At 36.6% G+C, this 131,061-nt stretch overlaps 2 protein-coding genes across 2 annotated transcripts; one reads left to right on the top strand and one right to left on the bottom strand.

The window, feature by feature from the left end:
* Positions 1 to 14,172: 14,172 nt before the first annotated feature.
* Positions 14,173 to 85,240, top strand: LOC135072678 (kin of IRRE-like protein 3). Its single transcript, XM_063966686.1, has 7 exons — positions 14,173 to 14,561; positions 61,037 to 61,122; positions 65,793 to 66,001; positions 74,407 to 74,617; positions 77,776 to 77,903; positions 82,393 to 82,561; positions 84,609 to 85,240. The coding sequence occupies exons 2-7, from the start codon at positions 61,068 to 61,070 to the stop codon at positions 84,698 to 84,700; spliced, it is 864 nt and encodes a 287-aa protein (XP_063822756.1). The 5' UTR covers positions 14,173 to 14,561; positions 61,037 to 61,067; the 3' UTR covers positions 84,701 to 85,240.
* LOC135072980 (lysozyme-like) lies at positions 37,739 to 39,572 on the bottom strand. The gene is made up of 3 exons (XM_063966980.1): positions 39,402 to 39,572; positions 38,751 to 38,909; positions 37,739 to 38,260 (listed from the first exon to the last, which is right to left on the bottom strand). Exons 1-3 carry the CDS (start codon positions 39,526 to 39,528, stop codon positions 38,124 to 38,126), a joined length of 423 nt encoding a protein of 140 aa, XP_063823050.1. The 5' UTR covers positions 39,529 to 39,572; the 3' UTR covers positions 37,739 to 38,123.
* Positions 85,241 to 131,061: the final 45,821 nt, after the last annotated feature.

The raw sequence follows: 131,061 nt of genomic DNA, 5'->3' as shown, positions 1-131,061 counted from the left end.
AGCAGAGCTTAAGAATTGGGGTAAAAATTAGAGATGAAACGGATAGTTGTTTGGTCGGATACCGGATACCGGATATCCGGCCAGCTGCTAGGCCAGATAGCCGGATATCCGGCGGCCGGATAGTTGGCCCATTGTCTCGTTGCATGTCGTCGTGAAGAGTTTAGCGCCGCACAGGTGCTTCGAACGCGATTAGTAGACTAATACTAGTCATACTTTTCGAAAATCGAATCCGTCCGAATAGAATGTCAGATTTTGCCACTTGTCTAGGGGGCAGATCAATTCGGCCGATTTCGGTTGCTATCGTGTGTGATTGAATAGCTAACATTAAATTAGTTTACTTGTTGCGTAATCTGACTGAACTGCATGCATCATGTCATCAGACCATCAGTAAAAAAAGATCGCCTTTTTTATTTGGCAATATTTCGTTCGACATCAACAGATATTAACTAATTTATGTATTCGTCATTAGAGTGAATAGCCCAGAAAAAGAAATTAGTTTTTTGAAAGGCCTTAATATGGCTTTTTTGTAACTTTTTGGACTTTAAAAAAAGTATCATTATTATAAGCCATTTTATTGATATAAATTTACCACAAAGATTAATGTATTTCATTTTATTAATAGGAAATTGTCGTAGTTATTTAATATCCGGTATCCGGCCGGATAGTAAATTTAGGCTGGATATCCGGCCTACCGGATAGTTACCGGATATCCGTTTCATCTCTAGTAAAAATCTTCAGAACTAGATATCGATTTAATTTTTAATCGATATGGATTTTTGATCGATGTTTTAACTCAAGAGTTGTATTTTATTCCCTTCTAGTAACTTAAATCTACAGGCTACGGTTTTCGATTATAAAAATAGAAGGACCTACTTCGCATATTTATTTTATTTTTTAATCAAAATGCTGGTCTGAAAACACTATTCAGCGTATATGATATTATTATTATTATATTTTAATTAATTTATTTTTCTTAAAATTCTGATAACACATACGACAGAAGACCTGGTAAAAAAAATTATTGCTTGGAACTTTCGGAGTAGCTATAAAGAGTTTTAATGGTTTGTTGAAAACATTGTTAGAACTACCAGTTTCAGTTGCAACAAAGATGGTTTGTTAAAAAAACATTGTTAGAACTACCAGTTTCAGTTGCAACAACGAGGTATGGTATGTATAAGCTGTACAAAAATAAAACCCCAGTTTCATGTATCGAAAAAATCGTAATCATAACTTGAAATTATTAAAACTCAACGTGTTCATATTAAATTCATAAAGCGTATTATACACCGGTGTATCTCATAAACAACGCTGCTTAATAACCGATTTAATCTGGTTCTAAAGCGTGGCCACTTACAAAGGCAGATTGGAAAAGTTTTTTCTTGTGGTAGTCCAATTAAACTTGTTAGAAGCAATTTCCTGCGCAGTGTGTGCGGCTGGACGCGACGTTTATATCTCGGCGTCGACTCATTTGGCGATTTTCGACTGGATTTAGTGTTTTGGGGTGTCTTTAGAGTCGTAATTAATATGGCATACAACTAGCTTGAAGGATTGTTTTTTTATTTTTTGGAATATGGCGTCGTAAGGTTTGTCTTTCAGCCAGTGTCAAGTAAATTGAAGGTTAGTTACTGTGTAAGGAAGGGACGTCACTGTTGATTTACTTTCAATTGTTTTTTTCGTAGAAAAGAGTTTTATTTTTATTGTGACTTCGTATGGATTGTACTCTATCCAGTGTCAAATAAAATAAGATTCGTAACTAATTGTTGCAAAAAATTGTTACAGTTTTTGAACTTTCAATTGTTCTTCCGTGGAAAAAAATTTTAGACACAAAAGTTTGAAGAAAAGGGTTATGAAACCTTCGCTTCGTATGGTTTAAACATTCAGCCAGTGTCAATTGAATTGGAGTTTTATCAATGCTACTAGGAAGAATCACGGTTTTTGAACGGTTCTAGTTTTTTCGTAGAAAAAAAAAACCTAATTACGTAACGAATTTAACGCTCTTTACGGTCGTTAAATTCTTACGTCATTGTTTACTTAAATTTAATTAGTATGGAAGTAATTATAACTGACTGAGCTAACATTATTAATGCTCAATTCCCGTTTCTCAGAAATTACGAGACAAGTCTACAGGAACTAGCTAAAGGTGTGACAAATTAATTAAATTATTGTGATTATCCAAATTAGAGAGCTTTAGTACACCACAATGCTTAAGACAAAATGAGTATCCCATCAAAAACAATACTTGTCAAAAAAACCAAGTCTCGCAACTCAGTTGTTCTACGGTAAAAAGATTTTGAGATCCATGTAATACCAAGTCCAGGCCAGGAAATCTTTAACGTTTTACATAAATATATTGACTTGGCCATCGCACTAAATAATTTAATTTACACGTGTTTTCATGCGATGGCCAAGTCAATATATTTATGTAAAACGTTAAAGATTTCCTGGCCTGGACTTGGTATTACATGGATCTCACAACTTTTTACCGTAGAACAACTGAGTTGCGAGACTTGGTTTTTTTGACAAGTATTGTTTTTGATGGGATCTCATTTCTTTTTGTATTTTGTAGACAGCAGTTATGTATCTAGAAAACTGGACCGAAATTGAAAAATTTTACTCGACTTGGCGGTTGCACTACCGTGCCCCCAAATCTCATTTCTTTTTGTATTTTGTAGACAGCAGTTATGTATCTAGAAAACTGGACCGAAATTGAAAAATTTTACTCGACTTGGCAGTTGCACTACCGTGCCCCCAAATATTTTAGTTTTTCCTTGATTCATACACCAAACACTACTTATATTCCAAATTTGAAGCTTCTAGGTCTGCTAGAAGTGCCTTAGAATTTTGATGATCGGTGAGTCAGTCAGTGAGTCAGTGAGTCAGTGAGTGACAAAATTAAGTAACTTTGACCCGTTATAATTCTTAAACTACTGGTTCAAATTGAATGAAATTTTAAATATATCGTGTCTTTACAATGCCTGCATAGCTAATGAAAATTCAGCCTTCTAGTTTTATCCACAACGAAGTTACAGGCAGTCGAAAATGGCCTGAATTGCTTCGAGAAAAGGATGGTACGGCCGTGCCGCTTTTTTGCTCGACTGCCGTGCCCCCAGATAATCAATAGTTATTATTTAGTTATCAAAATAGAGGTACAGTCAGCTTCAAATAGTTAGTGACAACCAAATGTAGCCAATAAGTTCGCAACACGTCTTTATACAGGGTGTTAGGTAAATGGGTATATGAGCCGACACTAGCCCATGTTAACATGGTTATATAAATGGTATGGTGAAGTCAGAAAATTGATATCTTCATTTTAATTATTTTATTTTTCATACAAATCGGATTTAATAAAATTTATTTTGTATGAAAATAAAAATAAAAAAATGATGATATCAAATTTCTGACTTCACCATACCATTTATATGCCCATGTTAACATGGGCTAGTGTCGGCTCATATACCCATTTACCTAACACCCTGTATATAAAACGTTTGTTTTGTCAACTTTTTGGCCAGTTTGGGTGTCACGCACGAATTAATTGACGCTAACTGTACTTACTTAAACAACACCAAGGAAATGTTTAAAATTACGGTTTGATAATTATTTCCGTTTACGGGCGTTTAAACAAAGGTCTGGTTAATTATTCTGCGTCTTTGAACCCAGAGCAAAATCAATTGTAACTCAAGGACGAGTTTAAAGTTTAGGTTCGACTCCTTTTCAGTATAGAGGATGATAGGTGACCAATACTCAAGTATAATCTGTATCAAACTAGGGCAAAGATTGAAACTATACTTGAGATAGTTTACGGTTCTTCAGAGAAAAATACTTTTTTAATTAATTAGTGTCACCAACCTAGAAGTTTTTAGTTACTGGCAGTGTGTAAAAAAATGTTTTGAAACTCCTTGGCCGCGACGAGCCAATAAATTATTTTATTCCTTTTTCAAATAGTTTGGATTGTCTTATGTTTTTGGTTAAAATTGAGCGCTTTTTTATTGACAACAGTGTTGACAGTTTTATTTTTAAAATTTAAATACATTTTGATATGGAACTTCTTGGCCACGCTGTTCGCTTAATTTTCTTCTTATATTTTTAAATCGTTTTGATTCATTTGTTTTGATATCATAGTCTGAGTTTCATCACCTAACTTCGACGGTAACTATGACAACTGTGGGTCTAGACAAAGTGCAAATTATAATCGCAAACCAGTCGCAAAGTGGTCGAAAAGCCCCTTTTTTGTATGGAGTTTTGACGGATTCGATTTTCGATTCGATCAAAAAGTGCGTTTTGTCTAGGGGGGCTGGTGCTTTTTGTATGGAGTTTGACAGATTTTTGACGTTTGTCCAAGTTAAAGTAAGATGGTGCAACTCATCCTAACACGCGTATTTTCATTTATTGGAATCACAACAATTTATTTTACGTTTCGCACTGTTAGATTCTGTTTACCTGACTCTTACGTTACCCTAGCGTAGTATGTAGATCGCAAACGACTTCCAAGTCCGATACATCACCCGCCCTGACATCGACTTTCGAAGTTAATTCTTTGCTTACTTTATACGACTATTCCAAGTTTGATTCATGTTTAAAGTAGAAGGATTGAGGATAATATGCATTGATATAAACATTTTTAAAAGGTAAAAAATCATTTTTACGTAGTAAAGGTACGAAACTAACCTGTGCAGTTTCAATTATAAGACAGAGCACTACGCAACGTCTATCTACCTACTAGAAACTCAAAAACTACTGAACGGATTTTAATGTTGTTTTCACCAGTAGATAGTGATTCATATGGGGAAGGATTAAGTTTATTTGACTAGGAGAAGACAGTCATAATATAATAGTTTTTAACCCTCTACGATAGGACAAACACGCAATAGTCTTTCTGTGACAGATTGATATATTCACTCAGGAGAAACCGCAAGCAGAATCTAGTAATAAAACAAATAAAAGCCATCTTTTCGTGGCAATAAAGCTGGTAAAACAAAAGAGACAATAGCAAGTTTAGCATGCACTTTGCATTCTTAACATTCCCAGCATGAACCGTAAAATATGCCTGCGGACGTATTTATTGTATCAGTGAAATTCGGTTTTTCATTTTTATACCGGTTTTATTGCACCCATAAATCGCGGGTGCAGTAATGACTTACTTGAATTTTATCCGCAGTGTGTGAATTTACATCGAATGAATTAAAAAATAAATTAATTCCACTGCTGGAAAAAAAACCGCTTTTTGATTCGAAATCCTATTAACGTACCGATGATTAAGCTGTGTGGTTTTGTTTTTGTGGTGCGATTAAAATGTATAAACATTTTAGTGAAGCTGTTAGAGGTGAAACAAATATAAAAGTTAATACAAACACATCTGCTGGTGTATCAGCTGAGCGGATTAGTAATTTAAAAATGTATGTATTGTACAGTGTGTTTATTGAGTTCTCGTTCTCATCATCATCAGCTTATGTAGTAGGTATTATCTGCAGAAGTAAATCCCTCTCGAGGTTCGTTCGTTCGTTTCAGCCAAATGACGTCCACTTCTGGATAAAGGGGCCTCCCCCAAGGATTTCTATAACGACTGGTACTGCGCTGCCCGCATCCAGGCTCTTCCCGCGACCTTCACCAGACCCTCGGTCCACCTAGTGTGAGGCCTGCCCATGCTACGTCTTCCGGCTCGCGGTCGTCACTGGAGAACTTCTCTCGAGGTAAATGTTTTTGCTTACAATACCCACGCTGGTCAGACCGATCTAAGAGAAGTTGACTCGTTCGTTTCAGCTAAATGACGTCCACTGCTGGACAAAGGCCAGACCAAATATTTTACAAGCATTCAGTGCTTCCCGCGACCTTTACCAGATCGTCAGTCCACCTAGCGGTTGTTGCTTTTTCCAAATTGATAGCACAGTGAAACATTATTGTATTCAAAATAACATGACATTTCACTTACCTAATTTTATTCTGTTTATTAATTTAAAGTGTGCTAAATACCGTTTTTATCCGAATCTTAATTTTATTTTATTTACTTCGCATCGTTGCCAAGTGACCCAAAGTGCCTTTTAATTGTCTTGGCAAGGGTTAGTTTTGGAAAGAGAAAAAAAGAGAAAAATAATATTAACGGACGCTGTTTAAAAGTTGAAGCATTCAAAAACATTCTTCAAGTGTACAAACAAAGAATAACTTTGTGATCATTCTTATATTATAAAATGATACGAAACAAAACCTGGTTATTAGAGGAACAAATACTCTTGATACTAATTACTATAAATTATAACGATGGCAACGAAATTGAGTTTTTTAGGTCTAAACGTTTCAAATAAATCTAGGGCACAAAACCAAACTTTCCAGTCAATTCTATTCAAACCAAAAAATATTATCGCATTAAAGATAAACTGCCACCGCATTTATTACCATTAACATTCGAAAAACATCGTCGAAAGAAACTTCAAATGAAGCGAAACAAACTGAACGCTCAGCCATTAGGTGCTAAATGAAGTACGCCAATCCAATTGTCGAGTTCTAATTTCGGAAACCTAAGCAGCCTGAACTTACACAACGAAAAGCGAAGTTTCAAATATCCCATCTCTTTCACTCAAAGCGAAATGCCAATATGTGCGACAGGGACAAACAGACTTGGAACTACGTCAGCGGCGTGGAAGAGCCCTGTATACGCTTCGACTCCTGTAACTGTTAAGCCTCTTTAGTACTTAACTTTTTAGGTTGGAACAATTAGCGAATTGTATTCAGAGTAACGTACAGGTATTAACTAAATATACACCTTTTTGAATAGGCGGAGAAAAGGTACAGGCCGCGTTTTATTGAGTTACGACACAAAAGTCAATCAAATGTGGATTATGTTATTCAAATAATTCAAGTTCTTAGTCGTAATAATAATAAATGACGGACTATATAGTTATTAAATTTTTAGCGTTAAGAGTCGCATCTCAAACTAATTTGAAAATTATAAATAACTTGAAAAAATCGAACTGCCTAAGGCGGGAATTGAACCCACGACCTTCCGCTTGCCGGGCGACTGCTCTTCCGTGGGTTTAATTCCCGCCTTAGGCAGTTCGGTTTTTTCAAGTTATTTATAATTTTCAAAAAGACGGATTCATTGAAAAAAATCTCTGATATCGTATGCACAGTCAACAGCACATAGGGCATTTATAGGGCTATACATTTTTGTTGCTTAGCACCTACATTAATATGCAATAATTAGCACAATATAAGATCCTACACATACAGAGTTTAGCTTGAGGTGCCTTCGTCTCTACAAATTGAAACTTTATCGTATGAACACATAAAACACATTCGAAAAGTATGCAAGCGCCATAAGCAAAAGTTACAAAATCGTTTTTCACGCGCGACATTCTCTTTTGTAAAAACTTTTATTAACTGTACAGCCTACAAAAGTGGGTAGTCGAGCACGAAATCTGAAAGGAAACTTCTATTTTTGAATTATAGGAGTTGTCACACTGGACGCGGTCTGTGGGCTGCGGTCAGGTCAAAGTGAACGCAACCCGCATTATGTATGATGAACAACTTTGTCGGTCTCTATAAGAGATGTAAATTGACTGAATCTGACCGGTCACGATGGTCAAATACCATAAATGACCGCTCAAAAACGGTCAAAATCAGTGAATTACTGTACTACCACAGATAATTTATTTAGGGTGCTCAATTTATATGCAATTTTAAATGAAGGAACGTTAATTTGCAATAAATTAAGAAAAAATAAGACATGATCCATGCATGTAAGCGGAGTGCGGGGCAATTGCGTAGGGAAAGAAAGAGAGCACAATAAATCATTACAAAACACTTATTGTTTCAATTTAGAAGTTGTAGACTCACTGTAAAATGTTTAAATATAATAAATCATTACAAGTCACTTGTTTATTTCAATTAAGGCCCAGAACACACGGTGAAACGCAATTGCAACGAAACTGCAACTTCTAGTTACTTTTGAGTTGCATCTATGTTTCTGCCATAGATTCCGTTGAGAGACCACAAATGACGCGACCATTTCAAACTGGTTTCAAACTGGTCGCGTCATGTCTATGGCAGAAACTTAGATGCAACTCAAAAGTAACTAGAAGTTGCAGTTTCGTTGCGATTGCGTTTCACCGTGTGTTCTGGGCCTAAGATGTTGTAGACTTTTATCAATCACAAAATCTAAGAAAAAGCTAAAAAAGTTCTAAACTATTACCTATTACTGAAATCAAATTGACCGAATTTGACCGTAAATGACAGTCAAATTCAGCTGTTTTAGTCATTTTCAACACTAGTCTCTATACATAGCGATCTGACCGTGCAGGCACGAGCAAAGAACGCAAACCACATCGCTGACAGATTGAATTGTCACGACCGCTGACAGATTTTTTTGACTGACGCTGACTGATTGCCATGAACGACAATGTTAATACACTTTGACCTGACCGCGTGACCGCAGAATGCACCCAGTGTGGCCAATCCTTGATACAACGATTATTATTCAATAACCGTCCATTGTTAGAAATAAAACGTGAAATAAAAAGTTTTAACGAGATGTTTACCGGTGCTTACACCGACACGATTATTTCACTTGAAATACTGTTTATTGATAAATTGCTTTATTTCAATCGACTTATGGAATTTATATTTTTTCTCGGTAAACGTGATGATTGTTTTAGTCAATTTATTGTGTTGCTATACTGAGTTCTGTGATGCTATCTTTCTACAAAAATGAGATTCCCGTGGCCAAAATTAAATTACCAAATCATGCTGTATTTTGACTATTTCTATTTCTAAAATTATCTTAATACCATTGAAATGCAGATGTCAATAATGTACCTAGGTTATAACGGCGTTAGAGTTTCGAAAAACCGATATTGATTTGGACTTGCCACAATTTATTTTTCTTTTCCTTTTCAACATTACATTGAAATAGGTAGATTTTTTTAATATTTTTTCGTGCAAGCCAAAAGCGATCAAATGTCGCAACTGTATATATTATTTTCATGACTGTACCACACCATCACAAGTCCCATCGGTCAACTTGGGGTGTAGCACAAACATTGGCCGTCTCCCAGTCTGACTGGGCCAGTCATAACTTCAGTTTGGACTTGACAGATCTACATTATTCCACACGTATTTGTTCTCATTTGATTAATTTGTATGTGTGTTGCCATACAACCATGAATGGTAGAGCAAACGTCATGTGAAATATTATTATTACTTATTTTGATTTCGGATTTTCTGTCTTTGTAAAGAAAGTTTCTGTGACCAATTCATTTCTGCATAATACACGCGACGATATTAACATTTTGAAGTATTAAAAAAAAAATCCTTATGCCCTTAACATCTCTTAAACAATTAACCTGAAGTAATACTTAATAATTTAATCTTATAATCCCGATAGCAAAGATACCTTTATTGACTCAATTATTATAGGTATTCCTTAGTTAATCTGATCGAGCTGAAGCGGAGCGAGCAAACTGGACATAATTGAATCCATTGATCTTTCTAACCCAACTTTCGGTTGTAAATCAAATCTTGGCTTTGAGTAACAAGAACTTGGAAAACCAATGAACTGAACTATTGCGTTAGTGTAGAATTAAGCACGAGGAGTATCGAATGTTGGAGTGAAGTAGATAATAGATAGAAACGAAATAGAAACGATGTAGTGTCTCATTGCTAAGAAATAATAATGTCCGCTTTGCAATGGAGGGAAGTCGAACCTTAATTTCGAACTTCTCCTATGTTCTTCTGATTAATTTCGTTTCGGGTTCAATGACAGTTTAACTTTCCCCCGGGACAAACTTGACCTTCACTGGTTGGGTTTTTATTAGCGATCAAGCTGTAGATCCTGGCTACACAGGAGTTGCAACGGTGGGAACGAGAGTTGAGCATAGTCTCTTGCTAAGAAATATGGTTATAAGTGATGGAACATTAAGCTACAAACTGAAGCATTACTAACCTAGATTTTAAGTATAATATTGTTACTAACACAACTCTGTATGGATCATAATGGTCTGAAAATAAACGTATTATTATTATTATGTTTGTACGCTTTGGAGCTCACGGGTCAAAAGTGGCCCGGTCCTTTAAAGGCTTGCGTGGGGATACAGATCCAACACGTAGAGGCCGTTTTAAGCGCAAAATAATCGACAAAAGTGAAAGTGGTGCACATGCTGGATCTAGTCTCTGACTATATCATGGGATGTAGCCAGAGACCATCCCCAGCCTGTGCACAGGAGCTACTGCAGTTATTGGAGAATGGACTAGGGTTATGGATGAAGGATGGAGGGACTGGTTACTGGGCTATGGATGGAGACTACGGGACACCTGCCTGGTTCATAGTCTCGGACTGAAAAAATGGCAGGCGGTGACTAGCCAGCGACTAAATGGGCCCCCCCTGGCGTCATGGGTCGTATAGACCGGACTGAGGGGCAACATTGGCGTCAGCCAGCTCAGGGGTGTAGAGAGGTGTGCTTATTATTATTACGTATACAATGCACCTATTCTTCATTCGTTTTAACTAAATGACGTTCACTGCTGCACAAAGGTTTCCTCCAGAGGATTTCCACAACGATTGGCCCTGCGCTGCCCGCATCCAGGTGCACCAGATTATCGGCCCACCTAAAGAGAAGCCTACACTGCGGCTATTATTATTATTTTGCAATGAAGATCAGAAGAAAGATAAATAGAAAGAAGAAAAAAGTGAAAGAAAGAAGTGATAACACGGAAATGTTTGTAAAGGTTCTTAGTAAGACTATAATCACCCAAAAAGATTATACAGGAAACTCTATCAAAAACGAAATCCATTGAAATTACATCCGCAATTTTAAGCCGCTCAATCGCAGGATTCTTGGAAAAAATACTTAACTCGATAACTTCAATAAATCCCTGAGCGTTTCCATTAGGGTTTGGTAAACTAAAGTTAATTTTAATATAATGGAATTTGCATTTATTATAGAAAAAGAAAATGAAATGCTATGCTTACCAACAGACATTTTGAAATATTAAAATAGAAGATTATTTGAAACATTAACACCCCTGGGTTCTTAAACTATTTTATAGTAAACTAGCGGCCGCCCACGACTTCGTACGCGTGGATCTGGTTTTAGCCCCTTAGGGGTGGAGTTTCGTAAAATCCTTTCTTAGCGGATGCCTACGTCATAACATCTACCTGCATGCCAAATTTCAGCCCGAACAATCCAGTGGTTTGGGCTGTGCGTTGATAGATCACTATGTCAGTCAGTCAGTCAGTCAGTCACCTATGAATTTTGAACAAATCTAGGCCAAGTTTATAACAAAACACAATAATTATTCTAACAGTTAATACAATTATTTCCGCGATATAACTGATCAATCTGGAGGAAGTAGCGGACTAAACTTGTTTCTCTAAGTACATATCAATGCTAAAAGAAAAACAAGATGCGGCTCACCCTTAAGCCGTGCGTGACCCACGTCTGCGAGTCTGAATTTTAAATTTTCTTTGTCGAGTCACGCACAGGCGCTGAGGGATTTCGCGCAAGTACCTCTGTCATTTGTAGATTATCTAAAAGTGGAGCTGGAGTGTGCTTTTGTATAGAAATAAGCTCTTCTTTAGATTTTCGTCAAACATCTACCTGATTATAGAGAGGTAAACAAGCTTTACCTTTAGTTATTACACAATAGGCAACCGATTTATTCTTCGTAGCATTGAACACGTGTTCCGAACTATTTGATATTTTCACAACAATGGAAAACAGATATGATATTGTATAGTTACTAATTTTATCTTTAAGTAAATGATATTACGAAATCATGTTATCTAGGTAGGTACCTACATAAAAAGTACTTAATATTTATTTATTTACTCGTAAGTAGATTAAGTTTCCACTACGTCACCGATTTAAATAAGCCAATATCTTGTTAAATTTTCAAATGTTGAAAAATTTAAAATTGTTCAGACAAGTATTACTTAGTACTTCCTTTAAATTAGAAATTCTAACTTTGTCTTCAAAATTAAACTGATTGGAGAAAAATCTAAATTCTTCGTTTTTGCTCATCTTTTTTTTTCTGGTCACACTTTTCATAGGAGCATTTTTAGGTATTCGAATTCTTTAGCTTCGAAAAGATTCAGCATTTCTTTTTTATGATTTACTACGTGTTCAACCCCTGGAAAATGGCTTGATGGACTGAATTTCAGGGTCTATTTCCCTGGATGACGTCGTACAATTGATTATATCAGATTTTTAAGTGACGTTACAACTTTCCCGTGGTTTTCTACTGTGAAAAGTCACTCTGGATTCATTGCAGTTTGAAATTTCTGGTAAGTAGAGCTCATCTCTAAAATGGTGCCCATATTATTATAGTTTTACATCTCTTGATAAAATTATACTACTTCGTAAAGAAACGGCTTTGTAAATACTTTAATATGAGTTAAAAAATTGATAGTTTTGTGAAAAGGATCGTTTAGGAGTAAATATTTATGTCTAATACTATGAGAAGATACAGTAAGCTTGCGTTTTTTTTAAGAACTTACTGTTGTTTCGTTCGTTCGTTTCAGCCGAAAGATGTCCACTAGATACCCACGCTACGTCTTCCGGCTCGTGGTCGCCACTCAAGAACTTTCCTGCCCCAGCGGCCATCAGCTCTACGAGCTATGTGCCCCGCCCACTGCCACTTGATTTTAGCGATTCTGCGGTTCTTTACTTGAAATTAACTTTAAGAAGTTACTGTCTGGTCAACTGGTGATACTGAATGATTTAGAGATTTGCCAATTTAAGATTGGAACAGGTAAGCAAAAAACATAATCCTCCTTCAGGCACAGTCCGGTAAAAAGTAAGGTAGGTACTATGTTTTTCAAAACGTGAGTGCATTTACACCATCATATGATCATCATCATCATCATCATCATCTTCAGCCATAGGACGTCGACTGCTGAACACAGGCCTCCCCTATTGATTTCCACAATGGCCAGTTGGTGGCGATAGATAGGTACAAAATGTAAGATATTAAATACCAACATATTTGGCTTTACGCTTAATGCTAATACATACTCAATTCTATTGCACATAAAAGTGAACCAACTGCATCTAACTGCATTACGTACAGCCATCATGGTCGAACGATCGCGCTCAGTTCACGCACCGTTTGCGATCGCGTTACACGAAAGTCTTCCAGCCCTATTATGAACTTTGCCTAGGCTTTATGGAGAGCTGTGGAAAGGAGATAAGTTAGTTCCAATGCCAGACATAATGCGAAGATTCTTATTTTACTACCGAAAAAAAGTTTGCAGAATCTAAAGAATATTACAGTATAAAGGGTTATTTTTCAAAAAATGTGGCAAAAACTTGTCCAGATATAGACAGTTCATAATTCTGTATTAACCGTATAATTATTATACTTATAGATATGATATTTTATGCTTAAATAAAACACTTGTTACCCAGCCTCTACACAGTAAACATAATACAAATATTTCTAAGACAAAAACTTTCATAAAGAACACTTCAATCTGGCCCTGAAACTCAATTAGTTTTCGATTTTCTCTAAAATGATTGCTTTTAAATAATTAATTGAGTTTGCAAGCAAATTGTAATGTCTTACTAGACTAGGCGCAGACCATCGATTTTTAGTTGTCCGATAGTTGTGCCTGATTTTAAATTGTATGAAGAATCAGCCAAATCGAATCGGTGTAATGTGCGCACTTCCATGCACGCCCGTACTGATCAACTGCCCGACTAAACTATCGGCCGAAAAAAGTATGCTTACAAAATCTATCCATACATGTATTTAATTCCTTTGTTAATTTTGGCAAGTGTCAATTATCCAATTGTTTGTAAGCCAAGTACCTACCTACAGCTTAAAAGTTAGCCAACTACCTATCTTGTTTATAAATATTTAATATCAGAACTAATAACATTACTTAGGTACATTTACAAAAACAATAGACTTCTTCGGTAGTTGAGGATAAATTTAAAACCTCTAGCGAGACGAAAAGGCTATCCGAATGTATTGAAATTTTTTAAAATGCTTGTCCAAATATTTTAAAAGTGTTGTCAGGGAAACGATTCTCGTAGGTGTAATTGAGCACAGAGCTAGGATTAATTGAAGCAGAAATGTATCAAGAGTGCAGAACCAACGGTGGCGCAAACCAACGCAGGCGCGTTGCGATTCTCTAATAGCAGTAGCGGTCTTACCCACGATAGGGACACCCGTAGCGCCCGCCCATCGCTCGCCGACTTTCGTATCCGTACGCATTTAAAAAGTGACATGACATTCCATATTCAAGTTTTCCGCTGTTTTTCGCGCGCGAAAAAATTCAAATAACAAATTTTCGAACTACAAACAAAAGACACAGTGACTGGCCGCTTCTGTTTTGTTTTTATTTTCGTCTTGCCCATTGTTAGCGATGTGCATTGTTCTTTCTTAAAAGTGTTGCTCGATGTTGACGGTTGAAAAGAACAAAAAAGTTTGAATCGGACCTTTTTGTTGGATATGAAATGACAATTAAGCAATTAACATTAATTAATTGTGACTTATCACGTCGGAAAGTGGTTTGAGACTTTATTGTTAAATTGTGGCAATGGTTTCGAGTGGATTACAGTTAGTAGGTAAGAATTGTTTGAATTTAACTTCCATTAGTGTTGTGACGCTGGTATATTTACTGTTTATGTTCATCTTAAAGCTATTACGACTGTTTTACGGGAGTTTAAATTATATAGCTTAGATTTAATGGGTTCGGCGATAAAGATGTCAATCGTAAAGTGATATACTATAGCATCAATTCACAACAGGCGACATTTAACCGGTTCTGGGTTAGATGCTTTTATGACTAAAGGCTGATAATATTGACGATTGTGACTAACTGTAAATTTTTTATTGACCAAATAAATAAGTAGTAGGTAGTTATTTTGGCTTAAAATAAGATAATACCTACCTACTATAAGTGTCAGTAATTTAATTTTAAGTGATATTTAGAATGGGTCAAAAGTTTGAAATAAGGTTTGGTTAGGCAATACTAAACTTTCTGTGGGATACGTCATTTTTGAAGTGATTTAGATTTTCTTAAATAGTAGGTATTGTATATTGATATCGTTAATTTTTTGTAACTGAATGATTTAAAAATTTACCTAACATAAAAGATTTAATTTTGTAGAAAATATTAAACAACTTTATGTTTCTAAATAAATAAACATTGTAATATTCGTTTAAAATAACATTTTAATAATTTAACAACCTAAAGGTTAATAAAATTCATTCTGTAAGCGTAACTTTTAATTTAAATTGGTAATAAAATAACGTTATTACCAATTTAAATTAAAAGTGTAATTTTGAATATTCCATAGCTCTACTATTTCATTTCTAAAAAATATGAACATCCCTTGGTCGATATTATTCAACAAACTCCAACGCACTTGCTTGCTGACGTTCAGGGCCCATACTTCCCGGATACAGCAAGCCCGCATGTCAAACGCAAGCGAGCTAGCTTGTACGCGGCATGCTCGCGCTGTACTATAAATAGAACATGGAGTTCTCTTGCATAACATCATCCACCAACGGGGTGGATGCAGTGTTTTTTTTTTTTAGAAAAATATGTGCATTTTATTTGGTATGATGAGATTTTTTTCTTTTGAGCAACTGCTTTCATTCATTCATTCATTATTAGAACATTTTGAACTGGGTACTTCCATTTTATTATTCTTCAAAAATAACTCAACTCTAATTTAAGGCAAATAAAAATTGCACTTACCTGTAAAGCTATCTCTATTACTAGTTTTGTTAACACCCAAATCACAAGACACTTTTAGTATGACCAGTTACGAGTTAAGTTAATAAGCACTACATGTGTTTCCTTTGCGGTCTTAAAATACTCGTCTCAGCAGTTAGCAGTTCCAAATTAAATACTGTAAATTAGAGAGTTTATTATTAATTCTAACCATTTAATAATATCCGTAAGTCACAATCACTTTCTTAGGAAATCTCCACACTGCATGCATCATTCCTTATTACAAAATAACTTATTGCAAAAATTACATTCTGGGTTATTACGAAATTAAATATGTAATAAGTTTAATAATTATTTTCCTACGTCTAACCCTTATAAACAGAATAATCTGGGGGCACGGCAGTGCCCCCACCAAGTCGAGCAAAAAAGCGGCACGGCCGTACCATCCTTTTCTCGAAGCAATTCAGGCCATTTTCGACCCCCTGTAACTTCGTTGTGGATAAAACTAGAAGACTGAATTTTCAGTAACCATGCAGGCATTGTAAAGACACGGTATATTTCAAATTTCATTCAATTTGAACCAGTAGTTTAAGAATTATAACGGGTCAAAGTTTCTTAATTTTGTCACTCACTGACTCACCGATCATCAAAACTCTAAGGCACTTCTAGCAGACCTAGAAGCTTCAAATTTGGAATATAAGTAGTGTTTGGTGTATGAATCAAGGAAAAACTAAAATATTTGGGGGCACGGTAGTGCAACCGCCAAGTCGAGTAAAATTTTTCAATTTCGGTCCAGTGTACCTACCATGAGTTTACGTTAGGTGTGCTCGCTAGCGATTACGTCAAAAATCTCTATGAAGATTTTGTTTCATGAAAGTAGCCGCTAGGGGCGCTGCACAATATGTCATACTAATTAATGTCATTTTTTTACGCAGTCGCTAGCGAGCACACCTAACGTAAACTCATGGTAAGCACACAGTTTTCTAGATACATAACTGCTGTCTACAAAATACAAAAAGAAATGAGATCCCATCAAAAACAATACTTGTCAAAAAAACCAAGTCTCGCAACTCAGTTGTTCTACGGTAAAAAGTTGTGAGATCCATGTAATACCAAGTCCAGGCCAGGAAATCTTTAACGTTTTACAAAAATTATTGACTTGGCCAGCGCATGAAAACACGTGTGAATTAAATTATTTAGTGCGATGGCCAAGTCAATAATTTATGTAAAACGTTAAAGATTTCCTGGCCTGGACTTGGTATTACATGGATCTCACAACTTTTTACCGTAGAACAACTGAGTTGCGAGACTTGGTTTTTTTGACAAGTATTGTTTTTGATGGGATTAAGTCTGTCTGTGAGTGATTGAAACAATGTTTGAAATTTTTATTAAATTGTTTCTTAGACTGAACCTAAGGTCTCTAGTATAAAACTATAAAAGGTGTATACTAGAGTGAGGTGGGTTGGATTCACTGTAAATTAATCCATCTCTTTACCAAAAAATGAAGCATTATTGCATGATACCATCCCTGCAAAGTCTACAAGACAGCTTTGATTTAACCCCAACTGATAGGGGAGAGTTCGGTATATTGTACCGCCGGGTAAATTGTACCACCCTCATATTTCGTAAAGTATTTATTGAATGTCTGTAATTGCAACACTCAGCGATACACAACTAAATTCAATTAATATCGGCCATTTGGTTTTTGCCGTGACAACGAACACGTGTGTTTTATTTTGAAAAGTATTTTTTCATTGTTTTCAAGTAACTTTTGACAATGCATGTTTAGTTTGAAATTTTGTTAAATTTACTCACAGGGTGTTTCTAATATATTATTTAGAAGCGTAAATTAGTGTGGATTACAATTATTTGAAACATTTTTCGGTATTTATAAGCTATATTTTTTACCGATTTTTTAAAAGCACTATCACCTAGTCGGCTAAATTGTACCACATCAAGTTGTATGGAACTTTACCAAAGGATTTTGAATTTTTTTTTAGTTAATCATATTTTGAAGTTATAATAGCGTAGTTATGTTTGACTAACAATAAATGAAAGCAAAAGACTGGCAAAATAGATTAGGTACAAGTGTGCGTTACGATAATTGGAATTACAAAACTTTTACTCAAAATCGTCATAACGTGTAAAACAATATCGACTGTCAATGTTATTAACTACTGTTCCTTTTCGTTACCTAATTTGTTAAGAATGTATCGTATAATATTTTGCCATAGTTTTTTTATAGGCTTGAAATTTATTGAAATCCAATTTAGTAACCCTGTGGTACAAATTATCGAACCGGTTGGCTAAATTGGACCGGAGCTCTGAACTCGTATTTTGTTGATTTGTGCTAAATATACAAAAATTATGTTGATTAATACCTATGAAATAGTAAGTTGAATAATTTCTCTTTGATTATATACCATGAACATTAGCAAAAACATAAGAAAACTATGTGTAAAATGGGATTGAAAAAAACTGGTCCAAATTACCGGACTCTCCCTTATTCTCGTACAAGGCAGTTTGTGCATAGCTCCGACACCTGTAAACAGGTTAAGTTGTCGTGTTAGAAACTCTGTAGTTCCCGATACAAGTTTGATAGACATATCAGGCTTCTATACGAGGAGAGCATATTTTATGAACGCTTCGTCGTGATGTAATATCTGGGAATTGTCTAAGAAAGAAAGAAAGATAGAAATAAAGAAAGAAAGGAAGAAAGAAAGAAAGAAAGAAAGAAAGAAAAAAGAAAGAAAGAAAGAAAGAAAGAAAGAAAGAAAGAAAGAAAGAAAGAAAGAAAGAAAGAAAGAAAGAAAGAAAGAAAGAAAGAAAGAAAGAAAGAAAGATAGAAAAAATGTTTATACAGTATCATCGACAATACACTTACAACAATACTTAAAAATATTTAACGAGTAGGTAATTACAATGATACTGAAAAGGTCATCATCTCAGTAGAAAATGCCACGACACTGGTCTTCCGTGGACACCCAGTCTACAGTAAAGAACGTTTTTATCGAGAAATTAATGTTTTTTCAGCACTTGTGAATCATTTTTCCATTAATATACATACTTATTTAAATGATACATCACTATAAAATCTTATTTATGTGAACCAAAATTTTAAAGACTAATGTGGCCATTTTTTTATGAAAAACTTATTTTCAGTCATTGAAATAAAATACAGTTGGAATTTATGAAGTTTTCAGATACTTCATTAATACAAATATAAATACTATTTTGCTCAAATAGGGTAAGTACCTACCTACATACAATATGATATTATTCTTCCCCAAAAATAGCCTTCCTAATTAAATATAAGTACGCCTCCCAAAATAGACGGACAAATAAATATACTTCTAAACAATCTTAATTAAGTAGGTTACAACAAATTAATATACTAACAATTTAGTGTATAGTTCTTAGAAATAATCACTTTAATCCTGTGATATCCATCCCACGGGCTTCTCCCACAGGATGTCCGGATTAATTTGATATGTTCCTAGAAATAGACCCGAATCAGCGAGACCGACACTTCATTAACATCATCCAGGCTGTATTATCTCAAATCCCATTGCAGATAGGGCTTAAGTCCCAAAATAGCATTTTTCGGGCGTCAGCAAGTTCAAGTTTTTTAGCTTTTTGTTATCTTAAGCCAAGAGAATAAGATCCAAAATATCGTGGTTATCAGGAAATGTTTGAAGTCATCCTGCTGGACGTTATTTTGTATCTTATTACCATCTCTTAAGATCAAAAAGTGATTTTAATTTTTAATTTTCTGACGCTTAAAAATCGCTAGTGGAGCGGGATCCTCTAAGGGAGTCAATCCAAACTCTCAGTCCCACTACTACGAATTTGTACAACTTTGTTCAACTTATTTACTTATTAAATTTTCAAGTCACGAATCAATCTTAGACCAAGCAGAGTTTGTGCGTGTAGTTTAGTTTGAATGATCATCATCATCACCAGGTCATTTAGTCAGGTTTTGGCCTAAACTTCCCACGCTGGCCAAACGGTTTGGGGAGGCTAGTTTGAGTATTAAATTTTAAAAAATCTAGTGATTGAAATTGTGACTAGTTGACATAAATAATATGATTATGAATTCCACTTTCTATCCTGCACTAGCCTGGAATTTATTGAGGATATTGACAAACTTTTTCAATAAACTCGTTCCCAAAATCGTCGACATAGGCATATAAATGGAGGTTTTTAAAAGCTTTATTCTGAACTCTTTGTTATGGTTTTGGATGTCATGCCATACCTTACCTAAATATTATAAAAGGAGAAACTGATTGACTTAGTGACAGATCAACGCACAGCCTAAACGGCTAAACGTAGGCACTTGAAATTTGGAAGAGGCGTAGCTTAAGTACCGTAGAGGTGCAATAAGCAAGGAATTCCCGAAATTCCCACGGGAACGGGAAATATCGGGAAAATTCTTTTGTATGAAAAATCTAAACCGCTTAAGTTAGACGCTTGAAATTTGGCATGAAGGTACCTTAGTAACCTTTAAGCTTAGTTACAACAGAATATTGCAAAATTCCCACGGGAACGGGAGTTAGCGGGAAAAAACATTTGTATGAAAAAATCTAAACCGCGTAAGATAGATGAAGGGGGTAAAACGGGATCCACGCGTACGTAGTTACGGGCGGCCGCTAGTCTATTATAATATCGTTGACTGTGTTCGAGTGTTAATAAAGTTTTGTTACATTTCGACTTTTATACCTGATAATAATAATAATGTATTTCAAGCTGGCGACTCTATCTAGTTAATAGAAGTGAAGTATCAAAAATACTAAATAATTGTATTTGTGAATCTTTTGTGTTTGACAACTAAAGTTAATTGAGTTTTCAAACCAAAACAAAGGATTCTTAGAAAGACTGCTTCAGAAATTTTATTTATGGTGTCAACTATCTGACTCGAAAAACTGAAAGATAAATAGTTAAGTAGGTAATTGAAAATGACAGACAAAATTTACTTCAACATCACAGCATGCATCTGATCAAACTTTTAAATAAATATAAAAATATTCAAAAGCTGAAATAATCTAAACTTAACACAACAAAACGAATTAGTACCTAGTTCATTAAGATAACAAACGCTAATCCTGTCTCAGCTCCGCAACGATGTCAAGATTTTAACGTTAACGCCATTTTACTGTCGCTTTAGCTTACAAAGTTATGATTAGGTCTGAAGCTTTATGAAACTTGATAGTTATGAAGTTACATAATACGGCACAAAAGATCCCTCTGGGATCGGAGTGCACTGAGAACTCTCGTGACGACCCTTACAAGTTTAATAGTAGCCGTATTAATTAATGTCCCATTGAAAGGTAGTAACACAATGGAGGAAGAGACAGTGGTACCTACGTTTCTTTACACGCTCCAAGTCAGTCAAGCTATAATCTATCTATCTATCTATATAAATAAAAATGAATTGTTGTTCGTTAGTCTGATTAAAACTCGAGAACGGCTAGGCCGATTGAGCTGATTTTGGTTTTAAAATGTTTGTCGTAGTCCACGGTAGGTCTAAACGGTGAGCAAATAAGGAAAAATTGCGATGGCTTATTTATTGCCTTTAAGGCAGAACAGAGTTCGCGGGGTCAGCTAGTATTAATAAAATTTAGAACAAAACAAATTTGGTGATGTTAACAGGAGTGCCTAGACACGGGAAGCCCAGGACTGATGGCTGAGTGTGAGTTTACATCAAAAGTCCTCACTAGTGAGCGTGTTAAAAAAAATGAAAATTTTAGTTCTCGAAAGTTTCCGCTAGGGGCGCTGTACAATCCGTCATACATTTAATGTCACTTTTTACACGGTTAACATCAAATGCGTTTGACGTGAACTCACACTACGCCCCCTGATCATTGTAGAAATCTTTGGGGCAGACATTTGATTCAACTGCTGTGCTGGCGCCACACAATTTGATATATTGGCTCCATGTTATAGTCTTGGGTCTAATACATCAATGTGTAGATCGGTTTTGGTATCACCTTTATGTCCAAAACACGATCTACACAATGGTGTATTTGGATCCATGATTAAATATAACTAGCTTACTTATTTTAATAGAATCCTAGGACTTTAATGCCACTTTTGCAACTGGTTTTATTTGCTGGCTTTCTTAAACTTCTGCTTGTTAAATATTGAGAAGTAAACTTACTGTGATTGTGTTAACTGTGATTTGAGGGAAGCTTATGAATAGGTATTTTATTGCCTCGTAAAATGGCGTATGAGAATCACTGACGTTAATAGGGATAATAGGTTCTACAATGAAGATCTTGTCGCGTTGTTTTTGAAAGTTACAAAGATTACTTTTAGGGTACACTAGCTAGGGTACATAAGAATATCTCTGAAACTTAATAATGATATAGTGTAAGTGATAGAGATATTTGCCCATCAACATCCGATATAGTATGTAGCTGACGTACAGACTCCTCACTATTTATGTAAAGAGACAACTAACAAAGCGCCTTTGGAAGTGAGACTAAAGGTTAAAAGGAATGTATGTAAAGTCAGGAAAGATGTTACATTTACATGTAAATACAGATCTGTTTTATTGAGACTAGTTAATTGGGACAAGCGTTTAAAGTTGCGCCAGTTAGTAACTGTGATGTAAGAAAATGTTACTGACTTTCCCATCTCCTCTAAACATGGTGACACTTAAAACATTAGCGCTTTACTTGAACTACCAGCACCCACCATTTAAACCTTTTTAGGCCTAAATCGCAAAGTACTTGAAAAGGTACAAAGAAGTAACTCGATTAAAGGCCTTCCAGTAGCACATCTTAGCAAACTCGATGGGAGGGATTAGCGGTCGCGGCCGTTAGGGGATCAAGAAGCAGCTATTAAAGGCTCGTTTAAGAAACAGTAACCGGCCTATTTTTCACCGGTCACGCTGAAGAGGGTATTTTGGACACTGTAGACGTATAAATACAGTAAAAGCGCTTTCACTTTAGGGTGTTAGTAGCGCGACTGCAGCGCGGCAGCGGCGTTTTTAGAATGTGAAGGCATGCATCCGCTGTCACATAGTATGAAATTTTCGGCAGCGCGTCTGTCGCGCGTTTGTCGCGCTAATCGCTGCTAAATCGCCTAAATGTGAAAGCGCTCGAACTTCGCAAAAATTAACGTTCACACACTTTGATAGTAATTATTCTGCTTCTTCACTACATTGAGGCCGGAGCTGCATGTCCTGGCTATAGGTACTACAGTAGTGGAAACAAGAGGGGCATTAGTTTAATTATCATCATCATCATCATCATAATTTTAGCCATAGAACGTCCACTGCTGAACATAGGCCTCCCCCAATGCTTTCCATGTTGATCGATTGACAGCGGCCTGCGTCCAGCGTTTCCCTGCTACTTTTATGATGTCGTCGGTCTACCTTGTGGGTGGACGTCTCACGCTGCGTTTTCGTTGCGTCCATTAGTTTCATTAGCCTTCAGATGATAAGAAAAAAGTCTAACAGAAGTACCATGTTTGTGGACTCTCTTTTACTCAACTCTCGCCCTTGTTGACTGAGATGCTTGGTAAATCGTTTAAATTCAACTGTCATTCTTTATAAGTTCTTTTTCAGTTGGCAATTACCTCTAGACAAGCATAGTTTTTACCATCAGGTAAAAACTATGCTTGTCTAGAGTTAAAATGATTTTTAGCCTAGTCTTATTCAGACAATAGATTACTCAATTATGTCTTTTGTGTAACATTTTCGTTTAAAAGGATATTTCGATTCCCAATAAATTGTAATTAAGCCTTTATAGCGCCTTTTTTGGTAAACAAGACCGTAATTGGGTGACCCGGTTTTTGTTTCAGCGGTTTTAGAGCGTGTATTTATTGATGAAATTATTAAGTTAGTTTGTGGACCGCTGCACGCTGGAAAATAACAAGCTAGCCTTTTGGCGAGCTGAAAAATAAATTAAAAATTTCAAAATGAGGTTTTGCTCGAAGCGCAGCCATTTTGAAGCGCACCTAACGAAGCGCACTTAAACTATGTTCAACGCACATTTTATGTTGCCCTGGTAAGTTCGTTTCAGCCGAATGACGTCCACTGCTGAACAAAGGCCAAGGATTTCCACATCGCGCGGTTGGTAGAGCAGCCTGCATCCATTCATCTTAGTAATCATAAAGTTTAAAATCTTTATTGTAGTAAACATAGGTGCGCTTCGAGTAATACTTTAGGTGCGCCTCAAAATGGGTGCACTTCCAGGAATACCTTTTTCAAATTTATTTTCGCATCTAGTATCTGGCTCTCATTGTCTTTTCAGTAGAAGTGACAATAAGTAAACTCTCAACTACAAACCTAAAACAGAATTAGGAATTTCCCGAATGAATGAGTCTTGGATACCTATAGACTCAATAATACTTGAGTTTCGTTTCAGACTCATATTACTTGAGTTTCGTTTCATCTACCTACTTAATGTAAGCTATGTATACTTAATTTGTAACAAAACTGAAATGCGGTATGAAGTTTCTCTTTACTATTTATCGTGAATTCCATAATTCCAATGTATGTGGAGCATCCTTTATAAATTCGTGACCAAGGCACGTCCATGCATGATTCATAAATTAATATTCGCGGGAATTATTAATATTTCACTGGAAATTCCTTGCGTTCGACATTTGATTGATTAATGTTGGAATAATGTTTAATTTGTTGAGTAACCATTGTCGGATTGTTTATTTCCACTTAACGTAATAATATGATTTTGGCTTAAAGATTTGTACATAATATTTCAGTTTAAAATATTTGGGTGATTTTCCATAACATAATTATAACTTTCTTGGTAGTCCAACCTAACTTTACCTACAATAGACATAAAACTTCGTATTTTATGTAGATAGTACTTCATGAAAGTATAGTTTGACTTGTCGGTATTAGTATTACTTTTACCCAGTTAATACATATCAATCACGTCACTCCTTGACGTCACTGACAGGTAGGTACGAGTATTTTCATAACCTTTTTTTGCGCAAGGCCTTTTCAAGTTGTTATGTACAGTCGACAGCACATAATTGTTGCAATACATCGCCTATTACAACTACATAATATAATAATAATAAAAGTTTATTCATGAAAATAAGAGCATTATAAGAACTTATTATGCCAGTTTACATACAGGTTCATAGTCTTTTTATAAACATGTATTTCAGGCGAAAAAAAAATAATTTCCTCAGTACGTTTATTAATGTGCTCATAAAACAGAGAGAGATACTTAGAGTGGCAGAAGAAAATCAGTCGCGTTTGTTTATTGTGCTTATCGTGAGTTTACGTTAAGCGTGCTCGCTAGGACTGCGTAAAAAATGACAATAAATGTATGACAGATTGTACAGCGCCCCTAGCGGCTACTTTCAAGAACTAAAATCTTCATAGATTTTTTGACGCACTCGCTAGCGAGCACAGTAACGTAAACTCATGGTAAGCACACAGAATCCAATTACCAAAGTTTAATCAAGAATTGTCTTGACGGTTCATCAAAGGGCTCCTTGATTTTCTGTTGCCTATTGTAACTGCTTACTCGTGCGGTAAAAATCGGATCAAAGTATTCAATACTAACTTTCACGTATTGATGTAATTAATTCTTGTGTAGGAAATGCTAGCAATATATCAATGAAAAAGCCTCTCACATTAAGCTTTCTTCGACTTCACTTTCCTGACATAGGTCATCATGAGTTAGGGCGGTTACTCAACGCGGCGTTTTAGAATGCCTTTGCAGCAGCAGTTAACGAATCTTATTACCTACTTATTATTTTACATACCAATGCTTCCAGGCAATCAACTGAGTGTCAGATTCATTTTTGGAGATTTCTATTCGTTGTCCTAAATATTGTGTTGTCATTATATCTTCAAATCTGACAATTGAAGTGGTTAATAAACGATTGCATAGATCTGATTGAAAAAGTGAATATTTAATGGTAATTGATATAAAAAATATTGTCAACTAATGCAAACAACCTACGTGCTTATTTACGAAAAAGATTCCAAATCTTTCAGAAGCAGCGATCGCATTAAGAGCCATTTCACAAAAATATTCCGCGCGAATTTAGCTGAAAACTGTCAACGCAACGTCAAAAGAGTAAAAAGAACGCCGAAATGGACAAAAAAATCTTGAACCGTGATAAGTAATTAATTTTCGAAATATTCGTAAGATTATCTCTACGTCTTTACAATTCAAAGAACAGCTCTCCATTCAAGTTGTCCACCAATTCCTCAATTCCAAATTGCATAATGGCCCTCGTCAAAAATGCTAATACCCTGCAGTCAACTCCTCCCACTCACCTTTGCCACCGAAGGACCGAAGTGTCCAGTTAATTTAGTGTCAATTACTTATCAATTACTTAGGCTGGGTTGCACCATCTTACTTTAACTTTAACAAACGTCAAAAATTTGTCAAACTCCATACAAAATACACCGGTTATTGTTAAAGTAAGTTGGTGCAACTCAGACTTAATCCGTAATCAACTCGACAAAATTCATACGTAGTTAATACCAAAAAATCATATTATAAAAACTATAAGATCAATCTCTATGTTTTTGCAATTGAGAGAACTGTAACAACTCTCCATTCAATAGTGACTGAGTTTCTTGCGCTGCTACTTCTCAGCACTGGCCATTTATTGTTCCGAAGCAGTGGTGGAGTTGTTACTGGGATGTGTAAAAGTGCTTTATAAAAGCCTATTTGCAAAAATAAATGAGTTTTATGAGCTTTTTTTTAATCTGTCCACTATTCCTGAATTCCAAACTGCATAATGGCCGTCGTCAAAAATGCTAATACTCTGCAGTCAACTCCTCCCACTCACCTTTGCCACCGAAGGACCGAAGTGTCCAGTTAATTGGTGTCAATTACTTATCAATTACTTAGGCTGGGTTGCACCATCTTACTTTAACTTTAACAAACGTCAAAAATTTGTCAAACTTCATACAAAATAAAGTTAAAGTTAGTAGTGCAACAACGGCCTTAATCCGTAATCAACTCGACCAAGTTCATACGTGCAGTTAATACCAAAAAAATCATATTAAAAAAACTATAAGATCAATCTCTATGTTTTTGCAATTGAGAGAACAACTCTCCATTCAATAGTGACTGAGTTTCTAAGCTCAGCACTGGCCAACTTATTGTCCCGAAGCAGTGGTAGGGTTAATACTGGGACGTGTGAAAGTGCTTTGAAAAGCCTATTTGCAAAAATAAATGAGTTTTATGAGCTTTTTTTAATCTGTCCACTATTCCTGAATTCCAAACTGCATAATGGCCGTGGTCAAAAATGCTAATACCCTGCAGTCAACTCCTCACTCACCTTTGCCTCTGAAGTGGTGTCCAGCTGTCCAGTTAATTGGAGTCAATTTGCAAGTGATTAACCCGAGCTAGCTCTTCTGGGTAAAAACGCCAAGTGTCATTTAGCCAGGATGATTGCTGCTTTGGAAAAGCAATTGGTTTGGAAATGCGTGTAAAAGTTTACAGCTGTTTATGCCTTGTGTATGCAGCGAGTTGGTAGCTAAATTGTTATCGTTGTTTCTGTCGTTGTTGTTGTTGTTGTTTGAGGAAACTTATTACTGAAAACTACTTAAATTATTATTTATAACTTATGTTACCAATAATATAATTTATGTTACCGATTTTGATAAAAATCCACTTTATCAATCACCTAAAATATTGTAATGCAGATGCCTTAATTGTTATGTTCTTGTAAGAAACTATAGTTGACTCTAATATCGCTATTTTACACTACAATATTTCTACCATAAAGAAAGCTCCTATCTAATAGATACGTTGATAAGTGCGAAAAATCTGCACTTTTAAGAATTGTAAAATGATGGTTCAGCTAAATAGGTTTCTTGCGAGCGTTTATGTAGATTACTAGCTTTTGCCTGCGGCTTCACCCGCGTGAAATTTCGTTTGTCACAGATCGTCATAAATTAAAGCCTATAAACAATAATACTGTAAAGTTTCATCAAAATCCGTTCAGTAGTTTTTGCGTGAAAGAGTAACAAACATCCAGACATCCAAACTTTTGCATTTATAATATTAGTAGGATAGTAGGAAGTAGGATTGTCATAAGAAACTTACACTTTACAAACAAACGTATCATCCTATACTAAATACATTTATGGGTATTGATCAGTCTGTGATACAACCATAAAGCAAAACGAACACAGATTATGTCGTCGCAGTGAATGGCTCCATCCATTATGAATACAATCACGCATAGAGGAAATGATGGTGGTTCGGCCCTATATAGGGGAACAAAATTCCCTGTATCTTGCTAGTTAATGTTATTTTTCATCCGACAAACAAGTTTATATTAGAAATCAATGATAGACAAAGAAAGAGAGTTTAGTATGGATGATTAAATTGAGTTTATGTACAGTCGCGGAATGAAAAGGTTCGTCACCTTAGTGTCGGTTTTCGCTTGCACTAGGTACTGTAAGAGTCAAACCTGCCAACATAACAGTGCAAGAAACAGTGCTGCTAACATTTAAATAAATATGACGTTTGCTAACGAATAAGGTTTTGCTTGTTTATTTTTCTATCCCATCAGTGCAATGCAATGATGACATTGACCAATTGACAATAGTTTTTTTTATTTAATAGAAATAATAATGGCAGGTTGAACCAACAAGAAGGTTTTAGTTTATCAATCATCCCCTTCCTCCCGGACCGCCGTCAAGTAAACACGTCTCGAAATTAGTGTAATTTTAATAGAAAAATCAATATTTTTAACATTTAAATCACAACTTAAAAAATAGGAGTGCATAACAAGTCAGGAGGTATCACCACCGAGCAAGCATCCACCAGAAAGTGACTACTCCGCGCCGTAGCATTACTCACCGCTGACTCCGCCCACCTCGTAGCAAGTGCTACGAAGCGATCTACGGCACGCTACAGGTACGACTGCTTATACTTTCCTGTTATCCTGGTACTTCGATCTCACATCGCAAGTTCGCAACATGCCCCTTAAACGCACACCGCCGAAAGGGGCTCACTCTGACGCAGGGGACGCATTTGACAAGACTTTGAGTATTGAGTCGCTTCCGGCCTCAGGCTCGGCTCCTGATTTGAGTACAATAGGACAAGATAATATACGGAAACGAAAACATGACGATATATCATGCATAAAAAGTTTTATGGAAGAGATCCGCAATATGCTTGACAAATCAGCGGAGCAGAATAATAAGAAATTTCTCTCGATTGAATCTAAAATGACTGAAATCATTAGCCAAAATAATAATATTGTGACATCGATCGAATTCGTCTCTAAAAAATACGATGAACTCCAATCTCAAATGCAGGAGGCCGCGAATGAGAGAAAAACTGACCGCTTGTATATCAGGCAACTGGAGTCAAGGATTGAGACTCTGGAGCGCACTCTTTATTCGACAAGGTTGGAGCTGAAAAATGTTCCTAAGAAAGAGAACGAAGTTAAGGACGATTTATGCGATATCATAATAAAAACGGGAAATGTTTTGGGCGTTCAGGTTCAGCAGCAGGAGATAAAAGAAGTTTTTCGCACCAGAAGTAAGTCAGATAAGCCAGGCACAGTGGTGGTGGATTTTGTTAGTGCTGTAAAGAGAGACAAAATTATAAAAAAAACCCGCGAATATAATCGCAAAAACAGCTCAAACAAATTCAATACTAAACTTCTCTCATTTGATGGACCTGAGAAACCGATTTTCATTTCTGAAAGCCTGTCGCCGAGAGGACATCAGCTGTTTCGTCTGGCTCGTGACTTTGCTGCTGAAAATTCTTATAAATTTTGCTGGATATCATACGGGAAAATTTACCTTCGACGGGATTCGAATGAACGGTTTATACTTGTGGACTCCGAGGATGCTCTTTCTAAATTACGTCTAGAAAAGTGACTAGTTCCTTCACTTCAACCGCTACTTTCATACCAACCTATCTTATATTTGGAAACATTTATTGTTTTTGATTCAAGTATTTTTTTAAGTACACGCATGAAAACACTAATCCCACACATAAAAACCAACACTTTACACATCCAAACACAAATTTACCACATTATTACACACTTAGTAAATAACAAGATACAATTTTTACACACCAAAACACTTATTTACACAAACACTAATGAGCTATATTTAAAAAAATTAATAACAAATAACCTTGTAACTTTGGACATATTTTTGCACACATTCTGGTCTATAACTTATTCAAAATCAAATCATGCTTTTATACCAGTTGCATTCAAGCTGATCTTAGGTATAGCCTTGGTTTTTTGCGGATCGATAAAAATATTTATAATCTGCTGGGTCATCTTGCATCTCAGTTTCCACCACATTTCTTCTTTGATATTTAATGTATGTGATGAAAGTTCTATTAATCGTAACAGGCCTTGAACAAATGACGAACAATATATCTGAGGATATTGATAATATTACTGTGGCGACAGCTCATCTTTGTGACACTGACTCATGCAGTAAAATAATTAAGGCAAGAGGTAATCATTCTTTAAACATTATCACTCAAAATATTCGTAGTATTTACAGGAATTTCGGTGACTTTTGTGCTCACCTTGCCAGGCTTGATTTTGAAAATGATGTCATTGTTTTGACGGAATGCTGGCTTAGTGAACACAAATTGCCACCGACTCTTGATAACTATAAATGTTACTATTCTAAAAAATATTTGAACCAAAATGATGGAATTGTTATATACATAAAGGAAGATCTCAGATGTACTGTTGAAGAACCAGACCCGATTGGTGCTAACTTCATGGTGTTAAATATTGTCCCAGATATTGTTATAGTTTGTACTTATAGGTCACCATCTATCTATAACACTGATGGTTTTCTTCAATCGCTAGAAAACATAATTATGCCAATACGTGCAGATAATATTGTCTTGGTAGGCGATGTTAACATTGATATAAAGATAGGTAGCAGCGATAGAAATAGCTCCTCATATCTTAATCTTTCCGCTGAGCTTGGTCTACTTCCGGGACATTCCTTTCCAACAAGATTAAATAACTGCCTAGATCACATATTGATAAAATCCCGTATGTCAGCAACAGTAATTGTAATTAATTCCACAATAACTGATCACGCCTCAATTATACTCAATTTAGATAGGGAAAAATCTAAAATGTCTTGTAATCCTTACTCCATTAAATGTAACCTCGTGGATGCCTTAGATCATCTTAAACAGGTGGATTTCTCATTTGTAACATCATTCTCAAGTGTTGAAGAGATTGCACAATCATTTGTCGATAAGCTTTCTTTTGCTGTAACTAGTAATACGAGGGAAATTAGAATCCCTAGAAGAAAAAGAACTATAAAGCCCTGGATCACCCCGGGTTTGCTTAGATGCATCAAACATCGTGATAAACTACATGAAAGGGCCAGGGCCCATCCTAGTAGCACCGAAGCGGAAACCTGCTATAAGCGATACAGAAATTTCTGTAACTCGCTCATTAAGAAAGTCAAAACCCAATACGACAGATCTTTGATCTATACCGCTAAGAATAATAAACAAACCTGGTCTGCTATCAAATCAATTATTGACGCACCTAACAAAAAATCAAATCCTGACGAACTTTTACGCCTGTCAGATGACCCCGATAAATCTGTTAGTTGTGTCAATGGTTTCTTTGCAAGCATTGGTAAGGATTTGGCTGATAAAATTGCACGCCCGAAGGATACTGAAGATTTAACTTCTTTTAGAGCTTCATTTTTGGCCAATTCTATGGGAATGTTACCACCTGATGAAGCTGAAACTGAATCAATCATTTTAAATCTAAAGACTGACTGTGCGGTGGGGTATGATTCAATTCCTAATAAATTCCTAAAAATGGCAAAGGATATTATTGTTCCACCACTTACTATTGTTCTGAGATTGTGCTTCGATCATGGTGTCTTCCCCAGAGCCTTTAAGAAAGCGCTTATTACACCAGTCCACAAGGGTGGGAGTCGAGACAGTGTTACGAATTATAGGCCAATATCAGTACTTACCTCATTGTCTAAAATTCTTGAAACTATGTTAAATAGGAGATTAATGTCGTTTTTGGAAAATAACAGAATTTTATCAGATTGTCAATTTGGATTCAGGCCTAAAAAAAGTACGGAAGATGCTGTGCGTACACTTGTAGATTTTGTTTCTCATAATTTGGATTGCAAACGTAAGTGTATTGGTATATTCCTGGACCTCGCCAAGGCTTTCGACACTGTTTCGATTCCTGGGCTTGTGGACAAGCTAGAGCGGATTGGAATAAGAGGTAACGCGCTTTCTATTTACTCTAGTTTCCTTCGTGACCGTGTCCAGCAGGTCAAGATAGGAAGATATATCAGCAGGGAAGAGTATGTGTCCTATGGAGTCCCGCAAGGTAGTATCCTGGGTCCGAGTCTATTCTTGATATACATCAATGATCTATGCCAAATGTCGCTTGATTCTGGCAAAGTCATCACATACGCTGATGACACGGCACTTGTGTTTCATGGATTGACTTGGGACGAGGTGCGGGGTAGGGCTGAGGTTGGGTTGCGCAAGGTGATTGAATGGCTTAATCGAAACTTGCTAACACTAAATCTTTCCAAAACTACCTTCTTACAATTTTCAGCCTCTAAGGTGCAACCAAGTGATTTTGTCATCAAAGCTCATTCTTGTGACGTTAAATTTGAGAATTCGTGCACATGCCTTTCTATTGTAAAGTCCTCTTCCATTAAATACCTCGGTGTTTTACTAGATTACCGACTTAACTGGCAACAACATATTGAGCTACTTACATCACGTACTCGAAAACTCATTTGGGTTTTCAAGAGGCTGAGGTATGCGGCCAATTTAGACCTTTTGCGAAAAGTGTATTTTGCATTAGCACAATCAGTTCTTGGCTATTGTATTGTCGTTTGGGGAGGCGCCTGCAAATCTCACATGATCCAAATTGAAAGAGCACAGAGATCCTTGCTAAAAACAATGACTTTTAGCCCCTTCAGATTTTCGACTGTTGCCTTGTATCAAAAGTGTTCTGTCCTAACTGTAAGGCAACTATTCTTTTTGCGGACTATTACCAGACAACATCGTTTCACTCCATACATCGCTGAGAGAACTAGTGGGAGGCGTGTAATCAAGAATGTGATTGAAGTGCCCAAGTGTTGAACTGCATTGGCCAGTCGACAAAGTTACTTTCTATCCATTTATTTATATAATCAAGCCAACAAACTTCTGAACTTTTATCCTGGTACTGTATATGAATGCAAAATTAAAGTAACAAACTGGCTGCTTACGCTTGACTACCAGAAGACTGAGGAACTTTTAAAAGTACGTTTTTAGCTCACACAGAATTAATTTGCTCTTACACACACACACACACACACACACACACACACACACACACACACACACACACGCACACACACACCACACACGCACACACACACCGATACACCTCACAATGTACTATTTTATCAGTTTTTTGTTTGTGAACATTGTTTAAGATTCAATCTTTATTAACACTTTTAATTTTTCTTTGTTTATGATCTGTGGAAGAGGGCGCTGATCTTCTGAGATACAGGTATTCTATACCTAGTTCGGAAATCAGAGTTCTTTTAAAGTCTCTGTATTATGTTACAATTAATAAAGAAATTTATTATTATTATTAATCATAATAATCTTCTTGACAAGATATAGCGTCACAACTTTGATCTGAATAATTTTGAACTTTACTGACGAACAGTTAAAGATTATTATCTCTAACTCGAGATTATTCTGTAACATAGTTTTAAAAGGTAATATGTGCTCGCGATTCGTTGAAGGAATCAATTTGAAAACTGACGAACCTTTTCATTCCGTGACTGTACTGACTTCAGCCCGCGGTTTCGTCCGATATGAATTCGAACGGTCACTGTTTTTCTCCCTTTTGGGTAAACGTCCCAAAGAGATAATTTAAATCACAATAAAATTAAAAATCATTCTGAAAACTGATCCAACTGTGATTGAGTTTCTCCTACTTTTCAGCACTGGCTGATATGATTGTTATGCCTATTTGTTTTTTTATTGTTGTTATTCACAAACGATGCTTGCTTAAGTGAAGCAGCCAATCGAACGCACAGCGTTAAATAGAGCTCTGTGATCGGTTTACGTGTCACCCTGTGCGTCCACTCCACGCGCACTGTGATATCTTATAGTAATGTTTGTGAATACGGCCGTTACTTATCTAGATAATTGATCTCACCTCTCGTTCCTATCTCTATTTACTACGAGTAAATCATACAGAAATTAAACTATGTTTTGCTTAATAATTTAGCGGCTCGGTAGGTAAACAAGTATATTATAGGATAGATATGAATATCTTAAATTTTTTTAACATCTTATTATTAAACACGTCCAAAACTCTCACGCTCTAGTTAAAATACAATAAAGCGTGCTCATCCAGAACAAAACAATATAAAATGTTACTACCGCGAGAGCACGACTTTGCATCTTAATACAGAAGATGATCCACTTAATAAAACAGAACAGTTTGAGCTTAAACCTTTGCTGTTAAAATAGAACCTAGAAAATAACATTTGTGAGATTAAAAGAAGAAAAAATAGGTAGATATTTATCAAACTAAAATTCTTGCAAATCACTGCTGAACAAAAATATTATTTCAACCTTTTGACTTATAAGATAAGATAAACGTGTTTAGAATTAGTAAATGCTCATTGTTTTTATATCGTTACTAGTTTTTGTATCTTTTATGTGTTATTTTAATCTAATTTAGTAGAAATCTGGGATATGAAAGAGGGCAGTGCTCATAGTTTAATTAATGATGATTATTTCGAAGACAGCTCTCATACTATAAACGTACTTACGACTTAATCGAAACTCTAACTTTGGAACAAAGTAGTAATAATACACCGTACTACACTACAAATAGCTGATAAATTCAATACAAAAGTATATTTCGAACAAATTAACAACAACAACTCTTATCCATCTCTCTAAGTCCGAACTAAAAACAGTCCTTCTAAGTTTTCACCCCTGTGTTTGCATAAAAGACGTGCAAAATTGCACCTGCACCAGCAAGACAAATGGTTCAGAATGCAGGCAATGTAAATAAACGGTATGCGAGTCACAAGATAAAGATAAATGCGTCTACTTTGCACCTCCTTGGCGTAATCTGAACCCTGAAGAGATGCTGGATATAAATGCGGCGAAACAGAAACTTGGCTTGCAGTTTTTCAAAACTATTTTGTTGTTTTTGCCGTCTTTTGTTGCGGACTTTTTTTGTGAGAAACGTTAGTGGGTTAGCTTAACAATACTTTTGTTTTGAACAGACGGACTATTAGATGAGTAGGAAAGGGACAGCGTTTTGGATCGACTTAGCGTGTTCCTTGTGTACTTTTCATTCATTTATTCATTAGGTACATTATGAAGAAACTTTAGACACAGATTAAGTTAATGGCTCATGCATAAATGATGTTTCTTTTCATGGTTGCTTGTTTCACTGCGATAGTAGTTTGTATTTTTTACCAATAATAATAATAATTAAGAAAAAACAGAGTACCTAACGTTATTTTGATTAAATTGTTATTTTTTGTACTTATCATACGTCAACTATCAAACTTTACTTGTACCTTTTACTTCAAAATAAATGTTAACATTTCATTTTGTCTCTTAAAGACTAAGTAAATAACTAAATTGAAACTAAATTTTCCAGAATATTTCAGCCAGTATAAAGCGTAATGAACCTATACAGAAAATACGAATTCCAAAACGTCTCCGTCGACGACAGAACGACTTGGCTCGTGCTAAATGTGCTTTTACTTTGTATTTTCTGTAATGAAAACTATTACTGCTACTTTAGAGCTGTATATCCCTTTGAAGTAACACTCGCTCTATAAACCTTATACATATTTAAGGCTGGAACGATTCCCAAAATGGCGGATTCTTTTTGTAAGATGCCAAGACCCAACAAAGCAAACATAGAGGTCCACTCCGCGAGTCATTACTTGGCTCGATAGAACGTTATAAAACCCTTTGTGAGAAGTGCTTGGAAACCGTTCATTTCAGTTTTATGCTTGACGTGTTTCAGATGTGGACTTTTATAATCAATTTTCAAGCGTTTCTGGTATAGAATGTACGTAGGTACACTAACTTTGCATGGATAAAGACGGGTTTTAAATAGTTGAAGTAATAGTTTTTAGTAGGTACATGTCTAGCTTTAAAATATCGCTTTCTCATTCAGTCTTTAAATACTCTATATGAGATGATTTCCTATAATTCCATATCTCATTATTATTTGTTACTTTATTGTTTTTCTATTCTGAAACAATTTAAAATAATGTACTTCCAGATTTCTAAAAATCATGAGATTCCCATAAAAAAGGTTTTTTGTCGAAAAAACGTGGCATACTTACTTAGTACCTACCTACTCATGCCTCTTTCTATACGACACTCAATTCAAAATGGTAGAATAATTTAAACCGATATAATTCATTACTTATCGTAAAAATAGTATACCATTACGTGACTACTTCTAGTAAATCTTTCAATCAACAAGTACAATTGGATAAAAAAGACCTTAATTATCAATATCAATTTAATCTGTCTAATTCAATTGCTTAGCCCGAAGGATAAAATTTAACAGCAATTTAATTACAGTTAGTCCGATCTGAAAATGAAAGGCTGATAAAAATATATTTAAAATTGTTATTACTGCCATTGTAATTTCTATATTTTCAATTATCGTGCTGTTATTAATTGATATTAATGATCTTTATGTATGGAATTCAATTGAAATAGCAATAAAACCAAGCATTAACTGAGATAATAACCAGAACCATGTTAATACAACATTGTTTTAATAAACGAATCGGTATTCAATTTGCACTGACCCTCCTTTTGTGTGGTTAGTGGTAATAGTTAAATGTACATCCGTGTAAATACTCTGTAGTTTGTCCAAAACTACATTGTAATGTATGTGAATACGAGCGTAAGGCTATGTGACTTAACCCTTATGTTTAAGCCTATCGCTTTAGCTTTTTTGTTAGGATTGTTGTGTTTCGGCAGTTGCAGGTTATATGTATAGCCAGTTTCTCTTCGATTGAAAATTGCGGGTGAAGCTCGCTTCCACCCTTAGCTCGTGATTACATTTTTATAAATATAGGATTATTTTTGAAATTTTTATTTAGTACTTCCTTATTGTATACTCCATTTGACGACATCGAACGCAATATCCTCTGATCCCTTATTGAACGTTAGCTTCCATTGCAGATGCGTTATATGGAGCCATTTGGTAGTCCTCAGTGCACTTTAGATATGGAATCGTCGGTGTTATTGGTTGTATAAATTTCGCGTATTTGGCACGTCCCGCTGCACAAATGGGAGTTAAATTGTTTATTAATGGTTGCACATTGAATAAAATATTTATCGTTTGTGATATTAGTACTTATACACTCGGCTGCGGTGGCTTAGAAAAACTATAATAGTCAAGCCGTAAAGTCTACGGCTTGAAGTCATTAGGTACGTAAAGACGAATTTCTTAAATTATTTTTTATGGGATATTCAGAATTTTAATTAATTTTTCAGTGGTCAGAGCCGTCACCCAGCAAACGAAAGGTCACGGGTTCTATTCCATATTAAGACAGCAGATTTTTCAAGTCAAAAGTGTTGAAGTCCATGCTGCATTATAATTTGAAGTATGAACACGCGTTTTCACAGACAAATAATTAAAATAATGGATTTAGCAAATTGGCTATTGGAGATATAAAAGTTAATTTTATTAGAAAATCATACTGATAGATTTTGATAGTATTTACCAAGCGTCATATTAGAGTTTGTTTGAGTATTTTTGCATCTGCGACATTTCCCAGACAGCTACAAAATATCTCTCGAGATGCGTTAAAGGGAGACTTTCTCGGCGATTTCAAATATCCTCTGGGATCACTTACTCGAACATCTTGTTACTTCGAGCGCCCTTGCAACACTCGTATCATGTCACATAGCTGATAACTTCGTTTATTATTTATAGAAAATATAGAATATTTCCTGCACCTTCTAGCTTCTATTTACCTAGATAACTCCTTTCATTTACTTGATTTTAAATAAAAATCTCATCCTAGAATCTAAATACAGATTGAATTTACATAAAACTTTAATAATGGGTTGTCCTAGCCCTACTAGCTCCACTCCCCAGGCTTTATTTTAAATTTTATTCTACAGCAAACTTTTATTTAGGAGTATATTATTGAGTTTTATAAACACAAAACAAATTAATCAATTACGAAGTTTGTAACTGATTTTCAGTTAGTAAGCTGTTTGTTTTCTGAATAAAACAAAATAAATAAAATAAAATTACAAAGAAGTGTCACTTTGTACAGAGAGATAAATTTAAGTGAAGTACACTTAGAATACACGTGTACCTACAGGATACTTGAGACATAGCCTACTTCAGGGTCCTTAAAGCCTACTTCAATATGAATTTTTAATAGGTACATTTATACCTCATTTACATATTCTCTTTAGCACATACTGATGTCGGGTAGATCGCTCGGGTGCGTGCAATGGTTTCGCCAGCCGTACCAGGCTAGGAAGCCTTGGATCCTGAAGATCTTCTTCGCACATGTGCAAGCCTTTGTAATGTCGTCTGTGATGAGGTCTGAAATGATAAATAATTCTAATGAGCAAAGAATATTCTTAGAACAAAATCTGATATAATGTGGTAGTAGAATATTCATTTTTAACACAGTAAACAAGTATTAGAAATTAGAAACGAATGTCAAAAGCGAATTCAAGATCTAACATAGATGAGAGAGTTAAGTAGTCTGAAATTGGTTGAATTTCAGTAGTTAAACCAATCGCATGTTTTATGTACAGTTTGTACAGATTAATATTTTGGAGTCGTTTTGGAATGGGGACCTTGTTTTTAAGATATAGTACTAATGTAGCATAATAAAAAACTATGGAGAGTTTTCGACATTATTGTAGGTAAAGTGTTTAATAATTCTCAGTAGGATGTTGGTAAAAGACTAGACTGGTGAACGTTCGATCAGCGCTTTCAATTAATTGGTTTCGATAGCATTGGAGGAATCTTAAAGGAAACTGTAACGGGATTATGATGATTGTAAATTTCTCGTAAAGACACTGACCTGAGCACTTTACATTACAATCCTTTCCAGGCGTGTTGGAATTGCTACACCAGATTCCATCGTTAATCTGGAATAGTCCGTAATCGTAGGAACCGTTCTTGTTTCTCGGTCCTACAACATTGGTACGCCGTCCACTCTCGTGCTCTATGAGGCAGACCCCTGTAACGAATAAACATGATTTTATCTAATCTAGAACAAAAATTTGTTTTCTTAAAGTTGTTTTTTTTGGGTGTAAGTTTTTTGTCGGCTATTTACGTTAAGCTCTCAACCTAATAATTTATAAAGCACACCCAATTAAATGCAGTGTTTATTTATTTACTTATTAGTCAACTAAAGAATATTAGCTAAAGGTAGCAGGAAGGTGCTGGATGCAGGCCGCTACCAACCGGGCGATGTGGAAATCATTGGTGGAGGCCTATGTTCAGCAGTGGACGTCCTGTGGCTGAAATGATGATGATGATGAAAGAGCAGTAGTAATCGTCTAATGCTATGAAGTAAATCAGGTTGAATGCCAAAGTCATGAGCTTATAATATTTCCTCCTCTGCTATTCACTAACTTAAATCAGGTGAAGGCCAAGTGTCATCAGGCGAATCATGACATAACTAAAAATGTACACTTCACTTAGAATAAACGTTTAAGACTGTACTCACAGTCCCTCATTTTGTCCTCAGGAAACCCTTGCCTCCTCAATTCCCGAACCAATCCGCATCTCGTAAACTTGAACGCTTGAGAATGCGCTACAAAAACCGCTAAAAATAACACCCAAACGTACTTCATGTTCTCAAATTATTTCAACGTCAGTATTTGATAATGACGGAAGTCACAATAAAGCTGTATCTTAGGCAACACGTTTTATATAAAATTTAGTTTCGATATAAACAAAAAATGTTTTTGTGTGTTTGTCTCGGGAACTGCTGAATCGATTCTAACAAATTTTTCACCAATCGTTACAGCCGAAATTCAAACAATGCTGGATAAAGTCCTAGTTCTGTTCTACCTGCAGACGCTACCATACCAGAGAAGGTCAAACCTTCACTAGATTGTGAGTCTACTGAGAAGGCTTGCCTACACTAATCACTAATGGTACTTAGTATGAGAACAGTGGAAATTTTCTAATATTTCATCTTTTCAATATTCAAGCGAGTAGAGCCGCGGGTAAAAACTAGCTAATATTGATGATAAGTTTGTGTACAAATGGAAACAGTAACTGATTAATTACAAGCGCTGGGATTTTTTTTTATCTTTAGTTCAAGTCAGAGGTTAAACTATAATAATAATAATAATAAATAATAAATAGTTTATTTCCAAACCATCACTAATACAGCTTAAAATCTTAATCACGTTAATTGACAAACTTCGTGTTTAAGCAAATATGTTGTTCCCCTGACCTTCAAAATAGGAGAAACCTGAGCTTTGAAGGGTCAGTGGTTCGGCTCGCGATATGGGTATGAGAATTCTTACAATTTTCTAAGTTTAAACATTACTGTGAAAAGATATGTGAATTTAACAAAAGAAATATAAAGTAGATAATAAGACGACAGAGAACTGTGAGTGTTGCTTGTTGTATAAGCGTGTGTGTGTGTGTGTGTGTGTGTGTGTGTGTGTGTGTAAGTGTATGTGTAGGTATGTGTAAGTGTAATGTATATACGTGTAAGTGTATGTGTGTGTTGTTGTCTAGGACAACAAATCCTCAGTGTCAGTGTAGCCAAGATTTTGCAGGTACAATCTTAACTTCTTTTTAAGCTCAAACTTGTTTAATTTATGTATTTGTAATATTTTGTCTAGTTTATTATACAATTTTGTGCTTAAGTTATGCAGCTGTTTATCAGCGAAGACAGTATTAGTGGTGGTTGCAGGACAAGGTGGTTTGGGACGACGTCTAGACTCTGATGGACAGTTTATTGGTATAGTCGGGTGTAGCCACAGGGTGGTCCGAAGGATATGTAATTGTCTAACCGTGAGTAGATTACATTCCTCATACAGTTGTGCGGTTGGATATCTCCAGGGCCTTCTATACATAACCTTAAGTACTGCTCTTTGTGCACGTTCAATTTTAATGAAGGTTGTCTTGGAGGTGCCACCCCACACTGGGATGCAGTAGGAAAGGATTGACTCACAAAGCGCTGAGTAGACTGTTGACAGGATATCTCTATCTGCGGAATTGCGAAAAGTCTTGAAGATGAAGATCATCTTACGCAATCGACATGCTACGGATTCCACCTGACTATGCCAGTTTAAGCAGTGATCTACCTGTATACCCAGGTATTTCATTATGGTTGTATTTTGTAACTGGGGGCAGTCGCAGTTTATTGACCCACTGGAGCATTTATGGGCACGTATCTGAAGGCCTTCATGCGGAGGTTGTGTAGAAGAGCGAATTGAAAAAGTCAAAACTTTAGTTTTGTCTGCGTTCAGCGTAAGAAGGTTAAGCCTTAGCCAATTCATGATAATTTTAAAATTATTTTCAGCCAAAGCGAAAGCCTCAGCCCAATCATTTCCTGAGACAGCCAGAACCGTGTCGTCTGCATAGGCTATTATTCGAGAGTGGGGTAACTGTAAGTCACAGAGCTGGTTAACGTATATTAAGAATAACGTGGGACCCAGTATACTCCCTTGGGGAACTCCGAAGTCAAGAGCCTCTTGGTGGCTGACAAATTCTCCTATCCTTGTACATTGCGTCCTTCCCGATAGATAATCGGAAAAAACGCTTAACGCACACCCTCTTACACCCAGTGCATCCAACTTCTTCAAGAGTAAGGGGACAGAGACAGTGTCAAAAGCCTTGGAGAGATCCAGGAAAATGCCTAGACATTTTCTATTACCGTCAACCTCACTGACTACGTATTCTACAAGTGAGGCCACAGCGTCCTCGGTAGACCTTCCTCTCCTGAAACCGAATTGATTATTTGAGATTAGGTTATTTGCTTCGAGGAAGGAAACCAGACGGCGATTCAGAAAACGTTCAAAAATCTTGGACAAGGTAGGCAACACCGAGATTGGACGGTAATTATTGACACTGGCTCTGTCCCCACTCTTATATATGGGGTGGACAACTGCCTTTTTCAAGGCAACTGGAAACCTCCCAGTTTTCACTGCTAGGTTACATAAGTGGGTAATGACGGGTATAAGAACTAGACAGGACTTGAAGATTCTGGCTGACAATCCGTCCCATCCCACTGCACAGTCATTCCTGAGGCTCATAACAATGTCTTGTACCTCCCTTTCATCGATCTCTAGAATAGCCATCGAATGAGGAGGAGAGTACTGATGCTCGGGGGGTAGTTCGTGAGCCTCAGAGTTTGGATTAGGCTTAATTTTGCTTGCCAAGTCTTTCCCTATATGTGCAAAAAATGAGTTTACAATGTTAACACATTCCGTCGGATCATTATTTAAATTTAGAAGTTCTGTAGGTGGTTCAGCTACTTTCTTAGTATTAGTGACGTTTTTAATGATCTCCCAAGTTTTCTTAGGGTTATTTCTTGCATTAGCAAATTCAGCTTTTTCATAATCTCTCTTTAGGTGTTTTAAAAGATTATTACAGAAGTTCCTATAACGTTTGTATGTAATTTGAAGTGTCATATTAAATGGATTTAATTTAGCCTTTTTATGCATACGATCTCTATTTCGTATGCATCTCAGCAAGCCCGTGGTAATCCACGGTTTTAGGATTCGCTGCCTGCAAGGAACTGTGTGCGAGATGGTATTGTTTTTTAATGTAGATATTAATATGTCAAGGAACTGATCAGTCGCCTCATCAACATTGTCAAAGCTTAAAATACTAGAGAAGTCTGTTCTTTCTAAATCAAGTGCAATTTGTGTAAAGTTGGTTTTATTGATATGTCGGTTTGCTTGGCTAGAGATAGACTTGGCAAGATTCAGGTTAAGAAGGACTGGAAAGTGGTCAGTTAAAGATGTTTCTATAACTAGAGTCCTAGATTGTAGTTTTGTCTTTAAAATAACATGATCCAAGCAGTTACCCAATCTGGTTGGAATTTGGTGTGCTGGTAGCATGCCATGGGACGCTATAAGATTTAAGTAGTCGTGAGAATTTGGATCAGTGCTGTTTGCCTTAATGTCTATGTTGATGTCGCCCATCAACACAATATTGTTAACTGTTGAAAGATCACTTAATGTAGCATTTATGCTATTTAGAAATTTTTCAGAATTCCTATATGAGGGAGATCTATAGAGGCCGACTATCGCAAAGTTATTATTTATAGTACAGATTACGCAATTTGCATCTTCAAAAAATGGCTGATAAACTTTATGTGAGATCGAGTTTTTAATGTAGATGACTACGCCATCATTCTGGTGCATCATCAACTGCTTACATGTTTTTTTTTTCATAATGTGTTTTTTGTATGGGGTTTGACAGATTTTTGACGTTTGTTACAGTCAAAGTAAGATGTGCAACCCAGCCTGAGTTTCAATCTGAGAGTGGACAAAGAACCAAGGCCGCAGCATTGGTTCTTATAATCAGATATACATATTTGGTGCCCAGTCCGGGTCTTAATAGAGGGATAGTAATTTATTTTTATTGGGCCATAATAATAAAAGTGCCCATAACATTGATTTATTCTGACAGTAATTAGCCAAGAGGACAAGATGACCATTTAGTAATGACATGGTGTTATTATATCCTTAATAATTAGTACTTAATCAAGCAATCTCAAGCACTTAATTACGGCATGTATTTAAATGATCTTTTTAAATTAGCAAAAACGGCAAATAAAAAAATCTAAATGGTCATCTATTTTAATGATTGATCCTCTTTCTTTGAGACATAAAATAAATGAAATCGATCGATATTTTAATCTCTTTTGAACTACGCAAAAAATTATTGAGATGTAAAAATTATATCTGATCGTTACTTGTTGGTCCTCAAAAATAAAAGAAATGAGCACCAAATATTCAATATTGTGATACTTTTTTAAATAATTCGATTTGTATAAATTATTTTTTGTCTATATCAAATAATCTTCAAAATAATTATGTTATGGTACTTATTTTTATTAAGTTGTAGTCAAAGGATGGAAACTATTTAAAGGCACTTGATGTTCAAAGATTTATTTTTTATTAAAAAAGCATACTTAACACGTTTACACTGCGTTATCGGGTCGAATTGACCTTAGGTGCTGGATGCGTTGGTGCGGGATGGATATATTCGGTCTTTTCAGTAGTACGAAAGATAAATATTGTTTTGCAATTGTTTCGTCACAGTAAATATTTGGAAAAAAAAACTTATCAGGTCCTTGCGACCCGAGATGTCGCACTAAAAGTAAACAAATATCGTTTAGTGCTTTTATCGTGTCTAATCGACCCGTTGACAGATGACTTTATGGTCACTGATCACGGTCGAGATCGGTAGGTATACTAAGAGAAAATCAACCTTGCGATTTGAAAAAAAAATAAAGAGGTAAAAATTATGATGTCGGGTTCAGGGATGACAGAAGTAAGAAATTATTTTACATAGCGCCTCTAGTCCCAAACTAAGCAAAGCTTGTAATTTAAACAAACATGGCAATGTACCATTCTGCTTGCTTATTGGCCGCTAAGCCCTTGGCCAACTCAGTAAACGACCAATGACGGACGATTGTCACTCAACCACAAAGTACCGCGTAAATTAAAAGATATTTTTTAATTAAAAATATTAACCAATAATATTTTTAATTAGATCAAATATATTTTAAAGTTTAGTTATACATAGATCCAAATGTATTTATTAGGTGATCAATATTAAAAGGCAAACTTGGTATAAAAATCATCAAATTAACAAAATTAAAGATCAATAACTAAAAAAGAGGATCAAATATTATTTTTGTTTACCAAATATTAAAAGAGTATGTTAAACATAAATATTATGTTACCTTAAATGAAGATCATTCATAATTTATCCGTAGATCAACTAATATAGACCCAATAATTAATATAAAGATAAAATATAATAAAAAACATCATTTATTTTTAAAAGTGCACATACAAAAAAGATCAATTAGTTTTTAGAGGATCAAATAATATTGTCCCCTTAATTACTACTTATAGCGTGACCGCTTTATACTTTTTCCGTTACTACGAGTAATTATCACCCCGTTAATGATGTAGAAAAAACGTTAATTATTTTTACTTTTACATAAAAATACTCTGACCTTACTTATCACCATGGTCATCATTTTTATCAATATGAGTTTTCAAATCATAATTCTTCATATCATTGTTGTCTTAGCAAATACTTTTAAATCGACTAGGTACGTCCAGCCAGATTGTTTCAAAATTTTTCATGTAAACTTTTTATGGGCTTATCCCTACGGCTGCCTGGTTTAGTCGCAGGCAGTTGCAGCTGCGGATTCTGATCCCGCTGGGATCAAACGTCTCTGATTATTGGGCGTTATAGTATAGTCGTAGTTATCGTACCCAAAATAAGTAATCTTTTGTCAGTGTGATTATTTGAACTAGGTATGTTCTCGAGTGGCGACCACGGGCCGGAAGGCCGGTATGGAAATCCTTGGGAAGCCTTTGTCCAGCAGTGGTTGTCATTTGGCTGAAACGAGAACGAGTGTGTTTAGTAACGCTGTATATTGCATTACTAATGTAGATTTAATTAGATTTAATATAAGTACAGCGACCCTTCTAAATAAGTTTAATTGTATTGTTTATTAACCTGACGTGTAGGCTGGGTTGCACCATCTTACTTTAACTTTGACAAACGTCAAAAATCTGTCAAACTCGATACAAAAAACACCGGTTATCGTCATAGTTACCGTCAAAGTTAGGTGGTGCAACTCAGCCTTACAGTTTTAATGCAATTACGTCAAGTTAAGTAAATCTCTGTAATCGCATCTGTGTACACTTGGCTTAACTTAATAATTACAATGTTAGGCCAAGAAACTTAAGGTCGTATGTGCGAAGTTTGGAACTGATTTTCAGTTAGTTTTTGAGACTTTCAACAGAAGCTAATTGTGTTTACTGCTATAGGGTGGAAAGCAAACTACGACTTAATTCAAGCTATGAGAGAAGAAGAAGAAGAAGCTTATAGCCTGAACACAGACCACCTCGGTCTAGGTTCTTTTCTCCTTAGGCTAGAAATAAATAAATACTAATTCTGCCATTATGTATTTGCCACTCACTATTTAATATGTTGTATGTTGTATCATTTTATTGAAGACTAGCGGCCGCCCGCGACTTTGTACGAGTGGATCCCGTTTTACCCCCTTAGGGGTGGAGTTTCGTAAACTTTCTTAGCGGATGCCTTCGTCATAACATCTACCTGCATGCCAAATTTCAGCCAGTGGTTCCAGTGGTTTGGGCTGTGCGTTGATAGATCACTATGTCAGTCATTCAGTCAGTCAGTCACCTTTGAGTTATAATAATATGTATTTAGATATACGAGTATATTCAGATTTTAGGCTTAAACTTGTTTTGTTTAGCCTACGTCTTATGACAGACTACTGCAAAATAGCACTTATTCTAACCATTAAGATGACACAATTCACCTTGATATTGTCGTGTTCGTACAAACAAGCAGCTCGGGACTTTTTTGTTTATCTGTAGTTCAAGTTTCAGGTCACCGCCAAACTGTTTATTGTATTTTAATTTTAAAGTAGACATAAAAATATTTACCAAAAGATGTAGTTATCTCAATGTTATTGGCCTTTCGAAAGTTCGTTGTTTTATTTTAAGAGTCCTAATCCACTTTTAATTGAATACCTAAAATATTTAAGGGTAGATTACATCTACTTTTCTTTCCAAGTGTTTTAAACTAATCCTAAAATAATAGTTCTATAGGGATTGTGATAGAGTGTGTATGACCAATTTAAAATAAATTATAAGGCCCTTTATATTGGGCCGTTCACGCTATTTTTTCACAAATCCAAGATGTTATTATGTATTGATCCGTTTCTCATACAAACGTCGCACTCCCAACGTACCTACGATAGAATAGCTGTGTGGATGAATCTAAATAGTGTCTACTCCACCGCGAAGTTATATGATCAAAGCCTGGTTTGATCATGTTAATTTCCATCCTTTACTTGACACAACTTGTATATTATTATTCATTCGTGTGTACGTCAATTACAGATGAGACTAATTCCCTTCCATTTCATGCTCCAATTAAAATAAATTAAGTATCATTTACTTTCAAAACAAAAACGAAAACAATTGACTCCCAATTTATTTCAAGAAATTGCTTTCCATTCACAAAAATATTCTAAACAGCTTCTTTAATACCAAGAAACACTAAATGGTAATGAAATGAGAATCAAAGGAAAGCCCGAGATATAACGAAATTGAATCGTATTACACAACGAATAATAAATTAAATCGATCCATTGGCGTGATTCGATACTCAAGAATTGCCTCCCAGTTTCCGGCGGACCAGTCGAAATATGAAAAGGTAACCGGTATTCGGTATACGCACCGAAAATCTTTTCAAATCCACGAATGAATTGAATTTCTCAACGGAACGGGTAAGGTCAGCTCGGAAGCTCCATTTGAACGTCTTGACCTAAATTTTTTAGATTGAATTTATTGACCTTTTTGCCTTAAAATGTGCTAAGTGACCTCTAAAGGCTGATTCCCTGAAAACTTTTGTTTGACTTTAAGAATCTTGCTAATTTTATTTTAGATGACACTCATTAGAGTTGACTGAAACAAACTGAAAGCAATTTTCAAAGTGCTCCTTTGACTCATCAAATTGAATTTTATAATAAGTGGAAAAAGTTCATATCAGTACAAAACACACTTTCTATTAAGCCCTACCGAATCGCTAGGGCCTTAGGCCGGGGCAGCTGTGATTGTTCTCAAATAACATAATTACAAGTAGTTTTCCAATGCCCTTTTACATAATACAAAAACTATGCCGCTAACCATACTCCGTATAAGAAAAGCGGAAAATTGTAGATAATTGATAAATCGGTACCATTCTTCCGGACCGGGCCCGGTACCGCAACGATGATATATCGTGTCGGTATACGTCTTGTTCGCGCATTACGGCTATTTTGTTTTATTCTGAAGGAAATTCTATAACTATGAGTAATTAATAGATCAAAAATCGTTTGCTGTTTTAGATAAATAATAAAAATTCTTTATTTTTCTTCGCAATCTAAAATGTTACAACATAAAAATAACTTTCAAATGTGGTAAACAAAGAGACTTACGCCCGTATTCACAAACGATGCTTGCATAAGTGAAGCAGCAAATCGAACGCACAGCGTTGAATAGAGCTCTATGATTGGTTCGTATATCACCCTGTGCGTTCACGCGCACTGTGAGACCTCATAGTAATGTTTGTGAATACGGGCGTATGGCTGGATTGCACCATCATACTTTACCTGTGACAAACGTAAACAATCTGTCAAACTCCATACAAAAACACCGGTTATCGTTAAAGTTACCGTTAAAATTATGTGATGCAACTCAGCCTTAGTTTAGGCCTGTATTATAGAGCACCAGAATTCTCCAATCTAAATTCAATCGATCTGAATCTAATATAACGTAGGTATGTGCAAGTATTTATGTGTAATTTGTAACATCTTCTGGAGAAACTCGTTTTATAGAGTCTTAATTTTTATTTTTTTCATCATTATTTTCAGCCATTAGACGTCCACTGCTGAACATAGGCCTCCCCCAATGATTTCCATGTTAATCGATTGGTAGCGGCCTGCGTCCAGCGCCTTCCTGCTACCTTTATATCGTCGGTCCACCTTTATTTTTTTAATTGATCTCATTTCTTGTTTCATTCTTATTCTAACTAATTAGTTCACCGCTAAACATCACCTGTGACGTAACCCTAATAAATTAACAGAGCGAATGATAATAACCGCATGATGGATGCGGTAACCGGACCACAGAAAAACCTTACTCACTCATCTGGGTCACACATGTTACCCTCCATTAAACAATGGGCCCATTAGAGCGGCTTCAGACTAGCGTTTAAGGCCTCAGCCTCGAACTTAGCGGGCAGCGGGGCGGCGGCGGCGGCGGCGCGGGAGCGGCAGGATCTTATGCGTAAAATCAAATAGACCGGTTCTCGAAAACAGCGGCGCGGCAGCGGGGCGGCAGCGGGCAACGAGCGGGCAGCGGCGAGGGAGCGGGCAACGAGCGGGCAGCGCACTCCTTCTTTTGCCCACAATAAATCGAGCGTTAGGAATAAATTTGAATCGAAATAAAATTGTCGCCGTTGTTCAGACATTTCGTTTGCGAATAAAAACAAATATCTCGACAACACAACCCCGAACACAACACTTCGCCGCTAAAGCGCCGCGCGAGCTGCCCGCTTGTTTCGAGAACGGGTCTGCGTTGCCCGCCCCGCTCCAGCGCCGCCGCCGCTCCCGCCCCGCTGCCCGCTAAGTTCGAGGCTGAGGCCTTAAACGCGCGTGTATAATTTTTGGAAGCGCATGTAGGTGCGTATAGGCACCTTTCAGAGCGCTTTCACGTTTAGGCGACTTTAGCAGCGCGAGAATCGCGCGACATACGCACGACAGACGCGCTGCCGATAATTTCATACTATGTGACAGCGGATGCCTGCCTTCACATTATAAAAACGCCGCTGCCACGCTGCTGTCGCGCTTCTCACGCCCTAATGTGAAAGCGGCTTTAGGCTGTGGTCTCCTATATTCGCTGTATGTCGCGTACAACGTCACGTCGTATGCCATGTCACAATGCTTACAATAGAAATGTACTGTTGTGTTGTGGTCTCTTTGAGACGTTGACGTCGGCGTAAGGACTTCCTAGGAACGTTGACGCTGACGTAGAACGACGCGTATAGCGTTAAATAGGAGACCGTAGCTTTAGCACCCGCGCAAATCGTATGAGCGTTACTTGTAAGCTCGTTTAAGCGCGAGCAGCGAGAGACACCACTAAGGCTGGGTTGCACCATCTTACTTAATCTTCTTTTTATATTTTGGCAACGAACTTTAACTTTGACAAACGTCAAAAATCTGTCAATTTCCATACAAAAAACACCGGTTATCGTTAAAGTTACGTCAAAGTTAGGTGGTGCAACTCAAAGTTTGAGCGAACACGCCGAAATATTTTATTTTGCCCGTGTACGCGAGTTTAGTTTTTTGAAGCCCGCGTGGAAGCACGTATGGCGAAACGAACGCGCAAAAAACGCTAGTCTGTAACCGCTCTTACGGGTCTCGCGGAACGAAACAATTTTCCGGCACTAACGAGTGGGCAAGACAGATCATACTACGATACATCTTTCTGGCAACACTCAAAGCCGGTCGGTAAGAACGACCCAATTTATCAGTTGGGAAAATAATGGAAATATATTTGTTTTTTTCTGTCAAAGAAATCTGTAAAAGGATTTTGGGGACCCGTGCATGTTACAAAAATATTGATAATTTTATGAAAGAACGAGAAAACTATATTATTATTTGGGACATGTACAATATACCTACTAGTGCCCAGCGAGCATTATCTTATATTTATTAAAATATGAACAGGAACGGGTGCACGACATATTATAAAGTACCTGATACACTGTCAAACGACCATTATAACCTCTATTTAAAATGCTGCAGACGTTATTTAGCAAGACGTATTAGTTACTATCGTGTGTATTTACCACAGCACATTGATGCTTCAACCACACCAATGCGTGCCAATCGCCATCGGCGCGCGCGATCATACGGCAATGACAGGTCGCGCAGGCAGACTGTCATGGGTCGCGAAACCTGTCATTGGCCTACGATCGCGCTGGCTTAAGTTTAACTTTGTGGTATCTTAGGTAATTGTAACATGTACTATTTTACAACAAAAATGTGTAGTCTGTGTCTATACATCCACGACATCAAAAGAGTTGACGATGCGTTGCTTGCCTTTTCACTTTGCTCTTTGGGGCTTTGAACCTGATCCTTTTGATACGATTTGCGGTAAACGACATGAATTGAGAAAATATGCCGTTTAAGTTATTCAATTTGCTTCTGATTTTACCTAAACAAATAAAACAACAATTAACACGAAAGTAATGTTAAAGTGGCGTGTTTAATTCCAAGAAGCGCTCTATTAAAGTGATAAGAAAAAGTTCTGATGGTGCACCACAGATTACCAACTTCTATAACTCGAGTTCGTTCGTTCGTTCGTTCGTTTCAGCCAAATGACGTCCACTGTTGGACAAGGGCCTCCCCCAAGGTTATCCACAATGAACGGTCCGCATCCAGGCTCTTCCCGCGACCTTTACCAGATCGTCGGTCCACCTAGTAGGAGGCCTGCCCACGCTACGTCTTCCAGCCCGTGGTCGCCACTCGAGAACTTTCCTGCCCCAACGGCCATCGTCTCTACGAGCTATGTGCCCCGCCCACTGCCACTTGATTTTAGCAATTCTGCGAGCTATGTCGGTTACTTTGGTTCTCCTGCGAATCTCCACATTTCTGATTCGATCCAGATTAACAAAAAAAATAAGTTTTAGTTGAATTTATTGGAAAAACTAAATTATTGTAGTCCACTTCTTTAAATTTCAATCCTGGGATTGGTGCCACTGGTGGCGCTGCTAACTTTACTTAAAATAGAATTCACTATATCCACTATATCTAATTTTAAATTAAACTTAAAATAACTTGCACAGGAATTTTAGCGGTACAACTCAAAAATTCCTTGCCAGAATTGTTGTAAAGTTCGGATTGTCTTAACTCGTACAAGTTCCGGGTGGTATGTTTCAATGTTCTTATTTCATTGTAACACAAAGTTTTGTGGATAAACTTTGGAGAAAAACGGAATGCCTCTCGACACACCGATCGGTGCTTTTGTTTCATTTGTCGCAGTCTTTGTAAGCCGTTTTTGGGGAATTTAGTGTAGGCGCACACGGGGCGACACGCGACAGCGACAGCTCGGCGACTAAACGCCTAGATTTTTGTCAATTTCATGTTTAGCTTGTAGTCGCGACTCTGCTTCTCTGAGGCCAAATGTGCGAAGATTTGAACAAAATGTATGAAACTATCGTCCCGCTCCGGCTTTGCACGGGTGCTTAGTATGCCTAAACCTTCCTCTTGAATCCCTCTATCTATTAAAAAAACCGCATCAAAATCCGTGGCGTAGTTTAAAAGATCTAAGCATACATAGCGACAGACAGCGGAAAGCGACTTTGTTTTGTACTATGTAGTGATAGTGATGGTCGGCCGCAGCCTGTCGTTGCGTCTAGTTTCGTCTGCCGCTGTCACGACCGTGTCATTTATAATATTAGTAGGAAGGTGGCTTCTAGACATAAGCCAGTTCATACATTGTATGATTTGATACATTTTTAAAATATGTGACTTATAAAATTTTGAAGATTAAACGTGCATACTTTCATTGTAATTGGTAAAAAACTTCATTGTTTGTGTACAGATAACAGAAAAATAACCTTACCTATAGAAATTCCTAAACACATAGTACACCAGAGAGACAAAAAACCATACAAAAAAACTTTGTGCAAAATGTGCACTATTATTTGTAAGATATTTATTTTTTCTTTAAAAATAATAATGACTAGTTAAAGTTGTAATTGAATTATTTTAATACAGTATAACACCACGTAATATTATGTGACTATTTTTAAATGAAACCAAAAATATCTGACTTTTAATAATTTAAAATTAAAATTGAATACATTTCAATTTTTAAAGAAATAAGTACATATTGATTTAACTAAATAGATAAACCTTTTTTTAAGGATACTATAATGAAACGAGGCTTAACTTGCTCAACAAACGACTGACTTTATTTTTCTTAAGTTGCCACACACAATAAAAACACAGTAGTGCCATAGACATTAATAAAGAAACAAAACTAGTTACATGGTGTTGCCGCTAGATGGCAGCACAGAACATTAGTTTACTTTGATACATCATAACACTACCCCTTATCAAAATAAACTAATAATAACTTATTAAATCCAGACATTAATGTATCTACCCCTTAATGAAATAAACTATTAATTACTCATCAAGTACAGACATTAATATCTAAGTACCTATCACAAAAAAAAATCAATGAAAAGCTTGTAGACCTAAACTTTTCATAAAAGAGTAATGTTTTACACTATTTAAACTTTTGGTAAATAAGTCAGCAGGCATTTTTGCTGTCTCTAAATAATGTAACATAACAACATTATTACTAACACACTCACGACAGAAATGATAGCGTACATCTATGTGTTTTGTTCTATTATGAAATGCATTATTTCCTGATAATTTGAGAGCCCCTTGGTTATCATTAAATATATCTATAATGTCGATAGTGGAAGTATCAATTAATGTAAGGGACATTTTGGCCAAAATGAGTTATATATACCAACGCATTCAGAATTTTCGGCTCTATCGATTGGTATACTTGAAATGTTGATATCTTTAAAAAAATGTCCCTTACCTTAAACATTTTTAGTCGTCTGAATACGACTTTTGGGGAAACAAATGATTTAAAGGACGTAAATTCCTTTTAATAATACAATTCAGCCCTTACCCTAAACTGTTGGTTTTAACTTTTGAACTCATTGAACCTTACTTCATTTAAAACTTTTTGATTTATTATAATTAGGCCCTTACGTTAATATGCATATAGGATATCAATTACTTTTTTTGGTGGTGATATGCATTTAATGCCTCCCACTCCTACTACACTTATGAACACTAAGTTGTCTTGTTTCTATCTTTTTTCTGTTCATTTTTACGCAGTTGGGTTTTTGACCGAGGGGCTGAAGGCTCTTCAGAAGCTGTTCAATTCCGTCATCCTCGAAGGAAAAACGCCTACGGTATGGCACAGAAGTGTGGTGACACTCTTCTTCAAAAAAGGCGACAAAACCTTGTTGAAGAATTATAGACCCATCTCACTTCCGAGCCATGTCTACAAGCTGTTTTCGAGAGTCATTACGAATCATCTCGCTCGTAAGCTCGATGACTTCCAGCCTCTCAATCTCTCAATCGCTTTAGTACACCACATACATACGCCACGGCAGATTATACAGAAGACCGAGGAGTATAGTCAGTCACTTTGCCTGGCGTTTGTGGACTATGAGAAAGCTTCGATCGAGACCTGGGCAGTACCTACTACAGTTTCTCCAACGGTGTCAAATTGACTACCTATATCGATACATCGAAATGTTGAAAGGCTTGTACGAAAACGCCACGATGTCGTTCCGTCTCCAGGATCAAGACTCGAAACCAGTTGCAGCAGCAGACAGGGGGAACTGAAAACTCCGAAACTGTTTCTGGACTGGAACGGATTCGGCATAAATATCAACGGTGAGTAAATAACCCACCTTCGATTCGCAAACGATATCATAGCCATGGCTGAGACCGTGGAAGATCTAGGCACAATGCACAATGGCCTGAGTCGAGCCTCTCAACAAGGGGGTCTTAAAATGAAACATGGACAAGACAAAATCATGTCAAATGTCCGTGTTGCACCCACTCCTCTAAAGGTTGGATACTCTACACTCGGCAGTTGTTGACACTTATATGTACCTAGTACAAACAGTCCAGTTAGGCTGGTTATAGTGTCACGCGGACCGTCCAGTGCGGATCCGCTTCACACAGCCGATCTGTAAACTTCGAGGAAGCGTTTTAGAGTAATGCGGTCCGCAGGAATCGCTCGCTCCCTATCAGTTCATACAGATTGGCTGTGCGGAGCGATCCGCACTGACGGTCTGCGTGACACTAAAACCAGCCTTAGGTAGGTCTAACTTCGAGGAAGAGGTCAATCGTCGAATCCAACTCGGCTGGCAACGTTCAGGAAGCTTCGTGATATTCTCACGTCTGAAATATCGCACTGTCTCAAGACAAAAGTCTTTGATAACTTATGGATCTGAGACGTGGTCGCTTACTGTGGGCCTCATAAGAAGACTCAAGGTCAAAGGCGATGGAGCGTGCTATGCTCGTAGTGATTGAACCAGAAATGACGTGATCCGCAGGAGAACCAAAGTGACTGACATAGTCCGCAGAATCGCTAAAATCAAGTGGCAGTGGATGGAGCTCGTAGCTTGCAAAGCTGATGGCCGCTGGGGCAGAAAAATTCTTGAGTGGCGACCACGAGCTGGAAGACGTAATGTGCTGCAGACCCCCACTAGGTCGACCGACGATCTGGTGAAGGTTGTAGGAGGTGCCTGGATGCGGGCGGCGCAGGACCGGTTGTTGTGGAAATCCTTGGGGGAAGACCTTTGTCCAGCAGTGGACGTCATTCGGCTAAAACGAACGAACGATGATTGAAAAAAAAAACCTATCTGCGTAAAAATGAACAGAAAAAGATAGAAACAAGACAACTTGTTCACAAATGCAGATGTAGGCATCATCAGTGACTAAATGTTTTGTTGGTGATGTGTATTTGATGCCTCCAACTGCATTTGTGAACACTAAGTTGTCTTGTTTCTATCTCTTCTCTTCGTTTTGTTAATGAATACTCGAATGCAACCTCTACTTACATCAGGTTTCAATGTTAAAATTGTCAAGTTACAATAATATTACTGTCGTGTTTATTCTTAAATGTACCTTACAACATACATGACATTCCATACTGTGAAATTTCAACATTGTAAGGTACAGTCAAGCTCGTTTTTTTAATGTAAGGGACATGCTATCTTTTAAACTACCCATTTTTCGAAAATTTGGCGTTTATATTATGAAAGAACAGAAAATTCTAAGAAACTTTGCCATAGAAACTATTTAAATCGTAACATCACATAAAAAGATATTGAGGTATAAAGAAAAAAAAAAAACGTTTTTTGGCTCTCCTGAAAAGTCGTGTTTTGTCCCTTACAGTAATTGATATTTCCACTATCGATGTACAAAACACCTGTTATTTCATTTAGTAATTGGCGTAAGTAGATTGCCTCTGTACAGGCCTCTGTAATACCCATGTATTCCGCCTCAGTACTTGAAAGCGCTACTGTTTTCTGTTTCTTTGAGGCCCATGAGACTGCACCACCAGACAGAGTAAAACACAGGCCTGTATATGACTTCCTATCCACAACACTGTTTCCCCAATCTGCATCAACGAATCCTGTTAATTTAGAGTTGCCATTACTAGAGTATGTTAAACAATAATCCTTTGTCTTACTTAAATATCTTAACACTCGTTTTGCATACAACCAATGTTCAGAATTAAAGCAGTTATTAAACTGGCTTAAATATCCAACAGAAAAAGCTATATCTGGCCTTGTCAGCACAGCCAAGTACATAAGACTACCAATCAGCTGTTGGTAAGGAAGCTGTCTTTCACATTTCACACTTTTGTTTACATTTAATTTGGTTTCCATAGGGGTGTCAGCTGACTTACATTCCATCATATTAAATTTCTTCAACAATTGGTTTACATATTTTTCTTGACACAACTTTATAGTTCCATTAGTTTTATCAATATACACATCCATACCTAGACATTGCTTCACTTCTCCTAAATCTTTAAGTTCAAAGTTTGAAGCTAAAACACTTTTTAAGTTTTCTGTTTCAGAAATGTCATTGGAAAATACAAAGAAATCGTCTACATATAAAGTAACAATTGTTATACAATCTTTTCCAGACTTTGTATATAAACATGGCTCAAGCAAAGACACTTTATAACCCATATTAACAAGACAATCATGAACTTTTTGATACCAGGCCCTTGAGGCCTGTTTTAGACCGTATATGGCCCTTTTCAATTTTAAAACTTTGGTATTATTAACATTGTCATCATAACATTCTGGCATCTGCATAAAGATCAACTCCTCCAAATTGCCATTCAAAAATGCCGTTTTCACATCTAAATGTGTTACTTTAAGTTTTAACTGAACTGCAAGAGCAAATAATAATCTGAGGGTTGTATGACGTACAACAGGTGAGAAAGTCTCAGTATAATCGATACCTTGCTTTTGGGAGTATCCTTTCGCCACAAGCCTCGCACGATACCTCACCTTATTGTCACTATCGAGTTTCTTTTTTAACACCCACTTGCACTGCACTATTGTTCCACTTTCTGGAGCGTCTACCAGCTCCCACGCTTTATTGTCATTAAAACACTTTAATTCATCACGCACTGCCTCTAACCACTGCTCTCTCTCAGGTCCTTTTAGAGCATCCTCTAATGTAAGTTCACTAGAATCACTTATAATGTTATCACTAACACACACGTTCGAGAAACCATACTTATTTGGAGGTTTCCTTTGCCTTTGAGAACGGCGCACTTGAATGTTGTCTTGAACTAGTTCTTCAACATCTTCAACGCATGGCACATATGATTCATCACTGTCAGTAAAGATCATGCTTTCCTCAGCCTCTGATGTAGTAACCTCACCATCCTCCACTGGGTATCCAACTAAAATGCATTGTTCTGACTTCTTGTCCCATTTTAGTCTTCTTTCTTTCGGCACGTGGACCATGACTTTGCTCCCAAAGATTCTCAAATGACTGACATCTGGCTTACTGCCTGTCCACAGCTCGAAAGGTGTTAATCCATTCAGTGTTGATGAGACTGTTCTATTTTGTAAATACACAGCTGTATTACTGGCTTCAGCCCAGAAACGTTTTTCTATTCCGGCATCAAAAAGAAGACATTTCGCTTTCTCAATAATTGTCCTATTGAAGCGTTCAACTAATCCATTCTGCTCGGGTGTATAAGAGTTTGATCTCTGGTGAACAATACCTTCTCGGTTCAAATAATTATCAAACTCTTTGTTGCAGAACTCTCTCCCGTTGTCACTGCGCAGAATCTTGATTTTCTGGTTTAGTTGATTTTCTACTTTTGCCTTGTATTCCCGAAAGCAGTCAAATGCTTCACTTTTTTCTTTCAAAAAATATATATGAGTCATGTGAGTGTAGTCATCCACTATCAACATAAAATATCTTGATCTTCCTATCGACGGGGTCTCCATAGGGCCACATATGTCAGTGTGCACAATCTGAAGAGGTTTGTCACTTCTACTGTTACTCTTGGGAAATGGTAACCGGCTCTGTTTCGCCTCACAGCATGTCACACACGAAGCCTTCGATATGTCTGTCTTACTGTCAAGTTGCAAGCCTTCTACAGCATTCTGCATCTGGTTCAGGTAATTGCTATTTACGTGACCTAGCCGCCGATGCCAAATATCGCATGACACCATGGCCGCTGCTGCTGCTGACACAGACATATTCAATTTGTATACTCCATTCACCAAGCACGCTGTAGCCACTATATCGCCTTCCTTGTTGCGGATCTGGCAACCATCTGTTGTGAATTCCACTCTATTGCCTTTCGCAATTAACTGGCTGACCGATAGGAGGTTTGTTGTTAAACTCGGCACATACAAAACGTTTTTGACGTTTATATCATAGTCACAAGTATCTGTTCTTGTCGTTATCAACACATCGCCTGAACATTCCACTGGCACTTTTTGTCTATTTGCAACCATGATTTCTTTGATGTCGAGATCGTAACAAGTATTCATAATCCAGTGTTTGTTTGTTGTCAAGTGAACACTAGCGCCAGAGTCGAGATACCAATCAGACTTGCAGAAATTCCCGTGCAGAAAAACGGCACTAAACGCGTTGTTTTGTTTACTCTTGCCCTGTTTTTCATCTGACGTATTTTTATCTGAATTTGTGCACTGATTTCGATAGTGGCCGACTTGTTTACATCTGTAGCATCTAATTTGGGGTTTTGAACTTGACTTCAAAGTTGCATTACTTCCTTTAGACATTCCAGTACTGCCAACCTTGTTCCTGTTGTTGTTGGATTTGTAACTGGCAAATGCTCCGCTGGTGGCGCCACTGTCTTCCTCTACAAAATCTAGAAGTTTCGTTTTAATGGCGTCCGTCGTGATCTGTATGCCTGAATGCTCAATAGCCATGATCATTGGCATATATTTTTCTGTCAATCCAGCGAGCAATAAACAGCCAATCCATTCGTCGCTAATGTCGAATCCGGTCCCACACAATTTCTGCCCTGTCTCGACTATCTGCGTTACATACGACTGCATGGAACTGCTATTCTCCAGACGTATTGAGATTAGATTGCGTAATAAAGATATCCGACGCGTGAATCCCGAATCGTCGAATAATGCTTTCAGCTTATTCCACAGCTCCAGCGTAGTAGATACGTTTTTTATATGAACGTATAACGCACTATCTATAGTCATAATCAGTTTAGCTTTCGTTCTGGCATCGTCTGCGGCTTCTAGTTTTCTCCCAGGTTCTGGCTTTATGGAGTGCAGCATGTCCTCCAATACTAAAAAATTATCCGCAGCGAAGACCCACTCAGTATAGTTCTCCCGCCCCTTTAGCTTCGGCACATTTACCAAATAGTTCGATGACATTCTTGATATTTGTGTTATTCACTTTGGTAATGATGTTACACGACTCAAACATACAGGAAAACTAGTACTTTTCGCAATAAACTCAGTTAAAAGACACCGGGACTGGGCCCATAACCTATAATGAAACGAGGCTTAACTTGCTCAACAAACGACTGACTTTATTTTTCTTAAGTTGCCACACACAATAAAAACACAGTAGTGCCATAGACATTAATAAAGAAACAAAACTAGTTACATGGTGTTGCCGCTAGATGGCAGCACAGAACATTAGTTTACTTTGATACATCATAACAGATACTACAAATAGTTTGAACCATAATATTCATGCCTGAAACTAAAAAATGTTACAAAATACATGCTGGGACAAAATTGACCCAGCGGCGCTTTTAGGGGGGTCGTAATCTTCGGCACTTCTAGTGTTAAATGATCAGTGTCTGGGGTATTGGCGCGGCCCGAGAGGGGTGACATATCATATTGTGACGGTTCAAACAAATCAAAGCACATTTGAAGTCTCGCTGACGTTTGATATCACAAAAACATCCTCTCGTGTCGCTCCCATACCTTAAGCAATCACTCAGAATTTCGTTATTGTTATAAGTAAATGTATTTTACAAGATCAATCCTGAAAATTAAAATACTATTTCAATAACCTTAAGCTAGATAGAAGATTTTTTTAATATCGTTGTAATATAAAACAAAGGTACATCACTTTACGATCGTGCAAAGCTCGCATAACTTCAAGTAAATAAAATACTGAACCTGAAACTGAGCTGAAACGCCGTGAAACGTAAGGTGCTAAGTGAACTGTGCAGTATTAAAGGTACGAGTATCACCGTCAGCAATGAGCTGAATTTCAGTGGGAATTTCATTTCGAAAAGCCGAAAATATGAGCGTTCAGATTTAGAAATAGAAACAAAAATACCACTCGTTCTTCGCTCTTGAACAACGGCGAATTATTACGTACGCTCTAGCGATTCTTTTGACTACGAATACACGAATTTTACTGATATTTCGATGTGCGAAAAAAGTTCGTACAAAGTCGAATGCTCGCGGGACGATGTGGAACGGCGTAATTATGCTAATTGGAGTATTGGAATCTTGGACTAGTAATTGAAACTTGGTTGAAAATGGTTTCGAATTATTATGACCAAAAAGTTTTAAAGCTGCTTAACATAATATTTATACTGACCTAAATAACAACAAAGGCTGTTTATAGCATGCTCTTAATGAGTTTTCGTATATTTAATAGTAAAATGAAAAACAGAAACCAATAGACCTTGTATAGCACGCGAATCATTAATGAACCTTTTGATTACGATGCGACTGCTCTATAAATTGAGCTACGAAGATATTAATTAACCTATTGATTATTTTTCAGGTTAAAAACCTTCTAGATTAAACTATTGTATAAAATTATTATGAAATAACTTCAAAAAATCGAACTGCCTAAGGTGGGAATTGAACCCACGAAATTCGATTTAGGCAATTCGATTTTTTCAAGTTATTTATAATTTTCAAATTAGTTTGAGATGCGACTCTTAACGCTAAAAATAAAATAACAAAATGTTATGTTTGATCGTGTGAAAAGTATCTTTTATATCCCACCTGATACTCAGAAACAAAACATAGTGACGTCATAGCATTGTCGGCCGTTTGGTGTAGTGGTTCGAAACGGACTACTATTCCGGAGGTTGCGGGTTCGATTCCCGCACATTACAAACATTTGTGTGCATGAACATATTTGTTTGTATTGGACTGGGTGTTTTCTATGTATATTAAGTATGTATTTACAAAAAAAAAGTATTTAAGTATGTTTATATCCGTTGTCTAGTACCCATAGTACAAGCTTTGCTTAGTTTGGGACTAGAAGCGCAGTGTAAAATGTCCAAGTATATTTATTTATTTATTTATAGCAAAAGAGCCATACAGCCTACATATTAAAAAACGCCCGCCGTACACTACCCACTGATTAGTTTCTTTTATTCCCTCTCGCCCGGGGCCCAAAAGGGTTCCTTTGAAGGGTTATTAACAAGGCTTTTGTTTCAGGCGCGACGACTGCCCGGGGCCGGTGAGAAGCATGGCGGGAAGAGGAGTGTGCCTCTTCACAGTACATTTTCTTTCGTGCATTATTGGTGAGTCAGCTCTTTGTAGAATAGGCTTTAGTATTCTAGGTAGTGATTATTATGACATTGTGGGTTGAAAATAACGCCCGTATTCACAAACGTTATGAGGTCTCAGAGTGCGCGTGGACGCACAGGGTGACACACGAACCAATCACAGAGCTCTATTCAACGCTGTGCGTTCGATTCGCTACTTCACTTAAGCAAGCATCGTTTGTGAATACGGGCGTAAGACAGCCAGCGCGGGAAAGATGCTTGTTGAAAAATGTTTTCTTTGATTTGAGGCTGACATTCCAAAACATAGAAGCACAAGGTGTCAAAAATCATTTAAAATACAAAAAAAAACATAAAAAAAAATTAAAAAAAGATTGATCCACCTATAGATTTCCAACATGACTAGGTACTTATTTGAAAAGCTATCGGTAAAAGGGTCATGGTATATTGCTTAAAGATGGCATCAGCTTTTGGATAATTTTTTTTTAGTTTCTATGAAGATGGTTGCTATTATGTCTCAATAAAATCTAAATCTACTTACCTTAATGAACAGACAATGGCATATTGGAATTTTGTTTCTAAATATTAAGAGAGAATATTGATTGTTTTTTCATGACTAAATTAATTTCATTGAAACTCAATCATGTTTATATCACAGAACCTACTTTAGGAACAAATTCCGGAAAAATAATTTCGCCTCCTCAAAGAAAAATGTCTTACATTTTCCATTGAAATATAGACAAAATTGTAGGTCACTAGAGCCACTGTATCTCACCACCGGCTCAATTTAACTTTGCGTTTTGCTTTCATTAAAGAAATTAAATCTACGCGGGTAAAATTTGGGGCAAAATTAATTACCAATCTAACATTAACTTAGAAGGTCGAGATACAATGGCCACAGATTTGTGCCGAAAACTTTCAGCTAGAAACTTTCGACCTAGTTCCCTGTATTCAACACTGTGGTTTATTAATAAATCATTTGAACATACCTAGTAACTGTACTAATATTGAAAAGACATTGGAATTTCTAAGAAAAATGTTCCATTTAATGTAAAGTCGACAGCACGTCAACGTAAACACTGTGGTATCTTACGTAGTTGCGATAAGGGCGACTTTGCAACGAAAATTTATAGCCTGATGTGCTGTCGTCTGTACTTATAAAAAACGCACGACTACTCACAGATGTTTTCATTGATAGGCCAAGGTTTTGCCATTGGCTGCAAACATTGGATCTAATACTTTTTACACCAATGCCAATTTACTTCAATGCCGAATGAAAATCTTTGAGTATAATGCTGTTTACATTAGTGTGTAAACCCGTATTTACTCAAAAGTCATAAAAAGTTCAAGTCGTCGACTATTCTTTTGAAATAAAGCCGCCGGGCTGTCGACAGGCTTGGTGATATAGTATTTGAATCCCACTTGCGTATTTTGTTTATTGATTAATTACTTACCTCATAAAATATGACTGAATTTCAAAGTTTTGTCAAAGCTAACTTTCGACTTGATTTCATTTCACAAAGACCGTCGGAACATCCGAAGATTTGCCGTGGGTGTTTGACTTTCTTACTTACACAAACCGTAACTCAATTTGTTTGGGAAGGTCGTAGCCCTGTTAACTCTTTAATCAGTAAGTCCAAGCCATACAAATTCACACAATTTCTAACTTTCTTCCATATCAATATCCTGAAGCCACAATGAATGCATAGAGATTCTGTATGAGCTTGGCAACAGCCATGGTCCAAAGTTATTTTTTGCCTAGTCTAAAACTTAGACGAATGTATTGGGTCTGTCTCAAAATAAGTAAGCGTTTTGAGTCGGTTGTGCGTTGTACTGCACAATAATTGTTGGTAGTTGACGTTTTTATTCCAAAAGCATCATATTAAGTCAACTTAATATCAATCTTTGGAGCGGGTCTTATAAAATGGGCGATGGAAACTTAATTTCAAGCAAGTGCTCAACATCTCTAGTAGTCTAGTTGATTTGATTTGAGTAGGTATATGTTTCACTAAGCGAAGTTCTAACATCGTAATTGGAACGTTTCTCCATTAAGTATAATTTGGTAGTCACTTTGTTACCCTTAATAATATTATCACAAATATTATTCTCTACTTTTTGCACGTATCAGTTCTTGTTACTGTTTGGCAGTCGTTTTCGTTTTATTTATTTTTTCTTATTAGCTCTCAACATCTGTTATTAAAGAATTATGCCAAAAAAACTAAAAAAGAAATTCTACCAGGCTAAATCTTTTTACGCGACGAGACATGGTGTCAGACCAACATACATCGACCAAAAAGTGCTTTATCTTTTTAATATATGATTTCGGTAATTATTGGCAGTATAATGAATCTGAGCCTATAGTGTTTAGGTATTGAATGTCCCATTAGTGCTGGCAAACATCTGATATCAAAACACTGTTTTATGTGAACGCCTATAAATCAATTTGACACCTTTTCCGAATAATATTATATTAGCTACCACGCACTTGACACGACATGCTTGTTATTAGCTTGTTTATTAGTCATCGATCTCTACTCTTTCTACCCATCAACATCTCTCGTTTGTGAGAAGCGTAAAGAAAGTTTACGAAGTCGTTAAATTCCAGAGTTCCTCATTAAATTCCTCACTATCCCAACCCAAACACTAAGACCATCAATTCGAAGAGACGTCCTGATTAATGATCCACGATCGATTTAAAAATTAATCGTGTTATCGTGGACCAGAGAAAGAAATGGACTGGAAAATGAAACGTCCCTGAGGAGGCGTAAATCTTGATTGTCAACCCGACTTGATTAAGCGTTAAATTTTAAATTATGAACGGCTGTCAATTTTATAACGGTCTGTTTGTTAGTGTAAAGATTAGGGGCCGATATGTCCTTGGGAATGAAAGGAGGATTATGTTCGACGTAATCAAGATTAACGCGTTTAAAATTGAAACTGATGCTTTCATCGGTTTGATTGATTTATGGAGAAAAATCCACCTACAAGGTGGACCGACGACATCGTAAAGGTAGCGGGGAAGCGCTGGACGCAGGCCGCTACCAATCGATCAACATGGAAAGCATTGGGGGAGGCCTATGTTCAGCAGTGGACGTCCTATGGCTGAAATGATGATGATGGTGATGGAGAAGAAAGTGTTAAAGCGACGAATGAAAAATCCTGTTTTTGGGATATCATCATAAGATTTGAAAGAAGTAGATAGAGCTATCCAGAGTATACAGTAAATTAATATTCAATTGTTTCTCCGGGTTTTTGTCCTTCCAAAATACTGGTCATAATTATTCTGTACTATATGATTTAAAGTCCAATTTTCCAATCACAATTTCCATAACAGTGTACGTACCTGTCATCACAAATAACACGTGCAAAATAACCAGTCTTGGCTGTAAGCCTTCACAAATGAACGCCATAACTTCACATTGCCAATCTAGCATCTGGCAGGTAGCCATATAAGATGTAGATTGTAGCCAAATCTAAACCGAATGCCGCTTATTGCGTCTACTTATCATTACCATCAAATACATTTGTGATTTCTTCGGTCAAATAATATTTTATTTGATTCCTTTGGTTGCGGGGAGCAAAAAACTAAGCCAATTTTTGGGTAAGATTCTATGACGGTTAGTGTATTTTTGTGTACATACAAACTTTTGTGTAAGTATCTGTAGGTGTACTACCTACTAGCATTGTGTACGAGTATAGTGACTTTAGTTACCTGCGTCCAAATCTACACCATGGGAAACGGTACTTTAACGGGTTCAGTAAGATTCAATAAGCATTATTGATACACATTGTTTTTCAAAATAACTTGAACTAAATAAATGTCACTTAGGTATAAGGTAAAAGTTAATAACTATCAATATCAAAAACAAATATTTTCAGTTACTTACTTTTTAGCACTTTCAATTGCTATACTTTACTGTCTTATTCTAAACAGTAATTTGAAATGTTTAAAACTTACAGCTTTATATAAATCGCGTTATTTTTAAAGCACTACGGTTAAAAACTTGCCTTCAACCACTAAGCTTACTAAATCATATTAAATCTACAGCTTGGATGAAAGAAGTAGCGGAATCCATAAATGGGTCAATCGTGTCGTGAATTTAAATTTGGCACAAAATTACAAATCGTCGAGCAGCTTAATCAAATTGAAATTTGTACGAAAAACATAAGTATTTTATATTTTATTGCTTGCTAAAAATAGGCCATACCTAGTTGTTTTGAAGAAAATGTAGCTCCAGACATACTCTGGGCAGGCCTTATACTAATTTGACAGAAAATCTAGCAAAGGTCAGCACAGGACCGGTCCACGTGGAAATCCCTGGGGGAGGTCTTTTTCCACCAGTAGACATCATATTCTCATTATCATTCTTCTAGTCGTGTTGACAGCAAACCTACACAGTTTCTGCCCAGAACTCTGCTACAAGAGTGGTGTTGTCAGTAGCATTCATTAAATCTTCCTGCGTGCAGTTGTTTAGGTACGCAGGGCACGACATTATGTGCTTCATTGATCTGAAAATTATAAACATCTTGAAAAAATCCAACTGTTTAAGACGGGAATTGAACCCACGACCTTTCGCTTGACTGCTCTTTCATCTGAGCTACTTAGACACTGGATGAACCCGTCGTTTTTCAAGTGTAATAAGCTGTTTCAAACATCGATGATCATTAACCATGTTTCTTTTCTACAGTCTGCCGACAAGAAAGCGGGAGCACCCGGTCGAGGGACCAAAGCACAGTGTCAGAGTCTTCCAGAAGATTCCGGGCTGAGTTTCTAGAAGATGTGCCACAGACAGCTGGATCTCCGTACTTCGATCCAAGCACGCCGGAGAACGTGACAGGACTGGTCGGCCACCCAGTCACGCTGCTTTGTAAAGTGAAGAATTTACAGAATAGAACTGTGAGTATCAGTTATAATTTCTGTCAAAAAATCTAGTAGAGTAGATCAGGGTTTCCCAATTTTTTTTGCCAAGGAACCCTAACTGATTATACTTTTCCTAGCGGAACCCCCGTACTACTCCGCCCGCACGCCCTGCCCCTCCCTCGTGCGTAAATAAGTCGGTGCGAGCGAACAACGTCGGTCACGAAACGTGGGATAATATTTTTCACGGAACCCTTGCGGCATTTCCACGGAACCCCAGGGTTCCGCGAACTACCATTCGGGAACCGCTGGAGTAGATTGTTGTTTTCTAAAAATAAGTAGATAGGTAGGTATCTCAACATTGTAATATTATTAAGATGCAATGTTGTTGGGACTATTGTGTTATGAAGTGCATTATTATTAGCTATAATATGAGCTACACAACATACTATTTATTTTTATCGAGTTTCACGAAAGCTCTTTACTTTGATGTCTATCCTTTCCTCGAAAGGACTTCGAATGGGTCTGTGTAATACTAGAAAACCATTCTTACTAGGAACCCCTATCGTTGATAACGTTGTTTGGTGATCCAGTGGTTAAACGCTTAGATCTTAATTCCACGGTCTTGGAAAAATCACTTCGTGAATTTCTAATTTGAACAAGACGGCCTGAATAAACATTGTCTAAACATGTTTTATGTATTTTGGAAAGCAAGTAAAATTGTGTCGGTTCAATTGTCTTGAAGAATACAGCCTGTACAAGTGATTAGATAGACAAAGAATAGATGATAGTTAACATTTTTTGGCATTGAGATGCACGCAAGAATAACATCTGAAGAATTGAGAATGTTACTAGGTATGCAAAATCACTTGAAACCTATGTTACAGTTAAGCTTTTACATAAACAAATACATTTGTTTTTATTTCATTCAAAAATACCCAGTAGTTATGATTTTATAGGCATTCAAAGTTCGCTTAAATATCGAGTCCCGCCGACGGTCACGTGACCCCGCGTGACGTACATTCACAGTGTCCGCTCACTAGACAACGGATATAAACATACTTAAATACATTTTTTTTTGTAAATACATACTTATTATACATATTAACACCCAGACCCATCACAGAAATTAAAATTGAACCAAACCCAAACTTGATGCGATTGTGTCGTTTTATTGCGAATTACCTTCCAGCTCCATCATCAGACCCTGATTACTATATAGAATTAAAGTACTCATCAATACAAAACGAACGAGCCCAAACTCGATGGATTTAAGTCGTTTTATTTAGAGTTCCTATGGCCACCTTCCAGCTCCATCATCAGATCAGCTCCATGTCATCATAATATTGCATGGTCATCCAAATCACATGTGTATGCGAAATTTCAGCTAAATCGGTTGCCCGGAAGTGGGTCTTAATGCAGCTTGCAAGATTCCACCCATACAAATATGAGCCAGTCACTGTAATATGACGTCACGCGCATAAAATGGCGGGTCGGCCGCCGCCCGCACTTTTAAAATTCAATATCTTGGAAACTAATTGACGTATCGAAATAATTCTTTCACGTGTATTTTTTATTTTTAACAGAGAATACAGAAAGCTAAAAAACAAAATTAGTGAACATTCTTCATTGAAGAATCTCAATACGATAAAATGACCTGTTCAATTGAAAATCACATTTTTGTTGTTTTAAATAAATAATCAATTAATGATCACAGTCAATTGCATTTCATGAATCAATTATTATCAGGTGTTGACCATCATCCAACTAAAATGCAAACGTGTGCTTTGCGGTTTAATGCGATGACGTCATTGTTCATTGACGATTGATGGCTTTAATATTCAATTGGAATGATTTGCGTATTGTTTGACAGTCAGTTTAACTAGAACTTTAGTGGCTCTTCATTTAGGTTTTTTTTTTCAATTGTTTGCGGTTAACCTATAAATATTATAAGAAATATCAAAAAAGCTGAAAGAAGTCAACAGATTCTAGCAAAATTCATAAGATTTTGAAAAACCCACAGAATTAAAATTAGAATAATTCGTTTTCTATTATAAAATTATGCAAAGTAATATTTAAAAAACTGAGGTACAGAAAATTTAAGCTGAATTTGCAGTTTTGAACGCAAAATATTACAGTCAATATCCTTATTATACTCGTGTTCTTTTACTTAATCAGACTAAGTGGGCGTAAAGGTTAAGATCTCCTAAAACAAAAATAAAAGTTACGTAGCGTCCTAATAAAATACAAAAATATCCCCCGAAGAAGTTTTATAGAGCCAAAACTCCTAGATGCTTCCCGAATAGCAAAATATTCAACATTTTACGCATCACTCGGTCTCGGGTCATATACATCACCTATTCGGTAGCTGACACTTATATTTCCCAACTCTATTTCATATTTTAGCCTTGCAAACCAAATTCGTTGAAACCGTAGCAGTAGGTAACATAAAATTTTCAGCAGCTATGAATTCATTAAACAGTAAAAAAATTTGAAGAAAATGACGTGATGTTATTACTTCCGACTTTACAAATAATTGGCGTTTTGACAGACAACGGGACTATTCTCACCTCTCGTTCCCACCGCTGCAACTCCTGTGTAGCCAGTGGGGTAATTCAAATGCATTTGTCGACAGTAGAAATCGTCTGTCAAATAATTTTCTAGTAATCAATTTTGAACTGATTGTCAAGGTAATACAGTTGAAAATTGAATGTCAAAGCCAGACGACGCCTAATGTCATTCTGCCGAGAGTAGATGCCAAATTTCCAATATCGCGTCCGAAGACGGTGAACTTTGTCAATATAGTGGTCTATAAGGGTCATAATTAGTGGATACCGACGATTTTCGCGCTGTCATCTCAACGACTGCCCACCCAGGATCTACAGCTTGACCTCCAATAAAAACCCAACCAGTGATGGTCAAGTTTGTCCCGGGTCAAAGTTAAACTGTCATTGGACCGGCAGCGACATTAGTCAGAAGAATATTTAGGAGGAGTTAAGTTAAGCTAAGGTTTAAGTAAAGGAGTAAGCATTTATAATGGGGACCTATCTTGTGAGCTAATAACAGCAGCTACCTGCCAATAATATTTTTCACAAAATAGCTTACATTTTGGCTCACGTTTTGGCATGTAATAAAACGGTACTGGTGTTAACTACCAAAATGAGGGTTAATTAAACAACTTTGTACAGAACTCGTAACTGGATTAGTTATAGCTGACACGCCATAAAACATCCGTAAAACCATCCAGTTTCCATCTTTGTTGCTTAGATAAAGTATTTGGCACACTGGATGCGATCAGCGGTTTGCGTCTAGCGGCCGCCCGCGACTTCGTACGCGTGGACCTCGTTTTACCCTCTTAGTTCGTAAAATCTGTTGCTAGATGGCGTTTCACGGTTTCCTCCTCATGAATATTTACGAATGTCAAAAAAGTAGTTTGTCCAGCGCTGTAGACTTTAATCAATGACGATAGATGGCGCTTTTGACACGTCTTATTTATTTATTGAAATATATTTGTCACATATCGTCATAAATTATAGCCCATATATGCTAATCTGGGCTATAAACAATAATACTGGAAAGTTTCAACAAAATCCGTTCAGTAGTTTTTGCGTGAAAGAGTGACAAACATCCAAACGTCCACAAAACTTTCGCATTTATAATATTAGTAGGATTAACAACTTTGTCGGTCTCTACATTTTGTTTTGATACGATCTGACCATGCAGGCACGAGCAAAAATGCAAACAGCACCGCTGACAGATTGCCTTGTCACGACCGCCGACCGATTGCCTTGACCAACAATGTTGTTCATACATGGATTGCTTTCTTTTTGACCTGACCGCAGACCGCAGAACCCATCCAGTGCTGCAGTGTGGCAAACCCTAAAATCTCAAAGGCAACACAGTGGGTTGACACCGTAAACCAGTTACTAAGTTGGACTTTCTCCAATTTCATTAGCAGAGTCCAGTTGTAACTTAACAAACTTGTAGCATAATAAGTTAGAACAAAAACATCGTAGAACAAAGTCCTATTGTGAATACTAGTGGTGTTGAATCGTAGCATAATAAAGGTTCTTAGAACACTTCTTTACTGAACAACTAATATGAATAGCAGAAAGAACTGTTTATGTTGAGTCATTGTGGAAATCCTTGGAGAAGGCCTTTGTGCAGTAGTGGACGTACCTTGGCTAAAATTATTACGTTAAGTCTAGAAATGAAAAAAAAAACCCTTTTTTAAATCTTTATTGTTTAAAGAGGTTTTTTTCAAAATAACCCTGACAAAAGTGTGCTGTACTGTGCCACTTTTTACCTGAAAACCCCAGTTCAGATTTTAAACTTTCGCGTTCCATTACAACTAAAATAGAACATCAAGGATCAAGCCGTGAGTACATAATGTAACTCAGCAATAAATATCATGTTAAGACCCGTGTCTTTCTATCCCAGTTCTATGTTAGTTACAGACATAAAGATAGAGTAGAATGTAAATCATTGATAAAGCGTTTGATTATCATATCAATAGTGGTAAATATTCACAAGTGTATGTACTCGTATATGAGACCAAAAGTAGTAATAATGTCCTTCCCATAAGCACTGCTTTAAGGCGTAACCTATCCAGTAAGTCTCCCTTAACACAAGATTAGTTTTAAACTTAGGCACTTCACGCTGATTAAGACAGCTTGTCTCGTGGACTACAACCATTACAACTAGATTGTGGCTTAATACAAGCATAACGTCATAATTTAAGACCCAGTGTAATAACGGATTTGTAATTAATAGGCGCACAATATAGTTGTAGAAACTCAAACAAATAAGACCTGAGAAATTTGGTAGGAGTTTGTAGAATGCACGGGACTATTCCCACCTCTCGTTCTCACTGCTGCAACTCCTATGTAGCCAGGATCTACAGCTTGACCGCCAATAAAAACCCAACCAGTGATGGTCAAGTTCGTCCCTGGGGAAAGTTAAACTGTCATTGGACCTGCAACGAAATTAATCAGAAGAATATAGGGGGAGTACGAAGTTAAGAATGCAAGCGACTTGCGGCTGGTTACGTTAAATATTTAAGGAATTTGTGTTTAGAATGTCTTCTCTTATGACTTAAAAAGATGACAGGTGGCTACTCCTACTACCAAAAATACATTAGGTATCGTCATTATAATATGTATAAGGATTTACCATCTCGAAAAATATTGTCATCAATTGGCTATAGTCACTACTAAATGTTGTCTAAGATTATTTAAATTTTAATATAGAAATGTAATTTAGACGAACTTCAGTATGTTATTCGTGTCTCATGCTTGATCACAATCCTCCTTGAGCTCCAAACTATTCTCTCACATGTACGAACGGGAGCTAAATGCACGACAACATAGTAAAAATTAAGATTCAAACTACTACGAGACCAAAATGGCTAAGTCGTGGTATCCGCGTTTGTAGTAAACGGAAAAGGGATCTACTTTGGCAATATAGACGCGCTCCGAACATCAAAAATAAAACAGCCTTCCAAACCTATGCAAAGCGATACAAATCTGTAGTAAAACTGACTCAAAAGTCTCAGAATGACTACTATGTAAAGAATTCTTTAAATAAGTGCAAAGCGACCTGGGAAGTAATAAAAAAAGTAAAAGCGAAATACCCCAAACAAAGCATAGATAAAATCAATCTAAAAGACAAACTTATTACTGACCCTCAAGAAATCGCTAACGAATTTAATGATTATTTTGTTGACGAAGTTAAGACTGATATTAATATTCACAATGTAAATAATATCCAGGTTAATCATAATTTTAATACAATTTTCTTAAATCCTACAATACCTATTGACATTCAAAATATTATATTATCTTTAAAAAATACTAATAGTGCTGGCTATGATGATATCATCACGTCTACAGTTAAAGATACATGTGCCATTATTTCACCAGTATTGAGCTTCATTTTGAATTTGTGCTTTGAACATAGCACTTATCCAAAGGCTCTTAAAACATCAATTGTTAAACCTTTATTTAAAAAAGAAGATAGGACTGACATGCGTTTTTATAGACCAATAGCCTTAATTCCAGTTTTTTCAAAGGTATTTGAAAAAGTTATATATAAAAAACTTAATTCATTTCTAGAAACTAAAAATATTTTTGCACCCCAACAATATGGTTTCAGAAAGAACAAAAGTATAAATCAAGCTGTATTTAGTTTTTTGTTTAATGTTACACAAGGAGTAGACCAACGCACACCTACAGCTGCTTTATTTATGGACATGACCAAAGCATTTGATTATGTCGATCACAAAATATTGTTGAATAAGCTATATTGTTATGGTATTAGGGGTAATATGCATGGCTTAATAAAGTCTTATTTAAGTGATCGACAACAAGCAACGAGGGTCGAGAGAATTAACACGAAAACCAAAACTGAAGTTGTATACCAGTCAGAGCTTAGGTATATAAAGCACGGTGTGCCGCAAGGTAGTGTGCTTGGCCCCTTACTATTCTTAATATATATTAACGACTTACCTTCCGTAACGAAACACAACATGACATTATTTGCAGATGACAGTACTATTCTTTTGAGTAATAATAATTGGACATATTTAGAGAATGACATAAATGAAACCTTGACATCTATTATTGAATGGCTGAGGAATAATAATCTTCGAATAAATTTAGATAAAACTGTAATTATGAATTTTAGACAACATGATAACGATGCAGATAATCTCAATGTAACATATTGTGGTAAACGACTTGACGTAATACATTCGACAAAGTTCTTGGGCTTGTATATTGATAGTACCTTAAAATGGAAAAGTCACATTGCACACGTTAGGAAGAAACTAAGTCAATTTTCATACGCATTATACAATCTCAGGAAAATTTCTAACAAATCGGCTTTACTAACGGCCTATAATGGTTATGTCGTGTCCACACTACGATACGGCATAATATTCTGGGGAAATTCTGTCGATAAAGATCTTGCTTTCAAAGCTCAAAAGCGGTGCATCAGAGCAATGCATAACATGAAACAGACAGACTCATGTAAGCCATTATTTGTGGGATTGAAATTGTTGACTGTTCCATGTCTGTACATTTATGAGGTTGCAATTTTTGTCAAAACTAATAATAATTTATTTCAATTTAAGACTCGAGATCGTCATAGAAACAAACTGTGTGTCGTAGCTTGTAAGACAACGCTAATGAATCAGAGCATTTATTGTAACGCTGCTCGTATTTTTAACAAAATTCGCGATGAAATTCGCAATATTGACGATCTCATTATATTTAAAAATAAATTCCAAGAATTTCTGGTTAAAAAATGCTACTATTCGGTCCAGGAATATTTATCTGACAATGGTAAAATAAGTAATGAATAATTTATCGTATGAATCTAATGTAATCATTCTTTTATTCAATTCAATTTAATTTAATTTACTATTGTATTGTATGCCTAAAAGGCGGAACACAGTGAAACTAATTGTGATATGTGACCTGTATGTACCTATATAACCTGTGATTCACAATAAAGACATTATTATTATTATTATTATTATTATTATTACATCGTTGCCACAGTTTTTGTCCCATTTCCACTTGCTCGAGGAACCCTAAGTATATTAAAGTTTGTAACAAAACGTCGTCGGAAGAATCGTGGAGGACAATAACGACAGTTCTTGTTCAATCTGATTCAAAACCACGCTTTTGAATCGTACTTTAGTTTCCTCTTGAGCAGAAATAATGTTTCCTGGAAGTTTTATTTATAATTTTGTAGCATATTCGGTTTGTAAGTGTCATTATATTCGTGCCATATAGTATCAATGTGAAGAAAAATCAACATAAAGGCCTAGTATGTTTATCTAAAATTCTGGATAGATAGTACATTATTAATTTATCTACCTAAAGTATTTTTATCTCATTTTGTTTTTTATTTTACTTAATACCTTTTCTGACAAAACCCTTAATGTTAATTACTTTCATAATTAAATTCGGAAGCTATTAGTAACACTGTTGAGTTAGTATTATTATAATAGGTTTCGACTTTATTTGCGAACTTTCTTTAAATTAAAGTAGGTATTAATAAAAAATCCTGTTTTCTCAATTAATAAAAATGCTGGAAATAAAAATACTATGTGTAATCGTTGCCTTACATGTCTACATGTCTTGCGGCCTCACCCTGAAAATGTTCTTATCGCCCCATGTTAAAACAAACTAAGAAGTCATGCTCAAGTTTTGTTTGAGTAGGCCACAACAACATTCGCAAAAGTTGCCCTTTCGGGTCAGCTGGGTTTCCCTTCGTTATGTTTTGTTTACAGAAACAATGAACGATGACCAAACGAAGCCCGCACCACAATTATTATTCTCCATCTTAGTTACATACAAAAATAAGTGACTGACGTTGATATCAATGTCAGATGCTAACTTGAATTCTTTGAAACTAACAATAGTTTATTCCATCAGGTATCATGGGTCCGGCACCGGGACATTCACCTGCTGACGGTGGGGCGCTACACGTACACGTCGGACCAGCGCTTCGAGGCGCAGCACAAGCCGCGCTCCGAGGAGTGGGCGCTGCGCATCCGCAGCCCGCAGCGGCGCGACTCCGGCCAGTACGAGTGCCAGATCTCCACCACGCTGCCCATCGGCCACGCCGTGTTCCTCAACATAGTAGGTACGGCACACACAGAGCGACTAGCGAGCGTCACTCACTACACCTCAGCAGCGCGCGACTCCGGCCAGTACGAGTGCCAGATCTCCACCACGCCGCCCATCGGCCACGCCGTGTTCCTCAACATAGTAGGTACGGCACACGACGAGTGACTAGCGAGCGTCACTCACTACACTTCAGCAGCGTAACACTAGGCCGTGTCCCTTTTACTTGATAGTAATGTTTTTCGATTGTGATCGAATTAGAAATGAGGAGATCAGCAGGAGAACCAAATTGACTGACATAGAACGCAGAATTGCTAAAATGAAGTGGCAGTGGGTGGCGCACATGCTCGCAGAGCTGATGGTCGCTGGGGCAGAAAATTTCTCGAGTGGCGACCATGATCCGGAAGACGTATTGTGGGCAGACCTTCCACTAGGTGAACCGACGATCTGGTGAAGGTCGCGGGAGGTGCCTGGATGCGGGCGACGCAGGACCGATCGCTGTGGAAATCCTTGGGGAAGGCCTTTGTCCATGTCATTCGGTTGAAACGAACGAACGTTATTGTAGTACACAATAAGATTTATTAGACACATACGAGCAGGTGATCATAATAGGGTAATTGGTCATGAATTTATTCATTTACCTACTTTACCAATTGCGGAAAAACTAGCGCGCTATATTATGCTGCAGACTGAAACCTTCCTCGAGATAGGAATTCCTTGTTAAAGTGATATTAGGTACCTCGAGCGGAGCTCCTGCTCAAATTACCTACCTTATTATGATAATAACTTTTAAAGCACTTCCTTTCTCATAACTGGCAATATCAACATAGTTTCTTAATAAGACACTTTTCCAATAATGCAATGATGTCAAGATCAGTTCAGCGAAGAATCTGTAGTCATCTTTGACTCTTCAAGCAGTAAAATTGAAAAATTAACTTTAAGCTACAAGTTTTTTGTTAATGTATGTAAATACCTGCCTAGTAAAATTACAGATTCCCTCAGAACCTTTTAATATTTGTCCAAAACTTGACCGATCTTTGACAATTTTATTACATTATGTTGAGCTCTTAAAAGTTTCCGCCAAAACTCGTAAAACATTTTCATGAAATTCTTACAAACCTGGCGTATAAAATCGGATTTTGGTTGACATTATCACTGAACAGAATGGCCCATGGGCAAAACAAAACGTAGTACTCAGTAAGCAATTAAGACCAAATGAAATAAATATTTATGCAATCGCCTGAATCAGTAGTTACTGATATAGTATGATGGAGGACCAGTTCGCGTGCAGATTTATCGATAAAAACTTTTAGCAACATAGTATTGTATTAGATTTCCTTCTTCGTCTAATAATAAAGATCTAAGATACATTTTGATAAGCGCTTATTCACCTTTCGTTAACGTCATTGCGATTAAAATGGACCGACATACTTGTACTAGGTGTACCTAGCTCGGTGGACCGACAATCTGGTGCGGGAAGTACTTGGATGGGGACCCTGTTGTTATTGAAATCCTTGACTGAGGCCTTTGTCCAGCAATGGTCGTCGTTTGGCTGAACCTAACTTGTTCAATAAAACATTAATTATGTTAGTGCCTAATTAGTGACAATTATTTTTGTAAAACTTCAAAGCCATTTGAATTAATTCTCGTATTATTTTGTTGCTTTTTTGTAGGAATAATAAAACGCAATATACTAAGGAGAAAACACTGCTTATTGCAAGCAAACCGTGCGTGTTGTAATTGGAATCTCATCTATAACAGCTTCCAAGTGAAAAACCATGTTATGTTCATTAAATTTCCGACATTACAAACGCCATAACTGTCAATTATCGCATACACAAGCCTGTAACCTACCAAATGCCGTATCAGCGTAGTTACTCCGAAAAACGTTATCCGAAGTTTCGAATGTTACCATCTCTCTCACGCAAATCGATATGCCAGTATGAGCGACGGTGATAGATAGACCCGAAACTACGTAAACAGCGTTTCGTAGTAGCCCTGCTGAATTACCATGTTCGCGCGGTGCCGGACCGGATCATTTGATTTCGCAAGCAAATCATCGAATTCAAATCATGAGTACATTAATTTGTCCAGCGAATTTGCATAATGAACGCGTGATTAGTAAACTGCAGCTGGATTTCGATGATGAAGCATAAGAGGATTCTAGATGGTAAATGGATGTTGCAGTCGTTTGTTCGTTCGTTCGTTTCAGCCGAAAGACGTCCACTGCTGGACAAAGGCCTCGCCCAAGGATTTCCAAAAAGACCGGTCCGGCGCCGCTCGCATCCAGGCACCTCCCGCTCGCATCCAGGCACCTCCCGCGACCCTCACCAGATCGTCGGTTTACCTAGTGGGAGGCCTGCCCACGCGGCCATCAGCTCTACGAGCTAGTCATTTGTAAATTGTATAAGTAATTCACATTTATAATCTCTTTAAAGAGGCTGATAAAGGTCGCATCGTAAGATGATCCCACAAGGACGGACGCCAACGGCCAATCTGGAAATCATTGGGGGATGTCCTGTTCAGCGTGGACGTCCTGTGGCTGAAATGATGATGATGATGATGATGATGAAAAATGGTGACTAAGTGACAGATGGAAGTAAAATAGCCCATAAAAGGTTTTAAACCTTTGTTTGTCACCTGTCATCCGCTTTGCAATGGAGGGAAGTCGAACCTTAATTTCGAACTCCTCCTATGTTCTTCTGATTAATTTCGTTGCGGGTCCAATGACAGTTTAACTTTCCCCCGGGATAAACTTGAACTTCATTGGTTGGGTTTTTATGGCGGTCAAGCTGTAGATCCTGGCTACACAGGAGTTGCAGTGGTGGGAACGAGAGGTGGGAATAGTCCCGTAGCCAGTTCATTTGTGGTTGAGGATTCTGGGTGAATCTCGCTTCAACCGTCGGCTTGATCACTTAAGAGCCTGTCCAGGAGGGCAATTCGCCGCCAATTCGCGCGAACACGAGCGTATTGTATGACGAGATTTACGCGCGAATTTTCAACTCGCGCGTGTCTTGTGGACGCAATGTATTGACTCCTAGTATCTCGCCAACGTGCGTATGGATTCTACGCGTATAGAATCTCGCTCTCCTGGAGAGGCCCTAAATATCAGGTCAAAAAAACTTCCTAGTTAAAAAAAAATCTTTTCCCATTTCTCATACTGTCATTTTCTTTCAGAGCCAGAGACGGAGATCCTCGGAGGTCCAGACCTGTTCATCTACGCCGGCTCCACCATAAACTTGACCTGCATAGTGCGGCACACGCCGGAGCCACCTAACACTATCAATTGGACGCATAGAGGCAAGGTAAGTGGATTAACTAACTACTATTTCTATTATAGTTGTTGCAATTCACGAAGGCGAGTGAACTTTACATGTGTGGTGGCTACAATATCGTTATGTGCAAGTACACGTACACACACAAGTAAAGCTCACTTGCCGTAGTGAGTTGCAAGAACTATACTCAAAACTAACTTCATGAATGAAATATGAACTACGAGTATAACTTGTGGTTCAGGCAGAGTAGAGTAGGAACCCCCTATTCTTCTCGTAAATGTCATAAGTGTTATAAAACCATTTCCTCCATTTTTTCACTGGTAAATTAGAGAGGCACATACTCCCGCAGTTGTGACAAATAATAAATGACCTGATAAAGAATCCGCTCTAGTTTGTCCGCAACTACTCGTAATTACTTTATCAACTGTTTAATGCAAATTTTTTTTCTGTAGTTCATCAGTTTGACCAAATCAATGAACTGTGCAGTGCACCCTATTTCCCAATATTTTAAACAAATTAAGTATTTGCCTGATGTTATTAGAAATTATGTTAGTAATTATATTCAAACGAAAATGTTACTGCATGAGTAGAACGTACGACTTTTAAACGAGTATACTATTGTTTCAATATTAAAATAATTATATTGATTGAATAGCGGATGCCACGAGAGATAATGTTCACTCAACCACACAGAATAATAGTCGCGATTTGAAATGATTTAATTTTGAAATACAAAACAATATCTAGCCGTTCAAACAGATTGTTGGATAAATATCGTGTGATAATAGAAGGTATATTTTGTATTGGGAACACCGGTACGAGTACAAATAGGTGATAGGTATTTCATTCGTTGTGTAAATAATTTAGTGTAGTTTGTTCGCTGTATTAATCCATAAATCAACAGGGCAAGATTCGATGTCAATGATTTTAGACTTGGTGTTGAGAGCTACAAATGTCTTCTTATACTTTATCCCGGTTTCTGGAAGGAGGACACGCACACGATAAATATTTTTTGTGACAGACGCGGGCGAAACCGCGGGCAAAAGCTAGTTTGTTTATAAATTGAATTAACCTATAGTTGTTAACATTGGTAACATTGATTTTACTTAAAACAGATTTGAGCTGCAGCTTATGAAACCAGCCAGTAGCGTCAGAAATTATTCATACTTTGGTTGTAGCTTCGACGCGCTCGAACGCTCCAACAATACCATACTAAATGTATGAAATATTTCATACGTCGACGTCGACGGTGAATTACGAATACCTCCTTTGTTTTAGGTACTCGTAGAACATGTTTCAACAAACTTGAACATTTTATATGTATAATAAAACACGTTATTATAGTAGGTGAAGTAGTATTAGGATTCTCACTATGTACCTACTTTCCAAAGTTTTCACACTGCTCTTTTTCTCATTTAGTACCTACATAAAGAACCAGTTTCACCAATTCAAAGTAAGTTTCGGATCTGATATGAAAAAAAGCTAATAAAGTTATGTGTTTAGTGATTTTTCTGCCAGACCTATAACTGATACCTGTAAAACTAAAAGTTACAGTTTATTGAACAAATAAGTAAGTTCATAATAGACTATCAAGGAATTTAGCGGCAAAACAGACTCTCATTAAACTAAGATTACATGTATAACCCGTTACAATCCTGTTTATTCCACCAACAATTACACAGCAGATTGCTGGAGCGATTCCATACTAACCGCCCACGAAATGGAATGGCATTCCAATTCCAGAGTCTGCAATTAGACCGTAAACTCCGCGAAACAGCCCATACCTAAAGACTGCGGAGCTGTGGCAAGCTAATGAAAAGTTATTATACTGAATACTTGCAGTAGAGTTGTCCGAGTCGCTATTTTAAAGGTTAGTCTGTGTTTTACCCGACAATTTGGTTGAGTGCGAAATCTTGAGTTTTTTTTTCAATTGCTTTATTGTCATTTTGTAAATTAACGGTATTTTAAAGATCATGTTTTGCTGTCCATACTCACGCTGTTTATCATTCTTCAACTCTTCATTGAAGGTGCACGGTCTTCTCTAATTTACCAGAGCAAATGTAGGATTTGGCGAGTGAATCTCCATTCTCCACAAACTGCTCAGATTGGTTGGGATGTCATCACTAATTCTGAATTATAATATGAAGGTGTTTCTCCCTCATCCTTTATTTTTAACTAAGTATTTTAGACAACATCATGAGCACTTAAAGATTTAGGTGTTGAACCGACTGTTTATCGTTTTCCTACGAAACTTCTGATTTTAATCAATTTAAAATCGTTAATAAGAGTATTCCTGTATTTATTTTTGCAGCGCACCATTAGTATGTCAATTCCTGTAATTTGGCTTGTATCCTACTCCATATAATATCTTTAAAATGTTTGTATGCTGTTTCCGGAGATGTATGTTATGTCTTTACTTGCGAGTATAACCTGGAGCAAAGGTTATTATCATTTCTGGGATTCTCTTCCATTTGTCTAGTAATTTAAATGTACATTAGTAGTATTATCTTTAACTGTACCAATTACAGTTGAACTGAGGATAGAGCAAACAATAATGGTTGTTAGTTTTACATAATGTACAAGAATACCGTATTTTTGTGGTTCTTGGATTTGTAGGTATAGACATAACTGATGGTTTATTATGGGTTTATTATGTCGATCATTGCTTTGATAGTGAAATATGTTTGTTTTCCTCTAGAAAAATCAAAGTTAAAAATCTGTTTAAAGGGAGACTTATTTGTGAATGAATTGGGGCATTAAATATGCAACTGCCCAGTTGTAGAGAGCTTTTTCCAAAAAGTTCAAGAATCAGTCCCGATTGCAAGAAAGTTTGCGATTTAGAAGTTGATGCAGTCCAGTCCTTAAGTCAGTCGACAGTCCCGACTTGAACTACTTTCCTCAGCAAAGTTGTCGACGTTCCAATACTAGAGGGCGGAATGGAATATGTAATGTTGCCCAGGGAACCGGCGTGGATCCACTATCAACTCTACGTCAAAGACCGATGGTTAGTTATCGCGCACACAACACATCACTTTCTATTCTGGCTTGTATTATGGTGAGAAATGTTTGTCTATTCGTACTTCAGGTGTAAAGAGATATTCCGTATTGATTCTGAATCAGTAAGTGAGTTGTAATCAAGGCCATATAGGTACATCACCGTAACGTATGGTAATCTTTAGGTGATGGAAAATACAGCAATATTTTACGAGATAGATTTAAAACATTTTTCTCCCATTCTAGACAAATCAAGGTCTAAACTATGTTACTATGCCCGAAATGCGACACAACTAGCTAATCATCAGTACGATATAGCCGTAAATTGACTTCTTGTTAACTGATATGATTACTCTATTAAAATCGTGAACGCACTGTTGACATAAACTTTCCTTGGCTCGCTCCTTTATCGCAACGCACTCGTAATTTTAAGAATTAAATCGTTAACAAATGTTTTAATATGCAGTAAAAACTCGTGGCACTTTTTTTTTGTTAATGGGACCATCCGGACCATGCTACATTGTATTTCAAGTAATTTGTATCCAGTTAAGTGGTATAACAGCTTACCTATAAGCCAACATTTGTCTGTGAGATCCAAATGGAATGTACTAGAAACTCACGCGAAACTCTTGACAGCTTTCAGAACTTCCCTTGGCTGCCTAATTTATCGTAACCACACGTTATTGAGTTACGTAGAAGACATATTGCCGTCACATGTTATTCTACTGAAAATAATATAAACTGTGTGCTCCAGGACTTATAAGTAAAGCTATTACTTTGTTAGTTTTAATTTAATTTTAACATGGGTAAAACAATAATCAATCTTTTGAAAAAATCGGATTATTCACTATCTGTTGGCATGTATGAACTGTTAATTTATTAATTAAGGACACTTTTAATCTGTGTATTAGTTTTCCTTTATAAAATTTTATCCCGTATCTACCTCTATCCGTCGAAAGTAAAATAAAAGCTTTCTGTCTGTACTGTAAAATATTCGAACACAAAAATGAATAAGGCCCAGGACGAGCTACGATGTTGTGTAACGAGACCTTGTCATCGTCAACAAAAGAACACGTTTCATACCACGAGACGTTGCTATTGCTACGTTGATGACACGAGAATCCAATATAATTGCGTTATACTCGTAGTAAGAAATATAATCTAGCTTCGTTCTTCACAAGCTTTTGGACTTTTCCACATATTTTGAAGACTTTGCAGACAGCTTATACTAAATATGTTGTAGCGACAACATGTTTAGTAGGCAAAGTAGTGGTTATGGATATGGATCCATGCACGACGATTTCACCGAAGCAATAATCTTACTTCCAATGTCTAAACTGTTAAACTTTGACTAACCTGTTGTTGTAGTTAGACTCCCAATTTCATCTTTTCAAATCCCAATTAGACTATCCAATACACGTTGTAGCAACAGTAAGACAAATACAGACTATAAATGGATAGTTAGCAATGACACGACAATCCACATCCACAAAGTAAAAAAATAATCCAACTTCCTTGTCCACAGACTATAAACTTCGACTCGACGCGCGGTGGTATATCGCTAGTAACAGAGAAGGATATACACAGTAGCAGTAGGCTACTGGTGCAGGCAGCGCGGACGTCTGACGCGGGCGCATACCAGTGTGCGCCAGACAACGCACAGATGGCCACAGCACGAGTTCATGTACTTACTGGTGAGTTCTAGTTTTCCTCAGTAACAGAAAAGGGTATACACAGTAACAGTAGGCTACTGGTGCAGGCAGCGCGGACGTCTGACGCGGGCGCATACCAGTGCGCGCCAGACAACGCACAGATGGCCACAGCGCGAGTTCATGTACTTACTGGTAAGTTCTAAAGTTACTTTTCCTTAGGAACAGAGAAGCAGCGTGGACATCTGACGCGGGCGCATACCAGTGTGCGCCAGACAACGCACAGATGGCCACAGCACGAGTTCATGTACTTACTGGTAACTTACTGGTAAGTTCTAAAGTTACTTTTCCTTAGGAACAGAGAAGCAGCGCGGACATCTGACGCGGGCGCATATCAGTGTGCGCCAGACAACGCACAGATGGCCACAGCACGAGTTCATGTACTTACTGGTGAGTTCTAGTTTTCCTCAGTAACAGAGAAGGGTATACACAGAAGCAGTAGGCTACTGGTGCAGGCGGCGCGGACGTCTGACGCGGGCGCATACCAATGTGCGCCAGACAACGCACAGTTGGCCACAGCCAGAGTTCATGTGCTTACTGGTAAGTTTTAAAGTTACTATTCCTTAGTAATAGAGAAGGGAATACACACGCAGTAGCCAGTAGGCTACTGGTTCAGGCAGCGCTCAGATGGCTACAGCACGAGTGCATGTACTTACTGGTGAGTTCTAAAGTTATTTTTCCTTAGGAACAGAGAAGGGTACAAGGGTACTGGTGCAGGCAGCGCGGACATCTGATGCAGGCGCATACCAGTGTGCGCCAGACAATGCTCAGATGGCCACAGCACGAGTTCATGTACTTACTGGTGAGTTCTAGTTTTCCTCAGTAATAGAGAAGGGTATACACAGTAGCAGTAGGCTACTGGTGCAGGCAGCGCGGACATCTGACGCAGGCGCATACCAGTGTGCGCCAGACAATGCTCAGATGGCCACAGCACGAGTTCATGTACTTACTGGTAAGTTTTAACTTATGCAAGTGCTAACGTTCTGTCAATACTTCTAAAGATTGCCGTAGATGATTTTAAAGGTATAATATATGACTTTAAATTTTCTTAACAGTCCATCTTATCTTACAGATTTAACTAAATAAATAATCACACCTTAATGTCTGTCATTTACGGCTGAAATTAATTGCTAAAATTTTTCCTTGAATTAACGTGGCGTTTTTAGATGCATGCACGAGCATGAGTGCTTGGCATGACCGTGACACAATGCAGGTCATCGTGACAAAACGTCACGCCACGTTCACTCTCGTTGCTGAGCGGAGAATTTATAGTATCAATTTTAGCTAGGTGTAAACTCAGTGTCCATTTAAAGTTTGGCAAAGGTAATAATACCCACCTTTGCGTGTCCAAAGCTCGTAAAATAAACAAATTTCACGGGTGCTGACGTTAATTATGCCTATTCTAATTACTCATTTGGGTCGTTCATGTCTAAATCCATTGCTGTTACCGCTGGGCCTTTTCTCTTTTGATAATTTATTGCGTTTAATAATTTTGAACTATAATTACGTAATTTTCAAATTAACGAATTAAGATTTTGTTATTTTTTCAACAACTGTAAATGATTCTAGGATGGAAATAAAACTATAGGTTAACTCAATCAGTGCCTGAAGTATGAGAGCGACACGGGAGGGGTGATTTTTAATTATTATTGCACTAGCTTTCCGCCCGCGTCTTCGCGCGCGTGTCGCACATTATCTACATATTTTATGGAACCCTATTTTTTTCCAAAATAAAATTTAGCCTATGTTACTCGTGGATAATGTAGCTTTCGAATAGTGAAAGAATTTTTATAAACGGTCCAGTAGTTTTTGAGCCTATTCATTACAACCAAACAAACAAACGAAGTTTTCCTCTTTAATATTAGTGTAGATGACAGAACATACAAGTCTGAAGTGTCACTGACATTTGACGTAACAAAATACTCCCTCCCGTTCCGCTCCCATAACCCAGGCGCTAACTGAGTTATGAGCTATTATAACAAAATTATTTAGTAAGTAACAATTTTCACTATAATAATATTTTTGTCTTCAGGAGAGACCCCAGCAGCGATGCAAGGCAGCGCACAGTGGGCCAGCAGTCTCAGTTTACCCGCACTTTTTGTCGTCGCCAGTGCGGTCATATAAAATGTAAACAGTGACAATGTCATTAATATAGAGTGTAAACAATGAAGTGAACTTCAGTGAATATTGACTTGTAAAAATATCAAGGAATGTGAAATTGAAATTGTGCTATCGTGGATAGTAATTTGAGGACTGGGTGTAGATGTTAAGTTCGTATAAAATGTAAATATTAAATATAAAATAATGTGAAAATCGACGCGGTAAAATTGATAATGTGCAAAATGTGAAATAAAATTGTAAAATAGTTACCAAAATATCCGAAAGGTCAAGTTATTTACGATTAAAGTCATGAACTTCATAGCTAGATATTGATGTTAATACAATTTGAAAAACTGCCAGGGGAAATCAGATTGTTATTTACGATATTGAAATTTTTAGGTCTGGAGGTGAATTACTACTACAAAGAAATATACATTTAAATTCAGTAAATAACTTTTCGTAACCCAATGGACGTCAATAAGCTTATTGGCAGGGCTTCAAAATTTTCTAGGTTTATTTATTTTTCAGAGAAAAATCTTTATTTATCTGTACGCAAGGATTTACAATGTACGAGTATACGTAAGTAAATGTAAATTATCAACTTATCAATGAGTTTGTTAACAAACGTTATTATCAAATCTCCATTTAAGACGTGTAAATAGTAAAATGTATTAGTGAGAAGACTCCATGAGTTATGTTGTTAGATGGGACAAAATTAAAATTTGTGGTTGCCAAGCCCGCGAGGTTATCAGCGCCACCATACATTGGACTACGAGTGACAGCGTTGAAGTGGTCTACAACTTGTAGTAACAACTTGGAGTGACCACTTGTAGTGACCACTTGTGGTGATCTCTTGTGTCGATCACTTGAAGTGACCATCTAAAGCTTTAGCGACCGATGATAGGACGCGCGTCCTGTCATTGTCCTATGCACGCGCAGTGACAGCCATCGCCGACGCGATCTGCACGCGTTGGTTTGGCTGAGGCTTTAAGTGACAATTATGGTGACCATTTGTGGTGACCACTTATGGCGATCACTTATGGAGACTAATGTATGTTGGCGCTAAATATCCTGATCAGGGTTATTGTTAAGATTTTATTGGTGCATTGTATCATACTTATAACTTGTTTTTTGTTGATGATATAAGATAAAGATTATTTATGTTACATTTTGGCAATTGTTAAAAATGTTTAGAATCGCAGTTCGCAGTACTTTTTTCAATACAACAATGAAATACCTAATACTTTTTTAAAATCAATTTCGTTTAAGTTGAACCTTCTGAGAAACTCTTTAAATATTTGTTTCACTAAAAGCTGTTCTATTGTTCAGTTTTGTAAGAGTTTATAAATCAAATATCAAACGATTGTATCAAAGGGTTTCAATAGAAAACACAACTACAATGTCACACGTTAACGAAACTTTAGAAATAAAACAAAGTTGTAAAGCTGGGAAACGGAATAACGGTAGCAAACCAAATAGTCTAGGCAAAATTGTATTTTCAATTCCAAGTTGATTTCAATAAAAGACATTTTTAAAACAAAAGCATTTGATTTCGTTCATTTGTCAACACTAAAGTGGAGCAGGAACAAAGCATTTACGACAAAGAGTGAAATAAGACAAAAATGTAAGACGTGAACGTCAACTCCAGATGGCTTAAATAACACTACTGCTTTCTTCGCTCTCTCTCTCTCTATTTCCGCAGTTCTCGTTGAATATTCAAATGTTTACCGAGGAAGCCAATCTACGGTTTCGAATTTCGAAATAATTCGGAAATCGAAAATCATTGCGATGAATATACCTCCTGCCTTTAGTTCAATAGTGGAGATTGCTCAAGGTGTTATAAGTAACAAAAGTGATGGGAAAATCTAAACACAAAACGCGTTTTTCCCAAAAGCGAGGATTTGCTTTTAAGCAAATCAATTTGACTTTAAGTCAATATCAAAAACAAAAAAGTGTAGTTACCATTAACATACAGGTAGCCAGCGGCAAATTTAAGTAAATGGATCACTTGATGGTAAGCAGTTAAGTACCACGGCCCACTGTCGTCCGCAGCACAAAAAGAGTTTCATTTAAAAAACGAGTAAGTAAAGGGAAGTAATTATTTTTGAAAAGAGGTCAAATTGTTCTAAATAGGTATAATAGTACGCTACTGTTGACCAATTTTGAAGGTGCCTCTATGTAGTCCTGATAAGACTTAACATACTTTTTGGATTCCCATTCAATTGCTTACAAAAACTATTTGGAACATTTTTAGGAAATAAGACATAGAAACATTTGAATGGAACACGATTTAGGAGCGTGTATAATAATTTCGTATTTCTTTACGCAAGTGACATGCTATAGAAAAGCTTGACACAAGTCAACCCTTTCACTCTATCGTAACTCACATCTGAGGTCCTACCCTGAAAAACGAAACGTTTTTGAATTATATCTGCCTCATTCTCACCCTGTAATATTCGCATGGATAAGCGAGACGACTATAGATCAAACGGTGTTATTTTGTAACATCTCGTAATTTTTCGTGTGTATTTGACCCATCCTATTTCCCGTAAACGCCTCTCACCTGTCGTATTAAGAAGCTTTGAATGTGACTGATATGGTTATTCGATTGCTGGAAAAGCTGTGGCATCCGCTATTAATAAGAACTGATTCAGTCATTTTAAGTAAGTACTTACGCGAAAATACAGGAAAATATAGGTGGGCCGACGATCGCGGGAAGTGCCTGGGCACAGTGGGTACAGTGCGGGCAGCGCAGGACCGGTCGTTATGGAAATCCTTGGGGGAATAAGAATAAGATATCATCGTTTCAGCCGAAAGACGTCCACTGCTGGACAAAGGCCTCCCCCAAGGATTTCCACAAAGACCGGTCCTGCGCCGCTTGCATCCAGGTACCTCCCGCGACCTTCACCAGATCGTCGGTCCACCTAGTGGGAGGCCTGCCCACGCTACGTCTTCCAGCTCGTGGTCGCCACTCAAGAACTTTCCTGCCCCAGCGGCCATCAGCTCTTCGAGCTATGTGCCCCGCCCACTGCCACTTGATTTTAGCGATTCTGCGGGCTATGTCAGTCACTCTGGTTCTCCTACGGATCTCCTCATTTCTGATTCGATCACGCAGGGAAACTCCGAGCATAGCACACTCCATCGCTCTTTGGGTGACCTGGAGCCTTCTTATGAGGCCCATAGTAAGCGACCACGTCTCAGATCCGTACACCATCACTGGCAACACACACTGGTCAAATACTTTTGACTTGAGACACTGCGGTATTTCGGACGTGAGAATTTCGCGAAGCTTCCCGAACGCTGCCCAGCCGAGTTGGATTCGACGATCAAGAATAAGATATAATGAACATTATTAATAAATAAGTTTATTTATAATGTTCATTACATGTTAATTTTGCAATACACTTCTTATTCAGACTTTGTCCAGTAGTGGACATTAATCGGCTTAAACGTACGAAAAAAGGAACGATGCGAAAAAGCGTTAGACTTTTTAGAGTGCAGGCAGACTACAAATTTTTGGGCGGCTCAGTGAGCACAAGTATGAAAGTGGCACATTACGAGTATACCGATTTAGATCGATCGATTCCTCATACAAATTAGAAGGCAATCACAATACTGGCTGATAAAAAGTATGTGGAAGCCTAATCACCGCTGTGGTCTAGTGGTAAGACCACCTGCTTCGGACGCAGAGGTCCCGGGATCGATTCCCAGTTGGGGCAGATTTTTCTGTTCAGTTTGGTTGGTGGTAGGGCTTGTTCTAAGTCCGCCTGGCTAGCTACTTACCACCATCTTATCTAAGTCTGTCGCCATAACAACAATGTTAACAGCATTATTGTGTTCCGGCAGTTAGAGGTAAGATAGCCAGTTCCTCTGTGGCTGAGGATTCCGGGTGAAGCTCGCTTCCACCTTCGGCCTGATCGTCACTTACCATCAGGTGAGATACAGGTCAAGAGCTTCCTCGTTGTGGATAAAAAAAAGGAGTTGGCGTAACTATAAACATAAGTATTAATTAAGTTTGTATATTAATGTTGGCTCATCTGCCAGGAACATTTAAAAGCAGCTATTTGACTCTACACAGCTACTCGTAATAAAAAGAGCTGAACGGTCTATGGAACGTGAAATATTCATGAGGGTACTGAAATATTTTATGGGTAAAATTTAAATTTATATAAGAAGTATTTAAAAACTTACTCAACTCAGACTCAGGTAGGTGTTTTGTTATTTACCTATCTAAAAGAAAATATGCACTTCATGGGTTATGTATGGTAGTTTGTGAAAAAAACCGGATACCTACCATTAGTACAAGACTCCCGGGTTTGCCTAATATACTTATACAATCTCGTAATTCCGGGATCAGAAAAAAGGTCCGGGATCGAATCTATACTAATATTATAAATGCGAAAGTAACTCTTGTCTGTCTGTCTGTCTGTCTTGCTTTGACGCCTAAACCACTAAACCGATTTTGATGGAATTTGGCATAGAGATGGTTTGAGTCCCGGGAAAGGATATAGGATAGTTTTTATCCCGGTTTTTAAAACAGGGACGCGCTCGATAAAGGCTTTCTGTGACAGACAAAAATCCACGCGGGCGGAAAACTGGTCCTCTATACAAGAGTAACTATAATATTAAGCACTATTTATATGGTCACTACGCAGCTTATCTAATTTCATTTGTTATTTTATAATCTACGTATCTGTGGTACACAATAAAGATATCCCAAGGTTTTACCAAGCATACAATCGTTCCCGAAAATATCTTTAGAAACATCAAGTGCTATTCAACGAATTCCGTCACTGACATTAAAACTCGCTTCTATTAGCACTAATACATACGTATTCCGTACTCGTGCACGTTTCTACAAAATAGGGGACCGACCCCATGAAAAGAGCCAATCGCGGTGTATAGGAAAGCGCCCTATTTACCAGGGATGTTATGGATATCCGTAACCGTAACCGAAACTTTCGGATATCCGAAATAAAGAGGCAGTTTAAATTGTTTATTGTATAGCATTATAAAGGCATAACAGCCTGATTTACCTTTATAATGCCATCTAGTATCAATTTTTATTTTTTTATTTGATGTAAAGTTTAGTGTGCGGCCATGAATAAAGCGCGTTGGACAACTATTGCAAATTGCATTCTAAAGCACAGATATCCGTGACTATAACCGAAACCTTCGGATATCTGAAATAAAACAATATCCGTAACCGTAACCGAAACCGGTATAATATTATTTCTATATCCGTAACCTTATCCATAACCGAAACTACATATTATCCATAACATCCCTACTATTTACTGTGGGTAAGCCGGTCGCTGCATCGGTGGGCGATTGAGCTCTTTCAAGCGGTATTCAGTGACACTTTAGAAGTTTTCAATGGAACCTTTTTGGACTTGACGATTTGAGTCATTAGTTTACTTAAGTGTGAAGTAGATAAATGTGAATATCGTGCATGTATGCATGTGCTAGCCAATTAAAGAGTCATTTTCACCACAATCAAAAGCTCTTGGGCTTAGCCTGCAAGAGTTAATTATTAAATTGCTACTACTATTATTATTAAATAATATTGTGTTACTTAATACGTCTAAAAGCAACACACTAAGAAATAATTCAGCTGAAACCACAGGGCACCTTATTTACATAAGAGGGTTTGCTACAGCAAACAAACCCAAAAAAAAAACCGTGAAAAATATGGTCCCTACGAGTATGTGTATATTTTTTCTACTCATATTAAATTAGCTGTATTCAGGCAATAACCAACTTGGAAAATTAACAAAATAAAATTAATAACGTAGGTTTAATTTATTTCTTTTTTCTTTTACAAAAAATGTCTTTCATTGACAAAATTGAATTATTATTGAAATACATAGAAAAACCTACGAAAATAGGGAATAGGAAAAAGAATTTATATTTTAGAAAAAAGAAATTGGTGATTCAAATTAATAACCGAAATTGAACATCGCATTTTTTCCCGAGAATAAAATATAAACTTTTTTTCATGTCAAATTAAAGGACAAAGTTATTAATATTTATTTTACACTTTATTCTTTTAAATGCTTTGTTCATAAACAATAATCAGTCTGCTTCTAACCCAGCAGAGTATCTACATACCAATTTATTAAAGGCAATAATGGCCCCATGATACTCAACCCTGTAATGCCATAGATTCAATATCAAATTACCTTGCCCAATCTTAACTCGACAATTTATGACTCAAAAGAGGCATTTAGCACCTCATTCTCACCCTTTGAGGGGAAATCTAATATTTCACCTGGCTGATACTTTAGCGACTTGTTAAAGGAAATTTTGGGGGAGGTTTGTGTAAGGAGTAGGCAATACTTCTTGTAGTCTAACGAACGATGCTTTTTTAAGTGAAGCATCAAACCGAACGCACAGCGTTGAATAGAGCTCTGTGATTGGTTCGTGTGCGTCGACTGTGAGACCTCATAGTAATGTTTGTGAATACGTTAATATAGGTAACATTATCGTGTTTAGGTATTTACTTGAACTTTTCTTTAGGAATACGATAATGAGTTTGTGTGTGTTGCTAGAGATCATTTTTGGTGTTTCTGGTAAAGAAATAGCAACGTAGCGATTTAAAAAAAATATTATTGGAAACTATTGGTAAACCAAATAAACAAACTACTAGGGTGGGAAATAGGAATAAAATATTTTACAATAATTCTTTCTGAAAGGTAACAATTCAAAAAAATTAGACTAATGTTTATGGTGATGGTGTTTTCTGATTTATCGTTTCCTACAGTATTCTATCATTTTCATAGTTTTTTAGTGAGAATTGGAGCTTCAACATTTTTAATTGGAACAAATAAATCAATTAAGTTCCGCATTGATTTATGACCATAATTTATAAAATTAACTGTAACAGGAGAGCTTATTAAACAAAATGATAAAGTTTGTTTCACTCCATGAAAAGACATCTGAATATTCAGCAGAACAGAATTTTTAAAACATTTTTGTCAAATATTCCCGTCGTTATTTTTTAGGCGCAAACTGTTATGCAAAACCCGTGATAATGAAGTGTGAAGTCCAAAAAGTTGGGTCTAACTCAGAAAACATTTTTAAAAAAAAACCCCTTTTCCGTCACTTTCACTCCTTTTGACTTATTGGCGAGAGTGAGAGAGACAGTTGGATAAGTAGCTGTAGAGATCTATTCGTAAATAAGACCCTATCTCATTCTACGGGGTACTTACTAATGAAACCGTCACTCAAAATTATGGGCCATAGCCACTCTTCCCGTTGTGCTTTTTCCCAAGTTTCCCATTTTGTATAATATTCGTATAATGTTTCATGGAAAAATGTTATACTTCAAAAGGTTTTGAATAAAAATATTATGTATCAGAAAGTATTTTTAATAAACAACCATTATTTTCGAAACTCACTACCGACTTTTAAAAAAGCGTTTTGTATTTTAAAATACAAAATGTTGGTTCAAAGAGAAACCGTGATATTAACGAGTAAATAGCATGATTTTTATAAATGATCGTTAAATTAAAAGGATCTTTTGGGCTCGTAAAAAAGCCGACACACAACTCAGCTATCAATATTTGGAGCAATCACTGCTTTGATTACCTTTTTGAGAATCATTCCCTGATTCCACCTACCTAATAGTCTCACTCATTTAACTCCAATTACACACGAGTGCTAAAACTAAATTGGGCCATACAAGCCCGGTGTCCATCGCCTAGTAGACCAAGTATTAAATTACTTACGGACTGAAAGCCGAAATTGGGATCAGATCATTAAATTTAATCTATATTCTAAACCATTTAGGGCTGCCTACGAGCGTTTGCTCGTGGATAATCCCGGATTAAAGTTAAGTGCTGCTAATTTACTGGGAGCCCTTTTGGAGTCGGTTTACATTGACGACGTCACTGCCCTCCTATAACCGCCAGTTCCTTTGAAGCTAACAAACCTTAAGTGTCACTTAGTCGTGTTACTCGTTAGGAATTGCTTTATAGCCTCTTTTGTTCTTGTTTTAAAAAAAGTAGTTTCTTAACCTTTTCCGTACGGGAGGCGTCTATTGATGCCCAGTGAATTCACTTCTTAATGCAGGTGGGATCTATTGTTGTTTTGGCAAATTCACGAACAAAATGTTCGCGAAAAAAATGTATGACTAACCTTTAACCAGTGACATGACTATTTTATGACACTATAAGGGACATGACGTCTCACAGGCTACTACTTCGAAATCAAAAAATTTTCAAAATTGCATGTGGATTACTTTAAAATTGTATTTGTATTTAACTATTGGTATGTCAATAAAGCAAATGTAAATGAATTCAATCATTTTTTTTATAATTACATAGAAAAAAACTATAATTACCAATTAGTGGTAATTTTCAGCCTCAATTGATATGAGGTCCTTTTTTAGCATTTTAATAGACTTTATATAAATTCTATGTCAAATTTAATACTTTTTACTAAAAATCTAATAATACAGAAACCGAAAAAACATAAAAGCCACTTCTGAAAACTAAAAATAAAACTTCTGACACCCGCTCAATTTCTTCGAATCTTTCGAATGGTATACGTAAAAAAATTCTAGCTTTAAAAAAATTACAATTACACGGACATTTTCAGGTGTGAACTTTTCAGATTTCCTTCACAATTTTGGTGTAACTGACATTGTTATAATTTTACCAGGTTGAATTGGTGTATCTGTAATAATGTAAAAATTTTGCTACAAAACTTTGCAATTACACTGATTTGCTAAGGTTTATAACATGAAATAAAATAGGAATTTAGTAAGTTTTAAGGCATATTACATTATTATTATACCAGCAGTATCAGTTAAAGAAGTTAAAATTAGCTCAACAAAAAAAAAATTGAAATTGAGCAACTATCCAGCCAACTAGGCGTCACTGCGTGTTGCTAACATTAACCTGTTGTTACTCTGTTACTTTTACTGTTGTAGTACTCATGACCTTAATTTAACATTGCTATAAAGAGGTGAGAAATTAAATCCATTTTGTTTTCAGTTTAAGTTGCCCTGTAGAGCTAAATACGGTATTGGTAAGTCAAAGCTTAAAAAAATATTGAAATTACTTAGTTTCACAGTAATACTTTAGTTATTTCAATATTTATGTCTTAAAAAATTAAATACACATATTTTCTTGATTTTCATGGCTTTTTTAACATTCTTTAATGAACAAAATAAAAGTTACTTCTAATAAAATTTTAAAAAAATAAAGAAAACGACAAAATGTTATTTTTTTAATGAATTCTCTTATTTTTTAATACTTTTATATAAATTATACAGCAACTAAGTAAACAAAACCCAGCAAATTCATCAAATTATTTTAATTTGGGCAGTACTTACACCAATTTGACCTATGTTTTTTCCAAAAGTATGGTGTAAAATTAGTGTAACTGTCAAAAGTACAAAAATACATTGGTGTAACTGCAATTTATTTCCTTAACTAAGACATATTCGATAATTCTTTTTATTTAATCTAAAACCGCGTAGAATTCTAAGCATTTCTGTAAAAACAGATCCAAAAAAGGTTAAATAGGAAAAAAGTTATGTCCGATTTAAGACGAAAAAAAACTTTAAACGGCTCTACTGAAAAACTGTATTTTGTCAGTTACCCCAAGTGAACCTGCAACTGACGATATATGGGATTGCAACACCCCAACACAAGTGTACTGTGGCGGCGTAGCATGGCTTGGCACCCGGGGCGACCCCTTCCCCCCTCCTCACCCCTCATAAGACCATAAGTTGGATGTTCATATTGCGGGGGGCTAAGGCACCCCAGAATGGTCTGGTGTCCCCCAGAATTTTCGGGTTACCGATTTGAAGCCGAAAGATTTTAGTACTAAGTCATGAGCTATATTATTATGATGAGATGATACCAATCGCATGCACCCCCTTATCATGACATATCAGATGCGCGACGTCCTTGTCATGCAGATGCACCTGTGGGCACTAATCTTCGCGACTGAGTTGCCACTCCGTTGTCACCCCCTGATGCTTGGCACCCTGGGCGGACTTGCACCTTGGCGGGCTTTGCTTGGCTTGACTTGTTTCAGGATGGAACAGACGGTCCATCGTTTGAACCTTGACGAGGTTCAAAAGGTTCAAACGATTGACTGACCGTTCGTAATATTTTATTCTTTGATGAATTCGTGGGCTGGAGTTATCATTTCCTAGTCTTTTCTGCCATTTTGCACTTAAAATAAAAAGTAGAGTGTAAAAGTTTTTGTATGAAAACTAGGGACATGTAGCCTCACAGGCTACGATCGATTTTCTAGTTCGTATAACTTACGTGCAAAACAACCGATAACACGTCTGCCTTCTTCTGTGGTCGTTTTAGCACTAAAACAAAAGCTACTAAGACGCTGGGTCGCTGCAAGCGAGGGGAAGTGGACAATTCTAAGAATTGGAAAAACATGAGACGCCTGTGAGACTACGTGTCACTGGTTAAAGGCTAATATCCTAAGTTGTGCCGATTCGATTAGCCATTTTTTTAAATACCTGTGTCTGTGTTGGTGTAGATACAATAAAGTATCAATCTATCGTATTTTGTGAAATAAATCCTCCAGGTAATACAAATTTTATAAATTTTGTATAATCCGAAATTGCTTGTAGCCTACGCCACAAAATATTCCTGAAATTTCAAACCATTAACTGCTTAGTTTACAGGTTGCTCTTGTTACGTTCTCACCAATGATATAAGCATATTGGATGGCTGTGTATGAAATTCTCTGAAACGAGCTTCAAGTTTCACAGCCATTCAATCGTTTTCATTAAGCTGGAAATCACTTTGAAAGACTTTAACGAACCGAGCCTGTATGATATGACGTGGTTTTAATAAAGAGTGTTTTAAAGCATGAATATTTTATAATATATTGTGGTATATAATTTCAATGTTTATTATTCTACTTAACATGCTCAATAAATTAATTAGTAAAGTCTTTTATTCAAATCTAACAATATTCTACACATACATACTACTAAATATTAACAAATAACTACTTAACTAAACTATTACTAAATAAAAAAGGGAAAAATTAAAATTTATAATTTATGCGTTTTAATTTAATCGAGTGAATCGCACCAGATGGACTCACAGACGAAAATTTTATCGTGCAATTTTTTTTTAATCCATAACGCGGAATCTCTTGGCCTGTATCTCACCTGATGGTAAGTGACGATCAGGCCAACCTTATACAGCCATAGTTAAAATAAAATCTTTACATTATACATAATAATATAAAAAAGTCGCTCCTGTTTTCGCTTAGGTAGATCTTTCAAACTACGCTCTATTAGGTCGCGTAGCCGCACCACGAAGGGTTAGAGAGAAAACATACCAATTTAAACGTGCAAGAATGCTTCTGAAAAGAGACCTTATATGTTTTGTATGTAGTAATAAGATATAAATAACAATGTGTATTATCTTATGATGAAGAATATACCTAGGTTTCGATTCGGTAAATCCGCATACATCTGTATGCCTTTTATGCTACTTTTGGGGTGTAGTGAGGCGATCACGAAACGGAATTGTTTTTAAATGGTTCCATTATTTTTCTCGTACTTTGAGCAACTTTATGATTGAAAAGAGTCATGTTAAACAATCAGTAGACAGATATCCACCTACTCTGTATTTTGCCTAACAGAAATCTCTTTCGCAAGTCAGTAAAATATCAATAGATTGACGGCCGATGGGGCAGCAAGGTTCTGGAATGGAGGCCGCGTACCGGAAAACGCAGCGTGGGACGTCCACCCACAAGGTGGACCGACGACCTGATAAAGGTAGCAGGAAGGCGCTGGATGCAGGCCGCTACCAACCGTGCGATGTGGAAGTCATTGGGGGAGTTCAGTAGTGGACGTCCTGTGGCTGAAATGATGATGATGATGACAGAAAAATGAACCAAAAAAAGCTTTTCAATAATATAGAAAAACTTTACTACTTTACTAGGTTTCCCTATAGTAAGTACTTGTTAGTTTAACTATGCTACCGATTTTATTTATGTAGATGCGCTAGCCATTTTTTTGACAGTCTAGTCTAGTTCTATGTAAACTATGTATATACCTACATAGTTGTTCAATGTCTAACATCCCTACGAATAATTAAAACACAATCGCCGTTAATGTATTCCCCGTTTAACAAACTCAATGTGTATCTTCAGTTTGTATTACCAAACCTAACTAAGCGTTCCCTCAGGACGTACGGTCCCAAATTTGCTAACAATCTCGAACATCTCAAAATTCAAATGATAGAATCAATGCTATCCCGAAGGTTGATTATGTATGCGATACGAGAAACCCCAGGGAGTTGTAACAGACTAACAATGGTACTGGTTTTGTATCTAATCAGCCGATATAGTTCCCAATAGTGCCACTTGTGTTAATATATTCATTGGGAGTCACATTGTTTGTTGGATGTCTGAGGTGTGACAATTATCATTTATTTTTGCGGGAGAAAATTTGTCAATCGATTTGTTTGTAACGTTGTTACGCCTAAACTACTGCTCAGTTTTAATGATTTCTTTGTATTGACTACTCATCGAAATTCCATCCATTATCCACTTCTAAACGACAACTGTAACAATAGTGACGGAGTTTCTTGCGCAGCTTATTCTCAGTTCTGGCCCATTTATTGGCCCAGTGGTAGGGTAAAGGTGTTTTTTAAAAGCCTATTTGCAAAATAAATGTGTTTTATAAGTTATAAAAAAAAACACTAATGTCCCAACACTAGAAATGTTGGACAAAACATGTTCTGAGAGTTGATAAAAATCGTCACTGACAAGCTAAGAGTAGAAACTGGTCAAGAGAGAGAAAACTCGTAAAATGGTGCTACGAATGTGATCAATACGTTTTAGAAATTAATAACATCATTAGCTCCCAATATTATCTCTGAACAGATTAGGGGAAGGCTTTTAGAAGCCTTTCGGAACAATGGGATAAAAAACTTAGGGGAAAGTAGTACGAGTTGATCCCCTGGGGTAAGATGATCTTTTGCGATTGTGCTGAAACCACTAACGTCATTTAGTTTCTTTCACTGGTAAAACATAGCTCTGGACACATCCCCGCCTCAGTCAAATCGTAATGGTGGTGTGAGCGATACATCGAATTTGACGAGAAAAAAGAAAAATTGTGTACTTCTGATCTAAAATAGGCATGACTTTGAGCTTATGTTACTTTTATTCAAACAATGTTAAATGTAATTACTGTTGTTGTTAGGCTTTCTATTATGTTTAATTTTAATATTTTGGCCATAAAAACGTAGCCGCGTACTTGTAGATTATTTTAGCAAATATTTAACAAAAAGTGGGACTTGGGTCAAGATGATCCCTTCCTATATGTACGAGATGATCCCTTGGAATTAAAACAAAAAAGTCAATGGAGTAGGTAAAGGGAAGTGAAATAAAAGAAAGAGAACTTCATATAACTCACCTGAGTCTGAAGGAGATGATACTGAGTGGCTGTACTGAACAGAAAAGTTTTCAAGCGATACCAAGGCTGAAGGATGCATAAAATGTTATGCATGTGGAAAATGGGGCCATAAAGCATGTGCTGGGGTAGAGGGTGATGAAGCAGGTGAATTTATTTGTGATATATTCAACACAGCTCCAGCCAAAAAGCGTTTCAATTATTTAAACGCTTTTTAGCAGGTACTAAGAAAGAATCAGTTATTTTCGTTATTTAATTCATAAATGTTTTTCTTTTCTAACTTTTTAACGATTTTTTCGCATAATTAGGTACTCCGAAAGGAATATAACCAGAAAAGAATAGATCATAGAACAGAATCATGGGGATCATCTTACCCCTACCTGGGGGATCATCTTACCCACAGGGGTGTACAAGATGATCACTTTGTAAGGTTTTGCAAAAAATGAAATATTTTAATGAAACCTCAATTAATTTCTGGTTTTGAGTATAAGGAAAGTTGGATAGATAAATTTACTAGTAGTAATCGTCTTTATTTTTGGTTTACCTTGAAAAATATGTATTTTACAGCGATTCCCGCTTAAAGGGATCATCTCGTACTACTTTCCCCTATTTAGAATTAAAAAGTTCAACAAAAACCTTCATCGTAGCTCTCAAATTTTACAAAATAAAAGTCCTTATAAATTCACAAATACTCAAAGTTCATTTATTATTCAAACTGGCTATTATTGACTTAATGTATTGTAAATAATGGTTCTTACTTGATTTGGGTAATTTATTATGTACGAATAACGGATCCATTAATTACTTCTTCAAGTTTGTTGTTGGCGGATCAAGAATTTATTTCTACCTCACGAAAGTTGGAATTTACAGAAATAAGTGGCAAAACTTCTTCATTACAATGCGTGTATTCTCCAAGTTCCCACTCGGTGAACCGATGATCTGGTGAAGGTTGCGGAAAACAACCAGGATGCGGAAAGCTCAGAACCAGTCGCTATGGCAATCTTTAGGGAAGGTCCAGCAGTGAGCGTTTTTTGACTGACCTGATGATGGAGACTCATCATTATATTAAATCATCATATTTTAAAGTTAAATCAGAGCAAAAGTAGAATTAGCTGCATATTTCTTAAGATTTCTTTTTCATCTAAAAACTAAGTTAGTTCTAATTAAACTATCAAAATGAGATTACAACTTCAAACTCAACTGAATCGAACCATATTAAGCATTCCGTTTCTTTACAAGCGAGACTATTCTGATCTACGCGTAAAGGATTTTCGTTTTCTTGGTCTTGTCTATCTCCCTCCATAAAGTTATAACCCGCATATAAGTAAGAGAGATAGTCAATCTCGATATACGAATTAGTCTTGCAGAATAGGACTCCAAGAATCCTGAGTCCGTTTGATTCGGAGCAAAATCGAAAAAGTTTTAATTCGATCGGGCCTCGATAGAAGTCGTGTGCAAATTAAACCTCCTATCGCAAAAAACAACTTTACACAGAAAGTAAAATACTATTTGAAGCTAATGAAGAACTTTAATGAAAAGCTCTTTGAAACCACCTCTGAAGCATTTTTTAAAGGTTGATTGCAGGAAATTCATCATATTAATTTGGATGGCAAGAGGTATTAGTAGAACAAGTTAAACAATAGTAAAAGAAAAGTTATGACATTATTACTTACAGTACAGCGTAGCATCAAATCTGCCCAATCATAATCACTTAATGTCATTGTATTGAATTTTCTGTTTCAGTCGCTGTCAACAAACATGCTCTGTCTGTAGGAAGGCTACAGAAGACCTTGGAGCGGAGTTTGAGCTGACACTATGTGAGTTTGTTGTCGACACGACAAGAAGAAGAAGTAGACCTTAAACTTGATCGCATTTTATCATTACCTACATCAAAGTGTAACGTGGCATTTATAATTTCTAAAAAAACTAGTGTTGAAATCGGACTAAAAAAAGTTAAAAATGTTTAAACTTTGTATGAAAATATCTGAGCGTGACGTCAAATGTCAACCGCCCATAGTAACTTGTATGGGACTCTGAGTGTCGTTCTAACATGACCAATGACATCATGAGATCTCTACCGTCTATATCTTAGATATCTTTTGAAAGTTAAAGAAAAGCACTGATTGATTTTTAAGGCTACTGAAATGTAAGAAATAAGAAATCCTTGCATATTCCCTATTACACTATGTACTTACTACTCTTATTAATATACTAAATGTCGCGATTGCGTCCCGCGGCTCTAGTTTTAAGTGGCCTTTACACCTTTATAGATATGGGTCAAATAGACCTTTGAACGTTTCGAAAACTGATAGAGTGGTTATGATTCCCAAGTGCCATTAAAAACCGTAGCTCCCAAACAAGATGTGATAACTTTACCCCGTAATAATATTTATTGTAAAGTTGCGTACAGACGACAGCATAAGCTACACTTTGGTGTTTCTTCTGCCGTTGTAAAAGGTGCTAATTTGCGACAGAAATGTATAGTTTGATGTGCTGTCGACTGTAGGGGAGACCGGGGTGAGTTGTAACAGATGAGAGTTGTGACATTGTCAATTTTTGGAACTTATTAACACTAGCGAGCTCGTGACGTTTCAAAAATGGACAATGTCACAACACTCCTATTTTTTTTTCTATTTTTTTTCTCCTCTATTACAACCATAAAGTTAATTAATATACCAAGCGGAATAGAGCAACAAAGAACTGAGCGACCGCGATGTCACTAGCAGCAACACTGTGTGATAAAAAGAGATGCGCGATGCCGTCGTCGTCACGTCCAACAGAAGCGGTTTTTTTGCAACTATTTGACAGTTCGTAAGCACTCATTGGCACCGGAAAAGATGAGCTCTGAGATTTTTTCAGATTTTTATGAGAAATAAGTAGGGCATCAGAAACGTGGTGACTGGTTCAGTGATTGATATTGGTACAAAACATTGATAATAATCCTGACCACTGACACACAAATGACATCCAGTGTCATCCAACACCACAGATCGTGGTTATTGCTCTATTCCGAAGGAATATTAACTTTATGATTACAACTCGCCTCGGTCTCCCTTACATGTCTACGGATACGGTTTAATATCTTTTCCCCATTACAACCGTCCATCGTGACGTTTATTTTATTACACGACACCTCGCAAGTGTACTTTATTCCATCCCGACGGGTAAAATAGGCTTTTATTCCGGCATTATGCCCTGAACAGAATATTGTCGGCCATTTTATGAATAAAAATTCAGGTGACATAATAATTTAGGGGAACTGCAGGGTTTTAATTCCGCGTTCGTTGAAGGAATGACTTTTCGATGGCCAGAATTTATTTTGCTCTATTGTTAAAATTATCAATTTGAAAGCAGACGAAGTTGTTAACTAACGTGACATTATTTATTATCTGATACCACTGACAATATTATTATTTATCAGCATTACATAATAAATAATATAAAGCACTTGTGGCCATAGTGACATAAAACCGCAGTCAAAATCCGTTGAATTCTAATTATTATTACATGCAAAAATTAAAAAATTATTACGTTCACATTGCTTGATTATACCGTCCACAATGTTCATGGGTGTATTTGTACTAATATTATAAATGCGAAAGTAACCCTGTCTGTCTGTCTTGCTTTCACGCCTAAACCACTGAACCGATTTCGATGAAATTTGGCATAGAGATAGTTTGAGTCCCGGGAAAGGACATGTGATAGTTTTTATCCCGGTTTTTGAAAGAGGGATGCGCGCGATAAAATTTTTCTGTGACAGAAAAAATTCCACGCGGGCGAAGCCGCGGGCGGAAAGCTAGTAGTGCATACGCTTATTTGTTCGATTCTCATTATTATGTAATCTAGTATTGTGTGATTCAGTGGAATACGTTTAATTAATTAAGTTATGATGTTCCACGTTACATAATTTATTACCCTAAATTATTCCCAGATTTATTCATAATATAGACGGCTTAATTCATTTATAAGTTTATAATTTTATTAAAAAACTAGATGATTATTTTAATGATTACCTTTACTCTTTTAAGTACTAAGACCTTTTCATATTCCTCATTAAAATAAAAAATTATAACACAAAATCATATTAACACAAACTTTATTGTTCTGGAACACGCATTACCGTAATAACTGAAGAAGAAAGAGATGTCCAGGGTTCACACGCAATAGCCTAATTAGCGATTGTTCGCTAGCTTAAGGCCGGGTAGCAGAGAAAATGGCGAAAATGAGGTTTTCATTTTTCATTTTTGAGGTACTAAACAGTAAAATTAAAGGCTAAGATTTTTATTGGGCGTAGTTGAGGATATTTTCTAGGGCTATTAACGGATGGAAACACGATTTGATGAAGTTGACTCGATAGAATATATTCCCAAAGTTACCTCTATTCGTTTTCTATTTATGGTTTTATTTTTAAAATAAGCGATTTGAGATTCTAAATCTTTTACTAAACTAAAGTTCAGAAATAACTTGAGGGCTTTTAACGGATGAAATTTTTATATTGCGTCTTATTTAGTTACTATGTTAAAAAATGTGGAAAAAATCGTCCATGACGGCTTGGACAATCTCAATCAGTCGCGCGGTGGCGCTTACGGAGGACGGACGCGTGTCAGTTTTATGGCCGTGACAGTTCGCGATTTGTCAATATTTTTGACAATGATGACTTTGATGAGTCACAGTATAATAATATCAGTGTTACTGGAGAAAGCTTAAATTTTTGATAATTAAGAATTTTATCAATTTTGTCTACCTATTGAAATTTAAATCGTTCGCATCCTTTTAAACGAAGACTCTACTCATGATACATAGTACATTCCTCAAATATGAGACAAAACCAATGAGTTAAAATTACATTTTAATAGTACCTACATACAATCGTCTTACACTCTTTAGAAGAGCACACTGACACAAATAAATAATAAAAAATGCTGTCTAAGGTCTGTAGCTAAAGGTCTAAGCTGTAAGATAGAAGAATCTTCTAGCCAAAAAGATGGCAGATGCAGCAGATGTTAACGGATTTAAAACTGGAGTTCATATGACTCCTTGTAGACTTGAGTCTCTAGAGCGTCCCTTCCTCCACCATGCGTAAGAATGTTTCAAAAATACTGTCTAAGGTCTGTAGCTAAAGGTCTAAGCTGCAAGATGGAAGAATCTTCTACCCAAAAAGATGGCAGATGCAGCAGATGTCAACGGATTTAAAACTGGAGTTGATGTGACTCCTTGTAGACTTGAGTGTCTAGAGCGTCCCTTCCTCCACCATGCGTAAGAATTTTCACAAAAATACTGTCTAAGGTCTGTAGCTAAAGGTCTAAGCCGTAAGATAGAAGAATCTTATAGCCAAAAACATGGCAGATGCAGCAGATATCAACGGATTTAAAACTGGAGTTCATGTGTATCCTTGTAGTTTTGAGTCTCTAGAGCAGTGGTTCTTAACCTTTAAGTCATGAGGGACCATTTTACCTAATTTCTGTCTTGTCAGGGACCACCTCATAATCGGTCAAAACCAGTTTGACTGCAAAAATCAGTTAAAAGTGGTTTTGACCAAGGTGTGCAAGTGCACATCGTGGACCACTTGGAATGACTCCAGGGACCACCAGTGGTCCGCGGACCACCTGTTAAGAACCACTGCTCTAGAGCGTCCCTTCCTCCACCATGCGTAAGAATGTTTCAAAAATACTGTCTAAGGTCTGTAGCTAAAGGTATAAGCTGCAAGATAAAATAATCTTCTAGCCAATAACTTTAAAACTATAATTTGAACGAATTTTGCTATTAGTGGACAAATTTCTGTTCACGATGGACTAATTATCTGCTATACTCTCGACTCTCTAAAGCACAACATTTATAAAAATTTTGCTGCGGTAATGCACTCCAGGTAACAGTGTGTGATGCTCATTGCTCATAGTGATTTTCGATACAGAGGTATGTACGGGGTACATACGTTATACATAAATTATGGAAAGAAAACACCCAGACCAATACAAACAAATATGTATGCAATTTTAGTATGATATTTTTATTTATTAATAAACAAAAAGACTGAACAAAATTGATGCGTGTACTGATTAATGTAATTAACCACATGCAAAGCTTTGTGAATTGCAACAACTATAATTTATTATCCAAGCTCTAAATAATCGCTACTACGAGTAACTGATCATAAAATGTTTTTCCAATCGCTCAAGCTCCCGAGGATCTACCGATAGGTCGGGTGACGTAATCTTGAAATTCTTTTAGCCGGCGCGGAACTTCCGGAAGGTCGGGTGACGCCACGCCTCTTTGAACCGTGTTTACTTTGGCAGTTATATTCTATATTTATTCGATTCTAAAATATATTCCCAAAAATTTTGAAAGTTGTTTTAATTTGTATCACTTGGATATGATTTGTATTAGAAAGTGCTGTGAGTGTGACGCTTGAACGGAAGGAAGTCAACCTAACCTAACCAACTGCGTATTTCTAAACTGCGTATTTCTATACTGTGTAGCCGCGAGAGCTCTTTGGCGCGCTGTCTTCGGCGAAGTATTGCGCGCGCAGATTTTGACAGCGTGAAATACCTACTTTAGCAGAAATACCAAGCCTTAATTATTTGTAATGGCTACATTATTTTTAACACTTGTGACAGCCTTATAAATGGGTTTGACGATATGAATAATAATTTGCGGTTATAATGAAAAAGGTTGAATGAATAACACGCAGAATTAGAAAAGTAACAAGTAGTGCCAGTTCATTATTTAGATTTATTCCTTAGCAAAAAAATTAAGAAAACAATTCCAAATGAAAGAATTAAAAAATAGACAACATTTATTCCTTAAAAAAAAATCTAAGTTTTATTAGTTTTAGAAACTGCCAAAAATGTTGTTTCGATTACTTAACTTCATTAATGAACACTAAATAATATGATGGCTCAATTTAATTAGGAATAATAAGTCGGGCAGCGCAGGACCGTTCATTATGGAAAACCTTGGGGGAGGCCTTTGTCCAGCAGTGGACGTCATTTGGCTGAAACGAACGAATAAGTCGGTAAGTATGTACGTACATACGTTTAATTCGTAATCAAATCATTGAGATGTACCGTGGCAAAATTTATCAAAAGAGATTACACAAAAAAGCATAACATAAAATATCTACCAAAACTACTTTTTTAAAGCCTCAATGTAACCTTGTTGGTGATCAAATAAATAAATAAACGGTTTATTAAAAGACTAGCAGCCGCCCGCGACTTCGTGTAGTTCGCGTAGATCCCGCCGATGGGGGTAGCAAGGTTCTGAAGTGGATGCCGCGTAACGGAAAACGCAGCGTGGAACGTCCACCAAGGTGGACCGAAGACATCATAAAGGTAGCAGGAAGGCGCTGGACGCAAGCCGCTACCAATCGAACAACATGGAAATCATTGGGGGAGACCTATGTTCAGCAGTGGACGTCCTATGGCTGAAATGATGATGATGGACTATTAATAGGAGTATACAAAGAAACTATAAGTTTCAGTTAAGTTCAAGTTTCCATCCAAACACTCCGCAAGAATCTCACGAGTTCTCATACAAATGTAGTTTGGTTTTGTTTGTGTTCTTGGGAGGAGACCGCGACTTGGCAAACGCAAAAACGCCTCCGGCGGGGCTGCAACAAACATACATGAAGCACGTCAAACTATCTGGACCTTATGGGGGTTGTAATAGAGACGAGTTTTCTATGAAAATGTATGAAAATGTACTTACATACCGGTTAATAAGGAACGACCGTAGATTAGCGGTTAATGACATATCTTTGTTCTGTTAAGGATTTGATTTAGAAACGCCTTTGAAAATGTTGTGAGGCGTTTTGCGTAATATGTTCGGTATAATTTCAGAAAATAGACATATTATTATTTATACATAATACTTTAGGCCAATAAAATTAAACGGAATCACAATTTAAATTCAATTCTGAACATAGCATAGAATTCTTTCAGTTTTCAGCCTGAACATTAAAATAATACGTTAAAAAAACCTTTTTACGTGAAATATTTTTAATATTTACCTGATTTCCGCCCAAAAATTTCAAAAGCAATAATAACTGAATGAAATACGACTGGCAAAATAAATTCGGACGATACACAGGATTTAGTGGCATCTAAATAATGGCTTATCAGATGAATGCTTTATCGCCGCCCGCCCTACGCCGCTAATTCACTGGATTATCGCCCTACGGGTAATGAGAGCTCGGGGACCGGTTTGTGAATTTGTGCTTTACTTGGAATTTGACGGGATACCCGTATAGGCGATAGTTGTTGCTGGCAGTTTTGCCAGCAATCCTTTTCGATATTTTGTTTATGTTTTTTTTTTTTACTTTTTATTGACATTGTTTTTTTTTCCTTTTGAAGTATAGATCGTTGCATCCACGAAGACGCGCCCCACCAATTTTTGGTTGAGAGAATCACGGGGTGCGAGGAGTTTGATCCGAGCAATCCGAGCGTTATTATTATAGTGTGCGTGTGCACTCATGGATAATTTAACGTGTACCGATAACACTGAAACATTAGCGGAAGAAAGGTGTTCCTTTTAAAACGTAGGTGCTCACTAAGACGGGATTTTGCAAAATTCAATCCCCAAGGGGGTTAAACGGGATCAACGCGTACGAAGTCGCGGGTGGCCTCTAGTTCAATATACCTAGCGACCGGTAGGTATATAATACTTACGTTAATGCTTACTTTACATAGAACTTGAGAGGGTACCCGTATGGTTTGAGAGTAGTTTCCTCTTTACAGTATTGAAGGATGTTAAGTTTATTTCTTAAGTTTGTGAGATTAAATAAGATTTGAACGAATGAAATGTGCCTGTAATAAATATTCATTTATAAGTCAAGATTATTTTGATAAATTGGTAAAACATTCGCAAAATTAATACAAATTAATACTTTAAAAAAAAGTAAAGTTTTTTTTTTAATTTAGAGGCAACGTCACGCAATGCAATAACTGCAATTTTATTATTTTTCATAACTACCCACTTTTTGCCTAATATTCTCCTGCTATCATTCGCTGAATTCTAAAATAGTTTACAAATTGCCATGGCTCATTCCGGACGTCGTCGCGCCGCGTCGGTATCACTGCCCTTCTTTAGCCGACTTCAACAAAAAAGGAGGTTCTCATTTCGGTTGTTCTAAAACGTTCTGTCATAGCAGTTTCCACGACGCGATATCGAGGCCTGACCAACGCTAACTTGTGCTTTAGAAAAAAATAATTTGATTGTGGAATGTTTTTGTGAAGTGCGCTTATAAAATCCCGTTGACCTAATCGAGGCAAGTGCTTTATCAACTTCTTCAATCTTCGAAGGCAGAGAGGAGAAAGTGGAACTGCGGATCACGCTCTGGAATTATTGGAGCTGGTAAACTGTAGAACAGATGAGTGTGCTAATTATTTATTGTGCATTTAAACATTTGTACCTATTTAATATCTGCCCATCGTGAATTTATTGAGGCACTTCACTTAAGCGTTACCCCATGATTATCTTAATTGACAAGTCCTGGCACTTTCAGCTTGATTAATTTAATAATTATGGATAGTATCAAAACAAATACAATGTCAAAGTAAGGTACCGACATGAAGTAGGGAATTGCTTATTTCAACATAACAATTGCATTCCAAATTCGAATAATCAAAACAAAACACAAACGTGAAAAACAATCGAAAAATTTACGAATCGCTAAAGGTTTACTTATACGGTGTATCTTTGTTTGTTTTCGCCTACATTTCATGCGGGTTCCAAACGTTCCAAAAATGAAACAAAAATATTGGAAACGCACTGAAATGCACATGACGCCATGTGGGAATAATAATTGAATATGTATTTCGACTTAGGTATATCGACAGGCCTTTGGGTAGTCCCTGTAGGCAGACATGACATGACACTTTGTAATCTATTAACGATACTTTAAATTAGCGACTTTAATCAGGGCGCAAGGTTTGGATCTCCATCGGGTCAATTTAGATTATTTTTATAAATTGGCAATTTAAAAATCGCTCTTTTTTTAATTGTCTCCTGCTGAATTACCGGCAAAATCTGGTGTCCATAATGATTAAAATATGGTTGGGCGCATTTCTAATTATTTATTTATCGATGACAGGAAGGAAATTAAGATGAGAATCTGTCCACGCCACGCTTTTTTTACAAACGTCTTTCTTTGGGTCCGACTTTTGTGACAACTAAGGCACGACAACGGCACACTTAAAAACTTTATGTGCACGCCCTTAGAGTTTTGGAACAAAAGTATGTTTTATTTAGGGTTTTCATATTGTACAGTCGCGGAATGAAAAGGTTCTTCACCTTAGTGTCGGTTTTCGCTTGCACTAGGTACTGTAAGAGTCAAACCTGCCAACATAACCGTGCGAGAAACAGTGCTGCTAACATTTAAATAAATGTGACGTTTGCTAACGAATAGGTTTTGCTTGTTTATTTTTCTATCCCATCAGTGCAATGTTACAAAATGTAGTTTTTTTTATTTAATAGATAATGGCAGGTTGAACCAACAAGAAGGTTGTAGTTTATCAATCATAATAATCTTCTTGTCAAGTTAAATCGTCAAACAACTTTGATCTGAATAATTTTGAACTTTACTGACGAACAGTTAAAGATTATTTTCTCTAATTCGAGATTATTCTGTAACATAGTTTCAAAAGGTAATATGTGCTCGCGATTCGTTGAAGGAATCAATTTGAAAACTGACGAACCTTTTCATTCCGTGACTGTGCAACAATCTATTTTCCTTTGCAGGCATAATCCTTTAACAGTGATTTATGTTACTGGTATAAACCAAAAAAGAGAGACAAAGACAAGCCATTCTCGAACATGTATTGGGTTTAAAATTTTGCGGCAGAGATCGGCTCTACAGACGCTAAAGGAGTTCAACGTATCTCCGTCCTTCTCTACACATTACGAGTATAGGATGAGTGAAAGAGACAGGGATGACACATTAAATCGTATTGTAAAGTAGACCCCTAAACTTAATGGAATAGATAACGTTGGCAGATATCAGATAAATCAGCGGGACCCGACTCGTGACGTATCGACCTTTTTCACATAATTTACTCAAGGACTTCAGCTTTAAGCCTTTTGGTGTGTGAAAAGCAAAAAACCTTTACGCAAAATTGAACCGATTTGTGGTTGATATATTTTTTATTTTACAGAGAATACATTAAATCTATTAAGAGTTTTTTGTTAAATACTTTTGACTTTTTAAATAAGAGTAAGTGATGGCACTTACTCTTATTTAAAAATTAGAGATTTTGATGGCAAAACCCGTTCAGTGATTTTTGCTTGAAAGAGTAACAAACATTGTGGCTTTTCACATATTAGTAGGATTAGTAGGATAGGAATTGTTTTTGAATTTACCGCCCGTATTCACAAACGATGCTTGCTTAAGTGAAGCAGCAATTCGAACGCACAGCTTGAGACCTCATAGAATGTGAATATGGGGTTTAAACGCTTAGAACGACCCCAATCTACTCTTTGAAGTTATGCCAGTTAGCGAATGAATGAATGAACTGGATGTCATTTCGTTCAGGTCATCGCAAACAAGTGGACTGAAAATACCACACAATACATTTGAATACAGTAGGCACAGAATATATTTTTGTTGCAAAATTCACCTTCCACTCTCGGTCAGTAAAACTCCAGAAGATTTCCAAACGTACATGCCTTTGCCTGTTAAAAAAGTAAATGTATTAAAACGTAAATAATACTACAAAAACTATAAACAGCCAAGTGCAAGAAGATAATTTAGATAAAATTTATAAAAATAGTGTCTTTACAAGACTTGAGATGATGTACATTATGTTTTCAGTCATTGCAATAAAGCTAGTTCGGGTACTTTTGAAGATGTTGAAGATTTTCTAACCGATCTTTTTTCTTTGCGGTCCAGTGTAGATAAGATAATATAACGGTTTACTTCAAACAGTTTTTGGATACAGTTTTATAGTGAACCTATTGAACCTACCTGTTTTGTGACTAAAAACACAAAGTCAGCATTTTCTGGCTCCTGCAAGTGAAATAATGAAAACGTAGACGATCAATGCGAGAGTCCAAGCAAATCTCCAGGGACATTCCTTTTGGACTGTAGAGGCGATAAACTGAGTGCCTAGAGCTGATTTTTCTCAGCATTGGCCCATATTACTGACCCAAATTATTGAAAAGTAGTGGAAAAATACAGGATGTCTCAAAATTAGCACGTCACACAGACACCAGAGGTTGCTGACTCTAAGGCGCATCGAACAAGTTTATTAGGATTTTTTTTTAAATAACGAATGTCAGTCATACATTATTTCATAACTCAAACTTTTCTATGGACATTATGAATTAAAAATTGGTCATAATCTCAAAACTTATGAACATTTTCTATAGACATATTAGCCTTGTTCGATGCGTCTTAATCCCAGCTACCTCCAGTGTCAGCATGACGACGTGCAAATTTTAGGACACCCTGTATTGGAACGTCTAAAAACTTGGACTTCAAAACCTTTAGCAACCAATAACATCGTTTTATTTTAGAACTGAAAATAATTTTAAATTCTGAACATTTTCAAATGTTCCGAATTTCCTGTTTATAAATGAATCTCGGGATTACTCAAAAGATGAATTTACCAAATCGTTTCAAAAAGACATAATTTGATCCCAGAAATCGCGCATCTCTTGGGAGTTGTACAGGACAAAAAAGGTCTCATTTATTTGCGAAAAAAATCATGCAAATCAGTAGCAAGATTGGGTGAAGTTCATAAAATATTTCGTATTTTTGCAGTACGGTTTAAAATACGGTTTAAATCAAAAATATCTTTATTTATATAAGTTAATTAAATTACTTCATGCATATAAAGAGCCTTTACTTACATGTCTTATTAATTTTTGCCCTACCAGAGGTGGAATTGTGTAAAGCAATCGTAATCATTTGACAGTTCATAATGTACGATAAAGTCAGTTAAACAAGAAATAGAAATAGAAATAGAAATAGAAATAGAAATAGAAATAGAAATAGAAATAGAAATAGAAATAGAAATAGAAATAGAAATAGAAATAGAAATAGAAATAGAAATAGAAATAGAAATAGAAATAGAAATAGAAATAGAAATAGAAATAGAAATAGAAATAGAAATAGAAATAGAAATAGAAATAGAAATAGAAATAGAAATAGAAATAGAAATAGAAATAGAAATAGAAATAGAAATAGAAATAGAAATAGAAATAGAAATAGAAATAGAAATAGAAATAGAAATAGAAATAGAAATAGAAATAGAAATAGAAATAGAAATAGAAATAGAAATAGAAATAGAAATAGAAATAGAAACAGAAACAGAAACAGAAACAGAAACAGAAACAGAAACAGAAACAGAAACAGAAACAGAAACAGAAACAGAAACAGAAACAGAAACAGAAACAGAAACAGAAACAGAAACAGAAACAGAAACAGAAACAGAAACAGAAACAGAAACAGAAACAGAAACAGAAACAGAAACAGAAACAGAAACAGAAACAGAAACAGAAACAGAAACAGAAACAGAAACAGAAACAGAAACAGAAACAGAAACAGAAACAGAAACAGAAACAGAAACAGAAACAGAAACAGAAACAGAAACAGAAACAGAAACAGAAACAGAAACAGAAACAGAAACAGAAACAGAAACAGAAACAGAAACAGAAACAGAAACAGAAACAGAAACAGAAACAGAAACAGAAACAGAAACAGAAACAGAAACAGAAACAGAAACAGAAACAGAAACAGAAACAGAAACAGAAACAGAAACAGAAACAGAAACAGAAACAGAAACAGAAACAGAAACAGAAACAGAAACAGAAACAGAAACAGAAACAGAAACAGAAACAGAAACAGAAACAGAAACAGAAACAGAAACAGAAACAGAAACAGAAACAGAAACAGAAACAGAAACAGAAACAGAAACAGAAACAGAAACAGAAACAGAAACAGAAACAGAAACAGAAACAGAAACAGAAACAGAAATAGAAATAGAAATATTTATTTGTCTTTGAATAGGGTGTACAGAAGGTCGAAAATAACAAAATATGATCACCTATCCAGCCATCAATAATAGCATGCAAATATATCGAAGAAATATTGATATTACATAATATAATTATTACGGTATTACTTTTTGCTGATTATTCCCTATAGCTTAAAAATTCTTGGAGAGAGTAGAATAATCGCGCGACAAGCCACTTTTGCAATGTGGTCTTAAACTGATTAAAGGACAGTTCTTTAATATCTTGAGGAAGTTTATTATAGATTTGGACACACATGCAGAAACAGTTTTTTTGAATACGACAAAGCGTTTGACAGAATAATCGTACGTTATGAACTATCAAATAATTACGATTGCTTTACACAATTCCACCTCAGCTCTTCGAGACAAAAATTAGACAAGTGCTGAGAAGAAACGCCGCAACAAACTCAGTCACCACTGTCTGTTGGCTTGGTTCAGTAGCATTAACCACTGTTTTAATTTATCACCAAACATGATAGTAGTGTTAATTTTTAATTTATTATTTTAACACAAACCACGCGGAGTTTATGAGAGCAGTTATTTCGTTAACCGATTTAATTTTCGCACCCACAGTAAAAACAGATGAGTTTGTTAAATTAAAGTAATAAAGTATGCATTGAAATGTTGGCTTAAGCCAATATGATATGAACATATTGTCATAATCATATGGCGACGTTCGGAACGTAATGGATGGCTTTAGGCTTGGTTTCCACTAAAGCGGATAGAAGACGAGAGGAGATGTGTTATGATTAACCATTCAGATTTCCGTAAAGCTGAGCGAATAGATAATGTAAAAATAACGAAATCTTCTCCTCTCCGATTAGGTGGAATCTGGGCCTTAACGACGCCACTATATTTTCCAATTCGTGGTCTCCTTTCGAGTACCCTAACTTTACTAACTTTACTCTAACTTTCGTCAGTTCTCAGATAAATATGACCGCTTAATTTGGTTGAATATGACACTAACTTGTAGGTACTCTTCGAGCAATTCGGGCAGTGAAGGACCGTTAATTGTGGAAAACCTTGGGGGAGCCCTTTGTCCAGCAGTGGACGTCATTTGGCTGACGAACGAACGAACTCTTCGAGTATGAGAAAACAAAGGAGAGCATTTAGATACTTGACTTACGAAGAAGTAATTTAGAGAATTCAAATTTCGGAGCAAATTCAAAACTGTAAAATCACATTAACTGAATTTAGTATTGCGATTAAAAAATAACACCGAAAGTAGCATTTTTCGTTTTGCAGTCAAAATCTGTTACTAGATTTAGGTAGCACCAGTTTGCGAGTAACTTTTAGTACTGAAACCGAAAAGTTTAGTTAATAAACGCCAAAAATATTTTTCAGTATAAATGTAGCTGTCTTTTTGTGTTTTACTGTGACACTGCTCAGGAAGTTAATTAAAAACACGACTCGATGCATTCCAGTTGAAACGGGCAATGAAAGAATTATGGAATTATTCCATATCGTCATCGCGATGTAATGGAGGGAAACGAGTTCTTTGTTTGAAATATTTCAATGGAATAAATACTTAACGTGTTTGCCTCGTTTATTTTTTTGTTTGTGTTGATAGGTTGATTACACATATTTTGGCGAAGTTCGGGGCTTTTGTTGGTAAAAGTCTATTCATTATTTTTTTTGTACAGATTATATGTACCGTATGAAGTTACAAAAAAATAATGATTTTGCAATTGAAATTGACCTGCAAAAGAAGTAAAAAGTGTCAGTATAAATGCGGTGCCAAAAATCAGTGCGTAGACGACTAAAACTTCACGATATAGAAATATTACGAGTCTAGATAAACTTTCGTTCGTTTGCTCGTTTCAGCCAAATGATGTCCACTGCTGGACAAAAAGGCCTCCTCCAAGGTTTTATAAATGCACGGTCCTGCGCTGCCCGCATCCAGGCTCTTCCCGCGACCTTTACCAGATCGTCGGTCTAGATAAACTTTACAGTCCAAATATATCCTACTAATAACTAAAGCCTACAATGACGGCAGCCCGTTTTGACAGCCTCTAAACCGAACTTACACTTATCTTCAACGGACAAATTGAGAACTGTCAAACTAAAATTAGTGCTTTGCTTTATCTTGCTGCCATAACTTCAGTGGTGTTGTTCTCACACAAACACTATGAGTTCTAATCTAATTGCGATTGGAGCGATTTTGCAACATAGAGTATGATGAGACGTTGTCTCTTGTACAGGCTGAAAACTTAGACAATGTGAACCTCTTTTAAAACAACTAATATTTGATCTATACTAACGTCTGATAATCCCAATAATAAGTATAGCAGAAGAGCCTATATTTTAGGCCGCTTGTATACTCTAAGAAAAGTCACCGGGCCTATGCAAGAATTCTACATACGAACCGTGTACGTACATTTTTCCGGCGCTGACCAAGAAATAATTCTTAACTGCGACATACGACACGTCACACGCGCACTGTGTGGACATTTTTCGTAGTTATGTCCGACGAAATTCTTATCTTGTCTGCGGCAGATACGGTATTTTTTTTGCGTGTACAAGAAGCCTTGGTCCCAACCAAATTGATTACAAAGTGATTTTTCAATTTATTTTTCAATTAATCAAGTTGAGGTAAAACGAAATATTCCATACATTTATCGAGCAAGCAAAAAACAGGGCATCACAATGGGCAAGAGAAAACAAAGGCAGATAATCATCCAACGAATGAAGATTGCAAAAAAGCGTATCCGACTTCCAACAATGGCGAAGAAACACTTGCATTTTTACTTATTTATGAGTCCAAGATAAAGTATGAACGGTGTAAGATGAGTGATGAAATCCATGGCAGTTTACCAGGCTACAGATAGGGCTGTTGCTGGAAAGAAGACAACTTTTAAATTTAGAAATACCTAGTTATTTAACTTTTTAGCGTTAACCCTCGCTGTACGAGGTGGGGTGTGACACACCCCAGTCCTTTAAAAATAGCCACAATTTTAAAAATTTGCAAGTGCTGAATTTGAAATTCTCAGTAGCTGGAATTATGACACTGCTGCTTCGATCAGCGTTGCAAAATCAGTCCAGCGGTAACTACCAACTGAATTACATGCCTTTAAAGTGCGTGTGGGTGTCACACACCCCACCTGGTACGGGACGTTGTTAAAAAGTTTTTAAAAAAATCTAACAGTTTTGATGCAGTTTATATATTTTTAGCTTTGTCAATTGAATAAAATTCAATACAAATATTATTTTTCGTGATTTTTACGGTATCTGAAATTTTCAAGCACTTTTAGTCAAATGAGATGACTTTTAGTGCGAATCTGGAAGTTTAGTACTGAGATCCGAAGATGTATGTGAACATACACTTATGGGCTACAATTTATACTTGGTGATACAATTTATGGGCTACTGAAATGGAATAACATATTTTATAAATAAATAAAATTGTTACGCTCCCATTTTATGCATTGAGCATACTCATTTTCTTTCATCAGAATTGTGGTAAATTGAAAACCTATGATCAAAACAAATTTATACCCTTCCAGATCAAAAGTGCCGGCCAACAAAAAAAAGTGCTGTATTCTGACAGAATACGTCTGCCTTAGCATTTGTTACTATGGCACCAAAGCCGTAGCTCCACTGTGCGTCGAGTATTTGAGATCTAAAAGTCATCGACTATTCATACATTTTTTGTTCAAAATCAAAAGTGTCCGCCAATAAAAAAAAATGTGCTGTATTCTGACAGAATACGTCCGCCTTAGCATTTGTTACTATGACACCAAAGCTGTAGCACCACTCTGCGGCGTAGTATTTGAGATCAAAGTCAGTCGTTTCATATATTTTTAGAACTCAAATACTACGATGCACAGTGGTGCTACAGCTTTGGTGCCATAGCAATAAATGCTAAGGCGGACGTATTCTATCAGAATACAGCACTTTTATTTTTTGGCCGGCACTTTTGATTTTGGACCAAAATGGATGATGTCCTTTTTAAATAACTTGAAAAAATCGAACTGCGACTGCCATTCCATCGACACTGGATGAACCAGTCGAAATCTTGTCGATCGTGTCGGTCGTGGGTTCGATTCCCCCTTAGGCAATTCGATTTTTTTTAGGTTATTTAATTTACAATATAGAAATGTCTACTAGCTTTTGCTCGCAGCTTTACCCGCGTGGTCTTATAATATCGTTATCAGCTACATTAATTTAATCTGATGCATCAAAGCCCGTTGCGTAGTTTTTGCGCAAAAGATTAACATCCAACTATTCTCAGAAACTTCTATCCCATCAAAAACAATACTTGTCAAAAAAAACCAAGTCTCGCAACTCAGTTGTTCTACGGTAAAAAGTTGTGAGATCCATGTAATACCAACTCCAGGCCAGGAAATCTTTAACGTTTTACATAAACTATTGACTTGGCCATCGCACTAAATAATTTAATTTACACGTGTTTTCATGCGATGGCCAAGTCAATATATTTATGTAAAACGTTAAAGATTTCCTGGCCTGGACCTGGACTTTTTGTATTTTGTAGACAGCAGTTATGTATCTAGAAAACTGGACCGAAATTGAAAAAAATTACTCGACTTGGCGGTTGCACTACCGTGCCCCCAAATATTTTAGTTTTTCCTTGATTCATACACCAAACACTACTTATATTCCAAATTTGAAGCTTCTAGGTCTGCTAGAAGTGCCTTAGAATTTTGATGATCGGTGAGTCAGTCAGTGAGTGACAAAATTAGGAAACTTTGACCCGTTATAATTCTTAAACTACTGGTTCAAATTGAATGAAATTTGAAATATACCGTGTCTTTACAATGCCTGCATAGCTAATGAAAATTAATCCTTCTAGTTTTATCCACAACGAAGTTACAGGCGGTCGAAAATGGCCTGAATTGCTTCGAGAAAAGGATGGTACGGCCGTGCCGCTTTTTTGCTCGACTTGGTGGGGGCACTGCCGTGCCCCCAGATTCCCATTTATAATTTTAGTAGGATTTAACACTACGCATAAAAAAATAATCCATAAGCTACTTACTTAATTTAATTTGTATTTAAACAGTATTTATTAATTAGGCCAGTAGAATTAAACACAAAAATTGATTAAATCGGAAATAATTCCTACAAAAGATTTTTTTGCTTTAATGGCTTCATTGGTTACCCATTAAGACTCTTCTAAGTTTTCGACTTCGACGGAGTTGTGCTTAAGTGGTGGGGGCCCCCGAAAGCGGCGTTTTTTCGGTTTTCCGGTTATACCGCGTAAAGGACTTACCCTATCGAAAAGTGGTCTTCATGACGGTTAAAGGGCACTTAATCCTGCATTGAATAAGACTAAATTCATATGTTTTGGACAAACCGTTCTCGCGCTAAAGTTCGGCAAAGTAGAAAATATACGTATAATTAATGACCCTCTCCACGTCCAATGGCTTGTTACCCACATGCTTCCAAGCCTTGTAAAGGGTCGCCTTAATCAGTGTAACCCTAACAAGGCTCATGAGTTTGATTCGCTTATCCTTGTTCGTCCCAGCCGTTCCTGAACTGCGGTTGCTGCACCTCTTCTTGACACTCTCCTGAACGACTCTGTGTTACCTAATGTGGCTGCCTCTCTTCCTTGTACCCTCCTGTACGATTGCATTGCTTAGCTATATGCCTGGTCCAAGGTTCGACGCCACAAAATCAACTTTGTACGCGTGAAAATAGTTTAAATACTATTTTCCGTGCTTGCAACATTTTTCTTTACTGCTTCGCCTCTATTAGTCGTAGAGTGATTGTATATATCCTATAGCCTTCCTCAATGTATGAGCTATTCAACACAAAAATAATGATTTCAATCAAACTAGTAATTCTTAAGATTAGCGCGTTCAAACAAACAAACAAAAAACTCTTCAGCGTTTTAATATGAACTTGTTGTTGTTGATTTTTGGCGTCGAACCTTAGACCAGGCATACGGCTAGGCAACGTAGTCATGCAGGAGGATACAAGGAAGAGGGGCAGCCACAGTAGGTAACACAGAGTCGTTCAGGTGAGTGCCAGGAAGAGGTGCAGCAACCGCAGTTAAGGAACGGCTGGGACGAACAAGGATAGGCGCATCAAGCTCGTAAGCCTTGATAGGGTTACACTGGTTGAGGTGGCCCTTTTCTGACTTGGAAGCCTGTGGGTAACAAACCATTGGACGTGGAGAGGGTCATTAATTATACGTATATTTTCTACTTTGCCGAACATTAGCTCGAGAATGGTTTGTCCAAAACATATGAATTTGGTCTTATTCAATGCAGGATTAAGTGCCCTTCAACCGTCATGAAGACCACTTTTTGATAGGGTAAGTCCTTTACGCGGTATAACCGGAAAAAAATGCCTCTTTCGGGGGCCCCCACCACTTAAGCACAACTCCGTCGAAGTCGAAAACTTAGGAGAGTCTTAATGGGCAACCAATGAAGCCATTAAAACAATAAAATCTTTTGTAGGAATTATTTCCGATTTAAAAGCTAATTCTACTGGACTAAATGTCCATTAATGATTACGTCCCATTATAAAGTTGGTACCTTATAAGTACCTTTTCCATGGCTTGTTTTGGTTTCCTTTGTTGTCTTTTCCGAGTACAGAACTACAGACATAATCAGTCGGCCATTTTTATTTTTATTCTCGAGGGTCTTCTTCGGTAGGAAGTGATTCGAGCACTTTTCGATAAGATCAAAAAAAATAAAAGGATTGCGATATATTTTATACAGGATGACTTTGAAATCGTTGGCATCCTTTTAATATAAGACTCTACTCATGATACATAGTGTGTTCCCCAAATATAAGACAAATTTCAAAGTCACCCTGTATAATACGATGGATATTTTCAATCTGCAGAATTTAATGCAATGTTCAATTGTAGTACTTTATTATTATTACTTTTGTTGCCAACCCTTTTAAAAGAACAGCATAACAGCACTACCATTTTTATGGGTGGTCAAAATGTACTGCTTTTATCAGATAATTTTTAGCAATAGTGATAAATAACTAAATTAAATACACTCAACATCAAATAAACCGCACCTTCCGCGACGCGAACTTTAAAGAATTTCTTCTGACACAATCATGGTGCCCCAACAATATTGGTGTTATTTGAAAGCCCAATAAATATCCTTACAGAAAAACACATTTAATTTCTTAATAAATGATTAACATATATCTGAAATGTGACTTGAAAACAGACCTCACTTTGGGCTCACCTCTGGGATCAATTAGACCAATTTTTATGGTTATAAAATCAAATAATGATCTCACGTGTCCTCTTTTACAGGTGGATAACGATTAATCCCAACTTAACAGTTTTATAGCCATAAAAGTTGGCTCAAGCGTAACTACCTATTTTTTGAAGAAGTGACTCTGGATCCTTCTACAGACACATTTTTGGGGTAAAAACCTTTCCTTTTATGAAATGAAGTTTAGAACTACGCTTTTAAATGGTGCCAATATTGTTGGGAAGTGGGGATGCATACGTTTGAGAAGTGCTTGTTGTGGAAGGTGCGATTTATTTGATGCCGAGTGTATTTCTAATAGAGTCCTCTTTACGTTAATAGGTTTTTATTTATTAAACCTGAGTTCTACAAAGCTGTGCAATCCTAACAATACAAAATCAAACTAATACAAAAGTTGACCATTAAATTGAAAGTTTACCGTTATTGTATTAACTGACTTACTAACTATCAATTGTTGGTAAACTTCGGCGTCTAGAGATTTCCAGCTTTTAGCAGTTTTAATGCTGAATATTGTGTTGTTGGCAGCACTAATTTATAGTGTCTGTATCAACACTTCCTAGGGCAAACTGAAGTTTAAATTAAGAACAAATAAGCAGGAAAATGAAAAAGTCATAATAAATGTTGAAAAGGACACTTTGTTGAAGATGTACGTTCTAAATTAATTCATCTTTGTGGCCTAAATAGTGGCCCGGTCGTAGATTCCATTAGATCTTTATTTTGATTTGTACTCTCGTATTTTGTTACTTTCATATGGTAGGTAGGTTGTTCTTTAAATAATTTTAAAGTTTGGCATACTCGTTCACTATAAAGATGAATAAGGTACTTGTGTATTATGACAGAAAACCGTTTTAAACCGAATCAATGACTCAATTAAATCGATACCCAAACTATGCAATCCAGAAATGGAAAATAATCAGCTGGCAGTGCTTGTATGCGAATCCGATGAATATGGATGAAGCGCAAGAAAGTTTCGGGTGGAAAATTAAATGGTGCTTCGTTCTGACAACTTGCAGGAACTTTGTACAACGAGCTGTTATTGGTTTATAGAAGTTTGGTAGTTTGTTTTCGAAATTCGGGCATTGTTAATTTGCTGATGACTTATTTCAATAATTGTTGAATTAGATCAACCGTATGTTTATTTATGTCAGCAGATATACTTTGTAGATAAACAGGAAACCGCTGAGAGCCATTATACAGGGTGTCCCGTAATGTAACGTCAAGCCGGCACTGGGTGTTGAGGCAAGTTGTGCTGGTTATCAGAAAAATATAAAAAAAAATCTATGTGGCATATTTTAAAAATATCAGGCATTTAAAAAAAATCAAAAAATTCTACTCCAGGTGACGGTCCTTTTACTCGTGTTGCCATAAATCTTCACTTTTTCCAAATTTTTTTTTTGTTATGTAACCCTGAATAATGCTTCTCTAAATTGTTATCAAAATTACAAAACAAGCTGCTCCAACTTGGATGAAAAAAATACATTAATCCCAAAAAAAAAAATCAAAATAAAAATTTTGCTTAGTTTAAACTGACTGTACTGAAAAAAAATTGTAGTACGCGAGTGTGGCAAGTGACGTCATAATTTGGCGCATTTAGTAAGGATTCCAAAATGGTATTTAACACTTTGTAAAAAATTGCTGTAATTGTCGACAATTTTTGTTTATTGGAAATAATCCCGTTTTTAACTTTATCTACCTTGGTTAAAAATATTATTCTAATGTGCCCAAAATTCAAGTTTCTGGCTTAAGTGAGGTGAAGAAGCCATTTTAAAAGGTATGAGCGGGACGGAGAGGGCCATCTTACCAAGCAGGGATGTTATGGATATCCGTAACCGTAACCGAAACTATCGGATATCCGAAATAAAAAAATGTCCATAACCGTAACCGAAACTGATTCAAAAGTTACGGATAGTTTCGGATAAAGGCCAAACTGCAAAACTCTATGAAATTTGCAGTATACACGCCGCAGCTGCAATGCCGCGCTGCCGATTTCATAGTTTTGCAGTTTGCGGTTGCAGTTTGCGGTCTGCGGCCCGTCTTGGAATTGTACCTTAAATTTTAATATTTGTTACCAACTTGTCTGGCATTCGCTGGCACCATCTAATATGCCAGCCTGTTTTACCTTTATCATACATAGGTGTCGTCTTAGTTGGTACATAAAGTAGCTATGTGGGTCACGCTCACGCAGCATCTTGCTATTTGTATTATACCTACATTTTTGAAATTCTAATAATTCCGTAACCGAAATTATCCGAGACTTTCGGATAATCTGAAATGATCTCATATCCGTGACCGTAACCGAAACCGGTATAATATTATTCTAATATCCGTAACCGTATCCATAACCAAAACTTTATATCCTTATTATCCCTGTTACCAAGTACAAGTGCAGGCAGAGCAGGTAGTAAAGGCGCGCGCGCACGGGTGACTTTTGTCACAGTATGTCAACTACTAATTACTGTCATGGTGACAAAAGTTTCTGTGACTGATTGTATGGTAGTCAGTCACAGAAAATTGAATTTTGGGCACATTAGAATAATAATTTTTAACCAAGGTAGATAAAGTTAAAATCGGGACTATTTCCAAAAAAAACAAAAATTGTCGACAATTACAGCAAAAATTTACCAAGTGTTATACCATTTTGGAATCCTTACTAAATGCGCCAAATTATGACGTCACTTGCCACACTCGCGTAGTACATTTTTTTTTTCAGTACAGTCAGTTTAAACTAGGCAAAAATTTTATTTTGAAATTTTTTTTGGGAATAATGTAATTTTTTCATCCAAGCTGGAGCAGCTGGTTTTGTAATTTTGATGACAATTTAGAGAAGCATTATTCAGGGTTACATAACAAAAAAAAAAATTGGAAAAAGTGAAGATTTGTGGCAACACGAGCAAAAGGACCGTCACCTGGAGTAGAATTTTTTGATTTTTTTTAAATGCCTATTATTTTTAAAATATGCCACATAGATTTTTTTTTATATTTTTCTGATAACCAGCACAACTTGCCTCAACACCCAGTTCCGGCTTGATGTTACATTACGGGACACCCTGTATATCGTTACTTTTTAGAGCAAGCATTAGTTTTGCTGTTAATCACACTAATATTATAAAGGCGAAAGTTTGTGAGTGTTTGTTACTACTTCACGTGTAAGCGGCTGGAGCGATTTTAATAAAATTTTGTATGGAGTTAGCCGACACCCTGGATGTCCGACCGACACCCGCAGGACACAGTTAGTTGTTAGTTTTTTTTTCTCATTTTTTCATACAACAAAAAAAAAGAATAATTCATACATCGTTTGTAATTTGCAATTTCGGTAGCTCGCTGTTCGTTTTTCAAAAGTTTTGATAGACATTATGTGCATGTACACGTACAAAGCTCACTCGCCTTCGCGAGTTGCACCACCTAACTTTGACCGTAACTATAACGATAACCGGTGTATTTTATATGGAGTTTGACAGATTTTTGACGTTTGTTAAAGTTAAAGTAAGATGGTGCAACCCAGCCTAAGTATATCAGTTTTTGATGGTGTCAATTGAAAGCTCTATCACAAATTCAAAAACGGAACACCAACGTTAAGGTTAGACCAGACCAACGCGTGCACGATGACGATGGCGATGGCGACCAGACAGCGTGTATGAATTTGTAGCGATGTGTTCACATCAACGCGTCCTGTCATTGGTCGCGGCGATCTATGCAACGTCTGCACGCAGCGATCAGCGATTATCGCGACATTTGTCACTGTGACGTTTCTGGTTTTTTTTTCAATCGATGTAATAAATAATAAGTAGGATCTGTTAAAAAGTTTTTACAAATTAAAAATAAATTATTCATAACATACCACTAGTCTGATCTACTTGAATAATAAAAAAGGTTTTAGAATAAAGTATCAATATCAGAATTAATTTTTATGTAATAAACAAATTTTTCTAGTTTTCTCGAGAACCTGCTTTTTCAACTTCATAAATAAAATTGAGATATTATCTGCAAAACAAAATAATTGAGAATGTACGTACATGTCTGCAGCTTTCTCAAAGGCCCTAGAGCAATAATAATTCTAAGTATAGCCTGACCAGGAACATAAAAACCCTCGCCATGTTGCGGAAAACTAATGGTACTAATTTCTTTTAATGGCAACAGTAACTGAAAACTTCATTGACATGTCACCTTGCATGTCAGTCTATTGCTGTCAAAGTGTAAACAAACTTTATTTTAAATGTGCGCAATTGATTTTGTGAATGAAATTGCTAAAATCTTTTTATAGTCGTGAAAGAAAAGTGGTTCACAATGTGTTAAAGTATTTGTCGAAGAGAAATACCAAGGGTTCGGACAATATTTTCATTGAATAATGTTTCCAACACAGGTTGTCAAATTGACTGACATGTTTATCGTATAGTACAGTCCACTATGAAAATTAGCTGTGGTTTGTTTCAACTACCTATTTTAAAGTTTTTTGTCACTTTCTAAGTGTTGAATTTTATGGAATTGGGAAAGAAGTACCGAGTTTGAAGCGTTCATGAGCAGACATTGCAGTTAAATATTCAAGTTCTGAATTTGATTATGAATGAATAATAAAATAAATCCTACTAGCTCGATTGATGGTTTCATTTAATTTATTTAAACCAGGTTACCTATAATAATATTTTTTCGTTAATTTATGAAAATATCAAATTAGCCCGTTATCCTGAATCCTGATACATAAAGTTAGCCTATTAATTTAACACAGGTACGACTGTACTCAGTGTTGCACTATCAAATGCAATTGAAGCGCCTCTATGCCAGGGTTTTTATGTTCCTGGTCAGGCTATACCTACCTATTCCATAAATAAAAACGTAATTAAAGTCATCAAACGTCTCAGTCATTAATTTAGTGCCACTAGAAATACCTAGTTGACCAAAACTGATGACTTTTTGTATTTTTGGGTTATTATTAAAGACAAAAAAGATATTTGGACTATTATGTACTCTGTGGTTTGGGTGCATGCATAATGTAATTTCCTTTGCCTTAAAAAAGTAAATGTCAAGATGACTGTTGCACCAAAAATGAAAATGAAAATTGATTTTGATAGATGTTGTGTTGAGTTCTGTGTAGTTTTGTACGATTTACAACAACGACAATGGTAAAAGGTAATGGGGGCAAATTTTTTCCCTCAAGGAAAAAGATGAATTGGTTATAATCTTACTTGCCCACAAGGATACTGTACGAGCACGTCAGCATCGACCGCGACCTACAACATGCTAGCCGACTGGCCCATGAACCCTGAACGAACGTGCACCGTAGGCGGCACTCTACACCGACGGCACATTGGACTGGACACATTGAATTGTGTACATTATGTAAATCTTGTATTTGTATATAGCAATAGCATAACAGTAATAAACCAGATATCAACCGTCCGCGTTGTGTTTCATTTCCCCCACTGAGGCCAAGAAAGCCTTAGTGCAGTCCTCCTTCCCATCTAACCTTTCTTTAAATCTAATTAAAAGGTATTGTTAGGGCTCTGCCACTTGATTTTAGCAATTCTGCGAGCTATGTCGGTTACTTTGGTTCTCCTGCGGATCTCCTCATTTCTGATTCGATCACGCAGGGAAACTCCGAGCATAGCCCGCTCCATCGCCCTTTGGGTGACCTTGAGCCTTCTTATGAGGCCCATAGTAAGCGACCACGTCTCAGATCCGTATACCATCACTGGCAACACGCATTGGTCAAATACTTTCGACTTAAGACACTGCGGTATTTCGGACGTGAGTATATGTCGAAGCTTCCCGAACGCTGCCCATCCGAGTTGGATTCGACGATTGACCTCTTTCTCGAAGTTGGACCTACCTAACTGGACTGTTTGTCCCAGGTATACATAATTGTCAACAACTTCGAGTGTAGAGTCTCCAACCTTCAGAGGAGTGGGTGCAACACGGACATTAGACATGATTTTTGTCTTGTCCATGTTCATTCTGAGGCCCACTTGTTGAGAGGCTCTACTGAGGCCATCGAGCGACCGGGACCAGGACCGGGAGCGACCGACGATCTGGTAAAGGTCGCGGGAAGAGCCTGGATGCGGGCAGCGCAGGACCGTTCATTGTGGAAAACCTTGGGGGAGGCCTTTGTCCAGCAGTGGACGTCATTTGGCTGAAAAGAAAGAAGAAAGAAAGTTAGGGCTCTAGGGACTACAAACTAAGCCAGAAATATAGCTTGGTTATGAGTAACCAATACCTACTACCTATACCGCATGTAATCCTGTCTCATTCTATAATATATGGCCGCCTGAAACTTGAGTGAAAAAGTGTTTCCACTGTCTCAATTGCATCAAAAGCTTCAAACAAATCATTTAATTCAGTTTCCATTTTGCCGAATAGGCGTGATTGACAATAAGCGAAAGTGACAATATGCGTGACAGTTGTGGTGACAGTGACAACCTGCACGCGCAGTGATCGCCATCGCGGTCGCGGCAGTGTGAAACAACTTCTGCACGCGCAGTGGTCGCCATCGCCATCGCCATCGCTGCACGCGTTGGTTTGTCCGAACCTTTATTTCGCATAAAAAACACAACCACTGCTGCTTGAAAAGCAAAATTCTTTTCACTCGCATCCGGTATTACTTCTCATTTCAAATGTGAATGGAAACCGCATTTGACGAATACATTCCAGTTGGAACTAGACAGTCGGATATTACGTCATAGCTGTAAGTTATTTCCCGCATTTGTATGGTGATTTAAACATTGCAACTGTTAATATTCGCGGAAAAACGGGACATAGCCACAAAATTCTATACTCAACATCAAATAAACCGCACCTTCCGCGACGCGAACTTTAACGATTTTCTTCTGACACAATCATGGTGCCCCAACAATATTGGTGTTATTTGAAAGCCCAATAAATATCCTTAAAGAAAAACACATTTAATTTCTTAATAAATGATTAACATATACCATAAATGTGACTTGAAAAAATACCTCACTTTGGGCCCACCTATGGGATCAATTAGACCAATTTTTATGGTTATAAAACCAAATAATGATCTCACGTGTCCTCTTTAACAGATGGATAGCGATTAATCCCAACTTAACAGTTTTATAGCCATAAAATTTGGCTCTAGCGTAACTACCTATTTTTTGAAGAAGTGACTCTGGATCCTTCTAAAGACACATTTTTGGGGTAAAAACCTTTCCTTTAATGAAATGAAGGTTAGAACTAGGCTTTCAAATGGTACCAATATTGGTGGGAAGTGGGGAAGCATATGTTTGAAAATGCTTGTCGCGGGAGGTGCGATTTATTTGATGTCGAGTGTATATTGTGTGCTTATGAAATTCTTTAGGGCACTTCTTTATTTCATTTGTGGGAATTCAAGGAAACGTAGCAATAGTTTAGTTTTCAATGTGTTTGGCGTCCATCAAAAATATTCAGCATCTCTGAAAGAAATAGATACCTGTGTATAACGCAATCTGATTACGGGGATTTTTCATAGTGCTCCATACCAGTTACAAAAAAAAAGAAAGCACAAAGCTGCAACTGGTAGACAACAGTCATTAGCTCTAGAAGTAAACGCTTTGTCTCTTATTAGATTTAAAAATAATAAAAAAACAAATAAGAATCGTTTTAGAATCGAAGTTTAAATATAAGTACTTCTTTGTTTAAATAACGAACACTAGTTCTTCCAAAACACGTCGTCAGCTTATCAAAACGAAAAACAAACGAATACCGACTTTCAAATTGGTCCCAAAAATGTAGATCCTCGCACCGCTTCCATTCCCATTCCTGGCTAATCACATTTTTGGCAAATGTTCAACGGTTTCCATCGCGGGCCTAGACGCTGGCTTTACAGAACCCACTTGACTTTTTCAACCGACTTCAAAAAAAAGGAGGAGGTTCTCAATTCGACCCGTATGTTTTTTTTTTTTTCTATGTTTGTTACGCGATAACTCCGCCAATTATGAACCGATTTGAACAAATCTTTTTTCGGCGTATAGGTAATACCTCAAGGGTGGTCCCATTTAAATTTAATAATAGAAAAAACAACCCCCAAGGGTGGAAAATTGGGGATGAACTTTTTTATACGCAATATCTCCGCAGATTATAAATCAATTTGAACGATTATTTTTTTGTTGAATAGGTATTATCAAAAGGGTGGTTTCATGCGAATTTGAAGAAAATATTTCACCCCCAAGGGTGGAAAATTGGGGATGAACTTTTTTATACGCAATATTTTTAATTTTTAGTTTTTTTTTGTGTTCACGCATTTGAAGTCGGTTTTATTTTTTTTTAAAGTTAATTATAGACTAAGAGCTAGTGAACGCCAGACCTACGTCATTTTATAAAAGCTGAAAGTTTGTCAGTGTATGCTCCCAATATAGGATATAATGTTGGTGAATTATGAAGTTTGGGTCATCGTGGCTTTAGGAGCTACCCTAAAAAAACTGTCTGTAAAGGAGTTGGAACTGTCAAAACTGTCTGGCTGTTGGGGAAAATACTTCTAAATATTGCCCAGATTTTATGGTATAATGTAAGTCTAACTTTTACGGTGGCTTTTTCTGTATATTCAATAGACTGTAATTCTACTAACTTTTATAAAATGACGTAGGTCTGGCGTTCACTAGCTCTTACTCTATTTGAATTTGTTTGCTTTTCATTACAACGCACAAACGGGGAGACGGCTTTTGCCACATGTTCATATAACAGCTACATATAATGTAGTATTTTGCCAATTCTAGACCTTCCGCATCTGTAATTAAGGGTCATTTCGTTGGCCAGGACCATCTCTGTGAAACGCAAACGGTACTCGGAAGTAATTTCGAAGGATTTGAACTTCCAGATGTTGATGTTTCATCATAGCGATATTAATAATCATTTTCCTGAAACGTTTTGAGAGAGTGTTAATTTGATAAATTGTTGTTGTTATTTTGATTGCAATACTTCGAATCTATAGGTATATCGTACCAAAATACAAAGGTGGCTCTGACAGTAATGTTTATTAAGCTTTTCCGTGTAAACTGCTGAATAATTTTTGATTAATTTTAGTTATACCAGTATTATACTCACATACTTAGCGTGTAGATAAAATGTAACTTGAAAAGGACTAGGAAAAAAAAATGGTGGACTTGAGATGCATTAATATTATTATTGTGTGCGTATTGCAAAATAAAGTAGTATACTTATTGTGATTGTCTTCTGTTACTACATATTTTGTACCCATGTCTTCTTACAACAAACGCAATTTAAAAAGAAAACAAATGATGTCTAAATTGACTCTATCGGTATCACACTACCACTATGCATACCTCGAGGCCGAGATACGAGGCAGATACCGTTAGATATTATTACAATTAAATAAATAATTAAGTAAGTCAAGGCATAGGTACACGTAAGAATTGAATTTTGTATAAGCTACCAAACATGTATAGGTACCGTATACATACGCACTTACTTTGATCATGAGCCTGCCGAAAATTATCGCGAATTCCTAATTATTCTTCACTTATACCCACAACAAAAGCGATTACAATACACAACTTTGACGATGAACGGAGCCCCATTGTTTCATGCTCAAAAGATGATGATAAGCCAAAAACTTCGCTTAACGAGTACCGATAGAAATCGATACCAAAGATTTATAATTCAAAGTGTACTTGTTTATACAGGGTGGTTCCTCCAAACTGTGATTATTTAAATCTGAAACAATTTTCTAAAATTAAGAAAAAGAAGCCCAACGAGTCTTGCGGTTGATTAAAATTTGATTGATAAGACAAAACGCTATCATGATTTATTTTAACAATTTTAGCTAGACACAAAGCAATCAGATTCTAGATAGGTAGTGTCTTATATTGAATCGTAGAAATAAACGAGTATTTATAACGATAGATGCTCGTACATTCACATAAGTATTACCTAGGTAAATTTATTTGACCCCTATCACAAAAGCCTATCACATCCTATCACCTCAGCCAGTCTAAAAAAAGATTACCAAAGATTTGAACCTTAGCAGAGCAGCCTCATATAAGTGTGTTATTCCTCCCTTTGTAATGCACGGGTGCGATTCCTTACGGGAAAGGTTTTTCTTTCTTTTTCATATTTATTTAAGTTTCGAATTTAACCAACCACGTAGACTTGAAAAAGTGCCCTGTATATTATACGTAGGCATAAAATTCCCTCGTAAAAATGTTTTGGCCACTCCCCGTGCCCAGGAAAGATTTTCAGTTTACTGCCCATAGTTTCCGAGCGATGTAACATCCATTTTTATCTACTTTTTTCTGAACAGCTTTTGAGAACGTAATATTTATGCCACCAGCCAGAATTACGCCAGTTTCTCTTTAGAATACGGTCACATGACGCGTAAAGTTCTTTTTTGCTTAATAAGACTTCTTGAATTTTTTTTTACTAGCGGCCGCCCTTGACTTCGTACGCGTGGATCCCGTTTTACCCCCTTAGGGGTGGAGTTTCTAAAAGGAACCCCCATGCAAAACTTTTGACTCCTAGCTCTCTGAATCTCTCAGTGAGATTTTTTAGTAAAATGTAAGAATTTAAAATCAATACCTACTTAAAAAATTAATATAATCAATCGTGTTGATCTTAACGCCATTTTGACGACTTTTTTCGTACGTTCACGTTTCAGCGTTCTATAATGCCTAAAAGGCATTCAGCATAGTGAAAAGGTCTGGATTCCGTATGTTTCTTAAAATAGTAGTTCTTGATTGTTTTACCTTATCCAACGTACTTTATTACCTATTTCATCTTCGCTAGCGACGTCAAATGTTGATAACATCCCTTCTACTTGTCCAAAACAAAGAGATGATCGGGCCCGCTAAGCTGATAGCAAATTGAAAAGGCTGACGAGGGTTTATTGGTTTCTGATACTTGCTAATATAACCCTTAATTAGTCGCATGGGGTCAAAGCATTTTCGGATTAAAAAATGAAGCACTTTGCGCGGCCCGATTTCCTCCGCGCCCCCAGTAGCTTCATAAAACACGTCTTAGTTTGTATTTTGATAGCGACTAATTCACGGGAGTGGAAGGATGCGTCGCTGCGCTCTTGAGTGGTGACCCCATGCGAGTAATTACGTAACTTTTTTGGAAGAGGTAAGTTTTTTGTTTTATGTATTTATTTTGTGTATTATGAATAATATTTGTGTTATTGTATATTCAGTGAATAAATGTTTGTTATAAATGTGTTTTTACAGCTCTAAACAATAAAAATATTGATAAATTCAGTTTTACTACTACTTTGTCTTTTTTTTCAGAGTTAGTAGAGATAGGAAAAAATAGCAAATTGTGCAATGGTTGGAAGATGTTTCTGATGAAGAAGAAGTTGGAGGGTAGAGTTCTGAGCCAGAGTTAGATGAAATAACAAAAAGTGATCATGATAGCGGTAACAATCCTCCGCACAATCAAGTGAATCGAAAATGCAAGAAATGTACAAGATTTGTGTGCAATGATCACTCTGAAATATACTGTCAACAGTGTAACAAGAATGATTCGGAGAGTTCCTAAAAAAATACTAGTATTACCTTTGATCTCAGTATACCTAAGTACAAATTGTTAATTATTGACAATTATTTTAATTTAGCTTGTTTTTGTATAATTAGTAAGAAATTCATGTTATTACCCATAGATATTAAAGAATAAATAAAGCATTTTTATAATAATATAGTTTCATTTACTTATAAATTTCGGTATGTATTAAAAACTACTCACACAACTTGGGGTCATCTGTGACCCCATGCGAGCAGTTATGTAAGATTCTTTATGCGAGTAATTAAGGGATAATCTAAACTG

This window comes from Ostrinia nubilalis, chromosome 6, assembly GCF_963855985.1.
Source record: "Ostrinia nubilalis chromosome 6, ilOstNubi1.1, whole genome shotgun sequence".
Taxonomy (NCBI): domain Eukaryota; kingdom Metazoa; phylum Arthropoda; class Insecta; order Lepidoptera; family Crambidae; genus Ostrinia; species Ostrinia nubilalis.
This window is presented reverse-complemented; position numbering and strand designations above follow the sequence as displayed.

What these genes read in the sequence shown, in the direction of transcription:
- LOC135072980 (XM_063966980.1), bottom strand. Translation starts at nt 39,528, where the DNA reads ATGAAGTACGTTTGGGTGTTATTTTTAGCGGTTTTTGTAGCGCATTCT. An exon ending in TGAGGACAAAATGAGGGACT is followed by an intron (nt 38,910 to 39,401) that starts GTGAGTACAGTC and finishes TATTCGTTACAG; the next exon opens with GGGTCTGCCTCATAGAGCAC. An exon ending in TTGTAATGTAAAGTGCTCAG is followed by an intron (nt 38,261 to 38,750) that starts GTCAGTGTCTTT and finishes TTATCATTTCAG; the next exon opens with ACCTCATCACAGACGACATT.
- LOC135072678 (XM_063966686.1), top strand. Translation starts at nt 61,068, where the DNA reads ATGGCGGGAAGAGGAGTGTGCCTCTTCACAGTACATTTTCTTTCGTGC. An exon ending in CGTGTTCCTCAACATAGTAG is followed by an intron (nt 74,618 to 77,775) that starts GTACGGCACACA and finishes ATTTTCTTTCAG; the next exon opens with AGCCAGAGACGGAGATCCTC. An exon ending in ATTGGACGCATAGAGGCAAG is followed by an intron (nt 77,904 to 82,392) that starts GTAAGTGGATTA and finishes CCTTGTCCACAG; the next exon opens with ACTATAAACTTCGACTCGAC.